Source organism: Cinclus cinclus, chromosome 5 (genome assembly GCF_963662255.1).
Source record: "Cinclus cinclus chromosome 5, bCinCin1.1, whole genome shotgun sequence".
NCBI classification, from domain to species: Eukaryota; Metazoa; Chordata; class Aves; order Passeriformes; family Cinclidae; genus Cinclus; species Cinclus cinclus.
Genome location: NC_085050.1, coordinates 67,939,067 through 68,083,245, shown reverse-complemented (window position 1 = coordinate 68,083,245; position 144,179 = coordinate 67,939,067). Strand labels below are relative to the sequence as shown.

The following is a 144,179-nucleotide window of genomic DNA, read 5'->3' as shown; positions in this document are numbered from 1 at the left end:
CCTATTTTACACAGCTGCAATTCATCTGGGGCAAGATTTCCTGCAGCACTATCTCTATTCTTTTACAATCCCTTCTCCCACAGTAACAACGTCCACAGCAGGAAGAGAAGGAAAGGATTATTATTCACCTTAAGTAGCTCACAACCAAAATCTGAGCTTCAAACTGCCAAGAGGTGTGGTGGCACATTACTGTCCCATTAGGTCTCCCCTGGCTGCCAGGAGGAGCAGCTGATTGTTCCTGCTCCATGTAGGTGGGCACCTTGCAGACACCTGGAGATGGCCCTGGTTTAAAGCACTGCAGCTATCAGAGGTCCCCTGTCTGAGCACTTAAAGAAGCAAAAAATGGCAACTTTTTACTGCTAACAGCAATGCAGAATAAAATAATAACTTGATAAGGAACCCAAGCTACCTTCCAGTTTTGCAGTCACAAATGCAGTACAAGACACCAAGAAAAAGCAAGAAAATCAAGAGGGGAAAAAAACCCCACAGCAGTCTTGATTATATGATGGTCATTAATCTGTAAAAAGCTGGCAAGCCTGGATTACAGGAAAAGCATTTTCTGCTTAAAAACATAGTTCAACAACTAATATACCTATAGCTTTATGGTTATGCAGAAAAGTATGAAGTGTGTTTCTGAACTCCTAAGTCTGCAGCTAAGATTCAGGCAGAAATTACAACAAAGGGGATGTACTTGCTCAGTCAAAAAAAGGCCATGGAATTTTACAGTAGTTGTCCTAAAAATCCGCTTCAAATTCTCACAGAAGAATCTAAAGAGAATTCAGACTTCAGTGAGAAAGAAGCATTGGCAAATGCCCTCTACGGTAGAAATTTAAAAATTCCTTCACAATTATGATCTCTAGCACAATCATTCTAATGACTCATAGTGCACTAAGGAAATTTCATTAGCAGGCTTCTCCCCAGAGTTTGGTGGGATGCTTAGGAAGCACAACTGGCATTTTACAGATAGCCAGCACTCTTTCAAGGGGACTGAAGCAATGACCACTAGCATTCAGACCCTGTGCATTCACATAAAAACACCAAAACTATTCCAAAACTACACACCACACATAGAAGGGACCCTGCAGTATCCACAAAAATAAATTCATGAAAGTTTTGCACTTACAGGTCAAAGGTAATGGTGCCACAGTCTCAACAGGAATCTGTATTCAAAACACTTACAGCAAGGAACTGAAGCTCGAAATAATAACATCCTAAAAAACTGAAACAATAATTCCTAAACAACCAACTTGGAGACCCTTGGAAATTACCTAATTCAAATGAATTGGTGACCAGCATTTTTGAAGCCAGACAGCTTTCACCTCTTTTAACATGTTTTTACAATAACAAATCCTTGTGCAAATCATACCTGTGGTGACAATAACAATAGATCTCTTGAGCTCTGAATCATTTCCCACTCCTGTTAAATCAGCTTATTTCTCCTGCTTTGTTTACTTCATAGGAACTCGTGAGGACCTATGATTAAAAAATCACTTCAATGAATATCATCATGATCATTATCATTATTATTCTCATTATTGTTGTTATTATTATAAATAACTGGACCAAGAGAAATGTATATAGATATAAGGGGTATATATTTGTATATATGGATGCAAACAGATGTGAAGAAACTACCTCTGAGAGCTCTTTTTTCCTGATGAGGAAACCAGGCTGCCAATAGAGCAGACTCAGGAATAATGTTTATTGAAGAATGCTATAAAATGGAAGCGATCCCACTTTGAAAAAACTCTCTCCCCCTCATACCACTACACCATCTAATTAACAATTACATTATTTTGAGCATCTTAAAACCATAAGAAAATTCAGCCACTTCCACAAGAGATTTAAATACAAACATGTTATAGATTTCACAGAAATCCCTCACATCAGGCTTTAGTGTGGTGTTCTTTCTCCTGCCTTCTACACACATGTTAAAATAATCATGTCAAAGGATTGTGTCTTCAAACCTTTCAGAGGATGATTCACTCTATTCATTTTCACTAGGCACAGTGCTGCTTTACTTTAACTGAACATACCTTTTATATATTTCATGTGGATCCAGACCAACCTGCAGAGACTGCCTGACTCTTTGCTAACAATGTCAACAGACTGAAACAAAATACACGTGTAGGAAAGAAAGGATAGCTGAGAGGGAAGTGCTTGGCAGAAGGAAAGAAGCTTCTGGTGTTTTGGTGGTATGTGAAAGGAACTGGGCAGCTTCCCACTGGATTACCTGTTTCCACCTGCCCTGTCCCCACTCATCAGTGTACTGTGCCCATACACACCTCTCTCAGGTAAATCCTTTGGAGAGCAGAAGGAAAAAATGCAGTAGCTCAACCAGGACAATTGAAGGACTAGGGAGCAGCAAACTGGTTTACCAAACTGTCTCCATCTGTAGAGGGAAATGCCTATATAGATATATATATATATGGAAGGGATCTGCCTCAACCATGAGCAAATCTCTGCAAATAGGGCAGGATTTAAGCAGGACCTGCAGCAAGTTAGCCCTAAGTATGCCATGAAGGTGCAGTGACAGGGGATATTTCAGTGCATTTAAAGCATACAAAACCATCTTTGTCAGCTGCCAGCTCATATTTTTATAGCCTTTTCAAACATATCAGCTTCCTATTCCATTAAAATAATCCAGCTGATTCTTAATACCACCCCATCCTAGTATCACTACAGCTGTATCAGAGATAATATTTCTTTTCACATAAAAACAACTTTGGGGGGAGGGCAAATAAAAAGCCAGACTAGTGGTGAGCCAGACAATGATGGAATTGCCTCAGATCTCAGGATGACAAACCTCACTTCCCACTTATTGTGGTCTGTAATGAGTCTAGCCCAGCCCTTGGCCATGGAACATAAGGAAGAGGGATTTGACAACAGGTCCTCAGCTGGAGAGCTTCTTGTCAGTAATGTTCCACCTAACATTTTGGACAAAAGATCAAATTCAATGTGTTACAAAATCCTTTCTAGAAAACTCTTCTTCATAACCAGTGCTCTCATTTAAAATCTCACATCCAGAGAAACTCAGGGAGAGAAAGAGAGAAGTTTCTCTGCTGAGAGTAAAATCTTACCTTTACTTCTTTTATTTTCTAACAATGAGACTACAGGTACTATTAAAGACTATAAAACAAAGAGAAGATGTATTTGCATAGTTATCTTATCTCCCAGGTCACAATTAAGGAATCAAGGAGAGACTGGTTTGCCTCAGAAAGATCAAAGTATTTCCCTTTACTTTTTAAGATACACAAATAAACTTAAACTGGAAACAGAGAGAAAGGAAGACCTTTGCTTCTGCTAGGTATGAAGTCAGAGACATCATGGATGAGAATGTCTCAAAATGCTCACTGATTTATTTTTGCAGGCTCTCCAAAGTGTCTTGACACCTTTATTTGGGATCCAGATATTTATATAACACTCTGGAATTCATCAAAGACCAGTCTGAAATATTGTCGCATGGCAGCCAAACTGTCTCAAGATGCCTCACTAGAATTCAAACATATACACTGCACAGGAACTTCTTCTAGCAAGCTTTACAGGAGGGACCAGACAAAGCTGCCAAAGAAAATGAAATTTAACAGCCGAAAGTATGTGAAAATAACCCCTAGAATTGTGCACTTTATCTCTGCTGGGGAAACATTTTCTTTTCCTTTCCTTCCTAAGTCAATTTACATTTATTTCCATTGTACTTTGAAAAGTTATTTTGCACCACATCATTATTATTTCTATCAAGCTTTAGAGAGACTTATTTTTACTTCATTAAATCATGCAGCTAAAGCACTAACTTTAATCAAGGGACCTCAACAATTTCATCTCTTGTACATGCGGCCAGTGTCTCAGCCCTTATAAAACATTGCAGCAACTCTCGGTTTGCAGTTTTCTGACAGTCCTGTGATCACAGATGCAGTTAATACCATGAAGACCATGCAAGTTTTAATGGACTCCCAGTATTCTTTACCTGCAAGTACTTGCTTGTACTTTTTTGTCAAACATTTTCTATGAGCACCCCTTGGAAGAATAAGATTGGATGAATAATTAGGGAAATCCAACACAATAGGAAGAAGAATGCCACTGAAAGTAAAGTGTTCCTCTTATGACTTGAGAAGAAAGCATGCAGAAAAGTTTCTGTGTTCCCCAGAATCTAATTACCTGTACAGGGCAAGTTTGGAGACAGGTATTTATAGCTGTGGTTACTGTTGTTGCTGCTATTCAACAGTCACAATTATGAAATCCTAAATGCCATTCCACCTTTTCTTGTCTCCTCACTGAGCTACACTTGGAATTATTACTGTCAGCCACAAAGAAGAGAACAATTTCCAGACATGCATCCTCCATCCTGTCCTGCCATATTACTCTCACTCTGGTCTAGGAGGAATCTACTCAGTCTGCCATTTCGACAAAGAACAAGTCTAGTATCCCTCTTCACCTCTTTTGCATCAGTCATTCACCATACAGACACTGTGGTATCATAATAGTTCTTGTGGTCATTCTCAGATGACTAATATTCATGAACTAGACTGTTAAAAGAACCTAAATATTTTCTAGGGTTAATTGTCTACTTCTATTAGTGGTTAGGCCTCTTACCTGGAGTGGTAGATGCTTTTGTACCTTTAGAACCTGGGGTTCTAAAGTACCCCGCTTTGGCTAGTAACACTTGCAAGATGAACATTAAAATCCACCTTTATTTCGGTGGGGCTGTACTAACTGCCTAGAGGACTTTACAAAATCCCTCAGCACTTCAGACAACCATCTGTGCTTGTCACTGGCACTTGGAAACACTGTCCTTGAGGAGCTTCCAGGATCCAAGACAGAAGACTGAAGCACTGGTTTACCAATGCACAGTCCCGACTCGTCTCCTCTAATCAGTTCTCAGAGACATTATCAGAGTTTACAGTGGAAATCACTGCACCAACCAAAGAGCCAAAGCTCTCTGTCAGCATTATTAAAAGCCCCCTAAATGGCAACCTCTGGCTCCCGAAATTCAGCCACAGTTGTTGCTAAAAACTAGTGCCATTTCACAGGAAAACTGCAGAAGTGGCAACTTTTAAACAGTAACAAACTTCCCCAAGCAACTTTTAATCCTGAGTCCCCAAGAAGTGCAGAGCCAAAGTCAATGCATTATCTATTCTCTGAGGAAACCTCTGCTGGCCTCCTCCACAGTGTCTCACAGGTCTCTCCAGCATGCAATAGTGAAAAAAAAGGAGTCACCAATACTTTCCAATGTGATTTTCAAGAAAAAGAAACATTTTAATATATGTCAGGTACATGGGCCATGAAAGAATGTACAGCAGCTTATACATAGTCACCACTTTCCCAGAAACCCAGGGCCAAATTCTGAAGTAATTGGAACCTTATGCAACTGTTGACTCTAGTGAGAGCAAACAGGTGTTATGTCAATTATCACAGATTATCCCAGTGAAATAGCCCCAATTTGGGGTTACATTATGACTATTTTGTAACTGCTTGACATAAAAGGTCTTAGAGTCAACATAACCAGGCACAAGAGGCTCATCTGTTTTAAGGTGGAGTAGTATACAATCAAGGGAAAGAAAAATTGGCCAAAGTTTCCTTCAATCCAGAAAATCCCAACAACTCCTTATCTCCAAGGAGTATTTAACAACTTGCACAAGTTAGCACAGCATAAGACTTCTCTGACATAGGCCAAGTGAAGGGCTCAGCGCATGGCTATGATAAAAATTGCCTACTAAAACCTTTGTTATCCAAGATGTTCTTTTATTTTAGGAGAATTTGCTCATTCTTCGTAAAAATACCTCATTGCTTCATGCCCACAAAAGCAAGTGAAACTACCTGCACTCTACAAAATTACAGTGTGCCTTCCCTTCAGCACCGAACAGGATTTCTGTCTAAATTCTACTCACTCACTCCATTTTCTAAAGGAAAAAATGACCTGCAACAGCTGTTGCATTGTGCTTGGCCTGAAATTAATGAAAATAAGCTAGAATTCCTATTTTTCCAATAAGCATGTACAGCCTTTTATCCCTTTGGTAGTCAAGCCCACCAACCCACCCCACAAAAAAAGAACAAGAAAACCACTGAATTAATGTTTCTTTGTCCTGACCACAAAAGAAGGATCAAGAAATTAAGGATCTTCTAAAATTCAAATGACATTGCCTCTCAGTCGATTACTATTTTGGATCGTAAAAATAAGTCCAAGGATCATGACTGATTATATTTAAACTTAAGCAGTTGTTTTCATTAAAGATGATGGAGCATAGCAAATAAACCTGTGGGACAGTAGATGTAACAAATTAAATTTACATTCCTTATGTGAGTTTAAGAATGATTTCTACACCCTTTAGCTTTATAACATGAATCTTCAAAGGGCAGTGGTGGTGGGAATTCATCTTGATAGCCTATTTCCTGAGCACATACAAAGATAAGTCTGTAATAGTGTTTTGCCCATTTATCAGTTTGTTGAAGACATTTTTAAAGCATTTCATTTACCCATAATTCAGAAAGAAAACCTCCCTATTTACAGCTGAAACCACATCAAATTTGAAAATATTGAGGGAAATTTTCACAAGGGCAGCAACGAATTCTGACATCATCTAGTTCCTATGGCCTCCAAAGCCCACAGGAGCTTTTCAAATGGAAAGTTATCATGGTAGCACCTGTCTTGGCCTTCAATAAATGTGTAGCTAGATATATCACATGGGTAGGTATGTGGATATTTGGCAAAAAATTCAGCACTGGTAGCTGCTCCATGTGCTTTTAGTCACAGCACTATAGATGCATATGACATAATCATTGTCTGGGACAATATCTGAAACACAATTATTGCTTGTTCTTAAAACCAGATGCTGTAACATGCAGCTGTATTTGGAAACTTTGGGTGCTGGCACACGCACTGGATGGACTTCCTGCACACAGACAAGTGCTGGAAATAGTGCCTCATTAAGTGGAACTTTTCCCACAAGCTCTGGGACTGTTTGGAATTCCAGTGCTCAAGGGATTAACTCATTGTTAAGCATCACCTAATTTGAAACACAATCATACCCGACAGCTTTCCATTATCACGTTAGGAAAGTTTGCCAGCTATTTCTGGGATTAACAGACAATAAGGAGATAGTTGCATCATGCCTCCCAAAACCAGAAATCTCAATCCAGGAGTAGATATCTCTGATGTCTGCTGTACACTGTTTGAGGTACATGTGCAAATACTCTTTCATGGATGGACAGATGGATATTGGAGCAAATTGGTAACTACAAGACTTGCAATCTTGGGTTTCTTTGTATTAGCTTTATTTGGAAAATGTACTTTTTTCACAACTCTCTTATTCTTTAAACGTTTCAACTTAACATAAAAAACCACAAAAACCTGAAAATAAAATAAAGAACGAAAAACATCTCCCGTATAATTACATTAAGCAGCCTGAAGAATTAAAGTAGTAGCCAATTAAGCTCATTGAGTCAGGATGGGAAGAAAAAAGCAAGTCTAATTAATGTGTATGTTGGGTAAGTGCACTTGAAGAATAAAAATCTTCCCTTGAATCTTTTAAAAAACAGGAACAAAATTCAACCTTCAAACAATACTGATTAATGAAAAGGAATACTGAGTGAATGATACTGGTCCTCTATTTTTACTAGGATTTCCTAACTTTACCCTTTATGTGGTTATGCATTCATCCACAGAACTCTTTCCAGGTAGCTTAAAATAAATTGGGCTCAAATACAGCACATCAGATGTGACAAAGAAGCCCATTCCTTTGTGATTTCATTCATGAAATTCCATACAAGATGATTCTGGTGAAAAGGAGGTGCAAGAGAAAGAGTTAGAGCAAATTAAAACACTTCCCTCTCACCTTATGCAAACAGTTGCACAGAGCACCTAGACCAGCTTCTCCTGCCTCCTGCAGTTTTAGGTGCTGCTGATGCTGGCCCATCCCCTTGAACCATGCAGCAGTCCTGTGGAGAACACAGGAGCCTTGGCTCTGCTGCCCACTCTGCCCCTTCCATCTGCTTTGCCTTTCAGCAACTGCAACCTAAATTATGAGTCAGGACATGCTCACCAAAATTTTCTCTTCCATGCTAAATATTTCCATATTACTACCAACCTGACCCAATAAAAATATCAGACACAACAGACTTCTGTTTTTTAACAGCACTGCATCTGATCCATCACTCACAACTTCTGAAATACCTATCAACAGATTAATAACAGTTCCATGTATACATGTATCAAAGACACAGACTTACATAAAACCAGAAATTTTTTTCCTGAATCTTAATGCGACAATAAAAATCTCACTTTTGAAGGAGGGTTAGAAACTGATCCAGACATGGCTGAACAAAACAAGAGTCTTTCTATTCCTCTCAGTAGTCTTTGGATCAGGCCCTGATTTATTTATCAGCATCTATTTATTTATTTATGAAGATCCTTAGGGTGCCAACTTGTTAAATTAAATGTAAATCAACAAAAAATATCTTTGTGATTCTTATTTCCTCCATGTTGAGAAACAGATTATCTTGAGGAATGTAATTTGTTGGTGAGTATAACTATTGATTTCAGAATAATGTCTGGTTTTGAACATTTTTCTGCATCTCCTGCCAAGCTCCGTGGAGATATTTTATATGAGATATTAGTCAAAACCTGTAAGTCTGCTAAATTAAACAGGGGGCTCTAGGGTCTTTGAAAATTAAGTGTGGTGAAATCAGAGACTTTTACCTACACAACTTAGTGAAAATAAGCAGCTACAAAGCACACTGCACTTCATTGTTTTGAGTTCTTCAGCCCATTACTAAATTTAAAGCCAGCATTTGGGTTTATTACTTCTTTCCACAGATTTCACATTTCTCATCTTATTTTCAATGCTGGTCAGAACTGGAACCTCTTTCTGCCCTTTTTTTTAGATGAGGGCTAAGAATAGATTTCCTTCCAGCATGTTATTAGTTGTTCTGATTTGGTCCATGACTGTTTCTGTTTTTCTGTGTAACTCTGAACTTAAGCTCTGTCAATTATCTTACGACAGTCACTTTGTCCCTCTGATTTCACCTTGAAGAAAAAGGTATTTGCGATAATGATATTTAGGGGAATCATTTGTTCACTGTACCTGTGGGGTTTTAATACACACAGAGACTTCTGTGATTGATTTGTTCAGATCATAGTTCAGTGGGGCACTCCACACTTCCTACTTCTGGAATAAGTTCAGCCAGGCTCTAATACAGGCATACATTTCCTAGCAAGTATCCCAGTCACCCCATTCCCAACTAGCTATATATTTGATTCCAATTTTTCTTGTAAGTTTTCTCTGGCTAAACTATTGTATTTACTAATAGAGATACTTTACAATCGTTATAAAAGATATCAGCAGAGGGCATCTTCATTTTGACCTTTTCAAAGACATTGCATCCTCTTGGCATTTCCAATAATTATAACACACTGATTGCTTTGCTTTCGTTTTGTGAAGGAAATAGGAAAAAAAAACCAAAAACCTCCCATTCACCTCTCTAGCATATTAGTTCAAGGATCAGACAGCACTAAAATCCCTCTTAAGACCTCAGGTCAGGGTAAATTTCACCCTTGAAGAGCTACACAGAGGGAACCAGTTTCTTTTATTCCCATTTTGGAAAGAGTCTTTCTGCTTTGCTGTATATCTGGACTTTTTCCTCAAATGTGGTCTTTAAAACATGGGTGTCCCCAGATTACCTCTGGTTGAGAAGACATGGACTCAGCTATAAAATGACACAAAAGAAAAACCAAGCCAAACAAATTTAAGATTCATTAACTGAAGGAAAGAGTATTTGTTGGCACTTAGAATGACTCTGTGACATATGGGCTGCAAATTTACCTTTACAGCAGTGTTCTTTGGGATCATATTTATCATATCTTTTTTGTCTATCACAATTGTTACAAGCATCTGTGAGTACTAATAGTCCTGGCCCAGGAAATGCTGCTTCTCTAGCCCCTATCTCACCAGAAGTATTTCTATTTCATTGTATCCATGTCCGAAAGACAAAAATGAGTGCTTCAATATTGTTTTTTTCTAGAAACAGGAACAAGATGGATTTTTCTCTGCTCAGATTTCACACAGATGAGAAAATTACAAATTCTGTCACTCACTGAACACTCAACCCTCTCTATTGTGCTGTTTTTATGATTACTTTTTCCACTGGATGAATACAAACCAAAACCATTATACATTTCCTAGGAAGAAGAGGAATGAAGAAGAACAAGGTTTTGAGTTTGTTCATAAAAAGCTAATAAAATTCTTTTATAATGAAATTTTACAACATAGGCCATCACCTATCCTCCAGTAGTTCCCAGGGATCTCCATATTACGCTCTGAATTTTGTCATTGGCATTTAATCACTCAGTTAAATGAGAAAACTCAGGCTGCTGTGACACCCTTTCACTGTTTCCTGAAGAATGATGTCACAAACCTTACAACAAAGGGAAGCACAGTCTTCATTCTTAATTTTCTTCTTCCTTTCATTTTCTTCTTAATTTGCATTGAACAGTTACCTAAATTACTCCTTATACATCAATAATACAAGTGCTCACAATTAAAAGCTACTACTACTAATACCAATATTTCTATTATATACACCAGATAAAAACCTAAGTACTCATGTCCTAATGACAAGGAAAACACCTACCAATGTAGCATAAGCTTATCCTAAAGTAAACAGACACAATTCCATTTAGGTGGCTAGAGCCTACTAACCACCAGAAAAGGGAAGGCTAAAACATTAAGGAGTGGAACACCAACTGTTTAAAAAGCAAGCATGTCGACTAATGAAAAATGTTTCCCATTATTAGACTGCCTTATAAATACTTATTGAGCAACATTAACAGCAGCAGTAAAAGAGCTATGTGTAATATAACATGTGCCATATATCATGCATTTGTCTCTGCTTAGATTAAGAATGTGTGTTATTTATGAACAGTGAAGTTGTAAGTTTAAAGAACCATTTGGGGGAGCAAAGTTAGATTAGGGACACTCAGTGTAGGCCACATTGTTTGTCACTGAGTCTCATAACTTAGAATTACAGTACTGTGACTCCTGTCACATGCAGCCACATTTCAGAACTGTTTACTGCACTCAGTGGCCTCTCTTTGTCAAAGGTGAGCAACCTGGTACCAAATTTACATGAGCTTTCAACCAGCTTTCAGGCTCGCATTTCAAAACACGTGGGACTAATTCTGGAGCCAAAATAAACCTTTAAATCAAGCGACAAGAAGAAATGGATCATTTTAAACAAGATCTTTAACCATCACAACAGGAGAAGTCATCAAACAACCCAGGTCCAGTTACTGGAGTGCAGTTTAGGTACATGGTGGCCAATAAAACCTGAAGCAACTTTAGTGGTGATTAAATATGTCCTGGTTAAACATGTGCTTTGTTTAACTTCACTGACTTTTTTCACCTATCCCTCCCCACACACAGATTCACATCACTGAATTATGAGAAATAGTATCTCACAAATATCTGACTCAAATAATAATAGAATAATGGAGTTTTGGGGGTTGAACAGGACCTTAAAGAGCACCTCTTTTCAACCCTCCCTGCTGTGGGCAGAGACACCTTCCACCAGACCTAGTTGCTCAGGATGCACCCAGTCCTTCCCATTTACGTCATTAATGAAGATAGTAAAAGCATTCTGGTTTGCACAAGGCTTACAGCAATAAAGACCCGCAGGATACATATATTCAAAATGCTCAGAAGCATAATACGGTCAGTGTCAAAAAGCAAACTACTAAATTCCATTTGTTAAGCATTAGAATGCTCCATTAGAGCAAACCCCAGATACTTAGAACTCCTGCTCCACAGCTACTTACCACAGACAGAATGTGCTACTATAGGAAACTAAATACATTGAAAAAGGATGTATGAACTGACGCTTTCATTCTGCACACACCTTCAAACCAGGCATGTGAGAAAAATACATGTTAAATTTGTTTATAGAGGCTAAATCAGGTAGTACCACCTCAGAGCTAATTTATTCTGAGCTAGGTAGTCAATATAATCCAAGTGTAAAGCAGATAATCTACTGAAGGCATTATAGGAAAAATGTGGTCATGTTTTCAAAGCACATCACCAAATGTGATAAATAATTATTCTAAATTTTTGCATTTTATTTATTCTAAAGTGGGTTGGAGGGGTTTTTTAACACAGAATGCAGAAATTTTACTGACAAGCAGCTAACAGCAATTTCTGTATTTTTAGACTAATAAGGATCAAAGTAAAAAATCAAAATCAATTCTATACATTAGCCTTTTAAAGAGGGTGTGTTAAAAAGTCAGCAAAAATAATCCTGCTGTAATGGCACTTTCTTTACTGTCTTCTTTTCTCCTCCTTAAAATATTAAGGCTATGCTAATTTCAGCTCCTCTTCCCCATTTCAGCTATAGCAGTTGCTCAACAGCCAACCATCTCTATACAGAAGGTAATAGAAGAATAGTTTAATGGACTGTCATCATCCAGAACAAGCAGGGAAGAAAAACCTCAACAAGCAGGTGAATCCAAATATGTAGTTAGGAAAATAATTCTTTAAAATGTCAGGAAGGAAAAGGACAAAAGAAACAGGAAATCTGTGTGGTTTGATCATCAGTGCAACGATTGCCTGTAGAATTTTTCATTTAGGAATTGTGTTGATGTTAGTCTGGACTGAAACATGCCCTCAAACATCAGAGTCCAAAGAACATTTTAAACAGATGAACAAAGTAAAAAGCAGAACATTCGTCATACTGAAGGATCATGATAAAATGAAAGGGTCTATTTCACTCTTTCTAAATCTGGTCTCTACAGGACAAAGCTTCTTCCATCATTCTGCACTACTGTGTAGAGCTCATTAGGGATATCTTCTTTTCCAAGCCATTCTCTGGCACAGACATGCTGTAAACACAGCTTTCATGAGTGAGAGCAGGGCTTACTTTAATCCCAAATGCAGTTTTGAAAAACCTAAAACCTCTTACCAGAAATTACATCAAGCCACATCCAAGCCATCCCTAGAAGAGCCAGCCACCAGCCAGTGCCTGCCTTGTGCCCCAAAGCACAACATCTTTTTCCCCTATGCAATATTGCTATTGATTACAAATCATCCTTTTCTGAATTATTAATTTTGCAGATAGGCAATGACGAGTTTTACAGCTTACGCACACACTTCAAGTTATTCAGTGTAGCTGCAGATACTTGTCAACCATACTGGTCATTTTTTGCACTGATAAAATGCATTAATTATGTGCTGTATCAAAAATGCCATCACTTTTTCACAGAATCACACAATGGGCCAGGTTGGAGGAGACCACAGTGGGTCATCTGATACAACCTCCCTGCTCAAGTAGGGTCATCCTGGAGCATGTGGCACAGGATTGTGTCCAGACAGTTCCGGGATATCTCCAGTGGGGCAGAGTCAACACCCTCTCTGGACAATCTGTTCCAGCACTCAGTCACTTGCATAGCAAAGCAGTTCTTCCTCAGGTGGAACTTCTTCTGCATTCTTTCCTTCCTTCTGCCCCTTGCCTCTTGTCCTATTGCCCAGCACCACTGAGCAGAGCCTGGTCCATCCCCTTGGCACCTCCCTTCAGATGCTGACAGACATGGGTGAGGTTCCCTGTCGGTCATCTCTTCTCAAGGCTGAACAGCCCCATATCTCCTCCTAAAAGAGATGCTCCGGTCCCTTCATCATCCTCCTTGCCCTCCACTGAACCAGCTCCAGGAGCTCCATGTCTCAGAAATGGACACAGCATCCAGATGTGGCCTCCCCAGGACTGAGCAGAGGGGCAAGATCACCTCCCTCTGCCTGCTGACAGTGCTCTTCCTAATGCCAGGAAAGAAGAAATACAGCTCAACTTTACCATAAGCAGGTGAACAGCAGGTTCAAGGAAAACAAAAGTCAAAAGGATATTAAGAAACATATCTTATACATCTAGTATAACTCTTAAGTTATTAGGATACACTGAAGAAGTGACAAACTGCAAAAAATACTCCTCCATTAATTAACATATGCACAGGGCATTCCTGAAGTATCAGGAGGAATACATGAAGTGGGATAATGCTTTGTGCAAACAAAGCAAAATAAATCATTATTATGTTTTTTATGCTACATATTGTTTTCACAGACAAATGTAGTGTTTATTGCAGGGAAACAGCCAAATGGCAAAGTTCTTGGAAAGCAAATCTGCATGCTCTCTACCAATCATTTCAAGTAAATTATAATTATTTTCTTTGGCACCTTGTGAAACATGACTGACTGTGTATGAGGGTTGGTGTCCTCAGGACTGGTGTTGTCATGCCCCTGCTCTTATAAAAAACACCCTCTGCCAAGACAAACAATGGCCTAGAATTTGGTAAGTTTTTCTGAGCAGACATAATGAGGTGCAGTTGACTCCCATCAAGCTCAACTGGGCAAGTGCAACTGGGTTATTCCAGAGGCAGCTGAGAAGGGCTGGCTGGAAACCAAAACCCACTTTATTTGAAAAAGAGGGGGAAAGCTTTCTAAAAAAAGAGCCCTGAGAGATGTCAGAATGCCCTTTCCAGCTGAGAATAAAGCAGAGAAGTCAGCAGCAACTCATAAGTTTATGAAGTGTCATGGTCTTTCAGAAGTCTTCTGGATCCCACTCATCCTTCTGCAAGCTCTCAGAGCCAATCACTGTTGATGCTGACATTTCTCATCAAGCTACCTGACTGCTCACAGAGGAAGTCTGGCACTTACAAATGATTTCAAAATCAATCTAATTTGATTGCCAGCCATCTTCTCCCTTTTTTCTTTTTTCCTTCCTTCTCTAACCTGAAAACTTCTCCCTTTGCTGTTGATACCATGCTAGCTTCCTTATCCTCTTAGTGAAGACTGAAGCAAAGCTTTATTAATTCTTCAACCACATTTGGTGGCATCTATTTTTAGCTTTTCTTCCTCTTTGAGCAGTGGACGAGCTCTGTCCTGGGTCCTCCTCTTAATGTGTTTGCAGAACGCCTTTTTGTTACTCATTGTGTACCTTCTTTCTATATTTTATCATCCTTTATAATTCCTGATTGCATTCTTACATGTTCACATGATCTCCTGTTAGACTCTTTCTGCTTTCTACTTCCATACTAGTATTTTGACTGCCACGTCATTTCTACTCAGTGGATAAAGGACTTTGGTATCCCATTTGCCAATTCAGGTAACTTCATAAGGAAATTAGAACTGATATTCTGCAAGAAGAAGAGATACCTTGCTCTTCATTACAACATCTTCCTCATTCCCACAAATTACCATATTAATACCAGGCTGTTGCTGTACCTTGATGTTTGCCTTTTATTGTAAATATCTAACATGTACAAAAGTATTTCTAACATGGTACGCAATTTAGGAAGAGAAAAAGTGTGGACTCAGCAATCACAGAGTATGTTATATGGGCTGGAAATAAAAGTAACTGAACTTGAACTTTGAGGGCCGTGTTCAGTTCCTTGCAGGAATATGAAATGTGTCTTTGCACTGACGGTATTTTGTCTGCAGTGTGTCCTTTTGAATCAGCAGTAACACATAATCCGTCTGTCCTCCTCCATTCAAAGTCCATACTCATTTAGCAAATGTTTTTGCAAACAAGTGAATGATGAACAAGGAAAAATTATGTAAAATAATGAATAAGAAAATAGCAATAATATACCATCCATGTGACAATATGCATTTATAAAAATTTGATTCTAATTCATAATTTTAGAAAAAGTTTTTTTAGGGCAGTTCCCTTTGTTTGTCCAGAGTTAGGAGAGAGCTTTGCCAAGTATGACAAAATAGGATTCTGAAATGTTCTAAGTTACTAGATCACAATATAGTTTAAGATGCTTTCTTTTCACCCAGGTAAAAAATTATGTCTGGGATTTTTTAAACCTCAGACTTGGCAGGTGACACTGCTTTGAATAAAAAAACTAATTCATATTTAAAATCTGTTATTTTCACAATGTTGTCATTGCCATTGAAACTCTAGCAGAAGGAACAAGGTCAAAATAGCTGCATCAAAGAAGTCATGCACTTCTTGACTTTTTAGAAACCTTCTTTATGTAAGTGACAAGAACATTTCTTCTGCTCTTCAATTGCACAATACAATTGTTAAGCACTGGAATTAACATGGCAACATAAGTATATAACTAAAAATACATATATTTTTCTACATTTGAGGTTGTTTATATCATTCAGAGGCCTTGCTTTCTTTTTTCTGGGTCAATATATTTGCCTGGGATATCCATCTGGAAACAAAAAAGTACAGTTTACCTTAAGATGCAAAATACAAGCATTTACATCATTTTGTTGTATTCTTCTCTAAATAATTGTTCCCATATTTTTGGCTTCCTCTGGAAGTTGTGTCAAAATGTTTTGATTATTAGCTGATGAAAATGAGGAGACTCTCTTTCCGCTACGCTGCCGTGCACATCTCACCTAATTCAAATTATTTCCTTTCATATCATGACTCGCAAGTGCTGCTTAGCCACTTCATTCAAGAAATATATGTTGTTTCCTTCCTTTATTCTCTAGGTTCTCAGGGTTGTAAAGAGCCTCAGAACTTCCAGACACAGCGCTCAGATGTGCATCCAGGATCTTGCAGGCAGAGAAGCATGAAATTGTCTCCAGAGTCGGAAACGTAAAGCAGCTGATACCCCTCAAGCTTCAAATCTTTTCAAATCTATAGCTAAATGTCTGTTCTATTCAAGGAACAACTGTGGTAGATCACCTCATTTCCCAGAAGCTGAGATGTCCCTCCATTCATGTTTTGCTTTGGGTTTTGCCTAGGCAACTGGATCAAAGCTGTCACAATGGCTTTATAGCTTAATTATTATAATTTACAGGGTTTCTGACAAGAAAATTGAGCACAACAAGCACTGGCTTGCACTACTGAATTGCACACCTTCAATTCCTCTTGACCTCAAATACTTCACATTTATTGGATTGTTCTGCTGGTAAGCAGAGAGTGGGCACCAGCTATGTAATACGTGACTTCAAGAGCTGGATTATCTGAAGAAATTATTTAAGAGGTGATGAGATACAGAAAGTTATGTTGGTTTTTTTTTTCCATTTGGCACATCCATGACCCAGTAAATTATTCTGAAAAGATTTTGGGTATTTTGCTAGATCAGGCACAAAATTTTAAGACGAGAGTGTTTGCCCAAGACAAGTTGTGCAACTACATACTCTTAAACTTCTACTTTTTTCAGGAAACCAACTGAATGATTCAGAATGTGAATGAAAATCCAAATGGCAAAGAATCAGAAGTATTTTAATTGCTGCTTGTAGTGGACTGTTAATTATCCAAACTTACAAAACTTTTCAATGCTTGACACCAGCATGTATATGCATAATAAAGCATTTGATCCAGTTTTTCTCAGGCACCAATGTGAGCTGCATATTCAGTAACCTAGGTATAAAAATATCCATAGTTGACAACCGACATTGGTTGTGCCAGTAGAAAGCAACGGCACTTGGACTACAATTTCACTGGAGCACAGACCTGATACTCAGCTTGGGAGATCAAACTTGAGAAGGACTGAGCTGAGGAGACTGTCTTGCTAAGCAGCCCTCAAGAGTTGGAGGGAATCCCTGATTTAGACCGGTTTGACTGAGGGTTGTCCAACAGGAACTTCTGCAGTGATTTCCTCCAATGTATAGATTTCTGTGGATCCTTCTACAGCTGAGAAACAAATCCAATGTCAGCTTGGGCAGATGTACTCAGAATCACCACCGCCAACTATTTTGGTCTTCTTCTTTAGTGGTTTTGTAATCCACAAAACACCGTAATAGCTCATACAAATCATTTCAAGAGACACACGGTTTACGGACAGATCTACAGCCAACTCGAGGAGATTTCATTTTCTTTTCATTTTTCATTTTTCCTTCTCACGTTCAGATTCTGCCTTCCATTGACATCAGTTGGAGTTACACACATAATAGTTAAGAACAGGATTTATGATCCAGCAATATTACCTCTGATTTTAAAAGGTTATATACACTACAGTCAGACCACGGTATGAACCAAGGAACATATGTTTAACCTGATACTTCTAAGGTATTACATTCCATTTTCTTTTGAATTCTTCCAAGTTTATTCCTGTATCTGAGCATGAAAAAGACTACCAAATTTCCAGCATTCTTCAAACTTACCATCCAAAATTTTATTCACTTAGGAGAAGACAAAATAGCACTTAAAACAGAAATTCCAAACCATAAGCCATGAACACAAAATATACAACTCTTCTTTCTCTGATCCATGCCAGTCCATATCTAGTCCCTTGGGGATTTCAGAATGTACCAAAATAGCATCCATAGCTGACTTCCATTAAATAAAGTATAATATAGCCTCCCAGTCTAATTACGACAATGCCATTTCCTTTCACTGAAAAGCAGTAATAGGCTCCAAGCCTTGTTCACAATTTTTGCCTTTAGAAGATCTTCTCTAATCTTGAGATTTGGCAGCTCTAAACCCCAGCCAATTCTGAGGCTTTTGGCAAGAGAGAGAAGCAGACCAGTTGTATTTTTCTAACCAAACATACAAGACAGGGCTGTTATGTGAAAAACCTAACAGGATTTTCTCTCCTCTACTCTTTTTACCTGCAAAAAGTCATTCACAGTGCTGCCCCACTGACTGACAAATGAGATCCACCCACTCCTACTGATACTATGAATAAATTTACCAGCAGCAGAACAGTACAACTGGAGCCTATTTAGTTGCTGATGATTTCTTAGCAGCTTCTTAAATTTCTTACCTGGAAAACAGGATATTTTCATCACCAATATAACCATTTCACCAGGTAATAAGGCTAAGGGAGCTCCTTCAAATACTTGTGTTGGAAGAAAAATGGTAAGCACAGTTATTTCTGAATGATCTAGCCACAAAAGAGAATGATTTAAGGAGTCTCGTAAGAGTAAAAGAAACATCTACAAAGGAAGTCCAGAGAGGCTTTTTACTTTTATCTTCAATTTTGGTAGCTTTTCCTCTCCCCAGTGCAACCCTTAGATCAGTTGAATCCCTTTGTATGTCCATAGGCTTCAGTGGTCTGACGGGAGGAATGAGTTTTGCCTTTTCATCTCTGTGTAAATGTTTATGTCTAAATAGATACACTGGCCCAAATTCTGGGCTGTGTTCCAGAGATTTCCTTCTGTAGAAATGAGATGGATGTCCCCAGTGGATAATTAATTCCTTCATTGGGGTGGAAGCCCGGATAACAGAAGCTTAGCAGAATGGTTGTAGTCTTCCCTCAGGTTCCTCTGGGGATGGTGAGGGGAGACTTCGATGAGGGTAAGGCTTTTATGAGGGTGTGTTGAGTTCTGTTTGATTCCACTGACTGTTCAGTTGTCCCTAAGACCACTGTAATAGTCACTCTCCTAAAAAGTAAGTTCCCAAACAGTCACACAGATGTTTGAAAAGGTGGATAACACAGAAAAAAAAATATTTGGCTGATCCCCACTAAAAATTACTATTGATTAAATGGCTTGGCAAATGTAGGGGTTTTATCTGTTTCCACATTTGATCCCTCTTTTTTGACACCTAAATTCTTGTCCGTATCAGTGGGTTATCAAGAACTGGGATAGGCTTTCCAAGAAAGTGGTCGAGTCACCACTCCTGGAGATAGTTAAAACTGGAACTGGCAAGACAGAAACATGTGAAGAGGACTGAATATCTATCTCATATGCAACTGAAGAGTTAAGACTACCACCAGTCTCTGGAAACAGGCTGCCACAAACCATAACCTTTAGAGCAGGGTTATTCCACTTCCCACTCTCTCTTCCCTCCCTGCACAAGTGCTGCTTGGAGGAGATCATGAATCACAAGCATTTCTCATAAAGGGTAAAGTCCTGGGAATTCACAGAAGGAAAGGCTGTCTAAGGTGTCATTAGCCACTTGAGGAAAACACTGCAGACGCAAAATGACAAATTTCAGAAGTCCTTCAAATACACAGCAGTTCAGTAAGACTGAAAAGAGGCCTTGTTGTGGAGTCCTTAAAAATCACCAACTCCCCCACTTCAGCACAGCCAAACCACCAGGTGTGGGACTTGCTTTCAGCAGAGCATCCCACCAAATATAGAAATTTGAAGCAATAGACCATTATGTGCTAAGAACTCAAAGAACTCCTTTCTAACCTGTCCATGTTTTAGCAGGAAACCTGGGAAGAGTCTCTGACCTCAGATGTTAACTGTCAGACTTGCAGCCACTATTCACAATTATTTACATATTAAAAATGTTTTTAAGAAAAATAATGTGTTTCATATTTTCTCTTTATTGTGTTTTATAGCTTTTCCTTTTGTTTGTGTCTAGAACTACCTTCAGTTAAGGGGAGGTAACTAAACCATGCAATTTAACCTCCACAAAGAAAGCATTGACCTGGGTTGATTTTGAAGGAAGGGGAAGAGGGAGGCTGTGCTCCATGCAGAGGCTCTAAGCCAAACAGATCTGAAATGGAGAAGTGCCCAGATTTCTTACAGCATTTATTCACTAAACCATAGTAACTCATTGTGTACTGCAATTCCCTGCAATTTATCAGGTGCCTGGAAAATGGTGGTCTCAGATTTGGAAGCCTTGTAACCCCCATATTCACAGCCCTGGGCTGCAGAACAGGGGGTCAGTGTTCCCATGTCTGCACAGGTCGGATGAGCTGCCCTTGGTGCAGCTCCTGATCATCTAATTTATGGGTACTTTTGATATCAGAAACACAAACTAAGCTCACAGACATACTTGGAGTCATTCCAAAAGTCCATCACAGGTTGCTCTGCATAAAATAAACTTTAAACTGATTAAAGAAACAGCACTGTCATGCATCTGTTTGACTGATGAAGGTGCAAAAGTGCCCTATCACCAGTTGCAGGCAAATCAGTTGACTTTCTTACCATTCCTGTACATGAGAATTTCACCAAGCACGCCATGTGATATTTCCTGCACTTCTGAACAGGACCTTCTGTCACTAAGCCAGCAATGAATAGATTCTCTGTGGCTTGTTGCAAAATATTTGGAGGAGAAGAATCATATATTCATATATTCACACAGTTATCCCACAACCATATGGCAGACGTTCATATGATAAGCAGGCACCAGGCAAAACAAGTGGATAAAAACAAAATCAGCTCTTCATTTCAAAACTCAGATAATGTTGCCACCACACGAGAGAGGATCTGTGGTAACTTGTGCACCTGGAGTTCAACGTCCGTAGTCTTTGATGCACTCCAGAATCATCTGCTCAAAAAAAATCCCTTAGAGGAACTTTTCCTACTCTGTAAAACCAGTCATTTTCTTGATGGACAGAATACTGCCATCTCTTTTACAAGGTCTTTTTGGAATTAATTAATCTGCAAAGTACTTTTATTGTGTGAATCAATGATACATAATAGCAATTTAACTACTAATCTAACACTGTGTTTTTAGCTATTAATCAAATGAAGTAATGCTACCCAAGGGTCCAGTAACAGCACATTTATAAAGTCTGCTGCTGTATTACAAGCAATTTTTATTCAATTGAGTATTTTAGAATAAAATCTAAAAGAGGAATGCTTCTGTGTCTTTCTTCTAAATTGCCTGGCTTTGTTTCACAAATATTCTCTTCCTTGACATTCTCTCTAGCTTTTAAATTATATTCCATCAATACTAGAAGTAAATAATTAAATTATGTACACATTGGCTATTCTCTGTTGTGGTGGTGAACTAATCAATAAGGGGCAGGAATACCATTTATATTGGCATTCCAAACCATGTTTGACAGCTGATCTCATAGCATGAAGATAAACTGCCATAGGAAAAATAAAAAAACAAGGATACAGAAGAAACCTTTACCGAGAAAGGAAACTGTGTGATATAAAGGGAGAAAGGAGAAAATATCCCCAAGAGAACATAGATGTCATTGTCTGTTTCGTAAAGTGTTTAAGAGATTTAATTTCACATTTTATTTCCCTTCTGGAAACAAGCACACAAAGTCCTAAAAAACTTCATGCCCCTACCCATAAAACCTATAATGATTTTCTGCTGAGAACTAGAATCTGAAATCCAAAAATATAGGTAGATTTAACCTTAAAATGTCTCGGTACTCTTTGTCCAGTGCCTCAAATTCTCTCCTTTCTTCTATTTCCTTACCAGATTTCAAGTTGATCAGTAGCTAAAAACCCCAAAGCTCAAATTCTGTGCATTTTTTGAAGGACAAAAGCATTGGAGTACTCAGACTTTAGTTACTAAATCATGTACAAATATCCCTGTGAAACTTGCAATCAAAATTTAATGTTTTGCACATAGCCCTTGCTTCTGGAACTGAGTGTTTACATCAAAATCTTTCCGGATTTTTAAACTAAAATTTAAAATTCAGAAATCAGAAAACCTTTAACATACAAAATTATTGTTGCTACTTAGCAAATGAAATTACTCTGGCACTCTACTAAATTCCTTTTTTTAAGTGTTAAGGGATAAATTGCATAATAACCACTGTCAGCTTTACAGCTGCAAGAACACAATAGGGATGGGGAGAAATGCACACATGGAGTAGAATGTAAGGGGGAAAAAAAATTAAAAAAGACTTAGACCACAAAGAAAACAGCTAAGTGAAAGAAATCAGACCTAATCTATGATTTTGAAAAGCTGTTCATGTTTTTAGGAGTTTCAGTGTCCCTATTTTTTTCCCATGGTTTGTATTCCCCAGACAGTTCAGCTTTCTCATCACACACTGCAGTCTGGGACGCTCAGAATGAATTTATGTTGAGCAACACAGATTTCCAATGATGTTACAGTTCTACAATAGTTATACAATTTCTGTCCTGCTAATAGCAAAACCTATATGAAGCAATAGTTGGAGAGGATGCATAATGTCAGGGGAACTGAGAAACAGTTACTTAAACACAACTGTTTGTGATACAGATAGCTATGGAAGTGGGAGATTATCGTACACCACTCCTTTTGAGTGCCTAAACTCTTTCTGTAAGGTCTCTTCTTCAGGGCTCCCTATTTCCTGGCTCTCAAGCCTCTCTCCTTGTTCTTGTTTCACTGCTGCATAGAGGGATTCCCTATAATATTTCATTTCCATAAGGAACTGCACTGTCATTTCTGCTATGTGCTGACTTCCAGACAATGCAATTCCAGTAACATCCCACTATGCCCTCAGGTTTTCAACAGGAAAATGAATTATTGTAGTATATTCAGGTAAGCAACAGAATTATTTAGAACTATAAAGTTATCTGATTTCAAACTTGAAAAGTCCTGAAGGAATGTATACCATGAACTTACAGAGAAAAGACTGTCAGGAAGATTGCAGCACTGGGAAATATCGTAGCCTCTAATGAGCAGAATCTTTCAGCAAAATCTGGGAAGAAGAGAAGAAGGAAATAATGATCAGGACATTTTTAAAGTACGTGTTGAGAGATCCAGCAATTTGCAGGATAAGGAGAGGAGTGTCCTTGTTAAACTCACCAGTTCAGTGAGTTCTTAAGCTCCACTGTGACAACACTCACAGAGAAGTCTGAGAATTAGAAGTCTCAGAACATCTAATGAGGTTTCACTTAGCAGAGTTTCAGGAATGGGCATCTTTCACAGGAGCTGAAGGATAAGAGGGAATTCCAGGACATTCCTTCAGGAGTAAGAGCCATTAACCAGGCTGTGTTGGCAGCAAGAGAGCTTGGTCAGTGTCCTGCCTAGACTAGCATGACCAGCTGATAATCTGAGCTAAGACAGTTTTGTTTTCCACTAGCACCTCGTTTTTTCAACAGCAGGCTTAAAAAGTATGAAAACTTATCGTTTTGTGAAATCATTTAATAAAAATCCTAATTTATTAAACAGTGGCCCATTTAAAGTGTCAAAACTTGTTTAAAAGAAAAATAAATATGAGTGGGGGTGAGAACCATGGGAGCCTTCCACTTGCTTAAGTGAATAAAATTGAAAAGAAGTGTAGTTCCAACAATTAAAAAGAGGTTTTGTTTTTCTTAAAAGTGATTAATACTCAGAGAATAACTCAGAGGCTTGAAAAGGAACTGTTCATGGACTTGGCTACTGGAAAAATGACGTTTTATAACTGACCCTCAAAACTGTTAAGCAGCTGAAAAATCAGTTACTTTTATATATTTTATTTCAAATACCATGGAACTTTCTTTAAAGGAACATATATTTTACTTCTAAAACTAAAAAATGGTTTTGTTGTCTGAGGGGAAAACATATGTGGAAATATATAGAGGTTATTTTAATCTTCTTTCATAAGAAAGTTCAAAGGCCAAGTAATATCCATAAGCCAATGTCCAGCATTAAAGTCAAGGTGGGAAGCATCCCAGGAAGTGTCCACTAGATTAAGATTCATGTACAACATCAGGCATCAGTTTGTAGCAGTGTAACAAATGAAAAGTGAGAATAAAACCTAAAAAAATTATTTAAAATATAATAAAATAATTTATATAAATAAAATATAGAACTATAATAAAATATTCTTAAAGATAAATATTTTTCAGAGATTGTTATAAGTCTGAGACATCATTTTTTCCATTAAGATGCAATTTAGAAAATAATCATGGGGTTTCTAAAACAAATCTTTAGATTTTAGATCCTGGTTCTGTTTTGCTCTCATAAGATGAGAACTCTTTTAAAAGCAATTCCTTTGCTAATTCCAGAACCAGACAAGTACTGGCTTCAGAAAACCTCCACTGTTTTTCTAGTACAGACTTCCATTTAGTAAGACATACATGTTTTTTAATTAAATTTCCTATGAAAAACAGTAGTTTAAATTGAGGGAAACTGTGCCTCACAAAAACTCAGCAATATTATTGAAACCTAGAGCTTATTTGAGAAGACGGGAGTATTCACAAAAATCCTAAGCACACTCATTTCTCTATTTCTGAAGGCAAATAAACCCTTCACTAACTCCTCCTCAGGCTTACCCATTTGGGTTTCTCTGGGTGAAGAAGGGCAAGCAATGCTGGGTGGTGCTTCACTGGTGTTTTCCACAGCAGTGTGTTAGCACTGGGGCACCCGGAGAGGTGCAGGGCTGGTCTGCTTGTCTATATTCCAGATGGAGTACAGCTGTGTCCTGCAGCATTCCCCATGTCCCCAGTCCCCCTTGCCTCCCCCAGCCACTCAGAGAGAGCCCAGGCTCAGTGTACCTCCTTCCTGCCCTGGGAAGCCCCAGAATGGGATGCAATTCATCCTAATTCATCTCATCCTAATCTGGAGAGAGGATTTGACCTGGCTGAGTACCTGCAGCCAACAACTGTGGAGATCTCATAGACCAAGATGGTCAAAGCTCAGGAAAAGCCAAACAGAAGAGCAGCAGAGGAAAATACTCCCTGCTGCACAGAGAGAACCACTGCATTTTACACCACAACTAGTCTGTGCACTTTGGTAATATCCTGCTGTGAGTCCCAGGACAAGCACAGGCACCAAACCTCTAAGCATTGGCTTTGGAATTCCAGCTGTCCGCAACTGTTCAGAACAAATGTGTCCAGTGGTGTCTCTGTCAGGAGAAAACTACATCTACCTCCAGCTGAAAACAATTGCTGTGTCTAACTCCTCACATTTCCTCCATACAGCTCCCCAAACAGCTCACACATCCGCTCTACCACCCAACATTTACCTTCTTGTTACTCAACAGGAGCACAACCTCACTCATTCACATGTGAACAGCAATTCTATTTACTTTACTCCTTTTTAGTAAATAAATGCCTTTTATTGTAAATCAGCATGTTCCAAATGCATTGGATGCCATGTCTTGAACAGGCAGTGTTGTTACCAGTAATGAACTATCAATTTCCAAGTTTCCTGTAACAAAACTAGTGCCTTAAATCACCACAGTACTGCCATAATGTCTTAAACCATTTTGCTCACATTTTTGCCTCTCTGCTCTGCACCCAGTGCCTTTTATTTCTTATGGAAATATGTCACTGAAACACAGTAAATCTGAAGGCCTGCAAAGCATTTTAAACCATCATAAATTGGACCTGACACAGAAGGCCACCGTGTCACCTTCTGCTCCATCCCTCAGGTCACCACAAGTCCTTGGGCTGCAGTGCAATTACTTGGATTAATCCCATTATCTACCTGTGATCCAGGTTAAACATGCACAGCCTTTTGGTGGGTTAGGCTTAACCCACATCATATTGACACCAGATCAAAGTTGGTGCAAAACTGATGTGGTAAAGTGAAAGTCATCTGTTGACATGAAATCCAGATGTCCTTTGGTCTCTCAGCCATCACCATCTAAAAAGCAGTACAGATATCTTGGCAAGAGAGTGAATAGGTCTTGCAGACCTACCTTCTCAGGTTACCACATCTAGTAGAGTTCCAAGTTAATTAGGCTAATATTCTTCTAAACACAGGCATTTTCCTCCCCATTTTGGGGGATATTACTTTTTAATGTGGACCTCTGCTGTGTAAGGCAAATATTTGTAGAGGGTTCAAAAGACAAGCATTAAGTTCTGACCACTGTTAGAGCTTTTTATGCAAAATGAGAAGATCTGTTTGCTTTCCAAATTGCTTTTATAAATTTACATTGACTTCTTCAAGTTATGATATCAGCTTCAGAATCCATGTTTGGAAGTGCATGGTAGGGAAATCAGGTTTACTAAATCAGGAAAATGCCTCTTGTTTCATTAGCTTCAATCCAGGAAAACCAACACAGAGCAGCAAGGCCAAAACTGCCAACTCATGTTCCAGAATAGTTAATGGTAAATCATCAGATATGGGAATGGTGAGGGTGGAAAGAGAAAAGAATGAAACTGTTTACTCCCTTATGGCTTTAATTGAATAACACACACACACCAAAAAAAAAAAAAAAATCTAGTTATAGCAAGAAAAGAAAAAAAATCTTGGCTTATGTCTCCAGCAGCCCTAGGTTTTGGACAGAAGCAATGTTATAATGTATAATTATATAACTTGCTTGAACAGTTGCTTTCCATATGGGAAGTAATAGATTTGCCCAGCTGCATTTTGGCAAAGCCTGAATCTACCATTATTCAGGGTACAACAATTTTGCTGAAATTTGGAAGTCTTACAAAAGTATCTACACGTTTCCCTGATGGTCTTTGACAATACTTCTCTTCCTAAGAATAATCCATGGCTTCAACCCCTTTTCCAGAGGTCCTCAGCCATATCTATCTCCCAGGACTGTCAGCATAATTGTGTTCTGACTACAGATGATTAAGTCAGCACTCCTTTCCTCCCATGATGAAAGAAAGGATGGAGCTTCAGGATGCATGGAAAAGGTACCTTTGAAAGTCTCATTTAAACTTTTTGATTTTGGATGATCTTCTAAATACACAGATTCAGCTCAGCTGCTTCATGATCTTCAGGTTATTTTGTGTTTCCATATCAGTCAGGAACTGAAGCAGGGAAAAGCAATGCAGTCTTCAGTAGCCTCAAAGCAGCAGCCAGCATTTGCTGCTTATTTCAGCATCTTAGCTATAATCCCAAGGCTGATTACACTTCTTAAAATTCTGCAGAGTAACAGACTTTAAATATCTAGGAACCTGCACTAGCAGCAGCCAGGACTATTTTTTTGTCAAAAGTCCTTCTCTGATAGTTAGAACACTAATTGATCTCACCAGGTTCTCAGCCTCCCATTCTAATGTCAAGAACTGGGAGATTTCAAAATAACACAAAGGAAAGTAATAGGCGCAGATGTTTGGCTTGTATAAGCAGGATATAAGCTGTTGAGTGTGAAACTCAGCAGAGAAGCCACAAAAACTGTCACAGTTTCACAAGACTGATGCCAAAGTGACCTAGTTACCAGAATATCTGAGTTCTCAAGTGTGAGTCAAATACTTATCAATAGGAACTTCCCTCACAGCCAGCCTTTCAAATACTGGACAGGATGTTACTCCTCAAAAAAAGTATTTTACAAGCTTATTTCAGCTAGTGTTTGAGAAAAAAAAAAGCAAAGGTGTCCAACTTCAAAAAAGAGAATGCAGTGTGAATTAAGAGAGCACCAAGAAGTAGTTCCACAAATGTCACTGCAGCCTCCTGGGGAGCATAGCAGCCACGTAGCCTGTAACATTTTCAGTATCCCAAAGGGAAATTACCTCAGATTTCCTGTGTTCTCGTTTGTCTGACACGTGTTTTTGTTACATTTTATAACTTAAAGTATTTTATATTCCATGAAATCACTCCAAAAAGCAATTTACCACATTATATTACTTTCTGCTATCTTTATGTATCATCAACAGTTCGAGAACTTAAACTACTGTGGTTTGGAGAATCCGTGGAAGGCATCTGGTACAATTAGCAGAGCTAAAGAAGAGAGTGCTTTTTTTGCCAGATGGTTGTCTCTATTTTGCACGAAACAGTTGTTGAATAATAGACAGGAACAGGCCTGGGACATGGAAAAGAATTGAGGCATGTGGGTGAGAAGTTTGAATCCTCACAGGCAGACAAAGGAACTGCAGAAGTGCCCATACATCCTGGCCAGGTGCCACAAACAGAAAAGCACCAAGTCTCATCCCCCTCCGAAGTCCTGAGTTGAGTGAAGGTCTCAAGTGGGTGGGAAACCTCCTAGAACCATATGACAATTCAAATACAGCATTCACCCTGTCTTTATCTGTCCCCCATGCCAGTGGTGGGCAGCTCTGTGCTCAGCACAGTGGCTGCTTTGGATGCCTGTGCCTTGCTCAGTGCTTTAGAAACCAATTTGGATACCAGCTACTAGGTTGGCTCTGATCTTTAACTGGCAGCTGAGTTTTTAATCCAACCCTTGACCATGACTCCTGGCTGCCAGTGAATATTAGGGAGAGGGAATTTGAGATGGAGGCAGGATTTCTCCCAAATGGTAAATACAGTGAATCATCCTGTGAAATAACAACCTTCAGCACAATGTGTACGGCTCAGCCGTGACAATAAAGAGAAGCAACTCAGGACACAGATTCTTCTATGAGGAAGAAACAGAAAGTGAGGAAATGCACCACAATTCATGCCTTAAGGAGCACCATTAAAGTAACTAAACAGCTGAACACATTGTCTTATTGAGACACAAAATACTTCCTCTACAGGAGTCCTGCTGTACAATCATTTTCTGAAGCACAGAATTTTGCTGACTTTACATTCCAGCAAGTGATCTGGAGTAGTTTACAAATGTTGCCATATTTATGCAGAGGGAATAATTTCAAACTGCCAGCCCTCCACAGGCCATGAAAACAAACCTTCCCCTCAACCCCACAGTTCCTACTCAGTGTTTTGTGAACTTGAGGCACTGACAATGTATTTTAACCAGTTCTTTGACAACTGCTATTCTAACTTTCTGCCACTGCCAAAAATTGGGATCCACTGTGTTTTCAAACCAATTTAAAGAAAACTTTCAGTAATTTGGTTGTGTCCATTCGATACATATGAAGACAGAGAAGCACACACTCCTAATCAGAAGCTTTGACAGAAAATAAAGCAAGATTATAGAATATGCAAACCATCCTCTGGCCAGGGATGGGTTAATGCAGTGCTCCGGGCTCTGCCCCCCTTGTGCTAGTAATAGGAATCAGGCTTGTAGGGAAGGATTTCTTGGTGACTGGCCAGGAAGAGAGCCTATAATCTGCAAAAGATGGGGTCTGGGGCTGAGTCAGGAACTGCCTGAGAGCCTCCTGCCTGTCAGAGCCTCGCTAAGAGCAGCTAAGTCAGTGCAACAACCAGGGGTTCTCACCGAGCCCATCTTTCTTTGTCGCGGAGGCAGTGCTGTGCTGAAAGCCAGGGACAGCCAAACAAAACGTGTAACGCCCTACAGCCCTGCGACTTCTGGGGTTGAGATCGCAGTGATTCTTATTACAATTGCTTCTGAAGTTACATAGGTCAAAGGCACATGAAGAGGGGACATTTTTGTGTCGTTTGGTTAACTCCAAACAATTGGCTGCCTTCACTGAAGTGACCGAGCGGCGCTGGAACCGCAAAATAGTGGAAAAATCAGAAGTTTTGTTACTGGGGAGTCTGGTAAGGTGAAACTCACAGAAGAAAAGCACTTCTGGCAGAATCTCTTCAGAAGGCTGCATACCGAGTCTAAAAACTGATGAAAGAGTCTGGATGAGTGAGAAACTCTACAAAAGGTTCATTATCACTGTAATCTTTCCTATTGACTCAGAGGTAGAAAACCCCCAGAATGAGCATTTTGTGTGTGTTCCTTTCAGACCTCTCAACTAATACACTACTTTTATTAAAATCACACACACAAATCCATACAGAGGCAAATACTGAACACTATTCTCAGTTAAGTCAGGCTGCTTTGAGTGAAGTAATCATGTTTGCTTACTGGTAGATGTCTTTAAACAAAAAACAAACAAACAAAAAAAAAAACCAAGAAGAACTATTTTACTCAGCAGAATTATCAGACTGACAATGTTAAGAAAAATACATAAGCTAGAAAATGTGTTTGTTTTCAAATCCAAGAAGTAACTCTCAGGAAAGATCTATGGCCCATCTTCCTATCTTACAAATACGTTCCAAAACCAGTGATAGCATCTCTGTGCATAATTAATACCAAGACTGTGATAAGACTATTGATAATCTAGAAGATATATACCTTTTAGTAATTTCTTCTATAAGAAATAAATCAGCATTTTTCTTCTGAAAATGGTATTCTCTCTTGCAGTCCTCAGTGGTAAAAGTTTAATGAGGAGCACTCAAAGAACCAGAGTGCCCTCTCGTGGTTCTGTATCATCCCTGTTACCTCATTTTAGGCACAAAACAAAACAAACTTTTTTTAAAAAAGAAAGGTTGGGTTGGGACTATTCTACGCAGAAATCTTATAACCATCAAGCCAAAATTCCTAAATGTTCTCTTAACAGAGATAATTTTAAGAGCTAGACAATTAAGTGTGCAGATCCAGACTAGCAAATGTCAGCCATGTAAAATGAAGTCCAGAAAATAAAGTCCATGCTTTATCTCCACCGGTTCCAGACATCACAACAAACTGAAATGCAAACCACAGCTTAGATAAGATTCTCAGTGGCTAATTTGGTTTGATAACATAAAACCACACTGGCATGACACAGAATAGAGGAGACGCAAGGAAATAAATAAGGAAAGTGAAAAGAGACTTCGAAAATTAATTGTGCTGTAGCCAAGACAGAGGATTAATTCCTTCCAGGAGCTCCTGCTCCTGGAGTGGTACCTGCTGGTGGCCAGGTATGAGGCTGTGCTGTGCACAGACCTTCAATCATTGTCACACATTTTGGGCTCCTGTCACTGTCATCTCAGCTGCACTACAGCTAATATAGACTGGGATGAATCAGTTTCCAGGGTATTTTCACCGTGTTGCAAGGAGAAGGAAAGGATTAAGTCCTTCAATTTGTCCATCTCTCATCTGTTTCATGGTTCCTCACAGGTTAAGTCTGGTTTTGACTCAGGTTTTCACTCTCCTACAGCAGCAAACAGACAATTCAAAACTAAAAATGAGAGACTATTCCCCAGTTCAGAGGAAGAACATCCTGCAAGCAATCAAAAGCAGATGGGTATTTTAATGCCTGGCTCCAGCAAGCTGCCAGTCACGGCATGATTGCCAGTCACAGCTGGACCAACATCTGCATTGTAAGTGGTGCCACTGTGGGCAGAACAGTAAAATATTCTGATAAAGGATACGAGCTGAGCTGCAGAACACGTGCTGCTAGGTCACCACTGGCACACTGCTGGTACAAGAAGGAAATTTAAACTTGCAGAACTAATTCAAGGATAAACAGATATCACCATCATCAAAGGCAACTAATTCAACGTCCTCTCCCCAAGAACAGCACAGCAGAAACATTCACTGAAAATACTTCAGGTCGCTCTCCGTGGCATCTCAAACTTCTCATACTAAAGGTCCAATAGACACTCCATTTAATTTTTTCTAATGTTTCCAAAGGTAACAGAACTAACACTCATTCTTCAGTGAGACTAAGAAAATAGTTGTAAAGCAAAGCAGAATTGGAATTAAGAATACATATTTTCTAAATATCAGATCTTTCAGTTCCAATACAGTTTTATCCTTGAACTATAAAACAATAATTTAATATACTGCTGGCAACGTTACCCAAAGAGAACAAAAATACCCTCTCTGGGCAATCTGTGTGCAAATGGAACAGCATATTAATGCTTACTTAATTGAGAACAAGTAAACAAGGGTCTTAGCCACATTGAACCAATTTCTTGAGGCAAACTTCATGGTCTAAGTTTCCAGAAACACACTGGAAAATCAGCAAAAGGGAATGTCTTTCACTGCTTTGTTTTAAGCCACAGAAAACAATGTCAGGCCACACCCACAAAAGAGTTCATTTGACTCCCTCTGGCTGTAAGAATTAACACAGCTTTCAGGGGGGGAAAAAAAAATCAAGTAAAAAAAAATGTTTACCACATATTCCAAACCATTAATTCCAAACCATTTTATGTGATATTTTGTGTCCTAAAAGCCTCATGGTGGTTTTTGCATTCTTTATTGTTGTTGATACTGATTATCAGCGTCAAAATTATCCAAAATTTTCTGTCCCTCAGCTGAAAATCATCACTTTGATGGAAATTGATTGGCACAGCTTTGCCAATTAACCTGTCCCCATTTGCCAATGTCAGCTGAAGCAAAAACATGCATTAATTACTAACACAAATGGACAAGAAGAAATGTGTGGTTCCTTTCTGAAAAGTGGTCTTGCAAAATAAGTAAGAATTATTTCTTGCTTAGTACAAACTGCTTTCTGCTGATAAACTTGGATAAACTTTCTGCTTATAAACTGCTCACACTACCAATATCAACACCTTTACTGCTAGAACTGATGCTATGATCTTGAAACTATCTGGAGTGAGGTGCAGACAAAGTAACAATATATCAGTGCTTGCTAATTTCAAAATATTTGTTTTGGATTGTTAGGGCAATGTAGAATTAGGTATTGCATTCATAACTGTTTCTTATGATGCCTTAAGGAAAGACTTTTCTGCTGGCACCACAAAGCCAAGTTTAGCACACTGCATCTAATTAGGCAAGCTTTGCAAAGGAATGCTGAAAATTTATAGGAATCATCCTTTACTCTGCAAATGCTACGTGCCAGGGAAGGGAAATCTCTCTTCAGATCTGAGGAATCACTAGAGAAAATATCAGGAGTTTATTGTAACATGAAGAGGTGTAAAACACCTTTATCTGTGACATGAACACCCTTGAGGTCACCTTAAACTTTCACCATGTCAAAAGTGTGGCTGATATACAGAGAAATGTAGAAGAATGAAGGGAAATGGGTCCACCCTTGGAAAAGTCTTGTGTCATGACAGAAAACTATTAGCAGAAAATATTTTTTCTGTCATCGCTAATGCTTACTCAAAATATCTTATTTTTCAGTGCTTCCACTTGAATCAACTGTTGCTGTTTGTGAGCAGAGCAAATGTAAGATTTTAATTATCATAACATGAAAACCACAGGCATCTGAAGTAGTCTTTGGGTTAATTTTCTTCTCAGTAAAATAGGGGATATCAATAAGATTGATTCAGTTAGGAGAGCTACTTGAGTAAGTGGAGCTTTAAGTCTACTCTAGCTGGCAATAAAAGATCATTTCCTGAGTAAAGGAGGATGCAATTTTGCAGTTTGCTGCTTTTTTTTCCTGCCCACACACCTTCTTTTTTCCCAAGGGTGAGCATTCTTAAAATTTCAATCTGGAACAAACACATGAAAGTGACTGAGTAAGATATTCTCTGGGACACAGAAGAATTTAGAAACATATCTGCTCTAGGAGTGCTTAATTAACAATAAATCCAACATATACATGTAAATCAAACCCAAATAACTCCTGTGTTTTTGGGTTAGGCACATGGATGTTCATTAGCACATGGCAGTGTCACAAAACTCAGTGGCAGTGAAGTTTCCTTTCCTTGTAGCAGTTCTGCTTCTAATCACAAAGCTGAATTTCATTGGCAAAGCAACCTCACCAGTCTTTACCTACTGCAGGCAAGAGCTGAGGCATAAAATACAAACCCTTATTTTTTACATTTTAAGGACAGTAAGGTTCCTTTTCAATTCATAATTTCTGTTGACAATTACTGAACTACTGTAAAAATGTTCTGGTTAGCTGTGATTTACAGAAGTTGCTATAAAACTACTTCATCTGTGGGATCTTCCAGTGCAATTTTGACTGGTTCACTGAATTGTTCAACTTGATGCATTTCTGGGCTATAGAGATGTTCCGTTCAAATTTATAAAGCTGAACATCCTGCTGTGGCTGTGTGCTGTGCAGCACAGGAAATTCATCCCAATGGTTTTCCAGGCTTTTAGATTCATAGAATAACACCTTTAGAGAAATCAGTTCTTTTGCATGCACTGAGGAAGAACAAGGACACCCAGATGTGCACATTGTGGGGGGGATAACCCCTCCCACCTAAGTGAAACTCAACATTTCGTAAAAAGCCTTAAAAAGTTTTCTGTCCTTCCATTGTTGGGTCCAAAACAATCTAACTTATCTTCTAAAACAAAGTCTAATTCTTTTACTTTGATTTCTAAATGCATTTTAAAGTTTGCATTTTCACCAACAGGTGGAGCATCAGTTCTTAAGTCCTTATCTGTTTGTGATCTGAAACAACCTAAATATTTACTAAACAGTAAAACAAAGCATGTTTCACATCCCTGCTGCTGTGAAAGCAAGGAAAGCTACACACAGTGAAAAGGACCAGCTATTGAGCCAAGACAGGAAGAGTAAACAGGGAAGTGTGCCAAATAGAAATAGAGTCTTTCAGTATCATCATGAAAATATAGGCTGCTCTTAGTCTGAGCTGTACTAAAAGACTTTTCCCTTTTTAACTGATTTTCTGGGGCAAATGTTTCTACAGCCAGTAAGAGCAACTTCTAAATATGGCTAAAATATTATGAAGTTTGATTACAAAGAAGCTAAACAAGACAGACATATTTCAGAAGTTTACACACACAGATCACACTGGAAGAAGAATTCTTTTTTACTCAACAGCACGGCTATAATTTCTAAATTTTGGACAAATTGTTAAATTTCAGGGCTGAATTCCACTTCTGTATAGGTGCAGCTTCCATCAACTTCTTAAAATACCCATTCCCCAAAAATTACCAAAAATAACATTCCCAAGGAAATTCATAATCATCAGGCTGTTATTTTGGTTCTACTTAATAAGAAATTTTCTGTCTGCTGAAGTATCAAATTAAGATTTCCATACTAGAATACATTAAACTTTCACATATAGTGCAATACAGTTTTGGGACGTACAAAAACACTCAGAGTAAGAGGGAGTATGAGGATACAGGCAGGGTACAACTTATTGCATCATTTGTGTCAAAAGCAGATGAATGGAATGTTTACAAAATAAATAGAACAATAGAAATATGTTACCAAATTTCCTTCCCAAGCAGGAAAGCAAAAGTCAAAGTCCTCTGATGATCTTCTATGTGACTTGAAGGATGAGGATATTTTAACAGTCAATTTTCTTCAATCAGATTCAGTAATTTTGAAAAATAGCATCCATGAGAGTTTTTTTAGTGTCTTGGGAGTTAAAAATCTGGAAAAAAATGCAAATGCAAATACAGCATAAGCATTTTTGCAGCCAGTGACATGAGAGCAAAGGTTTTCCTGAATATGCTATTGTTGAGGTCTATGTTCTTAGCTAACAGATGCCAGAAAAAACAGAATTTAATAAATTAGCTGAGACAACAAATTTAAGTGAGGAAATTAATTGGAAAAACCTTTTACTGACATATGAATCTGAACAGAATGTAATTTAATTTTACTTTGTTAATTACCCCAGTGTATTTAACTTGCTATTTTATATGCCTCTTTTACACATTATGTATTTCTGAAGAGAAACAGTTTTTTAAAACATATTTGAAATGAATTTATTTTGATTATAAGCCGCATTTCAATTCCAGTGATATAATACTCATTAAGTTTCAGGAGGAAAATGGATGCAAAAGAAAATCTGTTGCATGATACGTGAGAAAAAGGGGAAAGAATTTCTGAAGGTCACATTTATGAAAGCTTGAGAGGAGATTAAAGTCATGCTGCTGATCTTCTGTTGGTTCTTAAACAGAGCCCTCTATAAATATTTAATTACTAATACTTTTACCATGCTGAGAGAATGCTGCACATAGATTACTGTGAAAAATTGTTATTTAAAACAGGAAATTTGAAATCAAAGAGAAATCCACTTATTCCCACCAGTGTTATCATGTTTGAAATTCCAGATACCATCTTCAGTGCTACACAGGCAGGCCCTCTTTAATTCTCCTGGAGTTCGACAGATAGGAAGAGCTTCAGTACAAGTTAATGTCAATTCAATTAATTACAATCTTAATGTGTGATAAATATATGAACACTATACCAATTTTCACTATGTTACCTGAAGCTAAATGACCAGACTGTATAAATTAAGAGTTCTAATTGCAATGGGCAAATTGAATATAAAAGGATATCCACAGATGTAGGTAGTAGCTAGGCATTATTTTGCTGAATAATCCTGAGAATTTTGCTGACAGAGAGATGTAATCATATTCAGTAGATTCTTCTGTCTCTTGGTTTGTAGCTTCATTTTATCAGTTATGTTCATTGGCAATGTCCAGTTTCCAAAGCCATTTTCTCTGCCTTTTCTGAATACTGAAAACAGCCCCTCATCAAGATCTGGCAGATCACAAGTGCTGGAGACAAATTCCTCTCATATCCCTTGACCAAAGCAGTTTTTATAGGTGTGCTGAAGCGTAATTTTGTCTAACTTTTAATTTTCTGATTTGCATTCTGTGTCTCACATTACCAGGAAAGAGAGGCTGTAACAGAGCAGCTATCTCCTGATTGTTGCAGAAGTTGCAAATGGTAACTGCAGTAGAGTTATGGCTTGTGCCACGTGCTCTGCTGCCTGATAAGAAACTGTTTTTTTACTGGATTCATGTGCTCTCTGGGATATTTTTTTCTTGGCAAACATTTCACTGGTTTCTAGTTCACCAAAAGAAAATTGTGACTGTCTCTGTTGACAAACAATTTTGTGTAACATGAAAGGAACAAGAACCTTTCAGAAGTATTTCTTCATATTTTTTCTTTAAACTGATATGTAATATTGTGATATAAGAAAGCTACAGGAGTAAACAAAAGTACTGAGTTTCAAAACATTTCATATATTGTTCAATTCATCACCCCTTAAAGATGACTGCCTTCCACATATCCAACATTAGAGGCAAAACATTATTATTATTTTTTTTAAGTCAAGAGGATGTCATGATTCTATTCAGTCAGTTCTTTGTGTTTCCTATTCATTTTGTGCAAGGCAAGTGGTCCAAAGTGCAGAAGGAGTCAGAAACTTCCAGGAAGGGTAGATCAACTTCTCTGGCAGATGAGAATCTTAAAGAGATAAAGAGTTCCTATCCCTAATTTCACAACAGCTAAAACACCTCCTAAAGGAGGAACAGAGACTGATTGACTTTGGAAAACAATACAACTGGAGCACAAGTGTACATAAAGACTTTTGTAATTGACAGCAACCGTTTAAATCATGTTGAAAAGAGGTGGGAAGGCAAGGATAACTATACAGAAATAAAAGGAGAGCATGCTGCTTTCCAGTGTCAGCCTAAATTATTCTTCAAAAGCAATCCAGTGCTACAGCAATTCCCTGATGGTTCACACAGCCTGGGACTTCTTTACTTCTTTCTCTAAGTAGAACACACTGATAAGCAAAAAGCAGCAGCCTACACTGACATTTACATTTCCACTTCAGTATGTTATCTATTTTTCTACAGAAATGTAATTTATTTTCTATTTCCCTGTAGAAATACTTACAGGAGTTTTATGTAAAATAGTCACCCTTGCTTCTCAAGCAATAGTAGTTTGAGGTTTCCTGTTCTTTTGTTTGTTTGGTTGGTTGGTTGGTTGGTTGGTGAACTTTTTAATGAATAGATACATTGCTGGGAAAAAAAAAAAATAACTAGAAAAATCACAGCTAATAGTAAGGTCAGAAGATACTTTGAACTTTTATATGCAAAATAAGGAAATATCTATTAAAATGTGTTTCTGCAACACTAAAATCAAAAATTCTTTAAGCCTTCTCAGTATTAAATTTAGTATATACACTGCATCTACACTGAGAGGTATATCTTGGAGGAGTCTCAGCACAGACCAAAAAATCCTCCAAATTTTTCATATCCTAATTCTTATGTGTGCAAACTACTCAAACATAAACAGTTAAAGATAAGTGATGATATATTTTGCAAGCAAAAAAGCAAGCAGCAAAGGTAACCCAAATGTTATTAGCATTAGCCTCCTAGAGCTAAATTCTTTCTACCTATGTAAATTCCATAGTAATTCCAAAGCCAGGTTATCCTTCCTTTACATTTCTTTGTATTAAGGGGCAAATGGGTTTCTAATTCAAAATTTCATCAACCTGCAAGTGCACAGGATGTTACTCCACTGAATTCATTGACACAAAACAACAAAGTCTCGGGTTCACTAACACACTTCAGCAAATCAATTGCTTTAATGAACTCCTTGATGGAATTATTCCTGTAAGAGCTACATTCCACACAGTCCAATATCAGTCTCTCAAAGCAAAGAGGTATTCATGCATCTCTATTCCATGGTGCCCTACTTTCTAAAGTTTCTCTTTCTTCTGACTGAATCAAAACCAACAACTAAGATTCCACCCCTCCCACACCCCCAGAAAAATGGTCCATTGTGGCAGTATTTTTGCAGTTGTTCTGTTCTTCTGATGAAGAACTCTCCTGTTCCTCATTTTATGTGCATCAGAGCCCTAGAAGAACAGAGTTGGTGGTATGGATACCATAACATGAGAGAGCTATTTCCTACGGGACAGCAATTACTACACTGAGGGGTAGTAGCAAGAGCTGATTCCCCCTTCTGCCCCGCCTTCTGCAATTAGCAGAAGCAACAGTGGCTCTCTGGCCTTCCCTCATTCTCATGGACATGCAAAACTCTGCAGAGGAGGAGGAACAAAGCAAAGTGGAGAAAGAAGATTTTTGGTGATTAAAACAGATTTTGGAACCCCCTAAAAAAAGAGCATGGATGTAGGGGCCAGGGAAGGCTACATAACTTCACAAAGGCAGGAAAGAAAGGAGGGAAAGAAAGCAATTACACAACTTTCTCAACCTCTTAAAACACCCCTGGTTTCTTACCCATTCAGACTCTTTTCTAGTTATCTCTCTATCTCTCTCTATCTCTCTCTCTCTCTCTCTCTCTCTCTCTCTCTCTCTCTCAAGCCCTTTCTCCTTCTCAACATCCCTGTTTTCTTCAGCACTCTTCTCATTTGCACCCTCTTTAAGTGCTCCCGTTTTCATTGATCTTATCCAACTGCTTTTCACCCAACAGCTTTTCACCACCTCTGCCGGAATCACATCTCCACAAAACTGAACTTTGCTTGAACTGTTGAGAAGCTCTAACCCAGTTTTGCCTTCACTGTCAAGGATCTTGGATCCAGTTTCCATTCTCCCAAATTTGGAAATGTTTATCTGGTCTCCAGTTCTGCAAGGTCTAGAGCAGAATCACTCTGCTCTGTACAAAAGCATTTCTGCCCAAATAGAAGTCTAAAGCCAGGCATTAGGATAGAAGATTCACCCTAACAGAAAGCAGGTGATGTTATAGATACCAGCTGGCTCTGTAAGTCATGCGTTCCTTTCTTCATCCCGTGATTTTTAAATTTGTCTTTGAGCCTTCTGAATTTCTTTCTCACATGGACACATAATCAGTCAAACAACTTAGTGTTTACTTGGTTGTTAATTAAACAGGGATATTATATAGCTTTTAATTTAAACAAAATGCAGAAAGTTGACACAGCATGTCTTTTTACCAGGTTTCAGACAACATGTGAAATCATGCACCTTCCCCTCTCCTCCCACAATACTGAAGAAGAAACTTAAATTGCATTATTGTTTTCATAAATGTGTGTGTAGATATTTAGACATTGATCAAACCTAGCGCTGTTCAACAGATGTTACAAAGAATGAAAGCCAAAACACTGAAACTGTTGCATTCCTAATGAGCAAACTGTTCCCTTTTTTATTGTCTTAGTTGTGGTGCACTGCTGGAATCAGCCAGCCATGATACATGGAATGGTACAGAGATAGTCTGTATCACACTGTGCAGGTGTGCCTCGTTAATGTCAGATATGGAAAGATGGCTCCTCTGAGACTGGAGATTTATAGAGCCAAAATGCTTTACATACTCTGGGCTGGAACAAGCTAGATGCCACATGTCTAGGCCAAAGCAAAGCCAAAGTTCACAGCTAGACTCTACAACACAACTAACAATCAACCATCTGAAAATGGAAAGCAGAACCTCTGCCTGCACAGTACCATGGGACATAAACCCACATCTACTTCCAAGTTCCACTGCAGCTTGAGTCAGAAAATTTTTATTCTTTTTCTTTTGTTTCAACTTTCTCACAAGAAAGGGTAAAATATTATTGCAAGAAGAAAAAAATCCTGGGTTTGGTATTTTTTTTTTTTGTTTTTTGGGGTTTTTTTTCTCAGAGGAGAACATACCATGCATCCCATACCTGGGATCGATTTGATCACCAGATCTTTGGAAAAGGACAATGGAAGCTTTAGCCTGCTATCAGTGCTAACTGGTGTAGCCTGCAACTCCTCATCCTGTGGCACAGACTTCCAAAGACACAGGGTCCTGGTGTGATCCTGTGATCCTTTCCATTAAAATTGCAAAAATAAAATCAGAACAGATTGGGCTTTTAAATTCAGCTGTTATGATTCTTCCCACCATAGAGTAGAATTTGCTGCTCTTATTCCTGAATTTTTCCATGTGCCCCAAATAGGATGACTCATGTAAAAAGTGAATAGATATGACAGTGTTTTAATAAAAATTGTTCTAAAGCTACAGATTAGCTCAATATCTATGTCACACAATAGAGCTTTGATTTTAAAATTATTTCACCTTTTCAAATTAAAAAATCACTAGCCTATTTCGGTTTTAAAAATCCCCAAAACTGTTTCATTTAGTCCAGGCAATTCAACTGGATTTTAGGAATTTTAAATATTCCTGACTCATTTTTACTTCCAATTTTTCTGCTTCCTATCACACTTTTTCTTTTCTTATTGAATTGACAGGCTAAGTGCTACTGAATTAAAGGTTTCAGCACACGTCAGCAAGAACTTTGTGGGCTGTCAGGACACAAAAATCTCAGCAGACACCTACATATTCTCCACGGAAGCAAGTGGGACACAGAAGAAAGGGAATATGAGAATGTTTTTCATACCCCTTAATGTGCCACAGAGTGCCAAGGAACCTGTGCAAATGTAGTGGTGTTCATCTGGAGGTACTGCTTGTCTAGTAGGAGAGGGAATCCAGGAACCTTCAGCACTTGTGTGCAATACTCCCCTTCCCCATCATAGGATATGACTTTTGACATCATCTGTTGGTATGAATTGAATTATTACGGCTTATATTTTAATGCAAACATTTGTGAGCACTCCTGTAAATATTAGAAATTTCAGTGCACACATGTTCTAAGGTCTGACCTCTTCAAGGAGGGAGAAAGGGAGGTTAGCTTCCAAATATAGAGGTGTTTATCTTATAAATTCTTATTAGGAAAGGCTGCAGTTGCCAAAAACATGCAGTTTTTCACATGAATGCATATGCATACATTATGGGTATTTCCAGGTTCACAGCAATGTGAATCACATCTCCAGCTTCAGGAGGGGACTGCAAGACTGAAATGTTACGGGTAATACAGAAAGACTTCCACCTAGAAAGCAAAGTCCACCTATTTTGCTCAATTGTCCCTACATACATGACAGAAATCAGGCTTGTGCAAAGTCAAACAATTTAGGAAAGATGCCAGAGGCTCATAGAAATTTTAATTCACAGCTTGAGAAAATAATTCCTATGACAGTGTTCCCAGACTGCTGGCTGTGAGCCTTCAGAGCAGTGACAGGTTTGAAAGAATCTGGGGCAGTGGATGTGATGCTCTAGGTCCACTTGAAATGGCAAATACTCTTGGGGGTTACAGATTGGTACACAGATCCTTGAAAGGTGCTAGAGTGGATGGATCTGTTTTAGTGTACTCTGCATTACTTTGAAACCTGAGCAGCTGGGAGAAAAGCTCCCTGTTCCCATTGTACTGGCTGCTGTTTTCAGGGCTGAGACAGGAGTGTCACCCCCTCAGAGCAGGTCAACTTGCTCAGCACAGAAAAGGTGAATTTTATAGTTCAGCGTTCTTCGCATATATGAGGGGAGAGCTTCGCCATAGGAAAAATGGATCACAGAGGCACCTTTAAATTCTGGGTGCACTGGAGTCCTGTCCCAAACTTTCCTCCTCTGCTTCACTATGGCTTCATGAGCTGCCAATGCAGAAATAGAACCTTTGTACAAGAGTGCTGGCTCTAAGGCAACCTGAGAAATTAAAAGGTATCATTATTTTCTGTTCCCACCAAGACCAGTTAATTTCAAGAGTGTTGCCATCAGCAAATCTTTGGCCTGTCAGAAAGCATGCAGCTTTGAAGTGAGAAGAAAAAAGAATTAGCTGGGTATGCCATTAAAGAAAGAAAACAATAGAGGGAAATTAATTCATCTGTCAACACCCTTCAGAACAAAGAAGAGCAACCAGCATCCCGCAGAATAATTCAGGTCATCCCTGCTGGCACCAGTCATAGATGCATAAACCACAGGATATTGATACATTCAGTGATGTGGATCCATAAATGAAATTAATCTGATAAATGAAATAGAATGAAACTTTCAAAAGTGTTTATCTCAAGGCCAGATAACTCCAGTGGGCATTTTGCACCTTGTGTTCAGGGCAGATTAGACAGACACTGAGATTTTCTGAAAGCCCCACAAATAGGTCTTCACTTGTAGCTCAATTACAGCCATTGAAACCACACACTAAAAGCAGCTGAGTGACACTGGATTAGATCAGATCAGATCTGATCCTCACAGCTTTGACTACTGCCAGCATACCAGGTTCATTGGAAAATAGACTCCATAGCAGATTGGGGACTTGGGAAGCTCTCTGATCCACCCCACTGCCAGGAAGGCAGCATTAAACAGACATAAACCATCTCTCATACACATTTTTCTAACCCATTCTTAAAAATGTACAACAGGTTCTCTCTGAGACCTTCTCTATGATTATCTGTCTTAGCTACAGAATACAAGTAATTCAGTATTTGATCCCATAAAAATACAGTCTCTGATTATTCCCACCTCAGCGCAGTGGGATTTACACACCATAGTAAATCATACTTTTAAATACTTCAAAACTTTGCTGCAATAGATCAAAATACTTTAAAATTCTAAGACTATCTGTTAATTCTAGTATGGAATTATTAAATCTAAGATTATTTTCTCCACAGAAACTTTAATAAAACATTCTATTCCATCACTCAAGTTATTAGCGAAATGGTGAACAACAGTTAACACAGGAGACACTCCTGAAGAACTCCGCTTGGTGCATTTTTCCATTTTGCTTGGAATCTTTGATGCACAGAATATTACTTTCCAGCAAAGTCTGGATTCACATGGGAGTAATTTAATCCACACCAAATTGTACTCATTTGTTTAGCTGAATGTCATCTGAGACAACCTGAAAAGCTTTTTCAAGGTGCATGTGAGATGCTGTTTCTAATCTGTGCAAGGAATCCTGCCAGAGATGAAAATTAGATTGCTTTAATAGGATTTATCTTGAAAATTCCATGTTTGTTCTTTCTAGTCACATAATTACCTGTTAGGAAATTCCAAAGAGATCAGCTGATTATTTGCTTATTTTTCTGAGAGTTTTAACTTGCGATGATTTGTGTATAATATTCTTTCAATAATTTCATTGTGAAAACAGGGAGGGTTACTGCACACGAATCTCACCTCTTCTTTATGAGTCCTCAAATATTTTAATATTTTATTTATATTGTATTGCTAAATCAATTTTATCTTCAGAAAGAAACTTTAAGAAACTAAGGTAGATCTACATGAATAATCAAAGACATGTCATTTCTTAGCATAAAAACATATCTGACAGTGAATATTAGAACTTTAATGAAACCCTTTAAAATCCTCACTTTTATTTTTCAGATCCGTCAAGACAGGATACTCATTTTTATGATGAGGATATATTAGGCTGCACATTTCTAATATTGAGTGCTGTACACTGAAAGTATATGTACATATGTATGTATATAATGATGCTAAGAGTAATGCTTTACTTAAGTATGTGTTATAGAATGACTGACAAGTCAAAAGAGGTAAAAATAGTTTTAATCTCCCTTGCAATCCGGACTGTAACTATTATCCAAGTAACACAGCCCCTTAAGAAAAAGTGGAAAACATTGTTGCAGGCAAACACTGTTCCACATCCCTGAAGTCTTACTCTATTTCTAAATCTAATTCCAAAGAAAGCACTTTAGCTCAAACTGGTGGGCTGTAGCCATTTGCCAGGTTTCAATGCAGAAGAAAACCCAAGTATCCTTATCCTATGGAACACTTGCTACAGGCAACAGTGAGCACCAGATCACCTTCTGTTTCTTCAAGTCTTTCTATATTTTGTACTAGACAAACAATTTGTCTAAAATTCAGTGAAATTGCGTTTCTGTCCCTTGGCTTGCAGATCAAACTCTCAAATGGCAGGCATCTCAATTTCAATTCAACAAACATGACCAAAAAATTACTGCCAGTATTCTACACAAGATTATCTGTCACAGCCTTTTGTGGGAGCACAACAAAAGAGCGTGGCTATCCTCTCAGTGCATTAACTTCAATCAAGGAAGTAAATAAATCATATTTTAATAGCAAAACCCTGTGTATTTATAACCTTCTTTTGAATAAAGGCTGAGGACATGGAAAGTGAGGCTGAGTTCTACAAACAAACTTAAAAATGGGAGTGTGGAAAACCTGGCAAAACTGCACTTGATTTTTAGGTTTCACAACCAGGGAAAAGCCATTCCACCAAAAGGCACTATCAAAGAGTTGAAATATGAACCATTAGAGCAGCAATTTCAAACTAAACTGAAGAGCAGATTTCAGCTATTATACACCCAAGGCCATGACAAGAAGGCACCATGAATATGTGACAGTCTTTTTCCCATGGCAGTATCAGAGCTGCTGCCGGCTCCCACACAAAGGAGAGGGCACCAGAAAATGGAGGTAAAAGGCAAGAGGAAGTGTGTGGACAATACTGCCAAAGAGGTTGAAGTGGGTGCTGAAAGAAGGAATAGTAAATCACTTTATCAGACGAATAAAGTAACAGTAAACCAGTTTACACTATCTGGAAATGTCAATAATAAACAGAAAAAGAGCCTTTAACACAGAGAAAAAATTCAGAAAGTGTTACTTTTCAAAGATTCACTCAGCAAGCGTCACAGGACACTTCACCAACAAGATTACATTCCCAGAGCTAAACATTAAACATGTCACATCACAAAGTGATAATTACAAGACCTACAAACAGCTGAAGTTTGTGACAGTGAAGAACGTAGGAGAATGATATGGGACAAAGAAAAACCTTTGGTATAACAGCACTTGAAAGTGAGATACCAGAAGGAGTATTTCACACAAGTGTGACAGTGTAACAGTGATTGAGGTAAGCAAAACTATGTGCACAGTCCTTTTATGAACCTTTCTTCCTTTTTATTTCTTTTAGAGCTGAAGTCAAGCAAGAACAAGCTGCAAGAACAAGCTGCATCTCATGTGTTGGACAGATTTTTACCCTCAGCATAAACATCAAAGAGAGCATCAAATACTGTTTTTACCACTCAGCACAAACTTCATAGATTTCCCCAGCACATGGAGAGCTTCTATCACAAACCAGTACTGAATATCTTCAATTGCTATTATGTTCCAACAAAAATCATTGCCACCATTACAGCAGGGCTTGCATAGATCAATATAGGCTTCAAGGAATGGTTAATCATATAGATTGATATTAAATAATGATGTAGTCATGTTTGGTATTGCCACTGACTTTAATATAAGAAATATATTATATAGATTTTGAAGATCTAGACTTTGTTGATGACATAGCTTTAATTGCTAGTTCAATAAAAGGGAAAAGAAAAAAGCAGTCTCGTATTACCCCCCAAAAATATTATTTTGTTATGAGAAAAAAAAAAACAAACTAATTAAAATCAAGGTAAACTGTAACTCAAACACTCATTTGAAAAGAAAAATTAACTACAAAATGAATCAGTCAATTTCCATACACTGGCAGTAATGGAAATCAGGATTTTCAGAAGGAAACCATTAATAAATGGGCAAGGTGGCAGGTGCATTTACCAACTTAACCAACATTGTATCAATACAAATCTCTAGCTTCAAGACCAAACTGTGAATTCATAACACACATTATTTCCATCACACCACGGATCTGAGACTTAGATATTGACCAGAGGTACAGATACATACATCCTATCTTTAATCTTATCCATAAAGAAGTCGGAAATATTCAGGAATTGTTAAAAGAGTGTCAATCAAAGCGATCAAAATTACTTTTCCGTTCATCTCCTGGGAAGAGAGAGTATATGGGAATTAGGACTCTGGTCCCATTTTCATAGAATCATAGAATGGTCTAGGTTGGAAGGGACCTTAAAAATCACCTAATTCCAGCTCCCTGCCATGGGAAGGAACACTTTCCACTACATCAGTTTGCTCAGAGCCCCATTCAGCCTGGCCTTGAACACCCCCAGATATGGGGCATCCACAGTTTCTCTGTTTCAATGCCTCACCACCTTCAGAGCAAAGAATTTCCTCCTAATATCTAATCGAAACCTACTCTCTTTCAATTTAAAATTCTTGTCTTGTCACTTCAGGTGCTTGCAGAAAGTCTCTTTCCATCTTTCCTGCAGGTACTGGAAGGCTGCAGTTAGGTCACCCCAAAGCCTCCTTTTTTCCAGGCTGAACAATCCCAATTCTCTCACCCTTTCCTCACAGGAGATGTGCTCCACCCCTCTGATTATCTTGACACCTCTCTGGACTCCATCCAACAGTTTGTCTTTTGCTGAGGACCCCAGAGCAGGATGCAGCATTGCAGGTGAGGTCTCACCAGAGCAGGGCAGAGGTGCAGAATCCCCTCCCTTGACCTGCTGCCCACGGGGCTTTGGATACAGCCCAGGACATGATCAGAACATGGCCCAGAGCCACTTTAAGACACAGTGGTAAAGCCTTGTTAAACCCAAACAAAACTCTGATACCACAGAAAGAATTCAGACTTCAAATAATCTATAAAAGGTACAAACCAGGCATATTTAAAAATATTTACTTGGATTACATCCTATTTATAGTTCTTGCAATTGGAATCACTTGCTGAGAATTCAATGTAATAAGAAAGAAGCACAACATACTCAGTCATTAGCTATAAAAGAACAGGAGTCCATCTGGAAACCACGTAACGGATATTAAAAGACTATTTATAAATTGAACTTTAAATTAAAGTGTTTCTGAGATTTGATCCTTAAAAAGTTTTCAGTTTATTTCAATTGGGCCAAGTCAGCTTTATAGCATGTATGAAAATATGTAGAACTGCTTCAGGTTATTGATCAGACATGCTGCTAAAGCCATACTCTGTATTTGGGATTAAACTTTCCATCACAGTAGGAAGCTCTGCTAAGGTAAAATCCTCACCTCCAGCCCTTTTTTACAGATGCTTATTAGCCAGCAGTGACAGCAAGAGCCACTGGAAGAATGCATGTTCCTGAAGAGTGGCAACCAGGAGTTTTGCCTGACAAATGGAAGAGCTGGGCTGGAAGAGCTGTCCTTCCTTATCAGCAGCTGGAAACCAGCTGGGATACACCAAAGCACCTAAAATAACAATAGACACCTACACCTCAGGTATCTGACTCATCCTCATTTTCATATTCTTGTGTGTTTTATCAAAGTACCGAAACAGGAATCACAATCTGATTAAAATGTATACAGTGTGAGGTACAACTTATATCCATAACTTAATAACTTATGAGCTAAACCCATGCACATACATCAAACAAACAGATGGAGGGGGAGAGTTTCATGTTCGTGTTGCTGCTGTTAATCAGTGTATTGGAATAATATTAGTTTATCTGCATTCATGGCACACATCACTGTTTAGATAAAAATATTTCATTTGGAAGAAGAGGTTTTTTTGAATAATTTTATCCAGATGTTGGACAGAAGCTTCCAAAATAAAAGAGTTTACAAGTGCCAGATCTTATGCCCCTTATTTATTATCACAGCTGGGAAGCAGGATGTTGTCACCCAAATATCCAGCGTAGGACCACCTTGTTTGACACAGGGAGATGTGGAAGTTACTAGTCCTGTTATTGAAGAGGAACACTAAAATGGGATTTAAAGTCCAGCTCATGTTGCAGCCAAGGTATTATTGGACAAAGAATGAGTATGGGCAGAGAATGACAACAAAAGCAAAGCAAACAATCACATCCCCACCTCTGACTGCTCTGTTAATAATTACAGACGAGCCATTCATTCTTCCATAACTGTTACCATGAAAAAGTCCAAGCTGTATTTCAGCCAACTAGCAACACAAAAGACTTCACAAAACTACCATGAAATCCCAACTGCCAGCTTTGAAACAAAATAAACAAGATGCCAGGAGATCGCCAGTCCAAATCTCTTCCCATTTCCACTATTTTTAGCCAAGTACTGCAATGACTCTTACCACAGTTTTGTATCAGTAGGGCAATCTATTTTTAGCCCATGGAATTTCCTGTATCACTTTACTCTGTTAAACAGAAAATGCTCTCAATGAATCTAAGCAATGACATCCAAGCAATGACAGAACTTAAAGAACATGACTTTTTCCCATCCAAGCCTTTTCTCTCCTGCCAAACCTAATAATTTTTATAGAACCACTGCCTTTCCAGTTTTGTGCAATTTAGTCCCAAGACCTAAAAAGGCTTAGCCTCCTACTGTAAAATCCTCAGCAAACACTTAATTAAAGACACAACTAATTGTAACCAATTATAAAGAAAATCATAATGAATGTCCAATCAGAATCAGGTGCAGTGCTTATTGTTCTTTAAACATATAGTTGCTGGTTTGGGCACACACAAACAGGGCTTGAGCTGCTGCTTTTTTTATTTTCAGAAAAGACCTTCTTACCATATTATATAAAAGTACAAAAACACTCATACATGAGGGGTATGTGCAAGAGAAAGTCAGTCCCCCAAGGCAGTTCTGCACCTTTTCACTCCTATACCTCTGCAATTCTTTTAAGGATAGACATTCCCTAAATTTTTGAAGCCACAAAGGCAAAGGCAGACTCCCTTGCAGAAGTGAATTCATTCCTGGCCTGTCAGTGATGGGTGATGTTTCCTCAGAGCTTTCAATACTTGAAAATCTGGGAGTATTTGCAGAATAATTTTTACTTGATATAGCATGTATTTTACTTGATATACCCAAGTCACTGATTACATCTTCACAGGAATCTTAACTGAAATACGAATTTCCACCTTCCAAATGAAACTTTTGCATCAAAATCACCTCCAGATAAGAAATAGTGAATCTTCTCCATTACTTTCATAGTTCCACTGTAGGCACCACTAAAAAAATTTTAAAACCCCACATTTCCTCAAAGGGTGAAATTCAAGGAAAATAGCCTTTGTGAATGGAAAAAAGTACATAGTCCTATAAAATGACCAACTATATCTATGATACTGTTTTTATACCTATCAAAATCTTTGGAATTTATGTATTAGTTTAGCACTTCCTTTTACTTATTCCTATGTATATAATAGAGACATATTTAATTCTAACTATAACTGTAGCTAACTCAACTTCTGTTGCAATAAAACCAGATACAGGAGCAATTAAAACTTTTTACAGAAGACTAGTCCAAAAAAATGAAGATGCTGCATGATAGAAGACATATGAAAGAGACAGTCATACATGTATACATTAAATCCTCAGAAACATTTGTGCTCCAAAATTTTTCCCTTACAGTCTTAATGAGAAAATACCATCTCCCCCTCTAGATTACAAACAGCATCAGGAAAGTCACTGGTGTTAAAAAGGAAAGCACCTTTTTGACCCACCCTATTGGCAGAAACAATCAGCATGCTTGTTATAAGAGCAAATGGACTAGGTTAAAGTTAGGGAAATGGGAAAGATAAAAGATTTGGAGCCCTGGAATCAGTAGAGGGGGAGGCAGAGAGTGAGGTGAGCCAGCTGTGTTCTTACACTGGAAGAGCTGCATATGGGTTTAAAAACAACAGGTGCCCTTTGTCACCTTCAGAATCCCTCCAGACACACAGCTGAGGGTGAGTTTTAAGATGAATTCTTGATGCACAACACAAACACATAGGCTAAGGCAAATTCTAATGGAAACTTGTTGAATGTGTTCTTTTAAAATTATTTTGTCTGTAACTTCATAATGTTTTTCCTTCAAGAAAGAGAAGTGAAGGTCGCTGTTCATATTTAATGCATTTCAAACAAAAGTGGCATGGTTACTGACTTTTCTGTGTGTGCAAGGATGATGCCAATTGGCCTGTATGTAAAGAGACTCACTTCTGCTTTACTGTTATTTTTGAACAGATTTCTTCATCAATGCCATTCAAAGAAAGAAGCCTGTTTTTTCTCCTCTGTTGTTGCAATTCAAATGGTAATAAAACCTAGTAAAGAGAATGATTCAGACTCTCTTATTTTGCTCTCTGAAACAGAATTGCTGATTGTTAAATAGTTGCTTTTCAGCTGCTTGTTTAGAATGCCTTATACAATTGACTATGCCAGCTTGCCTGTTACTGATCTGCCTGAGGCAGATTGCTATGTTTTCAGGACAAACAAATATTAAAATACACATAGAATTCAGCTGGATGTTAAAAACAAGGCAGTGGAGTCTGTTCAGAGCTCTCAGGAATGTTTTCATAACACTTGAGACATTTTATTTTATTAAATCAATTTAAAGCTCTGTTTATCACAGAATTTCTCTTGATGTTTTCTCTCTGGATGCTCTATTTAAATCATCATTAAGAGACACAATGAGGCTGGTTTAAGTCCTACTCTAGCACTCTCTTCTCCATATTTTATCTATCTGATGTTTCTAGACCATGAAGGGAGGTGTAACACCATTTGCAAGGAGAATTTTGACAGAGCAAAGCTGTGACTTCAGTGATTATATCCTGTGTATACAACCCTATCTAGTCAAAAACTGTGTCATTTAGAAAAGGGGAACATGGAATGTTAAGTAATTTTTTTTTTCTGCCCTGCATTTGTGCTCTTGCCTGCTAACCATTCTCAGGCTTTACTTTATTTTCCAAAAACAGGTAAAATCCTGAATTAATACATATATTACTACATATATAACACATATAATAGTTTTTTGGCTGAGACTTGATGGGCTTTTTGGTGCAGCAATGACTGTAGAGAAATTTAGAGGTCATGTAGAAATTAGTAATCAATGGCTCTCTCTTCATTAACGAATGTTCACAACTTGCTGACAATTCCTGTGACATTTACTACTTATCAAAAGAAAGTTTTACTTGCTGAATTTGTCCAGTGCCTATTTTTGCCTCAACACCTCACCTGGAAGAATTTTAGGGGTAGGCAAACAAAATGAAGAAGGCTGTGGTGGCCCCTACAACCCAAGGGATCCCAGTGTGAGGCTTTTTTTGAGATGTTCTAGATCTCCCTTGTCTCCTATGGAAACAGTTACCTGTCCCAAACATGTTTTAAAGAATCATTGGAACAGGAACTGGTATGCTCATAAACAAAAAGTTCCTGTCACCAAGTCAGAGAACTGCTCTCTCAGTCCTTCTGGAATATTTCAGTATCTTACAGAAAATTACACAGCTTCTGCAGCAGTGCCTCAACAGAGGTACAAGGCAGCCCTGCTCCAGTATAGTCATGATCCTGGGAGACAGATTTTTCAGGGTCAAATACAGACATGTCTCCCTTTTTTTTTGTATATTCCATTTGCTTTATTTCTAAACTCCCCAGCCACAGGACTACTACTATATACAACAGAATTCCCTGATGTGCAATACTTATTGGGAATTTGAGTTGAAGGCTATGTGACTGTGTCTTGAACACTTAGTGACAACTTAAGAGATAAGCTCTTCAGGAAATTTTCTATTCCCATCCTTTTCACTTCAACCCCTGCTTACCAAAATGTAACCAGGTCATAGGTAACAAATTAACATGCTGGTGCCTTTATCATTCCTCTGAAATAGGCAGCTCTGCTGACTCTTGTGGAGCACAGTAAATGATCCCCACAATATCAGATCAGGCCAAGCTAAACTGTAGCTGAACTGTGCTTTTGGTCACAAAGTCTGCGGGCTGTTTCTGAAACACAGGAAGAAGTTTGTGTCAGAAGGAACAAGCTTTAAAAGGACTAGTGAAAGCATAACTAGATCCCAGATTTTGTCCCTTCTCAGCCGGTCATACTGACATTTTTTATTTTTTTTTTTTAATTAACTGCATAACTGCTGTAAGCTCTCTTTATTTACATAAATGTTATTTACATAAATGTAATCAAGAGCCTTAGGGTACAGAATGTAGCAAATACTACATCTGGTAACTGGTTACACCTATCTTACTCCTTCCATGTAGGAACTAACTTGTATGATCTGGGACATGTTTTACTCCAGCCTTGCTGTATCTGAGCAAGGACTTCAGGATGCATTAGTCATAAACACAAGAGCCTGATAGGGCTCAATTGAGAAAGCTGCTGGTTCTTTGCAACAATATCAAGCTGTTAATTCAAAGTTCTCAAGTATCTAAAACAAGTTGCTTTGCCTTAAACTTCCTTTTTGACCTTTTCACTGGCACATCCCTTCGCCTTACACTCTTTTCCAAATAATCTCAGCTTTTTCTTGACTCGAGTCCAAAACGTTCTGTTTGAACTCTCCCAGCAACAATTCCTCCTCTACAGAATTTTGTGTTATCTGCTCAGTTTTTCTTGTTTTCTCTGACATTCAGCAATCAGCAGGCCTGGCCTGTGATCAAATAAGCACTAGAGAGCTGAGTCCCCCTGAGCACATGCAGTGGCTGCTGACATCACAGGGTCAGCTGCAGGATACATTTTCCTGGAGTTTTTGCTATAGGGTATCAAATGCTAATTTTGCTATAGGGTATCAAATGGTAATTGCTCTTGCCCTGAGACATTATACCCATTCTTGTCCTAGAAAACTCTAATACCACCCAGGAAAATTCTGTGGGCTAAAATTATTGGAGCAAACAAATATTTACCAAGGAAAGAAGTCCCACTGCCAAAGATTTTCATTCACTGGTTCTCCATAGCCAAGATTTTAGTTCTGGCCTGGTGATAGCAAACCAGACTCCAAGCAGTTTTTATGTAATGCAGGGTCTCAATGCCTTACCCTCCACACCTAAAAACTCCTGTGCATAGGATTCATCATGGAAATCTCTTGCTCACGTTTCCTCTTAAGACTATCTTGTCTCAATCCAATTTTAAACATTCAAGAATCAGAAAGTATGATCAGTTCCAGTTAGGAACAACTTCAATCTTTAAGTTATTTAAGGTCTCGCTCCACTATATATACAAATCTAATAGCACTCTGTGGTCAGTTTAGGAATGTCCAGAGAACAATCCAACCCAAACAGTCTAAGAGCCTAAAAACTTGTGAGCTAATGTTTTTCTCGTTTGTTTATCAGGAAAGTAGGCTTATTTATATAATTTAAATTCAGGCATGATCGGCCTTTCTATATACATAAAGAATTAGATCTGATATCCTAATGGAGCCAAAAGAAATTACATATATTTGGGGAAATGAATATGTGGTCATTACATTTCCCAAATCATACCACTATAACTATTTTTTCCCTTTACATACACAGTAACCATACCTCCTGGAATTTCTTCCATAACTGTTCTATCATAAAAATTGGGCTCTAAGGAAAGATGAGAAATTAGAGCAGCAAATACTGAGTGTTAGAACAACAAGGAAGATGTGTCAGTAGTACAGGACAAGAAGGGAATACAATGGAGGGAGATGAGCTGTTAAAACCTCTGCAAGGGAAGTGAGGGGGGAAATAGAATCAATACCAAGCCTAAAAAAAGAGTCAGAAAAGACAGGGAAGAAAAAAAAGAAAAAGAAAATAAAGGAAGGTGGCTTATTTTTGTTGTAGAAAGAAATATGTTCAAGGTTTGGGGAGGAAGGAATAATCAAAGATAGAAAGCTATAAAATTATGAGTTATTGCCTGGAATTTCATCTGAGGCTTTGTGAGTTCAGTTTCACTGTTAATAATTTAACTTAATAGACCCACCCGCTATTCTGATAGAAAAATGGCCCCTCAGTTTATACTGGACTGTTTATTCTATATTTAATACTCCCTGTAGGTGATGGAACACTTGAGACTGCCGACTCTCAATGCAGCCATCTGACATTCAGTATTAATGAGTCAATAAATATGCCCCCTTTGTTATGTGCAAAGACCCAAGATGTTCCTCTGTCTTTGATTTTTCCTGTTCATTAAGAATACACAGCCTTTCAAAGCATTCCCTGTCAAACAGATAATGGAGATTTCATTGGCCATTGCCTTGTACATGCTGATATATCTTCTAAACAAAAGTGTCAGAATGTTGACACGGGAGGAATCTGGCCAGCTGGAGGGCTTTGCTGAATAATAAAATATAAAATTAAAGCATTTGTAACTGTTGCATTTAATATAAAAAACCTGCAAAAGTTAATGACTGGATGGGTAATTTAAAACAAAAGCCCCAGCAGGCAGAGAATTATAACTAAAAGCTAGCAAGGGGAATTCTTGATGCAGCTCTCTGGAGAGCTTAGTTGGAACATAGCATGTATTTTTGCAATACAAAGCAATTACAGGCATCTCCAAACAATAAAAATCCATAAAATGTTCTGGTGTTCTGATTATTTTTTTTTCATTAGATAAGCTTGACAAGTTACAGGATCCCATTTCATGCTGACAGCTCTCCACATCTGATAGGAACACAAGGAGATAAAAATGCTTAAGTAATCAAATGTGGTGCATATTTTTAAATGCACTCATTATGTTTAGTACAGCACCATGAAAATAAATATGTGGACTTGTGAAAACTGAGAGCTGTTTTTGTCCCTTAAAGAATCAAATTCAGTGCATGTAGACATGCTGAAACAACCCAAAGTACAGCCAGTACAACATGTAAAAATCACAAAATCAAATCTGGCCAGTAATAAGTCATCTAAATTGGCATTTGCAGCCTCCTGTTGATGGTGACCATATCACCCACTGTGGGAAAATCATTCACCTTGTCTCTGCTGGACATCTCATGGAGACTTTCAATACTCAGAAGGAAAAAGGACTTTTAGTTATTTTGAAAACCAGGAAGTTCTGCTTCTAGATTCACTCTATAGATACAAATCAATAGCAAACATGGTTTTGTAAATTTTCTTCCCATTTCAGTTAAGCAAGAGGGGTTAAGCTGTTCCTAGTAAGAAATTTTAAACATAAATTTAAAAATATATTGGACTCATTTAATAAAAACTTCACGTTGTAAAGAAGACTAAAATAAAGAAGCTTTTCTGGATTTATATTTGGCTTTGGGCCACATTATAAACTGAATGGCAACATGTGTAGATTTTTTAATTATAGCTGAAAAAAATTATTCTTTAAAACAGCACATTAACTAGCTTGAAAAAAATTGTTTATATATCTCGAAGTGTATATACATTAGAAATCTTAACTCAATAAAACTGCATCTGATAGGATTTTCCTGGTATTATGACTAAGTTTACTGGTATTTAATATTTTGATCTATGATCTGGAAGTAAATATAAAATTGCAGTTGATAAAATGTTTGGAATCCATGAAGTTTGCCAGACTGGAAGTCTGGGGATGAGCTGGAGAAGGTAATGCCACAAACATGAAGGCACATTCTGCTTTCCTTGCATCACCTTAGAGTGAGAGAATGTACATTGGTCAACCTATTTATTTAACAAAAAAAGAACAAAAACCCAACAACTGAAGAATTGTCATCTTCAGAAAAAGGGAGGGAAAAAAGAGATAAATTCTGTTTAACAAGAACAATGTGGACAATGGCTGTAGCTGAAGGAAGATAAATTTAAACTGGAGATAGGGCGCAGATTTTTAACTGCATTCACCACTAAAGATGCCTCAATTATAAAACATACTTCAAAATATTGAGTTTCTTATTCTTCCCTATAAAAGGACAGGAAGGTAACAATATTGTCCCATTTAACTTCATAGGAGTCCTTAAACTGCCTTTTTATAAATTAGAATGCTGGCCAGCAACTAAAGAGACAGCAGAGTAGGGAAGGAAATTCTTCAAAATGCTTCTTGTTTTCCATTATACCTACAAAAGGTTGTTAACTACCTTAGTCCAAAGAAAGCCTTCCATGACTCAGCACAACTCTCAGTAGAAAATGACACGGATTTTGAAAGTTCATGTGCATTGATTGTATCAGATAAGACAAAAGAGATAATGACCTATGGTACAGAGAAAGGTTACCAGGAGCTTCTTACTGACATATGAAGTGCAAAGTAATTCCAGGCAATTCTGGTCAAATAACAAGACACAAAGTAATTTGCAGTCAGCTGTTTCCTGGCCTCTCTCTTCAGCTCAGTAGTCAAGAAAAGTTCCCATGATTTCTGGGGAAGCAGGTAGCTGGGGCTGTTTTCAGTGTTATCTGCAGATTAAGCAGAATTTGCTTCTTTAAATACTGTACTTGAGAAAACACTTTATAATTGAGCACAAAGTATGAGCTGGAATGTTTATTTTTCTATCTAAGGATACAAAAAAGCTTTCAAATGCAGAAATATTATTTAAAGGTTATCTACAGTAAAAGTTATTAGGTATAACAACTTCTTAACTTAAAAAGAATATCTTACAACTGATGAAATAGGTACTGGTTTGAAATCTTTGCTTTAATATATTTTAAAATTGCACAATATTCATTTTTTTTCTTTAGTCGTCTGTGAAATTGTATTGTGTGCATTTTCCAGCCTTTAATCAGTAACACCCTGCTGTTACTCTTGGCCTCTTTTGTGGAGGAGATCAAACTGGGATTCTCTCCAGAAATGTAACTCCTTAACCTTTACAGAATTCCTCAACTGGCTAGAGGGCAATTTGTCGTGTTCTCCTTTTACAGAGCTGAAAGAGCTGCCTCTGCTGCCCCGCAGAACAATGAGAGCAATCAGGCCACATCCAACCTCAAAAGAATTTTGGAAAGTAACTTGTTAGTAACTTTATGTTCTATTTTGGGGGTGCAAAAGAAACTCTCTCAATGCATTCCTCAATATTTAGCATGAAAGCAGAGGTTCTTCTTGAAAGCTCTATCTTCTAGTCAGATGCTGAACTGCTCTTTAAAAATCTACATACATTCTAAAATTTTATTTATTATGGAACTGATGCAACATAAATGACAAAGTTTTATATCTTTTTTTCATGAAAGGCCTTAAAGCTGAGAATTCAATTCTCCAAATTTAAGAATGTGTTTTTAGTTGCTTGAGCAGCTGCTGTTTTCAGAGCTCTTTAGCTATTGCTTTCTGTCCTGAACATCCATTTTGAGTGACATAAAGAAGAAAACTGGATGCATTAACCAGTAAATATCCAAAGATATGCACAGCACCACTATGGGCTACTTGTAAAAAAAGCTGCCAGAGCTACTAAGATCAGTGAGCTTTGAAGTGTTTGTGTATTAAATTATTTTTAAAGAATTTTTTTCCAAATAATATCTACATGTAATACATGCAGAAATATTCTAAATGTTTCAAATAATACTTCGGGGAAAAAAAGAGGAGTATTTTAGAATTCATTATGAGATGGAAACCAGTGCATAATCTGAACAATATGATTGCACCTTGCCCTTCCAGCGATCTCCAGTAAATCCATAGCCTGACCTCATCAGTTACCAATCAGAAAACATAACTCTAAGCTACAATATGATTTTATGGCATACCTTGTCACTGATTTATTACAATAATGAAGGTCTGTTATGCATCTTGACATGACTGGGCATTAATAAAAGCAGAGTTGCATTAGCTCTGCCTTTATAGAAGTTTCTGGAATGTATCGGTATTATTTTGGCATGCTGGTTTAAATTGAAGAGATGTGCTCTGCTGTACTGCAGTTGAATTTCTTCTTCCTATAAACCACTTGTGCTTAAGAGAGCTCCAACTAAACATAAGTTGCAGTTGTTTGTGCAGCAGGTTCCAGATATTACAAAGAGTTTGAAGCTATGTTCCAAATTAACAGAATATTTCCTTTTTCCCTGTAGATATCATGGCAGACTCCTTCAACGAGGCCAGGAGTTTTCATACCACTTTCCTGATTGGCAATAGGCTGATCTGATTTCTCTTCTTAATAATCTTCCTAATGAATCCCAGTCTTCTTTCTCAATAAATTACTGAATATTAACAGGCAGTCACACGGCTGTTCTCTGCACATTAAAGATGTACATATAATTTACAGATCAAAGCACTCGAGATTCTCCCAAGAAGGAAGCTAGGCTTTATCTTGCTAATTTAAAAATGCAATTACATCTGTACAAAGTACACTGTGACTTTAGTGTCCAACTCAATGTTCGTGTTTTCCTGTTGGAGTTAAAGGTGTTATAATCAGGTTAGACAGCAGCAACAGTCAATAAAAAGTCCTTTAATTCATTTTTGCCAAGTTCTGGTTGTGTATCTGGCTCTTCAACCTGGCTACAAACAGTTGTCCCATGTTTTACCTGGCCTGTGCCAGGAATGTGCTGGAAAACCTGCCACAGTGTGTGCCAGCAAGAGTAGACAGTAGCTATTAAAGTTTATGTTGTTTGGAACCTGAAAGATGCAGATTAATGCATGGATAGCTGTGGCAAGTTCACCACCAAAGAAGCAAAAATAATTTCCTGACTAGCCAGAGCTAGAAAAAAAATGATTCTGTGATTTGCCACTACCTGGAATGGATGACAAGTAAGCACCGACGAACTGCCCAAGTTCTTAACTACGTCTGATTATGAACAGAAAAAATATTTCAGAGGTAAAGAAAACAAGATTTAAAGATACACATAATGACAAAACACAAGGTATTTCTGGTGTAGATGCTGTGCTTGAGTTCCTGAAGACCCCTTGTTCAGTAACTTTCATCTCATCAGTGTAGGGCTATAGATGATCTGCCCACACTTGAATTCCCTATCATAACAGCTGCTACCAAACAGCAGAACCCATGGCATCTGACACTGAACAGAAATATTTTCAAATCTTACAGGGCAATTGTTCCAGTAAAAACTAGAGCTAGTGGCCACTCCAGCAGTTTTTCATAACAAGAAAGCAAGCAATTCACAAAAGCCTGAACTGTCAAACACAAATCTGATGCTGCTCCGCTGGAAAACACTACAGGAGTTCTGGTCCTCGTTTTGTAAGCTTCCACTGCAGATCTTCTGTAATTTCCAAATATTTTTGTGTGACCTCAAGCCTCACAGATCTTCATTGACAACCTGGTAAGAATGCAGTAAGAAGTCTGCTATTTTTGCAAGCCCCAGGGCTTAGGACAAGTAGAGAGAGTTCATTGGATGTCCTCCCTTGCTGAAGGTTGTTCTTTATTCCTAGTGTTAGCAGATAAATATACAATATACTATAACCTTGTCACAAGTGTTCTCAGAGCTGATCACATTTCTCTTCTTTTTTGAATTACCAGATTTTTTGAAGGTGAACTTGAAACTGATCCAGCAATGAGAAAATTTCATTTCCCTTTCTTTTTCCCTACAAATCATACTTTTTTGAAATTGTGCACAATATTGTATATTGTAGCCAAAGTACCAAATTCAGGTCTTCAAATAATACATTTTCTATTTGTGAAAGCCTGACTTAAGTGACCATTACTTTTATCTGCAAGTTAACATCCTACACTGGATTTTGCACAAAGCTTTAATCAAAAGAGAAGTGTTGTCTGCTTGTTTTCCTATTGCAGAGCTTCCTAGGATTCCTCCCTATGTGTCTTCATCCTCTAACAGGAATAGGCCTTGTCTGAGACTGCTCTGAAGTCATGGAGGCAAATTGCATTTATTCAGCTTTCTGATTTCCTGATATTCCTGATAATGACATCTGTGTCTGTATGTATCCTACTTCTCTATTTTTCCTGTTCTATTTTTCCAAAATAGAAAACTCAGGCAGAAAAATGTCTTTTTCTTCATACGACACCTACAACATCCCTGAGAACAGTTCAGTTGTGACAGATGCTGTTAAACAGCTACATGGGCTGGGTAAGCTACCAGTATGCAAAATGACTAAGGAAAAACATCCAGGCTTTACCATTTTTGGTTAAACACCAAAGCCCGTGGCAGAGTACAGCTCTGTGCAGGTTTGCCAAGCTGCCAGGAATCAGGGAAGCAGGAGGAGGCTGCTTCTCTTTGCATCACTTTACATCACTCCCTCACCTCCGACACTCTGGCACCATTTGCACTTTCAAAAAACAAACAAACAAAAACCAAATAAACAAAAACCACAAACAAACAGAACACCTACACAAAAACAAAACCAAAACCAAAAGAAAGCAAACAAAAAAAGACCAAACACAAACCTCTTTTAAGTCTGACACATGCAGACACAAACAAGCATCTAAAACAGATAAAGAGATAAGGGAGGGTAAGCAACATAAAGGAAGACATTCCTCTGTGTGTCCTATACCAGCAATTCTGTCTCAAGGACTCTCTGAGTCCTTGGAATTCTTCCTGCACTGTTATTTCCAGGAAGAACGATCAGTGAATTTTATAGGGGACAGAAACTTCTGAAAAACCTGATGTTTTGGAAGCAGAATCAAAGGACAGTTTTGCAAATTCTGCTCCCATCACTGACTTCCAAACTACTCCTAAAATCCCCCAATTTGTGTGCATACATTCTGTCTGTATCTTTCTTCTGTCTTTATAAAAACACAAGCACAGTTTTGAACACTCTAAAAACTGACCTCGTGAAATTATCACATTTTTTTAAATGTTGAACAGAACTTGTACAATACATACAGGAAAAATACTTCTACTTTTCAGACCAGAGATGGCTTGGAATATATAACCCTGCCAGCTGTCAGGCACAACTTACACAATTCTATTTGCAGAAATGGATGTCCTTAACACAGTTTTGCTTCCATTTTCAGGGAAATCCACGAGCAGCTTCACATTATATTGGTTTTGATGGTGTGTGCTGCACGTGCTTGCTGACCAAAGCAAACACTGTGTTTGTCATTTAAGTACCAGAAGTTTTTCTGCAGTCTGCAAATTGTCTCCACAGCTTTTTCCATCATGTTAGCAAGCTTTTATTAGTTAATCTGAGTTATTTATTAGTTAACTGAGCAGACTGCTGTTACAGAAGAGCACTGTGGAGTTACCACACGGATGAGCACAGAACTTGCAATGCCCTCTAGTGTTTCTTGCCTGGAAATTAAAATTTAGAGTGAAATTTTGTTAGCAAGCTTGGTTAGCTGCACTTCTAAATCCCTCCGTGGATATTGAAAACAAATCCTTGTATTGTTAAATACAGCCACACCATGAAACACAGATCCTCTGTAAGATAAAAGGCAAACAAGTAGCTGAGATTTCAGAGACCAGAAGAAATTTAAGTTGCACTGTAGTTTGATTTGAATTGCATCATCTCAGAGACAGAGAGAGCACCCCATCCTAAACCACCACTCCATGACTGCCCTGAATTTTATGTGTGTGTACACAGTGAGAAACGGTCCTGATGCTGGAAGGCAACAATCAAGCCAAGACATGACACAATGTACTTACAAACTTCTCTCCCAAAACAGCAGAAATCATAAAAGCTACACAAACATCAGGATTTTGTCATCTAGCTAGAAACTATCTAAGAAATAACAATTATTTTTGGAGCAGCGACTGCTTTGATTAGACAGGCAGCACAGCAGCAGCAATGTATCATTACAGCACTGTGCACAAGCTAAACAGCTTTGATCGTGCTTTTATGTTCAAGCAAATCTCTCACACAGTATCACCCTTGTTCTGCAAGGTTCTGGCTTGGTAGCTGAGATCTCCTCACCCTCCTGCTGTGTGCACTCAGGAAGATGTGGCCCTAGTATCTCTAAGATTCCTAGTCGGCAATTTCTTAGTTCTGCTTCACTCATCTGAAGATAATTCCATTTTTAGTTGGTTTTCATACTTCAAACACACCAAAATAGAACCGAAAAAAAGTTGTGGCAAACTCCCAAGCTGTCCCCTACTCATTTGTGAGAGTTTACCTAGTTATTAGTTTGTTTATTTTATTAATGTGCTGATGTTTATTCCAGGAATGTGTTTGCTTTATTTTTCTTTTTTTTTTTACTTCACAAGAAATGATACCAAATTCATTTTTTAAAAGTAACATAAGCACAACAGTGGCACACAACGTGGTGTTTGTGGGACAAAGTGATCATAATAATACCATCAGTCACAGAGGAGGAATGAATGGGGAGCTTTTTTCAGAAATAAATATATAATGCCTAGGAATTGAATTCTCAGGGATTCATCCTCAGGTACTTAACTGCCAATTGATTGGACAGGTTTTAGGCAGCTGAAGTCCTTTCAGGATATAGAGATTAAGCTCAATTATGCTTTTATTTCTGAGCACCACAAGGAAGCCCGGAAATAATTAGGAACAAAGAAAAAGAGTGGTGAAGTTCACTTTTATCTAAAGTTTCTCATCATCCTCAAATCTAAATCAGCTGAAGAAAAGCCTAGAAATCATATTTTAATCAATAACTCCTTACACATATCCAGACTGTTTAAGCTACAAGAACTTTTTCTGAAGTCCCTAAAAATCGGTAAATAATGGATAAATATTCAGAGGGAAGAAAGGTCTACAAGAAAAAGGAGCCAAAGCATTGATAATAGAAATAGTGATAAGGTTATTTCTTTATCTGACCTCAAACTGATCTTGTGAAAGCCACTGGGTTTATCTGTACAGCAATAATCTCGAACTGAGAGGTTGGTACTGATTGTAAAAACTTTGATCAGCACCAGGTGGTGCTATTTTGCTTTTTAAAAATTTTGTAGCTTGGTAAAATATTTATATTTTTAAATAATAACCTCAGATGAAAAGTAAATGAGTGAGAAGAGCATCTATTTTCTCATGCTGTAAATTAGTTGTGGCTGCTTTTGGTGTTATGCATTTGTATATTTAAGAAGCAGAGGATTCCCAATACACCTGACAGGAAAATATAAAATGTCTTTAGCCTTTAAAATTATCCTACTTCTCTCATGATTAAACTAGTTTAATAAACTGCTTAATCCACAGGAATTCTACATATGCTTCTCTTAGATTCCCATACAAAAAAAAAAAAAAAATTGATGTTGATTGAAAAGTGCTGTTTTGTGAGGTAGTATATATAAAGTACATGCCTTTGCTCGTAAATTTTTAAATTAATTTTTAATTAATTTTTGGCTGTTCCAAACCAATGCACCAAAGTCCGTGCCTCCAGAAACTCAGACAAGCCCAGAAACTGGGGATAAGAGGGAGAGAGAGATTTAAAATCAATCCTAGGAAATAAATTTGGGGTCAAAGTACAAAGATTTTTTTTTTTAATTTAGCATGTTTGCCACATATTCTTACAATTTGCCCAGATGTTCATATAAAACATAAGTTGTCCCTTTTTACAGTTCTGATCAACTTCTCAAAAGAGCACATGGCCACAAACTGTATTTATAGACAAGTTTACAAAAACTTTATGAGCTTCAGTTTAACGAAGTCTAATGACATTTTACCAGTCTTGGCAATACATCGGTCATGTAACAATTTTAGGGTGGCTTTTTCAATTAGATTTAGGTTTCTCGTTGGTCTTAAAGGAAGCAATAAGTATCCAGCAAGTTTTTTTTTTTTAAAGGCCATGAAGTAGCCACGTGTTGCCAACCTATCCCCACTGTTCTTCAAGCTGAAGATACTTTGCAGAACTGAAAGACTGATATGAAATGAGTGACATCATCCTATGCTGCTCTTCAGCTTATCACTTACTCCTTGGATTAATGGTTTCCCCATGGACTATAAATTTGTGTTTCCAGGGGTTCCTGTACTGCTGACTTCACCAGTTTGCCAAAAGCATTGCCTGTGGCTGCTTTTGGAGAGAGCCCAGAACTGTAGGAGATTTGTTTGACAAAAAAAACTGGGTTTTCTCTCTTGCTGCTGTAAGGCTGGACTGAAGGCAGAGCCTGGAATTCACAGAATGCTTAGTGCCCTTGCAGTCTGAGAAGAGATTGTTAAACTCAGTGTAGCAGAGCTGTTCCTTCTGCTCTCTGCAGTGCAGGGCTGATGTCACACAAGGAAGGTAACAGCACAACTTGGGAACCCAGCTGCCTCCATACAGACACAAAACCAGGAGCTACTCTTTAAGTGATGAAGTAACACCAAAATCTCTCTGTGTTTGGGGGTTTTTTCATATGCCACTTGCCTCAATGAGAAGAAAAGCAAATCCAGAGGTGGATGTCCATATCTGAGTGTGTCAGAAGTGAAAATTAGAGTGTTCCCTCTGCCTTTTAGAATCTTTATAGTAGTTTGTAGAGGCAGAGCCTGGACACATCTCCTTGGAAAAATACCCTTCCAATCCCACCTCAGTCCTTCAAACATGACAACAGACAGGCAGTAGCAGCCTGAGGATGCATCTTCTGGTAAGGAAGAACCTACCCTGCTGTCCAAGAACAACAAGACCCACTCCACAAAACTGCCATCACTATCCACTGTTAATCAGAAAAAGATCAAATTATATCAGAAATAAACCACGGTAAATTTGAGGAATGTTTTTGATGGAATGGCAGAACAGTACCCTAAAAACATTTGCCATGGCCCTTACTTTGGGAATTGAATACAGTAAAGTACTGTGTCCCTTACTAACAGGTATGATCAAACAGAAAAAAAAAAAAAAAAAAAAAAACACAACATATAGGGACTTCTTTCCTTCATTTGAAGGAATGAAGTCTCTCCCAAAACATTTCAACTCTCCCCATCATGTGCTAACATCTCATGACTCATGACATAAATGACACATCACCCATAGGAAGTAATAAGCTGATTTCTATCTTGTGCAACCCCTGAATGCTGGTTAATCTTTGATCCCTGGGCACACTGAAACTCACCAGCCAAGTCAAGGAGATCAAAAGTGTTTGAATATTGCAAAAGTAGCTTTACCACCTCTTTCAGTCTCTTCCAAAAGGGGATTACGACTCAAAAACTTCTGACCTTGTCAGCATAGGAAATAGTCACATAATCTGTTAGAGCCTAACATCTGATGGAGAAAAAAAGCATTTCAGAAAGAGGAATATGTCATAAACCCAGCATCACAGTATTTTGCTATTGCATTTTTTTCTTTTACATCAGCAACACCAGAACTGTGCTGTAACAAAGCAGAAGGGTTCTCACAAGGCAGTTCAGCTGGCAGCAAAAGTACCAGAAATGGAAGGGGAGCCCAGGTATGCCATTGTTACTTTGTAGGCAGGGTGTCTCTCTTAAAATTCTCTATTGTTATCATTTCTGTGTGTTTAAACTGGTTGAATTTCCTCCTCCCCCAGACCCTAATGGTTTGGTTTTCCCTGCATTGCAGGATTTTATAATCTTTCTCCAACTGCACATATTTTATCGGATTCAGAAAAATATGCTGTAGTGCCATGTTCTTATTCATGTACAAATACAAGAGCTGACAAACTTCAAATGGAATAGTGACCTTCCTTTTAGGCAGACTAAAATCTTGCAGAAAATACAGTGCAATTGCACTTTGTATTTTAGTGAAACTGCAATCTATAAAACTTAGTAAAGTACTTCTTGTACATGTCAAAGGCTAGGGTATCTCCAGGAGTTTTTACAGGATTAATGCTAGCTCAGACCCCTGTCATTTTAACTTTAGAAACTTACGTGCAACTAAGGTAATGTAAATATATTCAGGAAAAAATATAGGGCTCTGAAAGTATTCACTGTATCACTTTTGACTCTCCACTCCTCTTTCATTTTCCAGTTGTGTCACCCATAAATATTGAGTCTAGGCATACTAAATGTGGTAGAAGTTGTAATTCACACCTAGAGGAACATTCTACTTGATTTTAAATTAGTAACTTGGCCTGTTTATCAGCAGTGTGGCGCTTTGTGATGTTCCATTTCAGAACCTACACAAAACCTAAGTCACCTTCTCTCATTTTGGCACATTTTGAGGGTCTCTATACTTATACTTACATGTTCTAGTTTTGCTGAGTTGTAAGTAATTCTAATAAAGATCTTCACAATCAATTTTAAACCTATGTAAAAGTAAAATACTAGTAGCAGATGATAATACCATTAAATTCAGCATTAGCTCAGTAGTTTAAGAAACACCAAAAGAAAAAATCCCCCAGTGAGAAGGAACCTAGGGAAGAAGAAAAGATGACAAGGATCTTGGAAAGGCCTTCTGGACACACAGTGTGATTTTGATGGTAACATTTGGGGGGGTTGTTGTTTTCTACCATCAAATTCTAGACCCAGATGTGGGGGTTGTGTTGTCATAAGTGAATTGGGAAAACACACCCCTATTGTGTACAAATTAAATAACTCTGCTCCCTCAAGTCATAAAAAAGGTACAAAGGCTGAAATATGGATGGTGCCTAAGCATTTTCCTAAGGCAATGGTGACACAACCACCACAAATTTTCCATCAAGAAAATCAAGATGATTCCTGATCTTGATTTCTTTCTGAAATCAAGATGTAGGGACTGCAAAAAGTTCTTTGCTCACTGCCCACTGTGGAAGAACTACACTGACCTTGATACTGTATATACCAAACTCCCCCAGTCACTGCTACTTAGACACAAAATCCTGGTGTACATTCAGCTTCTCTGGCACCCTGGTGCCAAAGATTTTATGGTCATAATTGTTAGTCCTGCTGCTGTTGCTCACCTGAGTGGATAAGGGTGGTTCTGCATCTTTAACAGGAGTAGGATTCAGAGGGGATTATCCTTCTCTTAAAATGTCATGCTGATATCAAAGAAAGAAAGAAAACAAAATATTGAGAAAAGGAAAAAATGTTCAGATGCTTAAATATTCGAGTCACACTACTTAATGAGAATCCCAGCCACAGACTCACAGTAATTCTGCATTCACCCTTTCCAAACTGAGCTGTTGCCATCGTCTACTCAAGCAAAAGTCTTCAAAAAAAGCTGAAGCTTTTGCTTCATGTGGTAACCACCATCCCACAGAGTTTGGTGCTGAAATAGTCAGTGATTTCCTGTTTGCTATCCATTGTGTATCATGCCAGTGGTTCTCATCTTAGTGGTCTTTCTGGGAAACCACTGCATTGCTGTACTGCTGTAATTACCTCAGGTACAACGTCTGAGGGGAACTAAAATTCACGGGGTTTATAACAGATTGCAAGACTTTATTAGCTATTGATCTTATGTCAGTTGTTGGAGATAACCTGGAGATGACCATATGATGAGATGAAAAATTCTCATCATTAGAGAAAACTAATTTCATAAAATGGAGCAGAGAAAATAAATTATAATTCACAGGAAAGAATAAAAGCTGTGAAGATACAGGTTTTAGCAGGTTTTAGTACATTCATGTCCCTGTTCATTGAATCTACTGCATCAGCATTTTACAGATGGGAGCCCAATAAGGAGTTTTCTGTGATCATATGAAACTACCTGTAACTAAGATTTTGGGAAAGAGGGAAACAAAGACTGGATTTGACTTCGTGGGATGGGTAATTACTCATATTGTTCCTTTAGGAAAGATCAACCGGGCAATTCACTACTTTGACCAGCAGGAAAATACATGGGGAAAAACTATTTTCTCACATAGCAGGAACTGGGGATGAAGCTCTGGGGGGGAGGAAAGGGATATCTACGGCTGCAGCTAGGAATTGCTTTCCTGCATTTATGTGAAAGTCGGGTTTTCACGGTTTGCAAGTTCCTGACAGAAACCATACCGTGCCACAGCGGAACCCCTGCAGGATCAGCCGCGCTCTCCCTCCCGGCTGCGCTGAGCGCGCTTCCCCCGCGCCCCGCGGTGCGGCGCCGCTGGGCCCCGGACGCGGGCGGGCGGCGCGGCGGGAACGGGACGGAACGGGACGGAACGGGACGGAACGGGACGGGCGGGCCGAGGGGCTCAAGGGCTCCCACCTGGCCGCGGCCGCCCGCAGTCCCGGTGCCGCGGGCCGGGCGATGCGAGGGCGGCGGCCGCCCGCGATGTTCGGGGTGGGCAGGTACAGCATCCCGCGGCCCGTCACCAGGAACCTGGAGGACCTGGACTCGGTGCAGAGCGTCCTGCTGCACAGGTCAGTGCCGGGGACGGGGAGCGGCCGCAGCGGCGGGGGGAGGCTCCGGGACCCCCGTGCCTCCGCAGGGCAGCACCCGCCAGGCGGAGGGACAGCGGAGCCACCGGATCGCCGGCGAGCTCCCGTTCTGCCGTGGAGGCAGAAGGGCGAGGGGCCGTGTCCTGCCGCCGGGAGCCGGGGCTGCCCCTGTGTGCGCGGCCAGGGAAGGGAAGGGAAGGGAAGGGAAGGGGCGGCTGCCAGCGGCGAGCCGAGGCACCTTCGGGCTTCCCTCCCTCCTTCCTGGACAAGGGGAGGACGTGCAGGTGAGGGGAGCTATGGGGCTATGCCCGGGACTCTTCCATGTGCAGAGAAACGTGCTGATACTCTTTGATATGGATTCATGCTGTTGCATCCCATGCCATAAGCTTTTTGAACCCTTCTCTAAGGGGAGGGGAAAATGTATTCTAACTCGCACACAAATCCAAGAGGGATGGGAAAGAAATCCTTAAGTGGATGTAGAGGAGGCGGCACACTGTATGAGAAGCAGCCGCTTTTCCTCCTGCATTCACCATCCCTAACGTGCGATTTTCCACGGTATCTTCCCACAAAGACCATCTCGACAATAGGAATTTGCCCGATAGGCAGGACTCTGAAAGCCACCCTTAATGGCATTTTCCATGTGCTAGCTGAGAGGCGCAGAAACTTTACAAAGAAAAACGCACCCCATTGTGCAGAATCCAAGAGAGGCTCGTCCCCAGTTCTGCTAAGTGTCCGTTTCCTGTTCCTCAGCCGCGCTGGTTTATCTCCAGCTGCACAGAAAAAGCGCACGGGAACTTCCAGTGCCGGCTCCAAGCCGGTCTTGCTGTGGAAACTAACAGTTGGTTATTAACTCCAGCTCAAGGTGTCAGGCGGAACAGCCGTGTGAAATCCATTCCTGTGAGCGCTGGGGGTGCAAACACAGAGCACAGCAAGGAGGGCACGCTGCAGTCAGCCTGCTTCGGCACGGCACTCGGAGGCTGCTTCGTGCACAATAAATGTGCTCGTAGGCAAACAGAACCCCATGGACTTCTCAGTGACTTAACAGAAAATGTTCTATTTCAGAGCCGGATTAAAAACATGCCGCCCCATCGTATTGCTGACGTTCATACACTCTAAGTGGAAAAAGGATACTCATGCTTGAAACATTTACATGTTGACTGACTTCAAATATTGGGTTGCTTTTCATGCCTGACATGCCTGCTATGCATAGCAGGTGATCCTAAAAAAAAGAAAAATAATAAAAAAAGCATTTAAAACAGTTAAGGTGAAGTAAAAGCAGGAGAAAAAAAATAAATTACAGTTGCTTTTCATTCTGTAGAGAACTCTTAACTCTGTAAGAGTGTTTTTCAAAGGAATGAGATGGGTTGTACTACTCTTCCCAGATCCTTCACTGCTGTCTTTCTGTCGGTTTTGTGCTCTTCTGAAATACCTTCTGAGATCAGAGTTCATACAGAAAGCTTAAGAAATCAGAATATTCAATTTCATTTACTGAGCACTAGACTGTTTACTCACAAAATTTCTGTTCCTTTGGTCCCAAAGGTGGCCTTCATTCTCCGTGGAGTCTGTTTATATGTAAATATCTCAATTAAAATGACAGCCCAGTGTCACTGTTCAATTCACTTTCATTCTTCAATTCAATTCACTTTGCTGTGGATGGTCTCTACACAGTCCTGTCAGAGGAAGCTGTGAACAGAAGATTCTGTAATCGCAGACTTACACAGTTTTATGGAAACCTTGTAATCAAAAAATCTTAATTATTAAGGAATAGTTGTGATACATGTATTTTTTCCTTTAAGAAAGACTTGGGCAGGGGAGGGGAAAGTTGTGTTGTCATTAATCTTTAAAAAAGAAGGAATTATTTCTGACATATTTTGCTCATGCTGTGCACTGGAGGAATAAAAAAACCCAGGAATCAATAGCCGAAATACAATGTCACTCATGTTTTCTATTAGTTTTTCTTTCAGTAAAGCAGGTGTTAGCAAGAAACACAACTGAAAAACAAAAGACAAAACTGTTTTCCTCGTAGTTTTATCTGCTTGTAACCTATCATGTTTTATGTGCAGTGTATCATTTGTCTGTCCAGTTGTTGGTAGAGCCTTCCTGGGAATATTAAGTGATCTGAAAATAAGCAGCAAGCAAAATATGAAACACTAACACGTCTCTTAGGGCCTTCTTACCTCATTATCACTAATGAAGAGCTGTAATTTGAAGCATGGAACCAGTGTATCCTATGCTCTGTCTTCTTTTAACTTCAGTCTCCTCTGAATATAGGCATGGATCAAGGCAGGTTGTTATTTTTAAAGCACAACAGTTTCTAAAACAGGTTAAGACAAAAAAAAAATAAAATAAACAAAAATAAAAAAAGTAACAAGAAACTCTTGTTCAGGCAATAAATTTCTGCACATGGATTTAGTTCTTTGCAGGAACAGCTAAGCAGAACAACCTTCAGGCTTTAATTAGACACTCGTAAGTGCTCATTACCCAGCTGTCCAGTGAAGGTGACCAGTGCTACTGATGCCAGTGATGCCCCCTGGCAGATTTTTACCATCTGCATGTTAAAAACAGCAACTTGGCATAGAAGGCTTATGGATTCCTTAGTGAGGAGCATCAGCCCCAGCTACTTGGATTAAGTGTAAAGTGTCTGCCAGAAGATAAATTATTTCAAGTCCTGTCCTAATATTTATGCCCAAGAAATGAGAGGCTTTCCTCTCAAGAGGGATTGTGTGGGAAAATCTGTGTCTCCACTAAAATAAGATCCTGCTGTGTGAGATATATCCTGCAATCTTTAATTGTTCCCACAGCAGCAAAAATTCCACATTCGTTTCAGCAAAGTCTTTAGGTGGCTCCCAGCTACTCTTCTCAGAGGACCAAAGCCTTCCATGACCCTGCCATTCATAATATGCTTATTCCTATAAAATATCCAGTGGTGTAAGACCACTGCCTCCTTGAGAGAGAGCCTGCATCTCTCACTTAATGAGCAAACAACTGGAACCAATTAATCAACTCTTGAACTCAGTGAAATTTAACTAACACAGCACCATCTGGCATTGACTATCACTTCTCTACAGAAACACTTCAGTGTGCTGCTCAGCGTATTAAAAGTGCTTGCAAATCTAAGCATAATTAGGGAGGGTTGGACAGGGTATCTCACCTACCCCTAAATGAAATCATAGTAGAAGAAACTTTTTTCTTCAGGAAATGTTTCTTTCTCCCCCTCTGGATAGGTTTAACACTGCAAACTAAGGTCTGTAGTCTTAATAACCACGCAACAGTAATTTATCAGTGAAATCAGGTCTTGTACAGGGACTTCAGAATGGCCACAGTACTTAATGTAGGTACTTTTACTCCAGTTGAAGCCTTAATCACATGGATGTGAGTCCAAAACACTTCTGTCTGTTAATTCACTTGAAATCCCACCTACTAATATACACTTCCCTAAAGCAATTTCAAATACAGGAATTTCATACCAGGATTCTGTCACTCCTCCACAGTGTTCCAGCACTATAAAACCTTGCTGCTGAAGCTCTGCAAATATCCCACTGAGCAGAGATTAAATCCAGCATATTAAACTGGATGTTCCAACAATTACTCTCCATCCCTTTCCCTGCTCACCATGTGTGTGCTGATGGATTTACTGACACAGCTACACAGCAAGTTGTCTGCAGGGCTGCCATAGCTCTTGTTTTTCATGGTTGTGAATAATTCAAGTCCTGAAAACCGAGTAGGGTTGTGGTTTTTGTTTTTTTTTTTTTGTTTGTTTGTTTGTTTTTTTGGGTTTTTTTTGTTTTGTTTTTTTTTTTTTGTTTTTTTTGTGTGTGTCTCTTTCGACCGTACATGATTTTACACGTATAGACTGTGTGGGCTATTTTAAGGTACTTGTTTGGCTCTGTCACATCCTTGCTTCTCCTGAACCGAACTGTTCTCCTGAATAACCTAAGAGGAACCTACTTTAATTTCTCTCAGCTCGTTAAATTAATATAATAACACATAAAATAAAGCACAGAGGCATCTCACGGCTGACCAGTTGGCCCGAGAATCAGTTTTTACCTCGTGTTTCCCCCTCCTCAACAGTGTTTGGTTATACAATGCTCTGAGCCTCACCCCAGGACTCTCAAATTTCATCAGCGGTGTCTTTTATGGGACGGGCGCTGGGACCTTGGAATCAGGCAACTTAAATAAAGTCTGGTTCTCCATGATGCGTTCCTGTTGAGCCAGGGAAAGACGTTCGCGAGCCGGGGGAGGCTGAGGCACCCGGCGATTGCCGTCACAGCGCAGGACTGACCCTCAGCGCGGAGGGACTGCCGGCCCCTCACGGCCGGGCCCTCGCGCTTCCCGCCGTCTCCATGGCGCGCGCTGCGCCGGCCAATGGGAGGGCGCGGCGCGCGTCACGTGCCCCCGCCCGGCGCGCGGCTGTCATGGCGTCCGGGGGGCCCGGCGGGAGCCCCGCTGCTGAGGGGATGGAGCCGGCCGGGGGCGAAGGCGCTGGGCCCGCGGGCAACGGTAGCGACTCCTGCGGTTCCTCGCTGTCTGCGAGCTCCGAGTAAGGGCGGGGCCGGGAAGGGCGAGCCGCGGTGGCCGTGGGAAGTGTCCGGCGGCGCCTCCCTGCAGAGGCGGGACGGTAACGCGGAGGGCTCGGCTGAGGGCAGCCCTTGCACTGAGCCCTGCATCCCAGCTGGGAAATACGGGGGAAGGAGGGACTCGGCACATGCTTCAGCACGAAAGGTGTAGGCTTTCTCTTTTAGTGTCCTAAGTCGGAAGGCAGTTCTGTAATAGTACGTATTTTCAAGTTATAAATGCAGCCTCCGGGGTTTTAATTTGTTTGTGTATTTTTTAAATTTGGATGCAGTTAAACTTGCAACATTAATTTGGTCCCCTGTGTTAAAACAGCTCTGCTTGACACTTCGAATGGGTGTTTCAGGGTCTAATCAATAGTATTTCATTCAGCATGTTGTTTTCATCACGCTGTGCAGTGGAGGCGAAAAAAAAAAGTTTTAAGTGGGAGAAATTAGAATTGGGATCAAGTGCAGTTTAATTTGTAGTTGCCCTGTACCTCTGGCTCAGAGACAAAGCTGTTGTATGTACACCTACCTTACTTTATTCCTATATTTATAAGCCAGAAGTCAACTGTAACATTTCAGCCTGAAGCCATGTTTTTTTTATGTTTTGTGTGTTTGGGTTTTTTCTCAATTCTTTCATCTGAAATGACATTTTACTGTCATTCTTTGTATATGTTTATTGGATAAAGCTGTTCCACAGATTTCAGCACATGTCTGATACTCTTCATATGTGTAATACTTTTAATAATTTATCTGTATAACAATTTATCCAGCAGAACTTGGATCCTTTCTTTCTAATTTATCTTTCTTCCATACATGGACAATTTCAATCAGCACAGTTTTTCAGACATTTATCCCAAGGAGGAGATATCTGTGTGGGACCAGTGAAACTACTTGTACAGAAATGCAGGCCTTCAAAAGCTTCCAGTCCTAGAGGCAAACTGAGGTTATTGTATAAACACTTGTTTGACACAAGGGAAAAGAGATCAAAATAAAATTTTAATTTTTTTCCCTTCCTTGCTTGGTTTAAATTTATTGTGCCAGTACAGTATTAGGGGGAAAAACCTCTCGTCCTAGGTTCAGATTTGTTTCAGATTTGCTTTTCCAGATGTCTGTGTGGAGCTGTATTGGGAAAGTGAGAGTTTTTTACAGTACAGTTCCTTCTTGACTTCTCTCTGGAGTGGTTCTGTTTGGGTGAACCCAGAGTAAACACCAGACATACCCACACCATTTTTTCTCCTGGTCCATATTGTTCTAACAAAAATAGAGAACAAAGCTGGAGAACAAGAGTGTATGAGCTGATGTCCAGGCTGAAACTTTGACATCTACCCCAAAGAAGAAATAGCTTTTCCAAAGATCACAGTCTCTTTTAAAGAGGAGATAAAAATGCTATTGTACATGACAGGAGTTTTTGCTAATCCATTATTAAAAATGTCTAGGTTTCCTTTTTTGTCTGTTTTTTTTTGTGGGGGAGAAGTTGTTGATTGGTTGGTTTGGGGATTTGGAATTTTTATTTGTTCTTGTTGGGGCTTTTTTGCTTTGTTTTTGTTTGGGTTTTTTTTTGGTTGGTTTTTGCTTACATATGCCAGAATGTGGAGTACTCCTTAAAAAAAAAAACAAGGAAAAACTCTTGTTATGTTATTTCTTGCCTACCACCTTCTGAGAGATGAATAAGAAAGAGTGTGCCCTTGACAGCCTTTAGACTTTGCTAACATTCTGATACTTTCTTAAGAACTCAGGATTTCAAGTAAGAGTCAGCAGAAATCACAAACTTGGATTTATCCTGCAGGTACAGCCAAATTATCACACGTGGTGGCTCTTCTTTTAAACTATCTATTTGGGCAAAAAAAAGCTAATAAATGCAGAGGAGATGGGTGATGTTTCTTCCTGTCTGCAAGATCCATAGGCTTTTCTCAGTAACTGGGGCTCCAGAAGGAGAGTAATGCCAGTGTTTTCTGTATTGCTAGTCCAGCCAGAGCCTCTTGTTGAGCCCTTAAAGGTGCTCTGGTGCAATGTCTGTATAATGTTCTCTGTTCATCTAAACTTTGAAACTTTTTCATTTATCTTTGTTTTCAAATTAATACTCTATTTCAATATTTATTACTAGCTTTAAACCAGATTTGCACTCTTTATTCAGTAAAAGTAGTTCTAGTGTAAAATGTATTAATTTAAACTACTATATTAATTATTATGTAAATCTCCAGTCTCGTTTTTCCTTATATGATTTTTGTGAAACAGAGAGCCCTTGTCTCATCTGGTTAGGAAGAATTTAATGGTCTTGTCTGTTCCTGAAAATCTTCCATGCAGAACACATAATTAAACCTCTGAGTACTCTTCTTACTTTGACCATTTTTGATTTTCATCTGTCTGAGTAACACTCCATGGTTCATCTCCAGCCTCATTTGGTCTGTTGCCTCTCAGCAGGCATTTTTTTGTTTGTTTGTTTGTTGTTTTTTTTTGGGGGGGGGGGTTTGGTTTGTTTTTTTCCCTCAGCCAGAGTCTCCTTCAGTTTCCTTCCCTTTAAATGTCTTTATAGGCTCCTTAGCATTTGTCTCTTTGCTCTGGGTATGTTCCAGTTATTACATCTTTCTTAAACCCACTGTCCAAAACTGGACGTGGCTGACACATCAGCATTGCCAAATTAGGACAAAATTGTTTTGCACTGTGCTGATGCTGTTTCTGTTATATCCTGGAGCTGCTTTGCCTTTGCTTTGCAGAAGTGTCTTGCTCTTGACTTTAGGTGATCCACACCAGCTGTCAGATCCTGTTTCTGTAGCAGTGCTGCCTCTTTGCATTTCTAGTGTGCATTTTTGCATATGCTATTTGAAACTTGGCTTGTAAAAACTGTCACCTAGGTTTCATCTTAGATTGCTTTGGGTTTGTTTTTAATGTTAAGTCTAAGTGATTTTTTTAAATGTTTATCTTCTCTTTCCAAAGGACTGGCAGCAATCTGTGTTCCTATAGCATTACAGAATATCCTGGGTTAGATGGAGCCCTCAAGGATAAACAAGTCCATCTTCAGGCTCTGCACAGGACCATGTCAAAAATCATGCCATGATTATATTACAAATGCAGAAAGGCAAAAATAATGGGAGAGAACAAATGGAATTTTTTCTCTTAAGAGAAAGTCCCATCATGCACATGCATGTAATTACCAATTAAAACTTGCATGTCAAAGAAATGTTTGTTTTCTGGAAAGAGAATACTGCTTTTTGCAATGACTGTTTTCCTCTAAGGCATTTGAAGAAACTGTTTTATTTGTGAGAGTGATGTCTTTCCTTGCCATATCCATAATTTATCTAAAGCAAGCTCTAACCCTCATGACAGACTTAAAGCAGTTGAGCTGTCAGTGTTCTGGAGACAACTTTTTTTTTTCCTGCTTTTTATTCAACCCTGGCACACTCTCTGTCCCCTCCCTGCTTAAAATAATCAGATCTCACTTGCACAGTGACCTTCCTTATCAGAACTCATTGATGATTCTTCTTTCTTTTCCAGTGACCTTGAGCCTGAGTGGTTGGAGAGTGTGCAGAAAAATGGAGAATTATTTTATTTAGAATTAAGTGAAAGTGAAGAAGAAATTCTGCTGCAAAACAGCTGTCCAGAAATGCCAGCAGTGAATCATGTCAGGTTTCGTGAAAATGAAGCTGAAATTATTCAAGAGGGATCACGAAAGGAAAGAAGGTATGAACTGAAGAGATGGACCAAAATGCTGAAAAAGAAGAGTCTTTTACCAAAGTGTTCTGGTAAGAAAGGCAGTGGAAGCTGCAGTGTGGTCCCCTCTGGTCCTACTTCCATATTGAAACACCGGTCTGCTCAGAAAATGGGTGTCACTGTTCAACAAAAGTACAAAGATGTGTCTGTTTATGTAAATCCCAGAAAACTCTACACTGCTGGGGAAGAAGAGCAGCAGAAGCTGCTGGAGGCCTTAGTAGGGATTGTCCATCAATCTTCATGGAGCAGCAGAAGAGTGGAAAAACAAGGCAGGAGGGATAAAGCCACCAGAGGAGTCAGTGAAGAGAAGCTTGTGGTACACGGCTTGGTGCCAGGTAGTTCTGCAATGAAATCAGGTCAAATCCTGATTGGTAAGTAACTGAAGGAATAGCTAACTTCTACACTCTTCCTTTATTTAATATGAAGATTTATGGGCTTTTGCTGTTAGAGGCAGCTGTCTTGAATATTCCTGAGACGTAAGCAATTGCATCAGTTCTTGAGGGATTATTTTAAGCCAGTGTCACTGCATCTGATGGTTTGTTGCCTAGTCAGTTCTCCTGTATTACTGATTTTAAGAACATGTGGCATAACTTGAAAGGTGTCAATGCAGCAAGGTGATGACCATCCTTAGTGTTCAGAGGCTGAGAAGCTTGGAGCAAGAAATACCCCACCATCACCTCTATTTTAGGATTTGAACTGAGGATTTGCTCAGTAGATAAGTGGGACTGGAGCAAACCTATAGTATTAGATTTCATTCTTCTCCACAGCATCCCCTTAGATAAAAAGCTTTACTTTATATATGCTTTCAATGGATTTTGCATCATAAAAATGAGGGGACTTTCTCCACAGCCTTGTTTGGTTATTTCTTCTGTTTAACAAGTCCAATAGCAGCTTCCTCAGCAGCTGTGACTTTGGGAGGCTCCACATCCATGGCAGGGCTGCAGTTTGGGGAGGCAATGAGCCAGTACAGCCTTTGTGTTGGTTTGGCTGCTCAGGCACTTCCATGAGCTGAGGAAATAAGCTGGCAAGAAACTAACCCATAAGAGAAATCGGCTGTCTAGTATTTTGCTGGTGCAGTAAGTTAAACTTGGGTCACAGAAGGTCTGACAGGCACCCAAAGGTGAATGATGGAGGGGAATGAGCTGCTCTGAGGAGCAATCAAGGAGCAGAAGTACTCCCACTCCCAGCATTGGGGCCACTCAAAACTTGGCACTCACAGGACATCAACCTTGGCGACAGTAAATGTGAGACAACCAGGCCGTGTCTGTAAAGGGTGAAAGATTATTTAACTACCCTTGAGGCTCACAGAGTGGGAGAGCAAAGATGTTATGTTGGTTAGAAGATCATTAAAAATCTTAATGCTATAAGTAGCACAAATCCCACAAAGTCAGCATGAGTGCTTTTGAAATTCCAGTGCAGTGTGTGTAAAAAGGCACATCGTGCTTTGACTGGTTGCTCCAGGACATGTTTTTGGTAGAGATGCTAAAGAATACTCCAGAGGGAAAATTGGATAACTTTCAGATTTTACCAGCAAGAATTGATTAGTCAAGAAGTAGGGGGAAAGTGGGCTGAGGGGGAGGAGAGAGCGAGTTTCAACTTGACCTGCTTAGGGTGTTTAATCTAATTAGTGTAAGAGTGAGTGTCTGTAACCTGTAAGTTAATTTTGGGACAGATTTGTAAATACCATTTTTGTGAGAGCAGGTGTGAAGTCAGAACAGTGTAAGCAAGTACCAGATTCAGGAGATCAAGCTGACCTAACCAGAGGTAGTATTTCATCTGCTGTACTTAATGCTTCCCAGAGCTAGTGAGGAGAAAAACTGAGGTTTTTTTTTTGTTTTTGTTTTTGTTTTGTTTTGTTTTGTTTGTTTCAAATAGAAGAACATTTAGCTTAATCTAAGAGTCTTGCACTTTATTATGTCCTAGGCTATTATCAACCCTTGCCTTGTTCTTTTGGACATTGAAAATGAAATAGTTTTAAGCACACTGGAGTTATTCAGCTCTTCACTGGGAAAATGAGCTGTGTTCAGTGCCAACAGTGGAAAATGTATAATTTTCATATAAAAATACTTTGAAATTATATATCTATAGTGAGGCTGAGTATTCTGGAATTTTTATGTGGTGTCTAGAAATAGGGATGCTTTGCATAAATTAGATGCTCAGATTTCAATCTTGTCTGCATAGAGAATATACAGTAAAAAGAAGTTCTGTTCTTGTCAAAAATCTGTCTGGTTTACTGCTTCTGTACTGCACATCACAGGAGGGGATAGCTGTGGAGTACACCCAAAATCTGATTTAGGAGCAACTAGAGTTCAACAGGTAGCTCCTCAGATTGTCACAGGAGCTGGAGTTTGCCAGAAAGTCCAAGAACAATAGAAGTAGAACTTTGCCATTCAGTTGTTCTTGATCAAAGTGGGTTTTAGGAGTCGTGTGGAGAATTGTGGAAACATCCAGTAAGGGACATTTTTGTGGTCAGTCTAAAACTGAGGAATCAGCACAAAAGTGGGCAGTTTCTTAGGCCATCACGAAAGAGGAACACCTGATCAACACAGCACGATGCCTGCTGGCTGCTCTGGTTATAACTGCTCATCTCCATTGACCTGTATGCACATAAACATTAACCTGTTCTTGTTCAGCTTTATAACACTTCAGTGGCCTTCAGTGGTCCAGACCAGCTTGGCAGTAGTCTTTTGTGAGGCAAATCCAAATCATATTTTCCTTTAAAAATACATGCTTTAAAATGACATCTGGTTATCTTCCTGGTGACCAGTTTGCATCTGACTCATTTTGACTTCCAAAGTGGTTTGTGCTTCAGCATTTTTAGTAGAAGTAACTTTTTTTTCCATCCTTAATAATCACTTTCCTCAGGTGGCTTCTCGTATTTGTTTTGAAATGTGTATCCCTTATAGCTTTGAACACTTAAAACATCTGTTTATTATTCGTGCAATACACTTTAATTTTTGGTTTTAAGATTGCATATGGAAGTCATAAGTCTTGTTGCTGTACTTTATTAACCAAGTGGAATGCAGGCGCTGACCATATGAAAGTAAATACAACAGTTTTGCAGGCTAAAAGCCCTGCTGCATCCATCTTAAATTTTCAAAACTGAAAGACTTAAACTTATCACCACTTTCATTTGGGTTGAGATGAAATACAGTTTCTTCTATCTCATCCTTTTTAAGTGTCTTTTGTATTTTTGGCAAAACATTTTCCTTGCTTCAGTTAATTTACAACATTATGCAAAGTTTGGTCTGCTGTGGAAAACTTTGAGCATATCTTCAAAGAGGAAAAACAACTCAAAATACTCACATTTACATCCTGACAAATAAGGGTTGTGGCAGGTAATGCCATTATAATTTGGTTCCCACCCCACTTCAGATTGAAACCTGTTCGATTCACACTGGGGAAAAGTTCTTGTGAATGGTGGTGAGCATCATCCTTACCATAGTAAAAGTCAAAAATCCATTCCAGTGACGCTGAAAAATACAGCAAAGCTCTTTTCACTAGTAAAGTGTACTGTTGTTATCCTCTTTGAAAGTATTTTATTACTCTCATAACCAAATAGCTCAGCATCAATCTTCTCTTTTTATCAGTACATACAGTTGTCCAGAAATTGTGAAAACTCCCCATTGACAAGAATGAATTGTGTTTGGTAGTAAAGATGTGCTATAATAATCCAGTTTTGAACATGTGTGCAAAAGGTCCAGCTGCTGTTGTAAACTCTCCTTGAAAGGTCCATATCCTTAGAGTACTGTCAGGAAACAAGGCCCTTGAAAGGACCAAAATACTGGGGAGGTTTGAGATATTTATGTGGCATTACCATACATGGTGTATTTGTTGAAAAGACTCTCCAGAGTAGAGATGTTGGGCTCACAAGATGGAAACACAGTTTGTTTAAGCTTTGCTGTGTTCTTACTGTGGTGTTTGGGATGTGGCTTTTGTTCTTTTAATCTCCTCTTGAAGCACAGCAGCACTGGCTTGGATGAAAGCAGCCTGCTCATGTATAAAACAAGTAATTGGTCAGCTTTTCTTCAGTAGGAATGCATTCCAGAGTTTGCCTTTTTTGAAAAGATGTGTGGGAACTTAGAGAAGTTCTTCCACCAAATCATTACCGAGAACAGAGAAAACTGAGTATCAGGATTCCATGACAGAAGAGTCCTCCATCCTCTCCCATGGGAACAACTTTATTCTCATGATTTCAGAAAAATAACGTGCACTTCCCATCACAGTATGGAAGTGGTGCTCACTTGCCATTTAGTATCCCTGGGTTTAATCCAATGGGGATCTCACTTTTAGAAATGGTGCTTGCAGGTTTATCTCTAGGAAAGGGATGGTTAACACAAGTCATAGTCTTGTGCCTCAAGTGGCAAAGAGATAGGCAGTGCTGAAATAAACATTCTAGGGATGTCAGCAATGCCAAAGACTTTCCTAAACTTGGCCCTTGAAGAGGCAGGAATAATGCCATCAGCTGTGTGCAGACTGGGTGTTTGACATCAACACACACTGGTCATGGTTGCTGCTGACTGGATGGGAGAAATCTCTTCTGATGAGAACAAATGAAATAGAAAGAAGTCCTGCATTGCCTCTGTTTCATCATTCAAGTAAAGTTCAGCCCTGCTGAGAACATGCATGGATGTCTTAGTTTCTTTGTGAACTGAGAATCTTTCCACAGTAAGTGATAGAACTCAGAAGCTTGATCATTCAGTATTATGAGATTTAAGTAAAGCTTACTTCATTCCTTAAGGAGAGTCACAGAATCAAAGAACAATTTGGGTTGGAAGAGTCCCTAAAGGTCATCTGGTGCTAACCCCACACTACCCCCATCCAGCCTGGCCTTGAACACTTCCAGGGACGGGGCAGCCACAGCTCTGCTGGGCAGCCTGTGCCAGGGCCTCTCCACCCTCACAGCAAAGAATCTCTTCCTAATACGTAATCTAAACTACTTTCAGGACATGTCTTTTTTCTAAAGATAAGTTTGTTGACTTAAGGAATGGTATCCTGGAGCTACCTGAAGAAAATTCCTTTCTTCCATTGCATTGGATCACTGCATCTCTAAAAATGGAATGGAATGATATTTTGTTTTGATGTTTCTTCCTATATCTGTAATTCAGTGATGTTTTAGATTGGGATGGTTTGACTTAACTCTGCAGACCACTGAGTTAGACCAACTTAAATAATTGCAAACGTTATTTACACTTTGGTTTCATTTAACCTGGATTGTTTAAGCATTAGGTAAGTGAAATTAGATTAAGTTTCATACAATTGCATTATTTTTTTGATAAAATTAATGTCTGAAGATCTGAAGCAGTCTGTCTTTCTGTAAGTTTTTCACACTGCTAAAGGGCAAGAAACAATTCTCAAATAAAACGTAGATGTCAAGCTGTTACAAAGTACGACTTGCTTCTATTAACTCTTTCACTGCAGTTAATTATCACTCTCAGTAGGTCTTGTGGTCATGTCCTGCTTTGAGACTACTCTGGGTTCATAATTTTACACAGCTCATACTTTCCCCAGTGATGTTATTTATTCTGTTACTTCATAGTCTCTATTCTTTGACTGCTGTTGTGTGTGGCAAAAAATGCAAACACCCACCCTTACTGCCTCCAGCCCCAGTTCTGGAAAATCCATACTAATCAGGAAAGATTTTCTGTTGTGTATCAAGTTGCTCTTCTTCGATAGTGATACAGCATTCTCTGGCAAAAGGAAGGCAGCCTTACAGGACTGCTTGGGCTGGGTGCTCTGGAGAGCTGTTCCATGTATGGTCCATGATTACATTTTTGCCAATTGGGTGGAATAAATATTTACTGCTGCAATGAAAGTTTTACATGTGTACATTAGGCGTTGAATAAATAAAACGCTTGGAGTATGTAACGTGTAAATACTGATGGCTTTTCTGTTTTCAAAGTGTCTTTGTCTATTCCACCCTGGGACATGTGGTTCCAAGACATTCCCTCAAGTGCTAAGGTGTGGATGTCTTCACAAAATGTGTGCAGCTCCTCTGAATGGCTTTGCTGCAAAATTCCTAAGGATCCAGTCAAACAAACAACACAAACAACTTTTGTTTAAGCAGATGAGTACAAGAGCTATTTATGCTTTCTCTTGTAGTTGTGAATAATGATCTTTAATACAGTGTTCTTAACAAAGAACATGGTAATCCTGTTTATAATTCTTGTTATATTAGAGTAGCCTGAGTGCTCTGCTTTTCATTACTAATTTTCATGTCCTGGGACTCTGGCCTGGACTTACTGAGTTCCTTTTAAATGTTGTTTTAACTTCGAGCTTTTCTGTCTTTGAATTACTGTTGTGTTGAAGATTTGACAGGCTAAAACTTCACTGTGCTGTGCATCAAGAAACACAGAGGTTAGGGAGAGAGCTATTTCTTGAAAAAGAGAAACTTTAAACATTTTTATGTGTAGAGTAAAATGTAACCTTTTATTGGTTTTGCATTCGAAAGTAGGAATGAATTTCCCTCTCATGTAAAAGAAGAGTGAGCAACTGGTTATTGCCTGGTGTATTAAAGAGGAATATTGCTTGCATTTTGGAGGTATTCAGTGTTTCCTTACTGGTTAGTTAAGAAGAATGTTGATTGTGTGTTGCACTGATTTTGAGCAATCAGCCTTGTACCTGGGAAGTTGCAATTTGAACGTATTTAAAACAAGGTAGAGCACAGAAATAATGGTAACAGTCTTCTGAACTTGAACATTCTGTGGGCTTGAATAGATTCTCAGGGAATGGAGAGACCTTAGAGACTCAGGCTGTGCTTTTCCATAGTGTGCATGTCATTAGCACTGTGTCAGCTTGAGCTGAGCAAGTCTTCTCCCTGGAAAATTGAAATACACACTGAACCTTACGGTGGTGCAGTGCTTTATTTCTGCAGTTGATGTCATCTTTGTTGCCAAGTCAAGGCTTAAAATATAACTGTGCTGGCCATGCACTTCTGCTGTGAATCCATATCCATTTTCTAATCCCTTTCCACAGCCTGAGTGATGAAGCCATGTTAATAACATTGGAGAGGATGTGGAGCTACTTTCTAGGAGAGTCTTTGTGCAGCTCAAGCAAAATGAAGCTTGGTTTTCAATTTGATTGTTCAGCTCTTGGTATTCTTAGTTCACATGTAAAAATGACCTTGGAATTGAGTCACTTTGAGAGTTAAATAAGAAGCTAATTTCTTTATTTCCCGATCTACAGAAGATACAAACTAGAAGCTAATTAAGTTTTTCTGGAGAGAAAGCAGAGAAAACTGAAAGTGCCACCAAAGAAAATCAAGTAGAAACTCTATTTTGTTACTCTAAAGTTGAGTATTTGCCTCTGTGAAGGAACTAATGAACCATCAAGTCCTGGTGCCACTGGCGGTCACTTCTTGCAGTTCTTGTCATACATTTATATTGCCTCATCTTAGGTAGTTTGCTCTAAGTACCTTTATTTGAAAGTTTTTTGGAAATTCTCTGGTTAGGGTCTGCAGAACCTTCACTCTAGCTGCTTTCTTACCTAGACTCTGCTCACCTTGTCTTTAACCAAGAGATTCCTAATTCCCTATGGTTGCTGCAGTATTACTTTTGTCTGTCTGATCTCATTTGTTTGTTTTTTTTTCTTGAGCCCAGGTGAATAGGACTGTAAGGAATACTTTGGATGGGATCACTCAGCTGCATTCCAAGGAAAGACCAAACAATAAATGGTCAAAAAACCCTTTTATTTTTACTTTCTAGTTTCTATTCTTTTTGACAGGTCTGTGAAGTTTTATCTCTTGACGTTATTTTACTTTTATCATTTCAAGCTTCACTAGCTGGTTTTCTTTTCCACAGGTCTCATATCCCTCTTGCACACTCCATGCTTAAGCATGCATCTTTTTGAGGGGGGTGATACACAGGTTATTAATTAATTACCACTGGGATACTGCTTGAGAATATTTTCCTTCCCCTCATGTAGAAATCCCAGTTTGATTTTTGTACTTTAAACTGGACTGTGGATTTTAAGTTTGTAAGCTGTAAATTGGTTCTGTTTGCTTTTGTAGGTTTGCTTTAATTTTTCAAACCTTTTCCTCTTGTAGTTAATGACTTTGTCTTTGGGACCCTAAGGGGTTTATTCCCTATTTCCAGTGGTGGTAAGGGTGTCAGATGTAGAACACACAAGATTCCATTAGTAAATGAAACTGAGGTAATAGACTAAAAGTGATAAATGTTGTATGCAGCAAACATCTATTAAACACAGCAATTGACATTTATGACAGCTTGAATGGCATATTAATTTTTTTAATAAGCCACTGTTTTACTCTGTATTGTGATGCAGTAGGAACTGAATTTCTTGTTTCCTGTCTGTTCCACCTCCAGGAGATGTTCTTGTTGCTGTAAATGATGTCGATGTGAATTCTGAAAACATAGAGAGGGTTTTGTCTTGCATTCCAGGTCCTATGCAGGTACAGTATACAGTACAGTTGAACATTTATTCCAAAACTCCTCTGTAAAAGTTAGTACTGCTTGTAGCCTTTTTTTCTCTGAGGAAACAAAATTTAAGTGGCCTTTTTCTTAAAACTTCCTCTGTTATCTTTTGAATGCCTTGCTTGACTTCAGTCAGAGTAGAAATTTCAGAGTTTCATTCTGATAGAAATCAGAAAAATCCTATGAAAATAGGTAAGTGCTGATGTCTAGCTAAAAAATAAGCACGTCAGCAGAATAGTAGATTTTAGTGGATTAGTGAAATAGTGGATTTTTTTTGCCAGTTACTGTATTAAAAATGGTAATAATTGCTTTGAAAATAATTAAATAGAATAATTATATCTTCATTAATATAAACAATACTCAGAAACCACAAGAGAGTAAAAACAAGCCTAAATTAACAAGGAGTGCTATTAAAAATATTTAAGAGCATTTAAATGGTGAAATTGATAGTGGTTTAATATTTAAATACAAAAATTAATTCTTGGGGTTCTAAGAGATGTTAGATTGATTACTTTTAAGATCTTTCAAAACTCAACAGTGATGAAACTGATAGAAGTCAGTAGTAGAAATTGATACAAAAAAAAAAAAAAAGGTTCCAAAAAATCTGACCTGATGAATGATGTTTCTTTCCCCAAAATCTACTGCATATATTTTTGCTTCTAGCTGAGTAATTTTGGAGCTCTAATGAAGAATTGAATAATCAATGAAGAATTAGATAGCTATTTCAGAGCTAAGCCAGCAGAGTGTTACTTACCTAGGATGTTACTGGCATAAAATGGAATATTTTGAGTTATTCTGCTTAAATCCTCTTCTTGATGGACAGGAAGACAAGATGAAAGTTGAAACTTAGAGGTATCAGTAAGGCTAAAAATTAGTCTCTTGGTAGTTTTTCTTCAGGTAGAATGTACAAGGTGATGATACTAATAGAAATATTACGCAGTCCAGAGATTTTTAAAAGTGGAAATTTTACATTTTCTTGAACACAAAAGTTCTGTTTGCAACTTAGAGTAGTGCAAGTTCCTGTGGAAGTAGATGTGCAGCTGCAGTGAGGTTGAGTACTGGGGTTGTCAGCTCAGGAAGCTTTCCAGGGTCTCTGACAGCCTGAAGTTTGCCTGAGCTGCTGGAGCTGTGGTCAGGTACCGGCAGAGCTCCGTGGAAGAAAAACCTTCCCCTGTCCATCTCTGCCCAAATACGGAGTTGCTGTAGCTGTTATTAAATACACAATGATGAAAAAGGCAGAGATGACAGAGTTTGTGTAATTGCATCCTCTCTAGATGAGGGTGTAGGTGTTGTTGCTAAAATGCAGTGCAGCCTTCACAGAGCAGTTCCTTGTGGTGCGGTGTCAGTGTTTGCACTGCCAGTAAATCTGCCAAGCAGGCAGCGATTACTTGAAATGTGCAACAGTTTGTCATGGTGGCTTTCCAGATCCTTTCATTAAAGTGCAATTATTCGTTTTCTGCTGTGCAGTTTGAGTCAAGCCAGATGAGTGGTGGCTAGAATAGACCAGTGGAGATGTAAATACTGACTTCTGGGGTTTTTTGCCATGCAGTACGCTGCAGTCATGCTGCTGAAGGTACAGAGGGTTGTTGTAGCTGACATTCTGTAGTACAAGCAAATTTGTTACTGTGTTCTCATTCATCTTACCTTGCAGAGTATCAAAAAAAAATGCAGTTTAAAGCCTTTTTACTTACATATAAGTTATTTCCTTAAGTGAAGTCCCTGCACTTCTGGATTAATGTTAAAAATTGCTGGAATTAATTTCAAAAACTTCACTATCTAGATTCAATTGCACCCTGTGACGTGACACATTTCATGATCACATTTCCAGAATTCTGGTTTTCTTACCTCGGTTTAGGCAACTAGATCTAGGCTTGTAAGGGCTAGTTTAGTGCATTTACTGAGCAATAGAAGTCTAAATGCTGCATTAGTCCTTTGATGCACATTTCTCTAATTGAAATAGTTGTTGCTTCCTAGCACCATGAGACAGAGAAGACAGAATAGGAAGGAGAAGATATGTTAAAGGAATATACTCTTCTTTACTCTGATACTCAGAAGTTGTAGAACCAATTTACTCAAAACTTTCTAAAAATATCCATCCTGAGGCAGATATCTAGAATCAGAAATTTCAGCCTGAAATTTTGAGTTCCAGTTGTCCAAACCATAAGCACATGGCAAACAGATACCAAAAACAGGAAGCAGCAGGCAGTCTTTAAAAGGCAGGCAATGCCCCCAGGTCTGTCTGTAATAAAATCCATCTTCCAAGCCATGCAGCTTTCTTGTAGGTGAAATCATGCCTTTCTGGGGCAGACCGGTGGTACAGCAGCTACATTTTCTACACTGAGAAATGTATAATAGTATTAAGAAGCAGATCAAATACAGAGTGACCTTCCAGTCATTACTTTGCAGCAGTTAATAGTAAAGGACTTGTAAAATCAGTTAAGGGTTTCTATGTTCTCCTTTGTTTCTTAAAATTCCTTTGACCTCCACAGCATCCTGGAGCAGTGATTTATGTACCTGATTAGTTTTATGTTCATTATCATCACTGCCTCTGACATTGCCATCTAATCAAGTTAACTTTTTCTCATAGCACAGGAACAGGGGGCTATCATGTCATACCCTCATGTTGCTGTGTTATGAGAAAGAGTTAACTGCTCATGTCTAACCCTGCCATGGCTGTGGAGAGCTCTGTCATGTTCTACTTTGTCACCTTTCCTAAGTAGAAAATGATGAATGATCCATGTCCCTCACAGTTTGCTCTTCTGCCACCTTCTTGCCATTTGGTTAAGTTCTTTTTGAGAAATGCTCCAAATGTTGAGAACATGAACGTGATATATAGAGTGGAATATTAATGCTTTTCCCATTCCTCCTGTCGTTTTCACATTGAACTGATTTTCTTGAGGAGAATTGGAATCAAAGCTGTGGAAGGTTTCACAGTCAGTATTTATAAAAGGGGACTTAAGTAGTCATATTTAATCAGATCCTATGCACTGCTCAGGATGAAGATTGATTTCTTCTCCACCAAAAAAAAAAAAAATGGGATATGTAGAAATCCAGTCTTTTGGTCCTTTTCTATTACAGTGATGTGGGAGGCAGCATGGATGACTCCACGTTGAAAGAGAGTTAAAGTTCTGTTCAGTCCAGTTTGTTTTGATCCTCTCCCTGGAGGATCATATGGCTGTGTCTTTAAGACAAGACAGACTAAGTTTACTTTTTTAAAAACTGAGAGACTAAAAGATAGACTGCAGCAAGAATGACATCTGTGTGTCATTAATGTAGAGACTGTAGCCTGAGTGTCATGTCTAAATGTCCACAGACAAGACGCAGTAGAAGTTAAGAGAAATAACTATTGAGCCTTGAGAAAATCTGTGAAAAGTTAGGGTATGAGGAAAATATTCTGAAATATGTGCAGATGGCATGACAATGAAACAAAACAGAGTCTCACAGTGCTGCAGAAGAAAACATGTGCTTCTGAAACTCTCAGAGTCAACTCTCAAGTTACTGGGCCTTAGAAAGCAGCTGCTTCTTAGTTGGGTGTTCCTGCTCCTTGAGCCCTGTTCATGTGCAATGTCAGGAATCAAAACTGAACTGATGGTATGAGGTACTGTCAGAAAAGAAAGGGGTGGCACAGGACAGGAGAGCAGGACTGACTGCAGTGCTGTACCAGGGAAGAGGAAGAGAAAAAAGGCTGATAGCAGCCCAAATAGGAGAGGAGAAAATTGAAGGAAGGTGTTGGCAGAGGGAGTAAAGTGGAAGGGGAAGGTGGCAACCAGTGACATAAATGTAGCTGTAAGAGCTGACGATGGCACTTCTCTCTGAGCTAGTTTGACAAGCAGTGGGTGTTTTAAACACCATTATTTCTTGCTGGCACTCCTTCTCTGAAGCTGGTGTACACGCATACACAATTACAAAAATGATCTGTTTTTGAATATATAAATTATCTCTGCTCGGGCTCCTCAAAATTTATCGCAATTGGGAAAATAAAAATGGATTTTGTTGCATCAGGCCTCAGGCTATACTGCCACTGATTTTAACCAAGAAGTAGGATTTGGTGTGATGTGTTATGTTCAGAACTTCCTGTCAATAGGCATGTTACAGGTATTTCAAGGCAGACAAACGGTCTTGAGTAAAAACATGTGAAAGAGGGAACTAAGAGCATGCCTACTTAGTCCAAATATATCTTCAGTTTCTTTGAAAACTGATAAAAACTAAGGTCTCATCCAAGAACATAAATTATTTTTCTCTCCTTGGAAATCGCAATTTTATGCTCAGTCAAGAGATGGGTGTTTCTCACATCTCTTCCTTTCATACTTAGCAAAATGTGTTCATTCACGAAAAAAAATCACTTTCATCACTGCTGAGGCAGCTAACAAACATAATTTTTTTAAGATAGGGCTTTAAAGCAAATTTTGAAACGTTTCCACATCAAGTTAGGATTATATGTTGTTTGTGTGTCAGGAAATATGCATTTATTCTAAAACTCCTGGGTTTAAACTTACTTGGGAAATAAGGGACAGTAAACATCATATACTTTTTTGCAAAATAAGGTTGATCATCTAAACTTTTAAGGTTTTAAGAGATGTTTTGTTTGTGTTCTGATCTTTTTTCCTCTGAAGACAGCACAGTAAGGGATGTAAACAATTTTTAGGCTACTTGGTAGTTGTGTAAATTGTTCAGTACAGCAACAAAACTCTTATTTTCTGATTTTAAAGTTAAAAAAAAGGAAAGTTAACATATTGAAAATGAAGGATTTGCAACTGTTATAATTTAACAGGCTTTTCCAGTCCACTGTGTTTTTAAATTGATTTCCCTGTGCAAATGTGTCAGTGCACTAAAAATGGCAAAGAAATGCTCAAGAAAGAGCCTTCAGGATATGTGCTTAGGAAACTGCTGACGTTTTGAAAGAAGTCAAATACTGGGTGTGTTGCAAAGGCACGGTAATGGGTGTTTGTGCTCAGACAAAGCCAGAGCAGTAAGTATATTTTTCCATTCTCAAAACCATAAGAATTAAGTATGAAAACACAGCAAACCACATGCTTACTCACATGGTTCATAGAGCATGTAATAGCTGGCTTTGTCCTTTGTAATAGATGGCTGTGTAGTGCTGAATGTGTCATTGGTTTTCTTGAAACAGCAGGAATTTGGTTTGCTTACATCTCCTGCAGTAAAGCTGAGGCTGAGAAAACCTAACCTCTTAAAGGGCTCAAAGATTCGTCTGATGCTGGAAAGTATTTGTAAGTACAGCCTCATTCTCACAGTAATTAATTACCTTAATAGGTTAAACTGACATTTGAAACCTCAGTGTTTGAGCCTGAAGGAACTTCTCAGCAAAGGAACAAACAGACACAGTCGAGTATGAACAACCTGGTTCGGCTGCTGTGGGGAGAGGACAGTTTGGAATTTCAGCAGGATGTGCCTCACATTGTCATGTTCCTCACGCTGAAACTGGACTCTGAGACATCCAGGGATGAGGTATGTGGTTCACTCAGTGAACCTGAGCTGAAAGGTAACCACTGACCACAACAGCTGCTAGGACATCTGATGTAAAAGGATAGATAAAAAAATCCTCTTAATGGATTGGAGTTGTGAATTATCCGTAAACACCCATTTTGGCAGAAATAAGGCCTGCAATTCCAGGGGGGAAGAATCAGCATCGGTGCTGAGGAACTCCTAACTGGCCTTGAACTCAGTTGAGCAGCAGGTGAGGAGCAGCCGAGGGGGTGACTGCACAGCCCGGGTGCTTTCCCCGGTGCTGAGCTGTCTCTGGATGCTCGCCGGGATCTGCCTAGGCAAAAAATATCCCCCAGCAGGAGCTATTGGCAGTCCACATCCATCATCTCTTTGCTCCTCCTCTTTTGACATGCTAATGTGCCTTCTCTTAGAGGGCTCTGGCAGGTCTGCTGTTAGCAGTCAGCTGCTGATTTTTGCTTGGGCAGCGTTTTTAGTGCCACTGAAGTACTTTTCCTTTGTCCTGTAAAGCTTCTTTTCATGTCTCTTTCCTTTCTGTGTTCTTCAGGAAAGTTTCGCTAGTGTGCATGTAAGCCATTTTAATTCTGTGTAGTTGTTCAGGATGTAGCCATAGCTACAAATATTCCTCTCCACCAGAGACCTGAGGTTGGCCTCTTGCCCAGTCTGGAAATGACAAGTAGACAAAGTGGACTATTTGGGAACAGACTCTTCTATCCTTGTGTGAATTCAAATTTAGCATTGTGTCCCAGTGGTGAGGAGACATCAAACAAAGCACAGGATTTTCCAGTAACCCGGGAGTAAGATGGCAGGACAGCGATGACCTGGAGAGCAGAAAGAAAACATTTTGCTTTCTCTACCATGGAATTTATCCTTAGATTGAGATACCTTTACTTTTTTTTATACTATTTTTAACTGGTACATGTCTGCATTCTCTTGGTGACGTGTAAGAGAGAGAAAGTGTTACAGTTACACAAAATAGGGTTTAATTTTATTTTCTAGAGACAGGGCTGAGAAGAAGAACCGTAGAAAATTACATACCATAATATATACCAAGACCAATATTTTCTTGACCACATAAACTGGATTCAATATTTTTTTAAAAATTTCAGGGCCTCTGTCTCCTCTCTTACACATGTAAATGCCTGATTGCATTTCTGCACTTCAGATTAAATTGAGTACTGGTTTCTTGCCCCATTGTTGCTTTACATTCTTCCAAGAAATGGGATTAATCCTGAACATTGAGCAGAGGTAAAAGAGGGATTGTAATGCCCTTGTTGTCCCTTCACCACATGGAATAATTGTCTCCTGAGAGGTCTTGGCAATTATGCAGGCCCAAATATGCTGAGAGACGTTTTGCTGATATAATGAAGTTGTTCATAACATTTCCGTGCAAAAGAATGCTGCCTTCTTTAAGGCATTTGTCTTTAATTTCATTTTCTGCACTTCGGGCAACTTCTATCCTATAGGTGTACTATCTCAGATTTAGTTTCAACAGTACTTTAAATGGAATTATTGTACACCAAAGCACAATAGAAATGTAATGATCCTTCAAGAAGCTGCTTTACCCATATCCAGAGGAGGCACAGTATGCAGATCACATCCATGTAAACTGTGGCAACTGAAACTTGTAAATAAGTATTCCACCCGTGAGCTTTTGGCACCTAAAATAGAATTAATGAGCTTTAAGACTTATAAGCTGTCTGCTCAGCTCTACAGGGAAGTAGTATTGGGAATCATTTGGGATGTGTGTATGCCTGTGGAGGGTGTCCCTGTGGTAACAGTTTCTCAGTGAGTAAGGGCGATCCTGCCTTTTTCTGTATTTTAGTTTAAGGTGGGTATTACAATTATACATTATTTGTAGCAGTGTACAACACTCACATCTTTGTCTTTGACCTGATTTTGGCAATAGCATGTCTTAAGGAATAATGTTCATGTTCCTCCTGCTGTTACTAGAAGACTCTGTCCAGGTTTGGGGCTTGGCTTGAGGGAGAATTTACGCTTTAAGAAATGAGCTACTTGTATTTATTAATTCCGTTGTCATTGGCCTGTGACCTTTGGGCTTGCTTTGGAGACAACTGATCTGGTGGCATGTGCTGGCCCTTGTTAAATCACCATATCCATACATGATAACAGCTCTGCCCATTTGTCACTGGGAATGTGTTCAGATAATTCTCAAACAATTTTTGTGTAAAGGCCCCAGTTCATAGTGGGGGGAGGGAGAAAGGTTCTTTCTAGCCCTTTGCAGTGCTGCAATTACAAAACAGCAGGGTTTCTCCAGTTGAGGGATTGATTCCAGAAAAAAAAAGATCCTTGTCACTAATGAGTATTTATAAATAGAGTTAGTTAAATTGGGTATGAATGAAGAGTTTGTCAGGTCCTTCTGTAATGAAATTTTGCATTCTTTTAGTCTTGATGAAGGACAATTTTTTAGTGGGTGTTGGCACTAGCTGAATATGCTTAGTGACATAAACAGGGAAGTTAATCATTCCTGTGTTTAATTTGTTTGTGGAGAAAGATAATTTACTATAATCTCTGCAGCAGATATGGTTAATATTACATGCATTATTTTTGGCCCATCATGATTTCGCAGAAAGCAATAAATGAGGGGGAATGTTTGCTTATTACGCTGTTTTTATAGCTGCTGAAATAATACAAAATTTTTGAAAGTGCTTGAATAGAAGAATGGTATTTTTTAATGGTTAGAAGAAGAAAAATATATCACAAATGTTTATCTCTGTAGAGCTTTAGTTTCAAATGACTTGAGTAAGTGTATCTGGTCAGATGGTTCATGAGAAATCTAAATGGTGTATTTTAAAATTTGAGCATATTCATCAGTTATGTTTTATGCTATCCACATAAAGCAGCTAGGCAGGGTTATACAGAGAGACTTGAGTTTTCATATTCTCATACTAGTTTTGAAGAGCTGTATGTCTGCTGATGGTTTAAGTCAAAATTTAAATATTGAAAGAACTGTTCAAATACTTGAGTAAGAGAATGACAACTGTTTGGTTGGAAGGGACATTAAAGATCACCCAGTTCCAACCCTACAGCCATGGGCAGGGACCCCTTCCACTGTACCAGACTGTTCCAAGCCCCATGCAACCTTCCTTGGACACTTGCAGGGCTGAGGCATCCACAGCTTTTGTAGGCAATCTGTGCCAGGGCCTCAGCATCCTCACAGTAAAGAATTTCTTCCTCTCCTCTGGCATCAGATGTATTAACAGTGTACTTAAAGCTGTAAGCTGCTGTCATTTTATGTTTTTCCACATAGCAGTAGTTCTAAATAAGTCATGTTTTTCTATAAAATAGAGAATTTTAAACAGTCAGAAACATTCACATGCTCTTTAGAACTTTCCAGTATGCCCATGCAGCACACTGCTTGTTTCAATGTCATATGAAAGGATATGATAAAAGATTTTGTGTTCTTAAGATAACCCAACTGTTACCACACACACACAAAAAAAAAATCATTATCTTGTTTTCTATGGGGATTTTTTTTGGAGGGGTTTCGGTTTTGGCTTGCTTAACTAACAGCTAACTTTCTTCACAGCAAGAAATTATTTATCAGTACCCCATATCTGAAGCATCCCAAAAACTGAAAAGTGTGAGAGGGATATTTCTCACACTCTCTGACATACTGGAAAGTGTTACTGGTACCGAGATAATCAGGTAAAAGTGTTTGAAATGTAATTACTGTTTTTATTGCTTTTTACATACATGTACAGCAAACATGGGTCATGCATCAAGTTCTAGATAAACCAGAGCAACTCAACCTGTTTAGGCAGTAACACTTTAACTACAACTGCATTCCTGAAGCTGGAGTGCTCAGCCTGGATGTAAATTGATTTGGGGGAATTTCGTTGTAGTGGGTTGCAGTGGCTAGGATTTTTAGTTCAGTGAAATGATGTTCAACTCCTTTATAGCTTCCTAGTGTTAACGGAAACACTTCTGGTTTCATTTTTCTAGTTCCTCCCTTTTCTTATGTGAAAAACTGGTTCAAGTTGTTTACTGGAAAGAATCTGACAAGTTGCTCGTAATTGGCCTTCCTGAAGAAAAGTGAGTTTCAAAGGAAAGGTTTTGTTTTCCTTTAAATTTTGTGTCCTCAAATTTATTCTGTGTATTATTCTAACAGAAAAGGCAAGCAAGGGCTTAAAATGTACTCTTTCTACAATAACCAGTATTTATGTCTGTGATTCCACTATTTTGATTTACTTTATTCACATCTTTCTTATATCCATTCTTGTAGTTTCTTTTTTGTTTCCTCTGAAGAGAGTAAGATCCCAGAAATATTTGTAAGTTAGAAAAGAGTAATATCCTAAGATTTGTTAAACTCAAGTTTTTGCAGAGACTGCTGAGTAACATCAGCAATGATACATATTTACACATTCTAGGAGGAGTGCTTATTCATCAGAAAGATGTTATAACCATGGCTGTACATTTTAATTTTTATTTGTTAGTGTGCCACTTTCTCAGCTGAGGAACATGATTCAAGATGTTGTGAGCACCTTGACATTCATGTACAGTTCTTTGGACAGGTGAGTTCTTTCAGAAGTATTTTTCATTGGTGCTTACTTAAGAAGACGAATAGTAGGATTAATTTTAATGTTTCCAGGGAATTCCTTTGCCTGCTCCTTTACACTTGGATAAAAACAAGATTTCTGTTGTTCCGGTCTTTTGGTTTCAGTGTCGGCACTAGTAAGACACTGTTTAAGCAGTCTTTGTCACTTCAGAAACTTGTGTCCTTAATGAGGTTAAATCATTCCCATAATCCCACAAAGTCACTGTGGATGTCAGCAGCACTCTGCAAATGTTATCCTCTGTGTGTGTCAAACATACCTGTGTATCAGTGTTAGGTTTTTAACAGAGTAAACACTCTGGACTTGTCCAGAGGGAGTGTCTGGAGTGCCAAACTCCATTTGGCAGAGTGAGTGTCTTTCTCTGCATTTGGAAATCATCCAGGAGATTTTCAGTCTGTTACCTAAATAAAATTGCCCGGGTGGATTACTCATATACTTGCATTTAATTCAGGGTTAATGTGTATATGCCGTAGTGAACAAAAAAGAACAAATCTCAGTTTCCAAAAGGATGAGACCGATGTTTCACTCACCTTAAGTTGCTTCGAAACATCTACTGTGATACCATACTGGTTTAGTTTGCTCTTTGTTTCTAGGTACTGCCTGGACATCAGCCTAGTGTTTTTTTCCATGTTAAAAATACATCCAAATGTAGCATCGTGCTGTAAAGAGGCTTGTGTAGCACTGAGGGTTATATAAACAAGCTGCAAATTTCTCAGTGTTATTCTAACTTGGAGTTCATGTTTGTCCAGTGCTTTTTGCCAGGTGGAAAATGTTTCTCGCCTGGATCATTTTTTCAACCTGTTCTTCCAGCGTGCCCTTCATCCTGCGAGGCTCCAGCCCGGCACCAGCCCCAGTGCTCAGCACCAGGATTCCTGCAGTGCCCTGTTCCTGGACAGCCTCCCAGGCCTGCGCTGGCTGACACTGCCTCAGGAAATCAAGGTCAGGTCCTTCTCACATCTCTCCAGGAAAACCTGGGCATGACAGGCCAAAAAGTCAATGCAGGCGTCTTCTGCTCTTGTGTCTGATTTAACTAAGTGCTCTGCCCATCCCAGACCATCCATTTTCTTATAAAATTCAAGTTTGGAGATACACCATCATTCCCACAGGATTGCTACTGAGTGTAGTTTGATGACTTTAGAGTTTTCTAGGAAGAGTAGAGAAAGCAGCCCCTGGTATGGAGCTGGATGTTTGATTTCGACCACCGAATAGAAGCCCATGTACTTCTCATAATTTGGGAGAGTTATCAATGGCTGTTGCAGAATCAAAATAAATATCCACATCTCATTACACTGACACCAGACAGGTACAGTTGTTGTGCACCATTTCACTGTGCCAGGTTACCTCCGTGTCAGGAACTCAGTCATGCTTTAAGCAGTAGTAAGACAAAAGGTAGATCGCAGTAAATCACATTTCATTATAACATTAATAACATTTTAGCTGCCAGTCGTAAACCTCACTTCCATTACTTTAGTATCTGTGATTCCAGTTTAAAATGTTAGTCTTGTCACCATAGAGCTGCTTTTTTATGAGTATCTGCTGTGATTTAATGCAAATAGAACAGCTGAGAAATTTTAAATTCAGAGTTGTCTTTCATGGAGAGACCCAAAATATTTGTGCATTTGTAGATAACATAGTTAAGGCTAATTCTAATTATTAGAAAATTATTATAATCTGAGCTGACCATAAACTCCATTATCCAAACTTCATCAGCAACAGCAACAAAAAAAGAAACCACATTGTACTCACTGAACTTAGAGAGGCTGTGAGATGGAAAATTAAAATTGCTTCTCAGAAGGGCTCTGGGAAAAGCCCAAGTCTGGATGTTCATAATGACTTTATAGGTCTTTATTTGAAGATAATGTTAACTGAGACTTTTCTGAATTTCTGTTTTTTATGTTTAGTAAGACCTCAGTGTATCATTTTCATGGGAGTGTTTGGAGGGGAAGGGATGAAGGCTTAAAGTCTTTCAGTTCACTATTGACAGGGTTTGCAGAACGACTGCACGTTTGCTATGGTTCAGTAAGAGTTGTCAGGGATGCAAGTTCTGCATCAGTCTGTGCCATTGTTTCCAAACAGATTTCTCTTTGCTAGTGTGGCTTTTTCCCTTTTGTCCCCTAAAGGAGAATTGCCTTCTCCTTTATCTTTAGTTGCAGACTAATTATTTTGTTCTTTCCACCTTGCACTGTAGTGTTTTTACTACTACTTTACAGTTTGTTGATCAGGGATTTTCCATGCTTTTTTCTTACTTCTCAAGTTTCTGTAGAGAGGCTCTGTTGCTTTGGTCTCCAGTTTAGCTTGCAGGCTGTTTTTTCCTTACAAAATAGTAAGTCTTAAAAGGACCTAGAAAACAGCAGCATTGATACTTAAAATACAGACATGACTTTCCAGAGTTCTTTGAGATCATTCCTATTTGCCAGAAAAGTGGTGTTGTTGCAGAAGATGACATTTCCAGTTAGTGTTTTGGTGAAGATCTTTCTATTCTGTAAGGAATGTAAAACTAAAAATGTCAGTTCTTCAGGCAGAAAGCCATTTGAATTTTGACTGGGGAAAAGCTGAAAGGCTGGTTAGTTGTTGAGTGCCAACAGGCTTGCTGACATTTCTCTGTTTGAAAACTGGCTGTATTTCAGTTAGAGACAGCTTGTTAACACAGCCCAAGAAGCTTGTAATTATGTGATTTAGGTTCTTTTTAGTAAGTAGCACGTTCATGTCATGAGTTTCAGTGCCTAGGACCAAGGAAAATTAAAACTTGATTTAACCAACAGCCCTTGCAGTTACAGAAATAAGGAAGCTTAAAGCAGATTCAATAGAACAAAAAGAATGTGTGAGAGTGTTTTGGTGACTTCCATAGAGACAAAAAACAAATCCATTGGATAAAAGATTTTTCTGAGAACTCAGTTGGATGCAGCAGCGTGCCAGGTTTGTCTCTAGACCTCATGTGTTAAAGCACACCAAAAGTAAGAGTGACATTTCCTTTATACCAGACACTGGGGTCAGCAGGCACACAAGCAGACAAATTGTACAGTTCAAAGAGCAGGAAATAGACAGCAATTAGAAAGGATTTGTCTTAATTCTGCTGTCTCCAGGTGTTCTTGATACTTGATGTTACTAATAACAAATAGGTGTAGACTTTTATCCACTCACTTTGTACTTGTGAATCCCGACCTGAGATGAGCAAGACTGAGCAAGATGTGCTATTACTGGAAATTATTGTGTTGGAAATCTCTATTAAAAAGTATTTTTTTTACTATTTCAGATGGAAATTGACACAGCACTGAGTGATCTGGAAGCAGCTGACTTTGCAGAGCTGGTAAACATTTTATTTTTGTTTGCTTTGCACAGTATCTCCTTGCCTTGGTGTCACATTCAGTGGTTTAAACAAGCACTATTTGCAGAATTCATCAAATTATTTTAATCAAGTGGGAGTCAATACAGTTTATCCTGAATTTCTCTCCATGCTTAATATTCTAACATATTATATTCCAATAGGATTGGTCACTGAAAATCTAATTTAAATCCATGGATGTCTACAAAAGTACTGATTTCAACAGAGGTGATTGCTGTTACATTTCCTTTTTTTGTGTAAATAACTGTCTCCTTCCCAAGTAATTATGAACAAACTTGAAAACATCTATGGATCCAAATTTAATTTTCCAGTTTACAGAGGGCAATTACAAATTCTGCTTAGTTCTAATACTGTTAAAGAAGGTAACAATCATATAATATACTTAAGTAACCCTTAGCTGTGCAAGGTGTAAACGTACCAACATTTCAGCTTTACTTTGTATTGAAAGAGCTTTCTTGAGCTCATGTTCCAGAACAGTTACTCTAAAACTCTATTCAAAAGCATCCCTGCATTAAACAATCTGGATGATTATTTACAGAAATCAATGTTTGTAAGTTACAGTTTATTGCACAGAAATTGATTCCACCTACTTAACTTAAAATACAGTCTATCCATCTAAAAGCAGTGCTGCTAATGGGAGAGCACTGGGCATTGAAAGATGAATGAATGGGAATATTTTGAGTAAAATGTCACAAAGACTGGAAAAAAATGCTTTGACTTGTAAGTTTTACTCTAGGAGGGCCCCTGGTGTCAGTAGTTATGCTAAAGCTACTTTGCCATTAGCTGTGAGAATGAACATAGCCTAACAAAAATAGTTTCTGAACACATGAAAATTAAACAGAAACTAGTTATTTAGAGCTGAAATTTTTATCGAAAATTGTAATAATAAAGAATTCAATAATGGAGGCTAAAAACTTGTTATTTCCCTTAACTGCTCAGTATTAACTGCTGTACTGGTAATAAGAGGTGGTCAAATATGAAAGTATTAAAGAACAACTGACTAGAATTAATTCACTTGCATGTGGTAAATAAAATAAAAACACTGAATAATAAATTACACAGTGCTTTTCTTTCCCCCCAACAGTCTGAAGACTATTACGACATGAGAAGATTATATGTGATCCTGGGCTCTTGTCTCTTTTACAAGGTAATATTGATGATTAAGACCCAAAGATTAGGAAAAAAGCATCTAGAAATCTGATTTAGTCTTTCAGAATCTCACAAATCTCAAGTGAATATATGCCTGATTTAAGCATGAATTTCTACTAATGGACCTAAAGCTCAAATACCATAACAGAAAAAGCCAGTGTCAGGATATGCAGTGTATGAACAGCAAAAAGAAAAGTGCTTCTTTAAAACTGGAATTTCTTGGTGTGCAGACTAAGGATTGGAAAGAGTGAGTAATAAGAAGGTAGTAAGAGTCAGTTCAGCTAAGACTGTAGGATAGTCTAATAAGAATTCTTCTGTTCATTCCCATGTTTTAATAGCAGGTGCTCAATCTTGAATCTGTCTTTAAATGCAAGACTTGAGAAATTGTATTGACAGCTGTTTCACTTTGGCCTCACTCATAACTTTATTTATCTTTGGTGAAGACAGACAGTGTAATCAACAGTATGAAGAGGAAGGTAACAGCCTTTGCTTTAAGAAAATTTACATTTTAAGGTTTTTATCAGGGAACTGTTCTTTGTGCTGGGAATGGGAGAAGTGGAACTGCACAGTATCTACCATGACAGCACTTCAGTTGTGAAGCCCTTAGTGCTGGAACCACCGTACTATGGATCTTCTTTGGAAATTTTATTAATTCCAGTGAAAGCTCACTATTTTTGGAGAGAGAATTGAATGAGAATTTGAGTACCTTAACACTTTAGCTGTTTCGCAAGCTGGAAAAACCCAGCTTACCTTTGGTAACTTGCATATATGGTGATGGTTGATTTGTCTGTATTTAGCGTTTTGCTTATTTAGATGTGGCCCAAAACCTCAGTGTTGAACAGCTGCACAACAAAAACAGTCTGTGGCCAGAAACCTTAAGATCTCAGTGCGTGTGGAGCAGGGCTATCTCTGTATGAAAAGCACTCTGAAGTGCTGCATGGTGATGGTATATTCCTCACTGAACACACTTCCTTTTCTGTGTTTAATTAAGGGTTACTTGATTGGCAATCACTTGCCCAAGGAAGACCTCGTTGATGTGGGTCTCTACTGCCGGCACTACTGCCTGTTACCCCTGGCAGCAGAGCAGAGGATTGGGCAGTTGGTGATCTGGCGGGAGGTGTTCCCACAGCACCACCTGCAGCCCTGCGGAGAGGCAAGGGAGACGGGATACGGGGAGCCTGCAGCGAGGTACTTCCTGCTCATAGTTGGCTTGGTGAGTTATTAACGCTGCAGCGTGCCCGTTCTCTGAGGTCCCTTTCGCTGCTGTGAGTTGGCTGTTCACTACATCAACGCTTCCCATGTGTTTCTTTGGGTGATTTTTCAAATTACTCAAATTGCAGCTGTTCCAGGGGTTAGAATTTCCCAGGGAGTAGCATTATTTGTACATCTACAAAGATTGCAGAGTTTAATATAAGTTCTCATTATTTTTGTGCCTTTTCACTTCAGTTGAAAATGTTTCTACCTTCATAATCTTTTCAGACAGCTCACATCAGAAATGTCTGGCTTTGGTTTTCTAAATGTGGACTTTATTTAAAGCAAACAGCTGAAGAGTTTGTAAGCAGTCTTTTCCGTTTGCATCCTCTGTATTGACAGAGACACTTTGTCCTGTGTGTCCTGCTGGAGGCAGGGGGCTGTGCATCCAGAGCTGTTGGGAATCCAGGACCAGACTGTATCTATGTAGACCAGGTCAAAGCAACCATACTCCAGCTGGAAGGAATAGACGCCAGCATAGAGGAAAGGCTGGATTCTCCCTCCATCCCACCTTTAGCCTGTGCTGACTGGTTCCTTCCTGCAGCACGGGACAGACTGGAGAGCTTGAGCGCCTCGCCCATGCTAAGCAAGCTCCAGAACTCCTGCAAACCTGCGAGCACTGCAGGGAGCAGGAGGAGCCTCTTTGGGGACAGCTGCCACAGCACACGCACACAGAGCCCCCCGAGGAGCAGCGGGGCAGCCGAGCAGGGCAGAGAAGGACCTGCCGAGGAGGAAAGCACCCACCCACAGCCTGGGGGGGAGCAGGTCAGAGAACACGGGCACAGAGAATTGGTAAGGTTCTGGGGGGCTTGGGCAGAGGGCAGCTCATTGAAACTCAAGGTAGCCTTTATACATACCACACTGTAAAGGAGTAAGTCCCTTGAATTCAGTGGGAAATACTTCTGTTGCCTTGGGGAGCTCTGAGTCAGCCTCAGAGCCGTCACACTTCTTCGTTTTATTGCTTGTAAATACTTGGGGATTTCACATGACTGAAGTGGGCACAGCTGTGTTGAAAAAAGTGGATATAATTGGGGAATATCCCCAAAATAACCAATCAAAACTGATTGCCGCACAGTTGTACAACTGCTTCTAACCAAGTTTAGTCTAAAATAGGCTATCAGATACATTTATATAAATTGCTATAACTGAGCCCTGTTAAAAATGCTACGCTGTCCTTTCTTTTGGTTTGGTTGCCTTCTGTTGTTTCTTAAACTGTGTGTTCTCTGCTATTTCATCTATCTGCTTGTTTTTTCAGACCACTAGAAAAAAACACATCCTGCCCAACCCATTTCATTCAGGAAACCTTAAAAAGAGCCCTTCAGAGAAAGATACAGAACTTCTTAATGCTGTCAAGTAAGAAATTATTTTTATTGAGTATTTCCCTTTTTTAGGCCATGCTTGGGGTGTTTTTTTGAATATTCACATATCACAGAAGTCCCCACGTGATTTTATTCCAACCAAAGCTTTGCTTTGCAAAGATTATCAGAAGTGAATCTGTTAAACTGAGAGCTTAATTAAACATAAAAGTTTGAAATAATACAAAAGACAAGTGTTTCTGAATAATATGTCAGTATTGTACACACCTGTCCCACATGTGTGTGACCTTGGAATTTCAAGCAGAAATTTCTGGACCACACATGTACTTCCCTTGTGCCTCCATGTCATCTCTAGGTAGGTGTACAATGAACCGAGCTTTGATTTCATTTTCCTTTTCTGGGGACAGATTTGGAGAACGCAAGTGCGATGCCTAACTAGCACCCCAGTTTTTTAATTTGTTGGGTTTTTTAGATTGAGTATTACAGTCAAAATTAGCAGGATTACCTTGGTGTGAAGATAGGAGCCTTTTGAATGCCTGTATCCATTTTGCACCCTACTGTAATTGGAAAAACAATTCTGCCTTAAGAAACAAAAGCTGCAAATTACTTTGATTTTTTAAAATTAAATGAGTTCTCCAATGTTTTTAAGGTTGACATCTGGTCCTGAGAATACCCTCTTCCACTACCTGTCTTTGGAGACGATGCAAGGAATTTTTATTACTCCAACTCACAAAGAAGTAGCACAGCTTGGTGGCTCCATCCACCCTCAGTTAATTGAGAATTTCTACCAGTGCTGCCTTTCAATTCGTTCCATTTTCCAGCAGTCCATGAGGAAAGAGGTATGGAAATTTGGATTTCTCTTCGTCCAGTCACATTCTCAGTTCAGTATTCCAAGATTCTTTTCACTTCATTATTTCAGCAGTTCACGAGCAGCTGTATTTGCATGTCTGCAGCCTCTAATCCAAACTGGGATACTGTCAGTTTTATTTTTTAGATCCTAAAGTGACAGTTCAAGTGAATTAAGTGAGAAAAAGAGAAGTAACATTTCAAACTGAATGAAGACAACTTTGGAAACAGCAGTTTAGTTTTTCTTAATGTTTCTTTGATGTTCCTGAAGAAGTAATTTCTGGCTAGACCCATGTGCCTTGTAAATCTAGAAATTTTTAAGGGTTAAAAATAGTGTTAATTTGGTGGATTGGTGACATGGCACTGAGGTTTGGCTGAGTAGGGCTTTGGCAATGAGCCATGTATTTTGGGCATTTCTGTTGGAGATGCAGAAACCCAAAAGCAAGCAGAGAGAATAAATTAGTATTTCTTAGCATCAAATTGCCTTTGGCTACAGCCATTATACAGACATCTCATAGTTCAAGCCATAAAAACCTGAGAATCAGAAATAACTGATGGACACGTCTCTTTCAGGCAAGTTTGGTGCAGTCTTTTGCATATTGGCTCCAGCAATTAATGATGAAATTATGTATTATGAAATGTAGCTGAAATTAATGCTGAAATTATGTGTATTGTGGCACAAGGAGGATGTAAAAGAATAAGTAGAATTTTCCTTGTTTGTAGTGCATGACAAAAACAATCAAATACAGAAATGTACTATTGTACTGCGCATTCTTTGTCATCTGCTAAATATTGTTATGGTTTAGGATCCATTACTGCACCAGTAATGCAAAGTTACTGTAAATTGATCAAGAATTAATTTTGCCTCAATTTTTGAGAACTGCAAATTCACAATTTAACTTTAAAAATGCACATAGGAATCTTGAATAAATCTTAAATTGAGCAAAAATAAGCTCTGTCATCTTAAACCCTGAAGTATGATGCTTTGACCATGTTTTCTAGATCTTCAGCCCCTACATCTTCAGTATAGTGGGGAGACTGAACCATGTGGCTTCTGCATGTGCATATGGCAGACAGAAATTCCTCGAGTTGTTTTCTGTAAAAACCCTTCCTTTCACCTTTGAAGCAACTGTTCCACTGGCAGATCCAGAGATGAACTGGAGCTTTTGCAAGGTTTATTCAAAAGCTCTGCTGAAAACATTGCTCTAAAAGCTGGAGAAAACACAAAAATGTCTTTATTTTCTATGCTTTTATGCCCTCATACTGAGTAAGAGTCACAAAATGCTCTGAGCAAAGCGCTTCAGCTGTTTATTTACAAAAAGAAATTCCTGCCTGGACAAGTTTATTCAGTAGACTCTTACTATCACAGTTGTTAATTAGGGAGGCACACAGAGAAAGGAGGATGAGAGCTTTAGCTGTTGTAACACACTTATTAAAACTGCCATAGTAACTCAGATATCTTATTACAAAAACAGTGTTTAGCTAGACTGAAAAAAAAAAAGGTCAAAAAAGGGAGCATGTGTCTAATTCCAACTTGGGTAACAATGGAAGAGCCTTTTGATGCCAAAGGAACAAAACTATGGGGAAAATAATCATGTAAACAAGTTAATTATATCTTCTAAGCCTGGCTTTTTGACAGCAGAATCATCCATCAGAGAGTCCTGAACAAATTGCAGGGTTGTATTTGTTCGTGTTTATGTCAAAATGTCTCATTCTCTACTAACATTTCACCAGTTGTTTTACAGAAAAAGAAAAGGGCAGGCAGTGGGATTTCAGAATTTAGTAAGGCAGCTGAGGACCCAGGTCTGGTAAGAGAACACGGACTTCTGTTTGAGTGCTCTCCTGAGAACTGGACTGACCAGAGGAAACCACCACCAACAATGAACTACTGGGTTGTGGGGTAGGTTTAAAGACAAATTTCACCTCCAGTTTTTCATTTTGACTATGCCATTGTGTTCTTTAAAAATAATTTTAACTGTAGCACACCACAGAAGTACTTGAGCTGACTGACTGAGGTAGCTTTAAGAGGGCTGAGAAGTTGCACTGATGTCCATTTTCACCTTTAACAGTTGCTGTGCCAATGATAAACCAATTAGGTGAACAATTATAATTATTGTTATATTATAACAGAGGCTTTTTCATTGGGAAGAAAAGAAAAAAAAGTCTAAAAAGAAAGAAGAAAAGTAATTGTTTCCCATCATGAATGTACATAACTGCAGTTCATGTAAAAAAATTAAAATCTTTAATTAGAACATTAAAAGAATGTTTACACTGCTGTTGATATATTAAAAAAAATAATTATAATGCACAGGTATTAACAGCTTCTCTATTTTAGCTCTTTCCTGGAAGAGCTCATTGGATTAATGTGTGGGAAGGTAACTATCCAGATGTTATTTTTAAAAATCAGTAAATATGTGACTCCTGGGGCTTGCTCCCAAGGACCTGTACTGCAGCTTGTAGCCCAGAAACTTGGCTTGCTGCAAACAGACCAGTAACACAGAAGATCCTGAAAACTGAAGATTTTTTTCCCTACACTTAAAAAAACAAACTGAGTTTTAAAATGTGATTTAAAAATCCAGTGTATTGAAAGAGGGAAAATAATGCAGGACAGACACTGGAATCTGCCAACTGTCTTACACAGCAGCTTGCTTTAACTTCTACTGAAACCTTGCAGTACAACCAGAATGTACCATTTGAGGGGCAAAAAAATAACACCTGTGATGATTTTTTTCTCTTTTTGTTCTTTCTTCTTATTTTTTGCCTAGGAGACTCATTCTACATCCCAAACCTCAGGAGTGTTATGTGTGTTTCCATGACTCAGTGACAGAAGCTGCTGTGGAACTGGCCTTTAAACTGTCCTTTGGCTTAGCTGCATAGATGAGCTTCCTGCACACTCAGGCATCCTGCATGGTGCTGGTAATTCTTTAAAGCAGCCCATATAAAGGGAAATGAACTCAATTTGGGTGCCACCCATGGGGTATCTTTGAAATGCTTTGAAAAAATCGAATACCTTGTGGTATGATGTAGTTGAAGTTTCAGTGGTGCTTCTAATGAGCTCATCAATTGAATAATTAAATATATTTCAGAACCAAATAAGGACCAAAGTTCTTATTTTTATAAGCTGTCACTTTTTTTTATCCTGGTCGTAACTTTATGATATGAAAACACCACATAATTTGTACACTGCTGTTCAGTGTACAGTGTGCAACATTAAATGGTAAGCTGATCCTTAAAGTACTCTATGAACATGGAAATTGGTGATGGAAGGAAAAAAAAAAAAAAGTTCTCCAATTAGTTAAAATTCTGCACCTCCGAGGGCCTGATAAGTACTGAATGTTTTCAGTAGCACTGTGTTAATCAAAACAGAAATCTTTTAGGCAATTCCTGGCACTTAGCCTCACAGAAGTAATGGCTTACCGTTTTTGCTCTCGTGCACACTCAAGGACTGTACTGTGGTCCATGTTTTACTTGACTCTGTGAGTTTAAACTATAAATAATACTTATATTTGTTAAAATGCAATTTTGAAGACACAAAGAAAGATGGGGGGCGGGCAGGGTGGTTTTAAGATATGCATGGACTTGGCTTATTTTATGTTCATAATTTCATAATAAAAATGTGTATTTGTTAAAGAACAGGAAATTATTTTTTATTTACATAATTAATTTTTTACATATATTTTCTCTTTTTATTATTTTATTCTACTTGTTTTTCATTAGTGTTTCTCATAAAACGCATAACTAGAATTGCATTTTAAACAACGGGAATCAAAGAGTTTAAGTGCTCAGGAAAGCAGATTCATTTCATGGGTTCTCCTGACCAAATCTTTTCTTTAGATCTTGTTTTCACTAGTAAATGACACCGTTTGGGGTAGTCCTAAAACAGTCAATCAAATGCTGGTAGGGCTCACGGGGTGATTCACAGCTTGTCTTAATCACTCATCAGTTTGCTTCAGTTCCAAGCTTCGGAAGTCTCAGGCCTGAAGTGCAAGCGTTTGATTGAAGACTTTGCTAATCAGCTTTCTGCAGGATTTATGGTTCCTAGCAGATGAACAGCAGTATTTCAGTCTGAGGCACACAAATCACAGCAGTAGTGTGTTAGCTGTGTTGCCCGTGCATAAATCAAGTGATGAGAGAGTTACTGTTACACCTCTCAAAAGCCTAAAATACACAAGGTTTGGGTATTAGATTTCCTGGTAGATAGAAGGAAGGTGGAGGAAAGCCAGCAGTCTTTGCTGCAGTGCTTTTAGCTGTTTATCTTAGTGTCCAGGAGAACCCTTTCTTTCATTTAGAAGAATAATGTCATTCCAAAAGTGCCACCAAGTTTCTGATACCTGTGTAAAGCTGTTGCTTTAAGATGGAGTGTGAGCACTCTTCTCCTGTCAGCCAAAATGCGTGGGGAGGCTGCTTCAGCAGAGCAGTGTCTGCACAGCCCTGTAAATACTCTGCTCTCCTGCACATCCCATAGGTATCCCTAGTCCTAGAAATGGATGAAGTAAGGAAGTTGAAAATCTAAGCAATTTCTCATATTACTGATGTTTCACTCGTAGTTTGAGATTTTCTAGTGCTAACACCAAATTCATAAGCTGTTGGTAAGTTTTAAAATAAATCCGGATTTCCAAAAAGAAGGGCTTGAAAAAGAAAGGACCTGAAAAGGAAGATTTTTTTTGCCTTTACTGCAGTTCATACCAAACAGAAGAGATATGGTGTAACATCCTTGGCGTAGTATAAATGTTGGAAATTGTAAAATCTCTAGTTATTTTTAAAAATCCTTTTTTTTTTTCACTGTAAAATTTTTGGCACTGGTGGTTTGGCAAATGTTACACAGAATTTACCAACACAGGCTCTAAAGGCTGTTTTTAAGGACAAATGCAAACATATTTTTATGTGCAAAGGGGGGGATAAAGGAAAACAGGTAAAAATAACCTTTTGCATATTAATTTTAATAAACAAACTGGATCTGGTCAAGAGCTGGGCACTTCTTTCCCTCAGCATGGCTGGTAATTAGTGGTGGTTGAAAAAAGGCAGATTTCCTGTGTAGCTTACTGTTGCAGCAATAAAATCCGGGGTTTGATCTTAGATGATTAATGGTTTTGTGAGGTGCCTGTAAATGTCCCTCCATTCAGATGTATTCTTGAAAGGCACACAGGCCAACACCCGTGGAATTAATTACAAGAAATCTTGGTCTTGGAATATGAAATGCTGATACTGGCATTTGGCAAATTGCATAAAATCCATTCATATCAGCAGAATGGAAAATAAGTTCTTCGTATCTGATTTATTTAATGTGAAAATAGATGGAAAATCTGCTTCATTTGTCTCTGTCTTAAGTTATCTCTTTCAGGATTTCTTTGATTAGGTTTGGATAATGTAAACAAAAATCCAGTGTTCTGTGATTTCTCTTGTTGACAGTTCTTTACTACACTGCCAGAAAGTTTCCTTGCCACAGGCTTTTCTGGTAGTGCTGACCAGGAGGAATTCTGTCAGTCACTGAAGTTTGATTAATCTTCTGATATCACATGCAAATTCTTAAGCAGTCCTTTTTCAATTACAGTCATTTTGTGTATAAAGAGTTTAAGGTTGGTTTTTTTTTTCTTCCTTTCTTTCCTTACAGTGGAAAAAAAGTAAAACAGGCATTGTGTAAATAACACTATTTATAGTTCTTAAAATCTCCCTTCCATCTCCTGGAAGTGCTTCCAGATGGCTCACATGTGTATGAGCGCATGACTCAAATTCTAGAAACATTCCATGAATAACATTCAAGATTAATTTCCTTAGAAATACAGTATTTAGCAAAGTGGCATATCCAGTGTTGAAGCTCAGGGTCTTTGGATTATTTCTTTCATGTTCTGTTCAGGACAGGAAATGGGATACTACAGCTGTGGAGTTGTTCCCAAACTGGCAAATAAAAAGTAATTTAGGGTACACATGGTCTGCATTTATTACACAAGATGTACCCCTGATGCAGTTAAAGCCAGTACAGCCACGTCAGAGCTGTAAAAAGTTACGTAAAATGTTTCTTTTACGTGATCAGCTTTTACGAGTGAAAAGAAAAGAAAACCTCAGTGTAGGAATTGCTCTGAGACTGCCATGTTTCCTGATTATTTTGTAAATACAGTGTTTTGGAAAGATCTTGTTCTTTGTGCTTTCAAGTTTCATTTAGTACAAAGGTCAGTATTCTAATATTGTAATGCTGTGCTTTCATAGTGGCATACAGCAATCTTTGTGTTGTAGTTTCGGAAGGGCATTTTGGCAAACCTGGCTGCTGGCAGAGCAGCAGAGCAGGATCCACTGAGATCAGCTCAGTTGGTCAGAGCATGGTACTCTGCTGGGGAAGGCAGTGAAATCTCTGCAGTGCCAGTGCCAGGTTTCCCTGATGTGCCTCTGGTGTTACAATTACTATGTTCTACAGGGAGACCAATGCACAATAGTATTAGAATCCTTTGTTACTTAAAAATTTACCACTGTACAATTACGGGCATAAAAGTAAGAAATGCACAATCTTTGAAGAACAGGATGACCTAGAGTGAAAGAAACTTCTCTGGAAATAGTGCTGTAGCACAGCTCTCAGTTTTGCATTTGTTTAGTTTCTGTAGGGAAAAGTTTTTACTTAATTTTGCCAGCTTTGGGTGCAGAAAACAGAGGAGTTTGGTTTTTCCTAACTTAAGGTGTTTTGGGGTGTCATTCAAAGAATTAAGGACCATCCTTGATCTGTATTAAGAGTATCAACTGAAGATTTTCTCAACTGGATATATTTCTGGTTAGTTTATGTCTCTAAATACATTTTCATTCATTCAAATAGGTAAAATTAATTTCCTGAAAAATGTGTCTGGAAGGCTTTGCAGTACGGAGAGAAGTCTCTGCTGTCTCTGGGGCTGTTGGCTTTCCTGATTTCAAGCCTGAAATGGACAGCTTAACTCTGGTTCTTGTCTGTGTAAGGTTATGCCAGGAGTTGGCTGCTTTGCTTCACCTGTTGTTCCCTATGCCTTGTACTTGGGCTGAACTAATAATTTTGTGATGCCTTTGGTGTAAAAGGGTGTACAGTTTGGAGTTCTTCCTTCAGAGGCTGGTTTACCGCCTGTCATGTTTTCACAGAGAATCCCAAGAGCTGGAAAACAGATTATAAACCTACACATGATTTTAACTTTGTCACACAGATTTTTTAACTTGTATAGCTCCACTATAGGGAAAAGCTGGAACAAGTAAGGCTTCTCAGACACCTGAGCAAGAATGCGTGGGGAGGAAATGAAAGCATGGTATTCCATAGAAAAAATTCTTTGCAGAGAAAGGGCAGGAGAGTTTGATCCTTAAGGATTCTGCTGAATGACAGCAGCATTGGAATGGTAGTTATTTGACCTGCAAAGTGTTTCAGCAACTGGGAGTCACTACCTGTTTGAATACACTGTCTTCACCATGTCTCAGTGCTTTGTCAGAAACGAGACAAAGCAATGATCTCCTCTGTTTAAATGTTTCACTTTTGCTGGCAGTCTGTACTGAAAAGCAGGGTGTCTGCATGCAGAACACTGTGCATACATTTATTTTCTATTAGGTGCTGCTGAGCAACAGTTCCAGGAACTGAGGACTGGATTATTAAAATTACATAGACAGATGGACTTCCTGGCCTGTACAGGGATTGAGTAGTTCAGTACAGGGAATCATTGTGCACCAGGCCTTCAGTTTTGGATTTAATGGACACCATTAATGGACACCTTTTGATCTTTGTCATCACATTTATTATGTACTAATGAGGGTGTGTTAGCTACAGCTTTTCCACTTACAGTTATTTGTGCTCAATAGACTATTAGTGGAGAGCCAAATTCTTCTACAGTAGGATTAACAGTATCGAAATTGATCAAAATTACATATCTACTGTATCCAGTGTGCATTTTACAGAACTTGTACAGGCTTCCACTTCTGTTTTGTGAAAGTACGTTCAGCTCACAGCTTGGTGAAAACTTTTAGTAGAAAACTAGGATTGGCTTTCCTTTTCCTACTCAGAACCAGATATTTGGGGTAGGACAGGTTTGTGGGTAGAATAATTTTACCAGGTTGTTCAATAGCACTTGAAGTACATTTAATAACACAAATTCTTGCTGTGAAGATTATCTTCAAACAAATACTTTAGAAAACAAAACATAGAAATGCTCTGGAGAAACCAGGACTTTGTTCCTTGCATCCCTGAGAAAGTTTTGCCACCCTATAGCAGGAAAGAGTTAGTAGTTCCTAAGTGCTTTGTTTCAAGATCTCCTCTCTTGGTATTCCAAGCAGTCAAAAGAAAATCTGAATAAATGCTGGCATAGAACTTGCTTAGGTCATTTCACAAAATGGCAGGGATACTTAAATTCTTATATAATGCTCTGCATACCTCTGGTAATCTGTCCTAAATATCACAAACTTTGAAGCTTACTCCATTAGCACTACTGACATCTGCCTTTCAGACTAAATGTGATTTCACTGTTTCATGCTTTATGTCAGCAGCAGGCCTGCAGTACATGCTGGTTTTGTTTCAAAGTGCTGTGCCTCTTGAGGCATTACCAAAGAATTGCCTCTATTTCCAGCCATTAACTTACTAGTAGGATAGAGAAGACTATCAAGATTATTAAAAACATAAATTATAATAATTTAGAGTAAGATAATGGGTTTACTAGCACAAAATATGAGAATGAGAGGATGTGTTGAGGGTGCATAAATGTAGTTTGTGAGTGATCCTTGCTTCATTCATGTTGTTCTTAAGTTACAATGAAGCTGATTAGTATGATTTTAACAACTTCTTATCATGATGCTTATTCTGATCCAAGTGGAGGCCCTTGAATTAAATATAGCACCTGTTATTTCTCCAATTAAGAGTCTATTTTCCAAATGGGATAACCTTCTGAAACAACAAGCATACTATAGTTGCTGCTTTCAGCAAAACTGGATTCTGTCAGCTAAGCAGCAACAACCATTGTCAAATAGCCTCTCATTTGCGTAAGTTCATGTTGATCCAAACCAAAATATGCTGAATGCTTTTTATTTACGTTACAACACTTATTTGTATTGCTCATGTGAACATGTATCTCATATGTGTTTATCAGGGGCCTAAAGTAGACAAGACTGTCTTTCTGCCATTATGGAGAACCTAGAACCTTACCTTGACATTCCAAGAGGATTTGATTTCAGATGTAGCTAAGTTAAATCTTCAGTATTAGTTAAAAAATATATCATCACTATAATTTGTCATAATGAGAGGGATTTCACACCCAAAAAAAGGTGTTAAAGTTTTTTGCTAGTGAAGCCAAAAAAACAGTGCTGGTTCCTAATACAGTCCTTAATATGTTTTAGAGGACTCTATTGATCACCAATGAACTGCATTCTACTTGGTATAAAACTATTTCACTCATACTAAAGAAGGAAAAAAAATGAGCTGTTCAAGTTTTAACAGCACAGAAAGAATTCAGAGCACCCTTAGGACAGGAGTGACCTCATTTAATTCCTAAGCCTTTTACTTGCCCAGTAGAGCTTAAAAAAGGCATCAGAAGGATCACAGCTTTTCTAAATTTAGCCACTGGTACCAGCTAACAAGATCGTGGCATCAAATAAATATTTAATAGCCAAAAGAGCCTCCTTTGGAGTGATCTGTTAGGAGAAAAGTTCCTCAGTGTTCTTTACTACAGAAAGACCAATGAATCCAAGAAAGTATTTACTTGCCTCTTGTTTGAAATTCTCAATGTTTCCATTTTGTTCATACTAAAACAACATTGAAAAGGCTCTTACCTGGCTGGAAGCATTTTATGCCAAAACACAGACCAAAAATATATAAAGGGCTGACACCTAGAACACGTAGTACAGTATTGCTTGAGAAAATTAAAAATGGCTGATTCTTCTCAGTATTAGGGATCAATCCTAGCATGTACATAATTGAGAAGACTCTTATTTCTGAGGTAACAATTTTCAAGAGGGAAAGACCAAACCTTGGGGAGTATTGACAACTTAGGATCCAAAAGAAGCATTTAGGAAGCCTTTATTTAAATGTCTTGTTTGAAAGAAATCAAATTTCACCCTAGCCATTAAGTTTGACATGAAACCCTCATGGAATTTGTACAAGTGTTTTCTTGAGCTGCTAAAATACCAGGCCAAGAATTGGAAAGATTGGGGCAACGCCAGTTCCCAGACTGCTACAGTGGCAGCCGATGAGAAGGGGGGCTGTGCTCAGGCAAGTCTGTGGCTCACCTGGCTGGAGTGAGTTTTGTTTATACTCAGACTGGGCATCAGCATGGCACTGAAGCACACTGACAACTTTTAGGAAATGCCTCCAGGAGTTTGGCTTACCCTGTACTGTCATGTCCAACTCCTGACAAAGCAAGTAAGAAATCCATGGGCACTTTCTGTCAGCCATCAGGAATGTTTGCACAAGTCTGCTTCCCCCAGTGCAGCTTCAAACCAGCTGGCTTGGGTTGCACAACCACACAGGAGCATTTGCATTTAATCTCTTTGCCCCCGAGGTTTCTCTTCAATCGGGAGTCAGCCTCAGTGGTGCTGCCATACCTTGAATCACTGTTTTTCTAAAGGGGGGGAAAGAGCAGAGCAGGCACAGGAGTTGGGAGATCTGCCTCCCTAGCAACTGTACATGGGACTGGACGTAGTTTGCCTTTCTGATCCTAATCTGAGGAAGTAAAAATGAGATAATTAAGGCAGGCAGCATAGTCGTATCACAAGTAATTCTGTGTACCAGGGTTTTCTCTTGACTCTGGAGGTTTTAGAAGAACGGAACATGTTCTCATAAGGAAAATTCTGGTTGGTTAGTAGACCATTGAAACCGTGACAAATGGGAAAGATAATCAAACCTGTTGGCAGGGATGTTAAACTAGTTTAGTCGTTTTGTGCTTATTTTTAATCTCTCCAGTGGAACGAAACTGTGCAGTGCAGTGTCACATGCTGTGTCACAAAGACGTCACATTGCTGTGTGAAACCGAGTGTCATTTTCAGAAGTAAATCAATACTTAGGTAACTTTTCCAGCCTGTAGGTTTCTTTTGTGGAGTTTCAATCCATAAATACCCGATACCCATAAAACGTGGAGTAAGTAGAGACACGGGGGGTTCCGGATGACCTTTTTCCCCAGGAAAAGAAAAGAGACCAGGCTGTTTCTGGGAACACACCGGGCCCACCCCAGCCGGGGACAGCTCTTCCGCAGATGTCGGCAGTGGGCAGAATGCAGGACTCGACGGCCCGAAGTCTGCCTGTGCCTGGCACCAGGAGCCATCCCCACCTCGGTGTCGGACACGGCTTCCACCGCAGGGCTCACACTGTACCTTGGCCCTCCGGCCTCCAGCTTCCATCTGCTCCGGGAGCCGGGGGCTGCCCGCCCCTCACGGCAGGTGCGCGGCGCCTCACTCCAGGCACGGCCGAGCCAACGGGCCCGACGGCCGCCCTCCGGTAATTAATTGCTCCGGACTGTTATAACCTCATTATCTCGGGCCGTGCGGCAGCCGCAGGCCGGGCCGCCCGAGCTCCCGGCCCCTTTCAGGCGGGCGGGGCGGCGCCTCCGCTGCTCTGACGCGAGCGCGGGGCGTCTCTGTGGGCGGTGCCGCTCCCTCCCCTCTGGCCCGCGTCCCTCCCGTTCCAGATCCTTCTGGAAGGGCAGCGCCGCCCGAGTGCTGCCGGAAAGAGCCGAGGCGGCGCCGGGGCCGGGCGGGCTCCCCGCCGGCGGCGCCTGCGCACGGCGGGGCCGCTGCCGGTTGGTGCCGGCGCTCCGCAGTGGGGGAGCGGCGGGCGCGGAGCCGCGGCCGGTCCCAATCTCGGTCCCAGTCCCAGTGCCAGCGGCGCGCGGAGCACCGGGCGCAGCCATGTCTGTGGTGGGCATCGACCTCGGCTTTCTCAACTGCTACATCGGCGTGGCGCGGAGCGGCGGCATCGAGACCATCGCCAACGAGTACAGCGACCGCTGCACGCCGTGAGTACCGCCGCGTCCGGGCCCCCCCTCCCGCCGCCGCCCCGCGGGATCCCCCTCACGGCCCGGCCCCCGCGGCGGCAGCGCGGCTGTGCCTGCCGAGCCGGGAGCCGGCAGAGTGCCCCTTTCCCGGGAATGCGTGTGCCGGGAAGCGCTGCTGCGTCCCGGTGTGCGTCCCGGCTCCTGGCGGTGCCGGCGCGTCCTTGAAATCCCGCGCCGTGCTGCTGGAGGAGCCGTGCGGCTCCGGGGGCTCGGGGTGTTCTGTCCCCGCAGCGCTCCGCTCTCGGGTAGCCGCAGATTCCCGTGGAGTACATGTGTTTCCCCAACTCCGGAACGGCTGCCAGGGCCTTCCAGAGCGTTTCCATGAACAGTTACATGAGCGGTGGCGAGACTGGCGAGGGGGAGGAGGAGGAGGTTGGTTCGGCAGGGAAGCGGCGCGATGAGTTCCTTTTCTTTAAACCTGTTCCTACTTACGCCGCATCTGCTGGCCCTGGAATACCGAGGTCTGGCGAGGAAAGGGGGGCGCACTGGGCAACGTCCGTGATGATGGGAGACGCAAGAGTAGGTGGAGATTTTGCTCCTCTGTTTCTATGGGATACGTCTAGGATTTTTCGAGCTCCATCTGTGCATGATTTTGAAGGAGGATTCAGGAATTCGTGTAATACTCATAAAAATCGGGGGTTGGATGATGCTTCCCTTTTTACGAAGGGACTTGGAGCTAACACAGAAAGCTGTTTCTCCTGTGCGAGACTGTAGTAACTCCAGCACTGCTGTCCTGGTCTCGGAGAAATGTGGGTTTGCTTTCTAAGAAGTTCATTTTTAAAAGTACAAAGAAGTTGATTGCCGAAAAGCATGCCGTCTGTTTTAATGGCAGTAGTCGTATAAATTCTTCTTACTATTTAGAAAAATATGCTTCTCATATTAACTCTTAGGAAGCAGTTATCCTGGTGCACTAGATACGCAGTGAGAACTGAAATTCTCTGGCCTTTCAAATGCAAGGTATCCCATGAAATTGTTGCCCAGAGAATCCTCAGGCAGCTGCAGCTTCCCTCCCTCTTGTGAAGAAGAGTACTTCCAATTTTTTGCTATTTTTGGAGTCTGTTCTTTGCCGGTAGGCTTACCTCCATTTGATATTTTTTCACACTAATGTGTGATTAACTGTACTTTCAAGATACTTGGAAGGTGATTATGAAAGAGGTTCAAGTTAGCAATTACAGCATTTGGAGTGCACATACACTTAAAAGACAGTACCTATTACACTTAAAGTGACATTTTCATTGACCTTTTCTGGCTCAAAATGTAGTGATACAGGAGACCTTGAGGAACATCTTTTCTAATGTTACTGTCTTGAGAGAAACCAAACAAAGGTAAATAGAAATGTCAGGCTCATTACTGTTACGTAAGTTTATCACACTAGCTAAGTCTTTACTTCTAAGTGGGATTTGAGTGATGTAGACAGATCTAAGTCTTCAGTCATCAAAACTTTCCTTATTGCACATAGCAACACATAGTTCATAGTAAATGAACTTATTTGAATGTTCCTGTGGAGGTGCTCACTTCATGCAGGTACTTGAGTTAGCCATTAGTTAATTACATTCTGTAATCCAGTTCTTGGGATTGTCAGTGTTAGCACAACCATGTATTATGCTGGAAGCTATAGCACAAATACTTTACAAAGAAAGGGAAAAGATTCTGCCAGCAAACTACGAATTTCAGGAGAACTTGGGTATTTCCTGGCCTTTGGCCCTGTATCTCTTTGAAAGTTAACTTGACTTTTCCTGGTCTGGGAGCTTCAGCAGATCTGTTTAACACATTTCCAGTGCTTCTGGCACATTAAACTCAAGACAAATGTCCCTTTTCAGGTACTCTGCCTCACCACTGTGGGTTTGTGGACAAACGAGACAGTTGTTGATAGCTCAGAACTTAATTTCACACCAGGTGTGGTTAATGTGATCACATGCTGTAATTAAGATGATGTAATAAGGAACCTTGGAAACGACTGAATTTTTTGAAGCCAAGGAGGGCACATTTATTTTTTTGACAATCCTGCTTCCGAGCAGCAGGAGGGAGAAACCATCCATCCCCTGTGCTGGAAGGGGGTAGTTGAAGTAACCCGTGGCAGGAGCTGTGGTGGCTCTGAGCTGGTGCTTCATGCTCTGCACGGGGTCATGTGCAAGTGGTGCTGTCTGTGAGCAGAGGGAGATTCCTGCACTGAAAAGGTGTGATGCAATAGCATCGGTTTGTAAATCATTTGCTTGCTGTGGAAATTGCTCGATTATCCGACTTCCACTAATTATCACAAGGAGTAACTGGCAACCGGAGTGTTGTGACATTAAAAATGGTAAAAGTTGTTTGTGAAAGCTGAACTAGAATTTGAAAATGCAGGGTAATGCCTCGTGTGTTTGCAGCAGTTAAATCTGGAGAAGGTTTTGGATGTCACAGAGAAGTTGCTAGAAAATACTATCAAGTTGCAGTGGCCTCAGTGATGGAGAGTCTGTCAGTCTGCTCGAATGACCTTTATGCATTCGTTAAACAATTACGTTTGAGCTGTAGGAAATCTGGGTTTCTCTGTTACTCCTGAACAGTCATAGCCAGATCACAGCTGCCTTTTGGGGGAAGAGTTGTATTTCAGGTCTGTCATGTGAAGACGTCGTGTTAGTAACTTCCAGAATAGAAAAGAACGTTTCCAAAGGCAGTGCTGAGGGGCCAGATGGTGGCTGGGGCCTGAGGCAGCCTTTGCTGATCCAGGGTGGTGTTCAGTGGTAGCCAAGAAGCTGCAGGGAGCTGTGGATTACAGCAGAGCTTCCCAAGCCCTGGGCGCCTGGGAGCTGTCCCCAGCTCTGTGCCTTTCTGCCTGTTTGCTGCATGTACCTGCTAGTCCTCGGTTGTGGAAGCACTTAACAGCTCGTTCAGCTCCCATGGTTTGTGGGCTTTTTAATTGTTGTCTTAGATCGTTGCTAAGGGCTCTCAGAGTGTGGATGTAGCCCTGTCAGACTCAGGGGTTGTTGAGTCAAGAAAGCCTGACCGATAAAGTTCAGGGTTTTGAATTAAATCTCGAAGGCTTCCTAGGTTTTAACCTGTGACCCAGAAGTAACTATCAGTGCCTTTCCTTTACGATACAGAATTCTTTAAATGCAGTTAGGATGACAACAGTTGCAGTTGCTTGCTGTTTCTAAGCTAATTTACGAAGAACAAAATAACTACAATTCCGCTTCAGGTTCTGGTGCTTCGTGCAGTAATGCTGTTATTTAACACATTCGTGTTCTGCTGCTTGAATTTTTGTGGGTGTTCTAAAGTACCATAGGAATAATTTATGGTGTTTTCTTCTAAAGCTGAATTTTAATTTTTTTCACTTTTTTTTTTAACTTAGAGCATGTATATCTTTAGGATCCAAGACCCGAGCCATCGGGAATGCAGCAAAGAGCCAGGTAAATAGATCAAAAACTTAATTTGGCTAGTAAAGAAGTTCATCTTGGAGAAGATTGTCCTGCAGTAGTTTCTTTTGATAGCTTAAATATTGTGTTCACTGGGATTAGTTTGTTTTGGTGCTTTCTTTGGTTAAAAGCCTGTGCTGAAAGTAATTAGGTTGAAACACTGATGAGAGAATAGGTGTGGGAAAGATTTACATCCTGATGGGATCTGAATTAGGAGAACTTTAAAGGAAGGGAAATGTGTTAATTTGTTGCAGGTTCATTTAAGGTTAATGTAGGTAATAACTTCATTAGTTCCTGCAGGCAGCCACTGCAACAATGTAGGATCTTAAATATTTCATGCTGTATCAGAAAGCGCCTCTAAAATAAAAAGGACAGTGTAAATTGATGGCAGCAAGTTAATGGTTATTACAGTGAGAAGTACATATGATTTTTTTTTTAGTAGAGGCCATAGATTAAAAAGTAGATGATTGATTCTTTCTCTCTTCTCACACTTGGCTTTATAGTGAATATGTGGGGCTTGACACAGGTCAGTGTGTGCATTAAGCCCAACATAAAAAATTCCTTTCTGCACAGTCCTCTGTACCAGAATGTCATGAGTAATGAAAATATCTTTGTCACAGATCGTCACAAATGTAAAAAATGCAGTGCATGGCTTCAAAAAACTGCATGGAAGAGCATTTGAAGATCCTTACATACAAGCTGAGAGGGCCAAACTTCCCTATGAACTTCAGAAAATGCCAAATGGCTCCGTAGGAGTAAAGGTGCGTGAGAGCTTTGGGTGGAATCTCTGGTGGTAGAGATGAGCACTTTGGGCCCTTGTCACTTAACTTCCTGTGTGATCACTTACATTTTCCTTTAGAAAACTAAATACGCTCCTGTGTCTCTAAATAAGTGTATTTCTCCAAGATGTCCATTGAGGTTTCTCATCAATCATATTAGTTTTCCTTAGTTACATTAGCTTTTCACTTCCCCTTACTAGATTTACCTTCAAATCTGTCTAATTACAGTGTGAGCTTATTAGTTCCCATCAGACATGCAGAGACCAAGTGTCAGGAAAACAACATAGTACTCTGAATATGAAATTTGAACAAGTTATTTTTAATTTGCTTCCAAACTAAACGGCAGGAGTGCTTGGGATTGCTGGAGAGAGCAAGCTTGTTAGGAATTCAGGACACAGAACCTCCCATCAAGGCTGAGGATTCAACTGCATTTCCTGAGCAGAGCAGGACTGTTGGAATTGCCTGGTTTACACCTTCCCTGCCTCCTGTGCTTGAGTGACTGTTGCAGGAAGAAAATGTTCCTTGGGCTTGCTCCAAAACTTGTATTTTTAGCTTGTGTTATAGGACAATGTGATCCTACATGTATTATGCTCTTTTATTGCTGTTGTCTTTTAAAATCAAAATACACAAGCAGCAGAAATACTGTAATATTGTGAATAGTCCCTTGAAATAACTGAGGTGTTAAGCTTCCCACAGAAAAAATCCCAAAGCTGAACTGTTGAAGATGTGTTGTAGGGAGCACAGATCAATTGACAGATAGTTATTTGTGTCTAGGGCCGGATGTTCAAGGGGTCTCAATGCTCAACATCATGGATAATGTCCAAGCTGCACATCTTGAGCGCAAAGCTGAGGTAATTGATCACAGAATGCCAATTCTCTGTTTCAGGTGAGGTACCTGGATGAAGAGAGACTGTTTGCAGTGGAACAGATCACAGGAATGCTGCTGGCCAAACTGAAGGAGACTTCGGAAAGCGCTTTGAAGAAACCGGTGGCCGACTGTGTGATTTCAGTAAGCCGTGGTACATTTATGGCAATCCATAGGCAGCTTTATGCAAGCTAGCACCATTTATACCGTGGTGCTATGGTAAGGTGTACAAGTGGACAGAAATCATATCCCCAGAAATGGGCCTTTGTTACAGATTTTCCACATGAGAATATGTCTTGAAGCATGTGTGAGGAGATGAAAAAGTTGTTAAATCAAGAGTGTGTTTTCAGAAAGGACACAGTGCTTAAGCTCATCCAGTCTGTCTGTCTCTATGGGCTACAGACAGTATTTCTGATTACTGCAGCTCTTGTTACAAATGGGAGCCATCCAGGTGTAAGCATATCCTCCTTGCTTCCAAAGAACCTTCCTAAATTCATGGTGAATTTCTTCCTTGTTACATGCGTGAGCACTGTTGTAGTGCAGTTGAGAGTCACCTGAATTTAGGGCTCTGAGGGTCATGCTGATAATTCAACACGCCCAAACTACTTGGCTTTGTTTGAAAAAGTCTTTTTGTTTTGTTGGATATGAAGTCCTGTGTCTGCTTTTCATATGGTCTTTGTTTACTGGCACTGGTGGGAAGTTTGGGCATGAGGGATTGCAGTTATGTCTTCTCTGTCAGGCAAAGACATGGGAACTGGAAATTGTGTACTTCAGCTGTTAAAAATGTGCTTTGATCTTTTTCCTTGCTTCCTTATGGCATACAAAGGCACTGGGAGAATACCTCCCACACACCCAGGGATCCTTGGCAATGCCCCACGGTGGCAGCCAGCAAAACACACAACAAAATGGAGCTCTACGTCTGCTGAAGAGGTGCCAGCTGGTTGCAGCCAGATCCTAAATGGGCTCTGATCCTGCTGTGGCTATTTTTGGTGGCACTGAACCTTTCAGCACACTGTAAGCTGGCACCGTGGTGGCAGTGATGCCTGAAAACTGGATACAGGTTCAAGTTTGATTCTAGCATCACTGCAATGCTTCTGCCATTGACTTACTGCAGGGCTGTGTGTGAATATTTGTTGGGTTGACTTTGTTCTGCAGAAATATTTCCAGAAACTGGTGATGATCTTATGATTAAAGACTCATTAAAACAATCCAAGAAAGCATTTTCAGGACTTTTTTTTCTTTTTGGTGTGTTAAAATCTGCTTTATTTAAAACAACCCTGGATGCCACTTCATTTCTGCCGTATTTCGAACATTTAATTAAAATATGCACTAAAATGAATTAGCTAGCTGTTTTATTCAGCCTTATTAATTTGAGGTTAGCTTATAACAGTTTCTTGGGTAATGACATTTATAGGATAGCTTGATGGGCAAGTCATAACTACTCTAAATTAAAAAATACATCTCTTATAATATCCAATGTCTTTTTTTTTTTAACAGGTCCCTAGTTTTTTCACTGATGCTGAAAGAAGGTCTGTAATGGCAGCTGCACAGATTGCAGGATTAAATTGTCTGAAGCTGATGAATGAAACTACAGCAGGTAAATGGCCAGGAGTTTTTTTTTTTGTCCTTTGAGGCTGTTCAGGCTGTTGAATGTCAGGGTGATGACACGCTGCTGTTACACAACTGGGAGCTTGGGAGAGAGCTGTCCAGGCTAGTACTGCCCAATCCAGTTTGGAAACTGGAAACACAGCAGTGAGGTGGTGTGCAGCACTTGGGAGGCACCATGAGAGCTAGGGCTTGCCAACCTGGGCATGGTCACACTTGGGAATAGATTTGGAAATAAACCTGGATCTGTGCTTAAAGTTGTGGCAATCCTGTCAGCTGTAGCAATGGCACAGCTGTTTCTGTAAAGTAATTTACTCCCCTCTTCTGGTTTTGGTGAATTCTAGGGTAGAGCATAGAAATACATAACACTTCATGGGGACTGAAGTTTGAGCTGCTTAAATCAGTAATTTTTATTTTTTGCGATTCTCTTTGCTTTTAGAAAGTCTCAAAAAGCTTTCCAAATGAGTGCTGGTAGTGAAAACTTAGATTTGTGTAAACGAGTCTTCCAAAATATCTTCTTATTTCTTGGGCATGCTTGAATTTTTCAAAGTTAAGATAAAAAAATTCAGAAAGTAAGGCATTCAAGGGAGAGGTGTTGGCATGAGTCTTAACTGGTGCAGTTTGACAATTTGCAGTATTAATTTGGCTGCAAGCAGAATTGAAATACAGGGTGAGTTTTATTAGTGCTAAAAATTCACTTGACATCTCCTTCTCTCTTGCCAATGAAAAATGTGTTTTCAGCATGTTCTTCACTTTTTCTTAGGAATTATGAAGGTGTTTGGAAAGAGTAAGCATGGGCAGTGTCTGTCTCTTGGTGGTGCTTTTAATGCATGGTCTGCAGCTGTGTGTGGCTTCCCCTCACCTTCCATGTGTTGGTGTTTTCCAGTTGCATTAGCCTATGGAATATACAAGCAAGATCTGCCAGCCTTGGAAGAGAAGCCAAGAAATGTGGTCTTTGTAGATATGGGGCATTCTGCATATCAGGTTTCCATCTGTGCTTTTAACAAGGGAAAACTGAAGGTAATCTTCTAAGTCATTCATTAAAAGCCTGAAGTATTTAAAACTCAAAATGCTGCTCTGTGGATTGGAGAGGTTAGATTGTTTGTTTTTGTTTTTTGTTTTTTTAAGTCAATAGAAAATATTTTTTAAATGTGGAATACAAAACCCTTCTTTTAGATTTTGGCTATTTCATCAAGTTGGTTTTTGTAAAATGTGGAAGTGAAGCATCCTAAAGTGTGTTTTGGAAAGCGCTTGGTAATTAAGGACACTGCACATTTTTTGTGTCATATCCCTGAAATATTTGCATATTCAGGGAGCCTCTTAAGTGTTGTAGTTGTGCGAGTAACTCACTCATGGGAGCTTCTTGAACTGTCTTGAGTTGCTCCGAGATGTTGGGGCTTTTTTTTTTTTTTTTTTTGGTGCCATCCTGACAGTTCAAAGTCTAAATCCAATGGGATGTGAAGCAGAGCTGAACAGTCTTTGCTTCCTGGTTTGGAGACGTTTTTTGTCTGTGACCTACTAATGGCTGAATGCTTTAGTGGGCCTGTCTCTGGTAGCCAAATGCCATCTGAGGCCGTGTGGAAGGCAATGATGGCACGTCTTGCTGCGCGGAGTAAATGACACAGAAGAAACCTTGTCTAATAACTTCTGAACTTGTTCTTTGATTTCTGCCAGGTCTTGGCCACTACCTTTGACCCTTTCATAGGTGGTAGGAACTTTGATGAGGCTTTGGTAGATTACTTCTCCGACGAATTCAGGACAAAATACAAACTGAATGTAAAAGAGAATCCCCGAGCACTGCTGCGATTGTATCAGGAATGTGAAAAGCTCAAGAAGCTGATGAGTGCAAATGCGTCTGACCTTCCACTCAATATCGAGTGCTTCATGAATGACCTGGATGTCTCCAGTAAGATGAACAGGTACTGTGTGTTGTTCCCACTGAGGGGCAGAGGGTTGTGTTCTCTGAGCAGCCTGGTAACACCAAGCACTCTCCCTGCCCTGCAGAGCTCAGTTCGAGCAGTTGTGTGCTGCCCTTCTGGCCAGAGTGGAGCCTCCCCTAAGAGCAGCCATGGATCAAGCCAGTAAGTAGAAGTTCCTTGAGGTGCTACTAGTAATCCAGTCATTCCTGATCTCTTTAATGATTGTCTTTTCAATGTATTTTTGTATTTATTAGAATTGCAAAGCTAAATACTGAAAAGTTAAATGTAAGTTCCATTCATATGCTTGCCATGAATGCATGATCCCATTCCCGCCATATTTAGTGCACATGCTACTCTGCAACCTTGGTTATTGACCCTCATTCACTCTGTGTCATGGAAAAGGTTGGCACTCCGAATTTATTTAATAAACACCAAACAGCCAAATCAAATGATGATGGTAAAAGATACTATTCTTCACTGCAGCCTTCTGGCCAGCCTGTTCCATGTGATACTTACATGTCTTCCTCACTGACCTGGTAATTTGGCAGTGTATTCTTAAAATGAATTACCTAAAGCATGTGCCAATAACAAAGTAATTTTTTTTTTTTTTTGGCTAATGTAGAGTAAAGGAGAGAATTAGACTTCAACAGGAAAGGTTGTACCCCCCAATTCTAGACCTTCAACTAAAAGAAAGTGAAGAATTCTGCTGCTCTTGTGACTTGGCTAGATAGCAAATACAGGAATTAAAAACCTACATAACTGCTGAGCAGAGCTGTTCAAGGACTGACAGTTGATTGAAATTACTTCATTCATATATCCTGATTCCAGAATGAAGAAGTTAACCTTCAAGCACAATGTGCTATTTATTAGGTATATTGGCTTTAAAGGTTTTCTTTTCTCTTTTGGCAAGCAAAATTAAGCTAGGCATAAAATGAGCTCTGTCTGGGTTTAATTTTGTTGGTCCTGTTTGGAAGAGGTGAGGTATTGTCCGGTAGTGCAGAAGACCCAATTTCACCCTTCTGAGTTATGCTCAGCGGAAGAAGGATGCACGTGGACAACACACTTTAAAGAACAGCTGTTCTCATTGATGCTTGGCTTCTGCATTTCCCAGGTTTATGTAATTAGAAAACTCTGTAGCCTACAGGAGGGACAAAGAGTTTTAAAGATCTTATCAGCCATGAAATACGTTCAGTGCTTGTCACCATGTCTAGATAATAAGAGAACTTCTATCCTTTTTTCTTTTCTTTTTTTTTTGTCCAAAGATAGCTTTCTGATATCTTGATCATAACTTAAGGGCATGCACTCTTTTTTCTAGAACTTCAGCGTGAAGATATCTACAGTATAGAAATAGTAGGTGGGGCTACTCGAATTCCAGCAGTGAAGGAACAGATCTCTAACTTTTTCTGTAAAGAGATAAGCACCACACTAAATGCTGATGAAGCTGTGGCAAGAGGCTGTGCCTTGCAGGTATAGTTCCTGAAATAAAACTTAAGTATTGCTTCTTTAACATAGTGTACAAATGAAATACAGCTAACCACAAGCAGAAGGTACTGCAGCTGAAACAAGATGCAGGGTCTTGCTTGTTCTTTCACTAATTGGTGGCAGTGACCATCTCAGAAATTATTCTGTGTAACAGAATTTCATTAATTTGCTGCTGTGCCATGTTACAAGGATGGGCTTGTTAAAGAGACCTGTTAAATTTGAGGACCTAAATTCTGCTGTTCCTCTTCTGTGTCATCACTTGGAACCTTTGCTGGGTATCTTTACTAGAAATCACAGAGGAAATAACATCTAATACTGACCACTTAAGTCTTTGAGTTCAATTAACTCCAGGAAGTTTCTGTTAAAAAAAATGTCTGTGATAAGCAGGACCTCCATATGACCTATATAAGTATTAATTTTTGGACTTGCTATTTATTTGACTACATGGATATAATAAGTTTTTTGTCTTTTTTTTTTTTCCCCCCTAGTGTGCAATTCTTTCTCCAGCTTTTAAAGTGCGTGAGTTTTCCATCACAGATGTTGTTCCTTACTCTATAACATTGAGATGGAAATCATCTTATGAAGAAGGAACAGGGTAAGTTGTACAGTGCCTACAAAACACTGGTGTTTGGATATAAAGAAAAATGTTGAGCTGGGGAAAAAAAAAAAAAAAAAAAAAGGCCTCAGGCTTTGAGGCTGGTGTGGACTTGAGCACTTGGAATTTTAATCTTCTTTTTTAGCATTTTACCTTTTGGGTTCCAGTTACTGCTTAACAATTGGAAATACAATTAATGAAATAGTTGGAGAGAAGTTGCCTAATTTTTAATAAGTGTGACATAAAATGCAGAGTCCAGCTTTGAGACCTAGAGGCCTTCAACCTCCAACTCTTGTTAAAAACTGACTTAAACTAAATCACTTTGTTGCTTGGTTAGCAGGGCTGCTGACTGGTAACATACCTTGACTTTGATTATCAATGAAGTTACATTTAATGTTACCTAATGTTTATTGCTTTAGGGAGTGTGAAGTCTTCAGTAAGAACCATGCTGCTCCATTCTCAAAAGTAATTACTTTCCACAAGAAAGAGCCTTTTGACTTGGAAGCTTATTACACCCATCCACATGAAGTGCCTTATCCTGATTCTCGAATAGGTAAGGAGATGGGAATAAACCCCCCTAACTCCTGTTGATATAGGAAAAAGTGGTTCTCCTTTCTTCTAAGATACGTTCCTTCCATATTTTCTAGCTTACAGGAAAGTTTAAGTTCTTTAGAAAGGCTCAGCACAGGCTACTTGATGTAAATGTAGTGAGCAAACCATATTGACATCTCTGTTTGACATGCCTAAAAAAAATTTTGCTGTCTTTCTTTACAGTTTCTGAATGCTTCAAAAGAAGCAGGCACAAAGAGTTTAGTGCTATATTGTATTGTTCTTTCCGTTTCTGTGAAATTGATAAGAATCTTATGTGCCTGCCAGCCTGGATTTTTCAAAGAAATTGGATCAAAGGAGCTGTTGCCTGCCTGGACAGATAACTTGTCTCATGCTATCTGTCATGCCTCTTTCTGTTAATCTGAGAATATAAACTACAGCTGTTTCCTCAATTTAAGAATCTGTAGTAGAGTCTAAAGGATTAAATGGCATAAATAAGTTTCTTGTTAGCTAATGCGACCTTACTTGCAGTTACTGGTACACTCCTCGGGGTCTTCAGTTCATTATTTTATTCACTGATTCATGAGTCAGGTACAAACTTGCTGCTGTCCATTTGGCTGTCTATGCAAAAAGTCCGTGGTCTTGAGGAGGAAACATTCTCCTTCACACGTGCACATCATCTACACTTGCATTTTCAGCAAGTTGCAAAATAAAGTATCAACCCCACTGCTTTCAGAAACCTTGCTAAGCTCTGTTCATTCTCCAAAAAGTGTAGTGCAGCCATGTTATCAAATTCAAACAGAATCTTTTATCTCTGTTAACATTTTGTTTTGCAGTGTGAAGTTTGAGTTACGTGGACAAAAGAAACCATTTGAGATGAATCAGAGTAGTTTCTCTAGTGTGGTGGTTACAGAAGGCAACAGAGAAGTAGAACACCTAGTGAAGTACTGTCTTGTTTTTTTGTGAAATGCAGATAAAGCAAAAACATCTTACTGAGTATCAGTGAACTGATAATTGGGGAACCAGCTTTTAGTTTATTTACCTGCAGCTTAGTAGAAAGCTTCCAAACAGTTTGTTCTGTGAAGCTGCTGTTTAACACCCTTAGAGCAATGTGTTTGGGTTTTTTTGTTTTCCTTTTTCTCTGCGCTTTGTGACAACAATAAAAGCTGCCTGTGTTGTTTCCAAGGGCGTTTCACTATTCAGAACGTTGGTCCCCAGCACGATGGAGACAACTCCAAGGTGAAGGTGAAAGTACGAGTCAACATCCACGGGCTGTTCAGCGTGGCCAACGCGTCCATCATAGAGAAGCAGAGCATCGAGGGGGACCACAACGACACCCCCATGGACACCGAGTCTGCAAGTAAGAACCAAGGCAGAGATGAGGAGCTGGTATGTAAAGCTTGTAAACATCTACACTGTCATTGTGACAACAGAGCCGATAATTGCAGGGTAAATCACCACAGGTTACTGCTTCTCCACCCCTAAAAATCTTCTTTGGTTAGGTAATGCATTTCTTCATGTTTATTGCTTCAGTGCTGGTGAAGTGGGGCACTAAGAACAAAGAATGGAGAAACTGATTCTAAAAAAATAAAGTAGTTTTTACATTGTTCTTTATCATCTCTCTACTAGTCTTAGCATTATCTAGTGTCGCTAGCAAAAGGCAGCATATTTAATGAGAACCGTTGAAAAATCAATTCTAAAGGTTTTTCCTCACAAACTATGTTTTCAATGAGTAAAAAATACATAATATTTTGCACATGGAAAACTGCACTGCCTCCTGAAAGTATCTCCGTGTGAGGTGCAGGTGTGCCCTTGGCAGTGCAGAGTTGAGGACTGGGTGCCAGGGAACACTTTGGAGGAGCTGGAAACAGCAACACCAGCGCTGGCCCTGGCAGCCTTTCTCCTAAGATTTGGCCTTAGCTTCTCCCACATCAGTTCAGTATTCTGCAGGAATTAGAGCAAATGGTTGCACAACTAGCATTTCATAATTGGTACAAGCAACTTCTTAAATACTACACTACTTTTCAGGAATGTGGGCATATTTGAAGTGCTGAGCATGGTGCAGTTCCCTGTGGGCATGTGCTCCATGTGTGATGTTCATGATCAAGTGAGCAAAAGGTTGGAAGTGCTAGAGCTGGCTTTTAGTGTAAGAGGCATGTGGAGCTTGCTGGGAGTGTGCTGAATTCAATATGAGAGTAGCTGCTTCAATGCTCAGGCTTTCCATTTGTAGCACTTGATTCATCTAACACATCTTCTGTTTTACAATGGTGCTTGTCAGCAATTACCTTTCAGTATTGAGGATGATCCCCTTGACTCTGAGGAGGAGGTTTGTGGTGTCTATGTGTCTCATTATCCCATCTCTAGCTATTTCCTGTAGGCAGAGCAGTTCCTTCCAGTGGCTTTTCTGTGTGAACAGTAAGAACAGCAAATGAGGATTGAGGTACTCCTTTTTTCCTACCCGGAAGTCACAGAACTTCAAATTTGGTAGAAGTAGCCTTCCAGTTTTCCACTTTAAACTGCAACATAGGTACCTGTGCTAGAGTTTGAAATCCTTAAACAGTTGGTTTTATTATTTTGCAGAACTAGTGGTAAGCTATTCTACATGAATATGTAGTTTGTGAATCCAGAACTATTAATGCCTTGTAAAGGAGGCACCAAATTGGACCCTTCAGACCTTAGCTACAACTTGTTAGTTATTAATGCTCTGTATCTCTGAGTATTAGAGTCGTCCTGGTAACTTCAGGCTTACCCCTTACTGTGTCATTAAAAGTGCTTTTCAGTGATGACATGGAGCTGTATTACTTAAACCAAGTGATCTGCACTAGTAATTTAACCATCTTTCAGATAGTTAAATTTATAATAAAGTGTAAGTGATAAACTTAGAGAAAAAAATTAAATGAGGCTCTCTTTATTTTGGGTGGCAAGGAGGGAAGATATTTGCTCATGTACTCCCAAAAGGCTACTACTACAGAAGCTAATTTTTATTGATTTCACTGTCCTGTGAGACAGATGCAGGTAATAATTGCAGTGCTTAAATACTTCTGCTTTGGGCTGCAATCTGTAAAGTTTAGGTCAAAAATGATAGGAGGTCAAAGTTCTGGCTGTTCCATAGAGAATCCATTGCTGTTTCCTGTGTTGGTGGTGTGTGGCTAGAATGTTCTTGGATTTCATTTTATATGTATTTGTTTCTTATTTAAAGTGGGTATTCACAAGGCTTAGTGTAATTACGTAATGGGGACAGACAGCAACATCAAGCAGCAGAGTAGAAGTTTCATTTCATTTGAAAGATATAAATACAAATACTACATCAAAATTCCAGTTTAAACGTGGTGAAGCATAAATTTTTAAGATTGATTCTGAAGTTCATATGTTGTCTGTGATTGACTGTAATTGATATCAGTCCTAAATCTTACAGCAAGCTTTTGCATTCAGTTATGTAACTCTCTGCAGGATAAAATGCAGGTTGATCAAGAAGAAGGTGTGCAGAAAAGTCAAGCTGAGCAACAGAATCAAGCAGATGAGGAAACTGAAAATGCTGGAACTGAAACCAAGGTTTGTATTCAGTACTGATATGACATTTTTTGGCCAGTATTCTCCCACTTGCTGATTTTGCTAGTTGGAAGACGTGGGACTGTGTTTAGAGGACAGCTGTACTGAAATGGTTAAGTAAGGAATCCTACCATGGCACTGTAATTTTCAACGTAGCGTGATTAAGACTCTGAAGTAGGTTTTGCTGTTTAACCTGGTTTTATAATCAAGGTGGCATTTAGGGAGATTAGGAAACATTGTGAAGAATAATATGCAGTGCTTTAAGCATTTAAAATGTTTTCTTAACAGTTCTTTAAAGAAATTAAATTTCACTTGTTTGATTCCAAGCTAAGGTAATGGTGAGCTTGAAATTAAAGGAATAATTAGGTGCATAATTTACACAAGATTAATTTGTAGCTGTCTTAACTAGTTTTATTTGTCTCTCTTTTTTGAGCATAAATGCAGTAATACTTCAATTCCTGACAGATTCTTAGTAGTGTCACTTTTTCCACAGGCTGCTTCTGGAGAAAAGCAAGATAATCCCTCCCAGCCAAAAGCTAAAACAAAAGTTAAGAGTATTGACCTCCCTATACAGGCGAGCCTCTATAGGCAGCTGGGGCAAGACCTGATCAATTCCTATATAGAAAATGAGGTAAGCAGCATAAAGAGGTGGCCACTCAAATTAATGTCACTGTAAATAAGTATCTAAAAAATATTTGCAATCATTGACTTACCTAATTTAGAATTCTTTAGGAAGGTGCCCTTAATTGTAACGGGTTTTGTTGCGGTTTGGGTTTTTGGTGTAATGACTCCATTTCTCTGGACTTAACTTAGCCTGTTCTGGTTGTGCCTGTAGTGAAGACTTACACGGAGATGAATGTTTTTATCAGTAATTGTGAATTACCAGGCCTCTGCCAAGTTCTCTGGTACAGTTTCAAGAGTAGTCACTAAGCATAACACTTAAAAATTCTTTCAGTTTTAAGTGTGCCTTTCTCCACCCTAGGGGAAGATGATGATGCAAGACAAGCTTGAGAAAGAACGAAATGATGCTAAGAATGCTGTTGAAGAATATGTGTATGAATTCAGAGACAAGCTGTGTGGAGCCTTTGAGAAATTTATCACTGAAGAGGTAAGACTTGCTTATATGTTTCAGCTGTTGAAAAGAGTTCCTTTGTGTTTATAAATTTTGTGTGTGTGTTCTGTGGAGGCTGCAGGGCTCTCTTGGACTATGTTGGGATAGAAAATAGCTTCACTTCCCAGCAGTGAAGCTCAAGTTAATGCTTACACCTGACATTTGATTTCTTTATTGAAAATAAGAGTTCTTTATTGCCTGAAGCTCCTCAGTGGCAAGGAAGGATCAGGGGATGCAGGCAGAAAGTAAAAACCCTATGGTCAGCATAGGAAAGTAGGACAGATCACCACGAGCTTCTGAGTGGCATGAGTGGGTAGGAATTAAAAGATAATGAACAGATAATATGGAACACTCTTCAGAGGTGCATGCACTGTCTTAAACAGCCTCAGGACTGATTTTATAACTCTGGTAAACTTCACCTGCAAATCACATGACTAGGGCTGTCCTGCCTCTCTCATCACTGTAAAATCTTGGCTTTGAAGTCGGTTAATTACTGTTTTCCTTCGCTGTCACTTTGAATATTTTAAGCTGATGAAGCAGTTCCTTTTTGAGTAGGGTGGGTTTGTGCCAGGGAGAGAAGTCTCATTTGATGTGTTCCTCTCTGACTTGGAGTGTCCATAACTGGCTTTGTAGGATTCAAACAAGCTGACCTTGATGTTGGAGGACACAGAAAACTGGCTTTATGAAGATGGAGAGGACCAGCCAAAACAAGTATACATGGATAAACTTCAGGAATTAAAGGTAAGGTTTTAAGTTGTTTTTTGGAAAACTCACTCATGTATGTATATTTAGGGGTGGGTGTTCAGGTTGTGTATGTTCAGTTGTGAAATGAACATAATATTTAGAACTAGAAGTACAGTGTAATGTGACTTGTGCTCCTAATTTGAAAATAGTTGAAATGAAGCAGACTAATTACAGTAAATTTAATTCCAGTGGGAATTTTCTGTCAGACTTCTTGTAGTCTGAAAGAGGCTTTTGAGTAGTTTGACTGTACTGCTGGGTAATGAGAATTACTTTCCAGAACATATATTCTGTTTTTCCTGTTTTCAGCTTCTACAGATGTGTAGTAAAACCAGGTTTTGGGTCTAATATCCCACAATAAAGGCTCTGGAGTGTTTTAACAGTAGCTTCCATTGCATCATCTGATTATTCATGACAACCAACCCCTAAATGCTTCAGATTTTAAGGATCTGATGGGGGAAATGTGAGTTCTGATGAATAACTCTGTACTTTGTAGTAAAGTGAAGTATGTGTCTAGCCCCTGGGATCCACCTGGTTACTCTCCAGTCACATTTCCTCAGGGTGGGGAATAACAAAAGGAAACAGCAGTGTAGATCCAGGCAACTGTCTGGACAGCAGTATTCAAGAGAAGGAAAAGGCAAACAGTGGATAAAATTAGAAGTTTTCAGATTAGCTACTTGAAAAATAAAGCATCTGTTGAAGCCTAACTGGTTTCTCTTCCAAATACATTGTTCCAAATGCTCTTTTTGCAGGAAACAGCAAAATACCAACCCTAGAAAGGACAGTCACTATTCCTGTGTTTAAATTTCTGCTTTTTTTGTTGTTGGGCTAAAGCAATATGCAAAGACTTGGCTGTTTCAGTTGGTGAGAAAAGGAGTTAAAGGCAGCCTTCCTTCTCATGCTGCATTGTATTCTTAGAGCAGACTAAAGGAGATATGTGTTCTGTAAAGATCTTTGTGCTTATTATTCCAGAAATTTGGACAGCCTATCCAGGAAAGATGCATGGAACATGAAGAGAGACCAAAAGTTCTAAATGAACTGGGAAAGAAGATTCAACTCCTTATGAAAGCAGTAGAAGCATACAAAAATAAGGTGGTAAAGCTAAATGATTTAGCTACTCAGTGACTGTAGGTGTTCTGAGTTTGGCCACAGAGTCTTTTGTGTCTAAATAAATCCTGTAAAGTTAGCTCTTACACTGCTTTAGAAGGGCTCTTGTACTCCTGCTCCTGAGAGCTTTAAAACTGTTCGGCATTGCAAGCAGAAAGAGCTTCTTCATGAGAAAGTAAATCAAAGATTGATGTGTTTTTATGGTACCTGATACCACTTGAAAGGGATCTCTGAATTTACAGCTGTTACCAGTGTTTCTGTAATTTCTAAGATCAATTAAAATATGCTGCTCACCTAAGTAAATTAGTGATACAAATACCTCTCTCTCTCCCCTTAGGATGAAAAGTATGACCACCTAGATCCTGCTGAGATGGAGAAGGTTGAAAAATACATTAATGAGGCTATGAATTGGTTGAACAGTAAAATGAATGCCCAGAACAAACTCAGTCTAACTCAGGATCCAGTTGTCAAAGTGGCAGAAATACTAGCAAAATCTAAGGTAAAAAAAAAATAAGTGTACTTGTTGCAGTCTAATCAGTTTTTTCCTGAACCAGATTTGTAGCCTAGATGTGAACTAGAATATTACATCTGGAGAGATTTAAAGCTATTAAAAGATCTATACAGAGGGAGCAGTACTTATAGCACTCTTCAGTGCTGGCTCTTGATTTACACTAGTACCTCTGCATAAGCCTTTTTAAAATATCCTGAGTTACAGCACCAGGTTTCTATGGAATAGGTTGTCATTCAGGTTTGTAACAAATCAGAAACTCCTCAGGTAATGAAGGGCTCATTTTGAAGTTTCTAGAGTTGACAGAATAGAAAAGTCTGGTCCTTGACAATGAAATTCCAGGCCATTACGGACCAGAATCAAATTAGAGACGTCGTAGTAGAGTGCAGTTGCTGTACCACCAAATGACCTTGCTGTCTCACCTGTGTCACAACTAGGAACTGGATAGCTTCTGTAATCCCATTCTATCCAAGCCCAAGCCGAAGATAGAACCTCCCAGTGACGGGCAGTCCAAAGCTAACGGGGAACACAACGGGCCAGTGAACGGACAGAGCGCTGCTGACGCAAAACCCGAACCGGCCAAGGACAACCCTCAGCAGACCAAACCCCCCGGAGAAATGGAAGTGGACTAAACCTTGCATTTCTTTTACTTCATTAAAATAGTGCAAGTAACCACAGGGTCCATTCTTTTTGTCCGGTACACACATCAGATGTTCAGTTATTCTTAGCCAAACTTCTGTCATTTGTTGCTGAGTAGTTTTGAAAGTGTTTTATATTAAGTACACCTCTGATGTTCATTTCCACTGATGCTGCTTATGTGGAGCTTTAGCCAAATGTAGATTGTATAAGTCAGTTGAAGCTTTCCCAATATATTTTATATCAAACATACAGAATTGATCTATAAATGGCAACGATCTACCTTATTTAAAGCTTTTATTGTGGATAAACCTCAGCTCCTTTATTCAGGAAAGGATACTGTATTGCACTACTGATGCTCAAGTGTAGATCTAATCGCATCTTTATTTTGGAAAAATATTGGAATTGAAGTGGCAAAACCTGTCACTTGAAGCACTGACCTTTTCTAGTTATTGTACTGTTATAATTTAAATATTAAAATAGAGGTTAGTTGGCATACCAGTCCATCTTGTTGATGTACCATGAGGATTGTACGGTCTTTTTCATAGGAACTGAGTAATACGAGCTTAGGTGTTTTCTGGGTTCCCATACCACTACCAGTTTTCATTACAGACTGCTCCAGCATCCTGGCTCTGCTGTGTGCTGGAATTCCTGGGCTCTGCACATTGCTGTACATACTGTGCTGTGCTTAGGACAGGGTGATGCTGGTGAGAACAGGATTAAAAGGGGAGAATATTCAAGGCTGCTGCAAAGCTTTCCCTTGAAAATGTCTTATTGCACGTGGAACTATTTCCACTTCTTTGGTTTTGAATTCAATTTACATCTTGATTGTATCTCATCCTGGGGAGGAGAAACAACAGAAACAGTGCTGTGCAAACTGGGTATCACCACCCTGATTTTGAGGTTGCTTAAATGCTGTTTGGTGCAAACTTGAAAGAAATGCTGAGATCTTATTTAAGCCTTGATGCTCAGCACATAAATTTTTTGGTCAAGGACCAAGACAAAAGAGCTTAAAAACTGGATATTATTACCCCAGAGGTGGAATCTACTTCATGAACTTCCACAGCTTACCGCTTAGCTTTGGTCATTCAGCTCTCTAATGAGAGTGTCTACAATCTGTTACACACTAGAATCATTGTTTTCTTTGAGACATCTTAGACCTTGTCAAGGTCCAGTGTACGTCCCAAATATATTCCACATGCTTCTGTCAGTCACTGAGGTACTGTAGCACTTGCTAAAGCCAGTCACTTACTGACCTGAAACTCTTCTACTACGAGAGTGGGAATGGGGTACTCTAATGATGAAAGGTGGTTTCTTTACCCAGCATAAGAAAGCAAGTTGCAGTGTAATGCTTCAGTGACTTGAACTCTGTCCCAGAAACAAATCCAGATGTTAACCAGGCATTCCTGCAGCAGCTCTCTCATAGGAGGTGTTGCTGTTGTAAACAAGTGAAGAATCACAGTATTGTTTCTGGCTTTGGCAGCCATTTTAGCTTTGGTCATGCCCTTCATCTTTACCACTGTTGGTGCTACAAAAAGTCATTCATGACCCCTGGGAGAGGTGAATTCAACTCTCCTGTATCTTCACAGAAAAAGGAAGCATCATTTATGGCTGTACGACAGTCTGCCAGACTAGTTCAAGTGCTGGAAGTGTATCTTCATGACCGACATCAGGTGACCGAGATGAGCGTGCTTTGCTCTCGTTCCTGTTCCATGCAATCGGTGTGGATGGTCTGACACTGTAAGTTGACGCGTTCAATGCCCTTGAACAAACTGAGGCAACCTCAGTCTTGGGTTCTGCCATGGCAGTCACGCCTCTGGCACTGAGGGGTGACTGTACTGCAGCATCAGCTGTCCTTTCAGTCAGGCTCAGCTGGCTTTGCTCTCATAGGCTTTAACACCATTTCTACTCTAATGGCTTTTACCACAGCAGTGTAATGAGTAGCATTCTCAAGTCCTGGCTTCCTAAAATCCGGCTACACAATAGTTTGTCTAGGTAGACTTCCTGGTACCTGTGGCAGAAGAGCACAAAACTGCAGAAATCTCCAGTGTCAGGTGTCCAGTAGCTAAAAGGTCATGTGCAAGAACAGAGTATCCTGTGCAAGAACAGAGTATCCTCTGCTCATGGCCATCAGATGCTTAGTACTGTATCACAGCTGTTTGAGGCAATGCTTAGGATAAAGGCTAGAATAATTCTGCACGCTTAAAAGCAGATATGGTTCAGACAGTTGTGATGAGTTTTTCTTACTAGAACAGGCTTTTTTTTTTTTTTTTTTTTTTTCTGTGCATCTGGTCTGTCTCTAGATCCCTGCTGAAGAGGAATGCTTCCCACAGACTGCCCAAAGAAGCTGGCTCTGAGGTCCATGTTAGGAATCCTATTGGGACGGCAGAGTTGATGTTTCCACAGTGAGGTTCACATTAATATATGACTTGTTCATATGTAATCTGTTTTCTGTTACAAATAGGAGATTTTACCAGGACAGATTTAAGTACTTACACACTATGCATAACTTGATGTTTTGTGTGTCAGACTCAACGAGCAATTTCCCTCTGCCTACCCCAACAGCACCAACCTGAGTGTCTTTGCAACATGAAGTTTTGTTGGGGAACCAGCAGTTGTCTGCTGCTCTGCATCTTGTATGTTTTAACAGCAGGTAGTTGTTCATAATGTCTTACTTGAAACTTTGTGCTGAGGGCAAGATACATTTCTAATTTTTTAAAATATTCCCTCTGTCCCACAAAAAGAAAGGAAGCAAAACTATCTTTGTAAATGCAGTAGAGTTTGTTTAAAAAACAAAAGTTCTGTAAATCAGGTTCTAGAGTTTCATATAAAGATCTAGTTACAAACCAGCATATACATACATTGTTTTATTTTACCAGTAAGAGCTCAGTAAGAGGACTCATTCTCTTCTGGCTGGAGCATTAATGGACTTGCTCAAGAAAGGACTTCAAAATTAATTTAATTTTCTTTACTAAACTAAGATTAGTTTAGAACAGATTCATGGGTTCCTTTCTACTTTTTTTATTTCAGTACTTTAGACTCCAGACTTCATTCAAATGTAACAAACATATTTGTAACGTTTAAGTTAGGGGTTTGTGCTCTTCTTTCTTGAAGTTGCTGCCTCATGGCAAAATACCCCTTGATTTTGCATGAAGGTTTTGGGTTTGATTTTGTATGTCTGAATTTGAATGAAGACTCCTCTCTCTTGCTGGCTTTTGGCAGTGTCCTTGCACTGCTTAAATACTGCCTTTGGGGCATGCTTGCAAAAACATGGAGTAAGCAGCTGGGTCCTGAATGCTCAGAGGCAGTTCGGAAACACCCAAACCCATATTCCACAACCTGTATTCCCAAGGCCCCGGGGCAGAGGGAGGGGGAAGGTGCCCTGTCTCTGGCACGGCAGTGCAGTGTCTGTGGTGCAGCTCCAGTATTCTCGACACCTCCTGGTGTGTGGGATGGAGGTTTTGGTTCTCCCACATAAAAGTAGAAGCTGTTAAAGCATCCAATCTGTGTGTTGATGAGATTTCCTTGTATCTTCAACATTTGAAATTCCTTAATATTTTCCAACATCTCAGTGCGTTGAACTCTAGCCTCTTCTACAGATTGCTAATATTGGTTCTCAAATACTCCATATTGAAGTGGGGGTTTTCCTGTAAGGATTATGTAAGCATAATTTCAGGAAACAAGTAAGGAGCTGGCAGGAGGTTTTTCTTCCCAATTATTTTTTGACACCAGTGCGAAAAATTAACAGCCTTAACAAAACCTGGAATCTACACTTCTCAGAGCTCTGGTTTCCATGCCTGTCAGTTAACCAATGCTGCCATAAGCCATGCTGCAAACACACTGCATTTGCTGTTTCAAAGCACTTGCCCAGCTGCTGTAGGAAAAGAAGCTAAATTCAATTTAGATCAGTGCCATCATGAACCTCATTCCTCAAAATAGGACTTCTCATTGCTGTGTAATAATTCCACACTTCTGTGAGCCCTTCTGAAGTAAAGCTCAGATGCCCATACTCGAGGTTTGGGCTGGTAGAAGGTCTGCCTGCTCTAAGGATGCTTATATTAATTGCCACTAGCTGTGAGTTTATTAACTGGATGGAGGAATATTCTGTTGCCTCTTACACTTCTGCTATTCTTAAGTTTTCTCATCTTTCAGGCACCAGGAGACAGAAACTCTCAAAAGAGGTGGTAAAAAAACATGTTGCTTAACAAAAGGCGTTAATGCCTCATAAATTTTAATTTCAACTCCCAGTATAGCAGTTGGAGTATAAACACAAGCTCTTAGTAGCCCCAAAAAGTGTGTGGTGGCTGACTCCTAGCTGAATTCTTAATGCTCTGCAGTTGAAATTTGAAGACTTCAACCACTTACTAAACATGTAAATAACAGTGAAAATAATGTGACTGTTGGCACTGCAGAATACTAAACCAGGAATATGCTTGATGTAACTTACTTGATACAGCTGTTAAACCTTGGTTTCCTTGTTTCCTGGTCAGAAGGAAATAGGTCGAACAACAAAAACCAGGAATCATCACAAGAATCGTTTTAAACAAAAATGCAGTTAAGAGCTACACCCACCAGCCACCTCTACCAAGTGTTGAAATAGTTTAATTTAAAAAGGTGGTAGTCCCTGAATGTTGCAGTGGTTGAAAAAGTTTCTTTCCGTCCTCGATAACCTTATCTCCATGGGTTGAGGGGGGAAGAGATGGGAGCATCAGAATTTAAAGCGGTGTTTAAGTATGGAAAATGTTTACGATGTATGTAAATGGGATTCTTAGTAGTGACAGATCATGTGCAAATTGGCAAGACTTCAATTTATTTTTGAATGGCAATATAGATTGTCAAGGTTGTGTATAATTATAATAAATATATAAACGGCTACTTGAACCATAAGTGACCACCCAAGACCTCGTTTTTGCATCAGTGTTCCTAAAATCAGCTTTGTCTGATGTCGTGGGTTGATACAATGTGAGTTTATGCAAAAGGCCACCGGTAAGATAAAGGCATTTTTGGTGCCTCACCTGTCCTGCTGTGGCTTCTCTCACCCTTCTCTGTCCCAGGCTGCTGTAGCCCAAACAGCACTGCTTTGCCTCTGGGAAACTGCAGTTATTTTCACAGCTGCCATCACATCTCTATATTGGGATGAGCACAAATTCCCAGGTTGCTAGTAATTCATCTTTCATTAATGACTTACTGCAACATACAAGTTCAAGGTGGTTTTCTTGTGCCTTGAACTGCTGGGGGAAATTCATAGCTTTGGGCACATTGATTCTTTCTCTAAGCAGATGCAGAGGTGAAGTTGGAAAGCAGCAACCTGTGGGATTCCTTCGGGAATTTTTCTGTGTGCTAGCAGTGTAACAGGAATCCCTGGGTCCTCCACCAGGATGCAATGACTGTGGAATTCTGCAAAACCAATACGAATGCACCAAAACAACATGATTCAACATTTTTATATCCATCTTCTTTGGTACAATTTAAAAGCTCCTCAAAGTCTGCATTTCTTCCAGGCTTTGCATTCTTAGATCTCAATAAATAATAAAATGTTTCAGCTATATTAATTTCACAGGCCAGGGGATTTAGGCCTGGGGAAAATTCCTTACTTTTGAAAAAGTGTGTGTACTTACATGTATATACATGCACATATATAGTGCATAAAAATGTACACTAGAAATCAACCTGATACCTTGTTAGTACTGGGGAAAATGCTGTTCTTAACCTACTCTGCTGTCTCAGCATGTCTCACCACTCAATCAGCCCCTTCACACTTCACAGTTTACCAGTGACATTCACCACCAGGAAAAGTATCCCACTGCCACACTGCAAAAGGACTATTCTAGCAAAATAAGGTGAATGCTGAAAAAAATCACAAAATACCCTGAGTTGGAAGGGAGCCACAAGGATCATCCAAGTCCAACTCCTGGCCCTGAACAGGACACCCCAGCATTCTCACCATGTACCCTAGAGCGTTGTCCAAATGCTTCTTGAACTCTGTCAGGCTTGGTGCTATGGCCGCTTCCATGGGGAGCTTGTTCAGACACCCTCGGGGTGAAGAACCTTTTCCTGTTATCCAGCCTAACTCTTCCCCTGACACAGCTTCAAGCCATTCCCTTGGGTCCTGTCAGCTGAAGGTAGCCAGCTAAAACTCTCAAGGAATTAAAAACACACCACGATGCAAGGCTAATGGCATTTCCATCAAAATACTGAAAGACATTGTGAGGCCTTAGATTTCAAATTTTGCCTGAAAACCAGCTTCTCTGAACTGTAATATCCTAACACTGCCTCAAGAGGCTGACTCGGTGCAGTTTCTGGGAGAAACAATCTGCTTGGAGAATAAAAACAATTTATTCACAGGGACTGTGTTTGTCACAGAGCTTCTGAAACAAGAGTGTCCCCGTGATCATTACCATGGCTGCAACTAAATATTGTCATTTTCTTTCTCAGCTTAACTCCATCCTATATTCTTCATTCTCCCTACAAACATCAGTGTGCTCTTCCTTTTATAAGGTTAGTTAGATTTTCAGTAGTGCTGAAGCATTTGCAATTACAAAGAAGAAAATGACACCTTCTACAGCAAATACAACGTTTAAAAGCTACTGGTCAAGAGCATTTTACTTACAAATTTCTTCAGAAAACAGCCTTATCCTCACATGAGAGAACACTCCAGGAATAAAACTGAACATTTTATAAGCACTGAACAGACAAAAGTAAATGTGGGTTACTACTTATGCCTCTGAAGGACAGTGAAATTAAGTGATTCATTCAAGTCACAAAATATCTACTGCAGGGGCAAAACTTGCTACATTCCTGGAAAGGGAGTCAACACGACCAGGAAGGCAACACACCAGCACAAAAATCCTAGGCCAGAGTTTTAAGCTCCTCCTGTGGAGCATGGCAGCAACTGGCAGAACTACTGGAAAAGAAAATGACAAAACAAAACAGGAAGCATTTGTCTTAACAATACTACAGGAAGATGTGGCCCAAGAAGTTTCCTTTCTCAACCAAAAATAACCTTTCCCATTTTACTTACTCTTTTCATATCTTTCAAATGCTCCTGTTGCAATAAATATTCCCTACCTACTCCATCATCAATCTGCACTGCCTTGTGTATGATATCAAGGCAGGACAAAATACTCTTATATGGTGATTTTAGCATAGAGAAAGGAGATGGAAAATGAGATCCAAAGATCACTCACTCTATTTATGACTGCATTTCTAAACCCATACTTCACACAGTCACTGATGAAAAAATCACACCAGCTCTTGCTCTTATTAACTGAAGATTAACAACCTACTCACAGATATTTCAGAAAAGTCAGTGGCATTACCTTTGCTGTCTTTGAGTGTGAATTTACAAAGGAGAAACAACCCAGCTTTTATCTCTCTTTAGCTTTTTCAAAAGCATTTCCCTGTAACATCAAGCTCACAAACACAGAAAAAAGTTTTCCAGGCTGACATGTCTGGGCCTTAGAAGGACAGTGGAGGAAGTATTCAGTGTGTTAAACAGCAGCAAGCTTCTACCACAGGATACTCATTTTCTTCCACATTAGAGAAAGTATGAAATACGCATTTAAAAAATTCATTTTCCTGGTAGAAATATGAAGTGTATCAAGATTCACTAAGCTGCCAAAACTGTGGAAACTGTAAAGATAATAATCCTACAACTTTTAATTACACTAACTGCATTTGTTTTTGCTTGCAAGAAAATAAACAACCATAGTCCAATTTGCTAAATTCTCATGATAGTACTTTTTCAAGACAAGCTAACTAAGCTCAGACAACATAAACTTATTTTTCAGTGTCATCCTGGGGGTGGAACAAACCACCACCAAAGTATTTTGTATTGCTTTCCTTTAATATCACGTCAGAAAAAAAAACACTACAACCTGCTTTTGCTTGCCCCAAAAACAACAGTAAGAAATGTCATTTGTCTTAATATGCTAAACTGTTGATCAAAATCCTTTTTAAACAACTGGACAAATGCAAAAATTATACCTTTATGCCCAGGTGACGTTTTGTTTTCATGGATAACATCAGTATACCTATTTTCAAAGCCAGAGGAGCAGGCACATATCCTGACAATGAACCAAAAAAAAAAGGGGAAAAATATAATTAGTATTTTAATTAGACTTAGGACAATGAAATTATATTTTGTAGAGGAAACCTTCAAATCTCACACTGCATCCATTGTTACTATCTTGAAATCCACCTGAAGGAGTTTAGCAGATACCATTACCCAGGGGATTCACCTTCTTTGCAAATCTTTGCTTGGTAACTAAGTGCTAGTTACGGCTAAAAATTTACAAAAAATACTTCAAAGGGAGTCAGTCAAGAATTCCAACAGAATAGCCTAAGGAAATACTGAATAGATTTGTATTTAAATTGCATTTTAGCTCTAGGTGTCCAAGTAGCATTGTTGCTACATTGAGAAATCTGTCCTTGGGTTTTCAGTTGTCTCACTCTGCAGGGCAGAACATCACTTGTAAGGGCACATGATGCAAGTGCTAAGTGAGTATCAGCACTGATTGAAACTCCTTCAGCTGTGCTATGATAATATTATTTTCACTTTGGGGTGAGGAATTCTTATAACTAATGTCAGTTTGTGCAGATTGTGTGATGGATTTAATGGCAATTCCAGACCAAGCTAGGTCTTCTTATTAAACAGTTCAAATACTGAAACCACCCTTTTTAATGGAATTTATTTTGACCTGCAAAAAGTTCTCTCTGTTAGAAACTATCACTTAGTGCTCACAAGTGCAGTACAATCAAAAGAATCACAGAAAAGGTATCTGGAAGAACTTGCACAGTGGTTCATGTCCTGCTCAGGAACAGGGCGCAGTCTGGGGCTGTGTTTCATACAGCAACAAACACCTACAACAGAGGCACCAGCCAAATTAGCAAATAATTCCAACCACCTCATTGTTTCCATAACACAGGCATGATGTCAGCCTGGCTCTAGTGCTAAATCACTGACTAAGCTCACCCCTGGTATCTACAGAGACAGGCTCAACTATACCACACAAAGTTAAAAATTCTGTAACTTCACTAAAACGGACAAAAGATCTGAAAGGGAAGAAGTTTATGCTGGCATAAATGGTAAAGTACCACTGGGCTACCAAATGATGCTATTAGAGTCCAACACAACCAGTAAAAACAAAATACCCACCTGTCTTTGACAGCATTAACACAAGCAACACAATATTCCTGTAGCATAGACTTAAGGCCACTGCTGCAGGGCCAGTGACTCCATAGGAGGGTTCAAAGCTGGAATGTCCATAAAAATGTGTTAGTCATTGCAACAAAGCCTTCTGCCACGCCAAGGATTTTACTCAAAACAGATTATATTTAATAACCAGCTTCTAAGAAATAATCATTCTTTCAACAAACTTTTTTTCTTCATTTATATTACAAATTACTTCCCTCCAGCCACACTCCTCAGCTAAGGATGAAACATGTTGTCAGTTTTACAGATGAGTAAACTAAAGCACATGGCTAACTAGTCCGACTTGTTTCTTAAAAACACAGATTTTGATAAAAAATTCCTTCTCTGAAATAAATTTAATTTGACTACCAAAGAAGTAGGGGAGGTGAGGAAACAATTTTTTCCACATCTTTTTTCTTGCTCAGCACACAAGTGGCACAGTCAGTTCCAGAATGAAAAAAGTTTTCAGTGAGTTTTTTCTGTCTGAAACCCTTTCCCTCTGGAGGTCACCATCATACAGGCAGATGAGAGCCACAGCCCTTTCCTGTGTGAGCTAAAGCATCAAAAGTGATCCACGTCTCAAGAAATTTGTTCAACTCCCAGCCTGTCTCAACACAAAGATTCTGCCATCTGAGTTCACATTTCCTCTGAGCCTGCTGAAGAGACAAATGTCATTTTCCTGAGCAGCCACATGAGGAATCTGAAGTGGAGAAAGTTTAAAAAAAGAACCAACCAAAACCTGGGCTACTGAAAGTGAAAACAGAGATTGTACAGCACTGTAGCTATGCTACCATTAGTCAGACTTAAGCAATAATCATGCCATGGAAAAGTTCTCAAGGAAACCAGTCTGGTCTCCCTGGTAGGAGAGAATATCAGGGAGGAGAACTAAGAGCACAATAGTTTCAAAGCTAAGCTTTGAACATACTGCTTCATGTACCTCCAAACTTCAGGCACATTGCAAATACACCCCTGCCAGTTTGAAACTGCCCTGTTTGAGTCCTGGTGCAGCCACAGCAGCACAAAGCTCAACACAGGCCACTTAATCCTCAAACACAGGTCCAGCCTCAGGCTCCTGTAAAACCAGGCACAAAGGGTTGTAAGAGAAGTGACACAGATGTGCAGCAGTGAACTCAAAGTAATTCTGAGACTGAACATGCAGAAAAGATAAAACAAAAACAAACAAACCAAATGTGAATGTCACTGGAGAAAAAAAACCCACAACATTGTTCTGTTTTTTCCTCCTATTTAATATGAGAACGGCTGTTCACTATTGAGCTGCAGATGTCACAGAAAAAATATAACATTCCTGCTTCTGAAAAATTTAAATCTCAACCTAGGAATCAAATTTTGTACCTTTGTACCAAGCTATACAACTTCTCTAATTTCAATGGCTCTACAGCTGCTTATGTTTAGAGCTGAAAATATTCCACTACAGTTTCTGTCCTTCTGCAGCGGGGTTGGCACCAGATGACCTTAAAGATAATCCCTCAGCATTCCGCGGGGCTCCCACGCTGGGACATCCCGGCCTGAGGGGACA

The 144,179-nt window shown here is 39.4% G+C and overlaps 2 protein-coding genes across 3 annotated transcripts; both read left to right on the top strand.

The window, feature by feature from the left end:
- Positions 1-67,876: 67,876 nt before the first annotated feature.
- INTU (inturned planar cell polarity protein) lies at positions 67,877-106,171 on the top strand. Its single transcript, XM_062493985.1, has 16 exons — positions 67,877-67,980; positions 76,050-76,636; positions 84,590-84,675; positions 89,972-90,166; positions 93,714-93,832; positions 94,130-94,219; positions 94,621-94,698; positions 95,490-95,679; positions 97,994-98,047; positions 99,168-99,230; positions 100,224-100,445; positions 100,826-101,323; positions 101,739-101,836; positions 102,449-102,638; positions 104,391-104,545; positions 105,411-106,171. The coding sequence occupies exons 1-16, from the start codon at positions 67,892-67,894 to the stop codon at positions 105,520-105,522; spliced, it is 2,826 nt and encodes a 941-aa protein (XP_062349969.1). The 5' UTR covers positions 67,877-67,891; the 3' UTR covers positions 105,523-106,171.
- An 8,183-nt stretch (positions 106,172-114,354) lies between these two features.
- Positions 114,355-138,324, top strand: HSPA4L (heat shock protein family A (Hsp70) member 4 like). 2 transcript variants are annotated; one of them, XM_062493133.1, is made up of 21 exons: positions 114,355-114,572; positions 117,940-117,997; positions 118,624-118,764; positions 119,669-119,791; positions 121,145-121,244; positions 122,139-122,272; positions 122,927-123,171; positions 123,257-123,333; positions 124,487-124,638; positions 125,142-125,248; positions 125,668-125,801; positions 126,984-127,186; positions 128,076-128,123; positions 129,230-129,349; positions 129,840-129,977; positions 130,329-130,454; positions 131,091-131,198; positions 132,171-132,290; positions 132,643-132,804; positions 133,251-135,189; positions 135,753-138,324. In XM_062493133.1, exons 1-20 carry the CDS (start codon positions 114,466-114,468, stop codon positions 133,443-133,445), a joined length of 2,598 nt encoding a protein of 865 aa, XP_062349117.1. In that variant the 5' UTR covers positions 114,355-114,465; the 3' UTR covers positions 133,446-135,189; positions 135,753-138,324. The 2 variants fall into 2 exon arrangements, with proteins under 2 accessions (XP_062349117.1, XP_062349118.1); XM_062493134.1 differs by lacking the exon at positions 128,076-128,123 and having other exon boundaries at positions 129,248-129,349.
- Positions 138,325-144,179: the final 5,855 nt, after the last annotated feature.

Bases quoted from the DNA above. Each gene is read 5' to 3' on its own strand.
- INTU (XM_062493985.1), top strand. From the start codon at position 67,892: ATGTTCGGGGTGGGCAGGTACAGCATCCCGCGGCCCGTCACCAGGAAC. The intron at 67,981-76,049 runs GTCAGTGCCGGG...TTTCTTTTCCAG, and splicing joins CAGAGCGTCCTGCTGCACAG to TGACCTTGAGCCTGAGTGGT. The intron at 94,699-95,489 runs GTGAGTTCTTTC...ATGTTTGTCCAG, and splicing joins ATGTACAGTTCTTTGGACAG to TGCTTTTTGCCAGGTGGAAA.
- HSPA4L (XM_062493133.1), top strand. From the start codon at position 114,466: ATGTCTGTGGTGGGCATCGACCTCGGCTTTCTCAACTGCTACATCGGC. The intron at 118,765-119,668 runs GTGCGTGAGAGC...TCTCTGTTTCAG, and splicing joins ATGGCTCCGTAGGAGTAAAG to GTGAGGTACCTGGATGAAGA. The intron at 123,334-124,486 runs GTAAGTAGAAGT...TCTTTTTTCTAG, and splicing joins AGCAGCCATGGATCAAGCCA to AACTTCAGCGTGAAGATATC.